General features: G+C 37.3%; 21 protein-coding genes across 35 annotated transcripts; 12 read left to right on the forward strand and 9 right to left on the reverse strand.

Annotated features, from left to right (window-relative positions):
- Positions 1–2,336: 2,336 nt before the first annotated feature.
- OEP80 (outer envelope protein of 80 kDa) lies at positions 2,337–8,805 on the reverse strand. Of its 4 annotated transcripts, XR_015122510.1 has the most exons (18): positions 7,997–8,805; positions 7,817–7,910; positions 7,585–7,667; positions 7,299–7,396; positions 7,146–7,215; positions 6,676–6,766; positions 6,066–6,147; positions 5,919–5,954; positions 4,954–5,107; positions 4,713–4,853; positions 4,489–4,559; positions 4,306–4,384; positions 4,067–4,182; positions 3,705–3,852; positions 3,387–3,456; positions 2,889–3,043; positions 2,699–2,799; positions 2,337–2,605 (listed from the first exon to the last, which is right to left on the reverse strand). XR_015122510.1 is itself a non-coding variant. In XM_086245632.1 (17 exons), the coding sequence occupies exons 1-16, from the start codon at positions 8,636–8,638 to the stop codon at positions 2,889–2,891; spliced, it is 2,130 nt and encodes a 709-aa protein (XP_086101758.1). In that variant the 5' UTR covers positions 8,639–8,805; the 3' UTR covers positions 2,337–2,799. The 4 variants fall into 4 exon arrangements, 3 of the variants coding, with proteins under 3 accessions (XP_086101758.1, XP_086101767.1, XP_086101762.1); XM_086245632.1 differs by having other exon boundaries at positions 2,337–2,799; XM_086245641.1 differs by lacking the exon at positions 7,997–8,805 and having other exon boundaries at positions 2,337–2,799; positions 7,585–7,675.
- A 268-nt stretch (positions 8,806–9,073) lies between these two features.
- On the forward strand, positions 9,074–17,819 carry LOC147296131 (uncharacterized). Its single transcript, XM_086228723.1, has 10 exons — positions 9,074–9,250; positions 9,679–11,985; positions 12,424–12,944; positions 13,292–14,660; positions 15,113–15,459; positions 15,549–15,752; positions 16,779–16,939; positions 17,072–17,163; positions 17,275–17,373; positions 17,726–17,819. Exons 1-9 carry the CDS (start codon positions 9,097–9,099, stop codon positions 17,295–17,297), a joined length of 5,178 nt encoding a protein of 1,725 aa, XP_086084849.1. The 5' UTR covers positions 9,074–9,096; the 3' UTR covers positions 17,298–17,373; positions 17,726–17,819.
- Positions 17,820–20,753: 2,934 nt separating this feature from the next.
- Positions 20,754–23,025, forward strand: LOC147296132 (Concanavalin A-like lectin protein kinase family protein). Its single transcript, XM_086229443.1, has one exon. The coding sequence runs from the start codon at positions 20,777–20,779 to the stop codon at positions 22,820–22,822; it is 2,046 nt and encodes a 681-aa protein (XP_086085569.1). The 5' UTR covers positions 20,754–20,776; the 3' UTR covers positions 22,823–23,025.
- Positions 23,026–27,342: 4,317 nt separating this feature from the next.
- Positions 27,343–31,907, reverse strand: AHG2 (Polynucleotidyl transferase, ribonuclease H-like superfamily protein). 2 transcript variants are annotated; one of them, XM_086253218.1, is made up of 7 exons: positions 31,493–31,907; positions 30,812–30,942; positions 30,344–30,672; positions 29,931–30,044; positions 29,262–29,400; positions 28,926–29,187; positions 27,343–28,382 (listed from the first exon to the last, which is right to left on the reverse strand). In XM_086253218.1, the coding sequence occupies exons 1-7, from the start codon at positions 31,822–31,824 to the stop codon at positions 27,536–27,538; spliced, it is 2,154 nt and encodes a 717-aa protein (XP_086109344.1). In that variant the 5' UTR covers positions 31,825–31,907; the 3' UTR covers positions 27,343–27,535. The 2 variants fall into 2 exon arrangements, with proteins under 2 accessions (XP_086109344.1, XP_086109352.1); XM_086253226.1 differs by having other exon boundaries at positions 29,274–29,400; positions 31,493–31,905.
- Positions 31,908–32,346: 439 nt separating this feature from the next.
- On the reverse strand, positions 32,347–38,409 carry LOC147296134 (NOL1/NOP2/sun family protein / antitermination NusB domain-containing protein). 3 transcript variants are annotated; one of them, XM_086246949.1, is made up of 18 exons: positions 38,179–38,409; positions 37,852–37,914; positions 37,501–37,655; positions 37,164–37,277; positions 36,750–36,815; positions 36,339–36,422; positions 36,169–36,255; positions 35,904–35,995; positions 35,758–35,818; positions 35,428–35,487; positions 35,092–35,152; positions 34,634–34,741; positions 34,322–34,440; positions 34,176–34,247; positions 33,999–34,084; positions 33,698–33,794; positions 33,139–33,272; positions 32,347–32,836 (listed from the first exon to the last, which is right to left on the reverse strand). In XM_086246949.1, exons 1-17 carry the CDS (start codon positions 38,306–38,308, stop codon positions 33,141–33,143), a joined length of 1,587 nt encoding a protein of 528 aa, XP_086103075.1. In that variant the 5' UTR covers positions 38,309–38,409; the 3' UTR covers positions 32,347–32,836; positions 33,139–33,140. The 3 variants fall into 3 exon arrangements, 2 of the variants coding, with proteins under 2 accessions (XP_086103075.1, XP_086103066.1); XM_086246940.1 differs by having other exon boundaries at positions 32,348–32,820; XR_015122847.1 differs by lacking the exons at positions 32,347–32,836; positions 33,139–33,272 and having other exon boundaries at positions 33,999–34,077.
- A 2,970-nt stretch (positions 38,410–41,379) lies between these two features.
- On the forward strand, positions 41,380–58,363 carry UPL1 (LOW protein: E3 ubiquitin ligase-like protein). 3 transcript variants are annotated; one of them, XM_086230196.1, is made up of 17 exons: positions 41,380–41,718; positions 43,241–43,336; positions 43,417–43,623; positions 43,974–51,477; positions 51,586–51,950; positions 52,036–52,353; positions 52,803–53,004; positions 53,090–53,379; positions 53,824–54,110; positions 54,267–55,401; positions 55,506–55,652; positions 55,858–55,938; positions 56,147–56,372; positions 56,460–56,599; positions 57,255–57,361; positions 57,470–57,641; positions 57,895–58,363. In XM_086230196.1, the coding sequence occupies exons 1-16, from the start codon at positions 41,686–41,688 to the stop codon at positions 57,570–57,572; spliced, it is 11,241 nt and encodes a 3,746-aa protein (XP_086086322.1). In that variant the 5' UTR covers positions 41,380–41,685; the 3' UTR covers positions 57,573–57,641; positions 57,895–58,363. The 3 variants fall into 3 exon arrangements, with proteins under 3 accessions (XP_086086322.1, XP_086086320.1, XP_086086321.1); XM_086230194.1 differs by having other exon boundaries at positions 43,974–51,950; XM_086230195.1 differs by having other exon boundaries at positions 43,977–51,950.
- Positions 58,364–59,785: 1,422 nt separating this feature from the next.
- LOC147296136 (PPR superfamily protein) lies at positions 59,786–64,616 on the forward strand. 4 transcript variants are annotated; one of them, XM_086233280.1, is made up of 6 exons: positions 59,786–59,966; positions 60,090–63,494; positions 63,639–63,723; positions 63,832–63,902; positions 63,991–64,159; positions 64,312–64,616. In XM_086233280.1, exons 1-2 carry the CDS (start codon positions 59,816–59,818, stop codon positions 63,335–63,337), a joined length of 3,399 nt encoding a protein of 1,132 aa, XP_086089406.1. In that variant the 5' UTR covers positions 59,786–59,815; the 3' UTR covers positions 63,338–63,494; positions 63,639–63,723; positions 63,832–63,902; positions 63,991–64,159; positions 64,312–64,616. The 4 variants fall into 4 exon arrangements, with proteins under 4 accessions (XP_086089406.1, XP_086089414.1, XP_086089397.1 ...); XM_086233288.1 differs by having other exon boundaries at positions 63,991–64,120; XM_086233271.1 differs by having other exon boundaries at positions 60,090–63,530; positions 63,991–64,616.
- A 916-nt stretch (positions 64,617–65,532) lies between these two features.
- On the forward strand, positions 65,533–68,472 carry NOI (RPM1-interacting protein 4 (RIN4) family protein). The gene is made up of 3 exons (XM_086242547.1): positions 65,533–65,660; positions 67,182–67,373; positions 68,143–68,472. The coding sequence occupies exons 1-3, from the start codon at positions 65,655–65,657 to the stop codon at positions 68,185–68,187; spliced, it is 243 nt and encodes an 80-aa protein (XP_086098673.1). The 5' UTR covers positions 65,533–65,654; the 3' UTR covers positions 68,188–68,472.
- Positions 68,473–69,394: 922 nt separating this feature from the next.
- LOC147296138 (transmembrane emp24 domain-containing protein p24beta2-like) lies at positions 69,395–71,468 on the forward strand. The gene is made up of 5 exons (XM_086233321.1): positions 69,395–69,555; positions 69,925–70,134; positions 70,373–70,559; positions 70,686–70,793; positions 70,991–71,468. The coding sequence occupies exons 2-5, from the start codon at positions 69,925–69,927 to the stop codon at positions 71,122–71,124; spliced, it is 639 nt and encodes a 212-aa protein (XP_086089447.1). The 5' UTR covers positions 69,395–69,555; the 3' UTR covers positions 71,125–71,468.
- A 1,090-nt stretch (positions 71,469–72,558) lies between these two features.
- Positions 72,559–76,401, forward strand: LOC147296139 (cellulose synthase-like protein E1). The gene is made up of 8 exons (XM_086233302.1): positions 72,559–72,852; positions 73,048–73,372; positions 73,940–74,080; positions 74,186–74,317; positions 74,406–74,615; positions 74,741–74,965; positions 75,237–75,584; positions 75,783–76,401. The coding sequence occupies exons 1-8, from the start codon at positions 72,581–72,583 to the stop codon at positions 76,341–76,343; spliced, it is 2,214 nt and encodes a 737-aa protein (XP_086089428.1). The 5' UTR covers positions 72,559–72,580; the 3' UTR covers positions 76,344–76,401.
- A 151-nt stretch (positions 76,402–76,552) lies between these two features.
- LOC147296140 (cellulose synthase-like protein E1) lies at positions 76,553–77,686 on the reverse strand. Its single transcript, XM_086233313.1, has 2 exons — positions 77,360–77,686; positions 76,553–77,152 (listed from the first exon to the last, which is right to left on the reverse strand). The coding sequence occupies exons 1-2, from the start codon at positions 77,582–77,584 to the stop codon at positions 76,646–76,648; spliced, it is 732 nt and encodes a 243-aa protein (XP_086089439.1). The 5' UTR covers positions 77,585–77,686; the 3' UTR covers positions 76,553–76,645.
- Positions 77,687–79,226: 1,540 nt separating this feature from the next.
- On the forward strand, positions 79,227–82,740 carry LOC147296141 (cellulose synthase-like protein E1). Its single transcript, XM_086238305.1, is given in 8 exon segments — positions 79,227–79,550; positions 79,746–80,070; positions 80,628–80,768; positions 80,872–81,003; positions 81,092–81,215; positions 81,218–81,303; positions 81,575–81,922; positions 82,121–82,740. Coding segments are annotated over 8 exon segments (1,989 nt in total). The 5' UTR covers positions 79,227–79,278; the 3' UTR covers positions 82,682–82,740.
- A 156-nt stretch (positions 82,741–82,896) lies between these two features.
- On the reverse strand, positions 82,897–86,799 carry LOC147296142 (cellulose synthase-like protein E1). The gene is made up of 8 exons (XM_086238295.1): positions 86,528–86,799; positions 85,934–86,258; positions 85,390–85,530; positions 85,072–85,203; positions 84,560–84,772; positions 84,140–84,367; positions 83,691–84,038; positions 82,897–83,485 (listed from the first exon to the last, which is right to left on the reverse strand). The coding sequence occupies exons 1-8, from the start codon at positions 86,797–86,799 to the stop codon at positions 82,928–82,930; spliced, it is 2,217 nt and encodes a 738-aa protein (XP_086094421.1). The 3' UTR covers positions 82,897–82,927.
- A 2,701-nt stretch (positions 86,800–89,500) lies between these two features.
- LOC147296143 (cellulose synthase-like protein E1) lies at positions 89,501–93,666 on the reverse strand. The gene is made up of 8 exons (XM_086252744.1): positions 93,372–93,666; positions 92,912–93,233; positions 91,716–91,856; positions 91,389–91,520; positions 91,078–91,290; positions 90,747–90,974; positions 90,326–90,673; positions 89,501–90,221 (listed from the first exon to the last, which is right to left on the reverse strand). The coding sequence occupies exons 1-8, from the start codon at positions 93,641–93,643 to the stop codon at positions 89,664–89,666; spliced, it is 2,214 nt and encodes a 737-aa protein (XP_086108870.1). The 5' UTR covers positions 93,644–93,666; the 3' UTR covers positions 89,501–89,663.
- A 3,445-nt stretch (positions 93,667–97,111) lies between these two features.
- On the forward strand, positions 97,112–98,321 carry LOC147296144 (cellulose synthase-like protein E2). The gene is made up of 3 exons (XM_086229759.1): positions 97,112–97,247; positions 97,443–97,767; positions 98,304–98,321. The coding sequence occupies exons 2-3, from the start codon at positions 97,510–97,512 to the stop codon at positions 98,304–98,306; spliced, it is 261 nt and encodes an 86-aa protein (XP_086085885.1). The 5' UTR covers positions 97,112–97,247; positions 97,443–97,509; the 3' UTR covers positions 98,307–98,321.
- A 3,863-nt stretch (positions 98,322–102,184) lies between these two features.
- LOC147296145 (cellulose synthase-like protein E6) lies at positions 102,185–105,977 on the reverse strand. The gene is made up of 8 exons (XM_086227815.1): positions 105,667–105,977; positions 104,802–105,120; positions 104,425–104,565; positions 104,198–104,329; positions 103,901–104,113; positions 103,558–103,782; positions 103,063–103,410; positions 102,185–102,866 (listed from the first exon to the last, which is right to left on the reverse strand). The coding sequence occupies exons 1-8, from the start codon at positions 105,951–105,953 to the stop codon at positions 102,321–102,323; spliced, it is 2,211 nt and encodes a 736-aa protein (XP_086083941.1). The 5' UTR covers positions 105,954–105,977; the 3' UTR covers positions 102,185–102,320.
- Positions 105,978–111,017: 5,040 nt separating this feature from the next.
- LOC147296146 (weak chloroplast movement under blue light protein (DUF827)) lies at positions 111,018–115,904 on the forward strand. 2 transcript variants are annotated; one of them, XM_086230108.1, is made up of 3 exons: positions 111,018–111,453; positions 113,030–113,239; positions 113,858–115,904. In XM_086230108.1, exons 2-3 carry the CDS (start codon positions 113,069–113,071, stop codon positions 115,646–115,648), a joined length of 1,962 nt encoding a protein of 653 aa, XP_086086234.1. In that variant the 5' UTR covers positions 111,018–111,453; positions 113,030–113,068; the 3' UTR covers positions 115,649–115,904. The 2 variants fall into 2 exon arrangements, with proteins under 2 accessions (XP_086086234.1, XP_086086235.1); XM_086230109.1 differs by having other exon boundaries at positions 111,018–111,414.
- A 490-nt stretch (positions 115,905–116,394) lies between these two features.
- On the forward strand, positions 116,395–119,530 carry LOC147296147 (Sucrase/ferredoxin-like family protein). Its single transcript, XM_086248255.1, has 5 exons — positions 116,395–116,859; positions 117,747–117,832; positions 117,929–118,234; positions 118,364–118,447; positions 118,827–119,530. Exons 1-5 carry the CDS (start codon positions 116,470–116,472, stop codon positions 119,278–119,280), a joined length of 1,320 nt encoding a protein of 439 aa, XP_086104381.1. The 5' UTR covers positions 116,395–116,469; the 3' UTR covers positions 119,281–119,530.
- Positions 119,531–120,359: 829 nt separating this feature from the next.
- On the reverse strand, positions 120,360–125,232 carry LOC147296148 (SEC14 cytosolic factor-like). 2 transcript variants are annotated; one of them, XM_086255812.1, is made up of 12 exons: positions 125,162–125,232; positions 124,904–124,974; positions 124,785–124,813; positions 123,707–123,790; positions 123,535–123,588; positions 122,459–122,536; positions 122,201–122,254; positions 121,912–121,971; positions 121,737–121,832; positions 121,448–121,549; positions 121,242–121,322; positions 120,360–120,991 (listed from the first exon to the last, which is right to left on the reverse strand). In XM_086255812.1, exons 2-12 carry the CDS (start codon positions 124,956–124,958, stop codon positions 120,671–120,673), a joined length of 1,014 nt encoding a protein of 337 aa, XP_086111938.1. In that variant the 5' UTR covers positions 124,959–124,974; positions 125,162–125,232; the 3' UTR covers positions 120,360–120,670. The 2 variants fall into 2 exon arrangements, with proteins under 2 accessions (XP_086111938.1, XP_086111937.1); XM_086255811.1 differs by lacking the exon at positions 125,162–125,232 and having other exon boundaries at positions 124,904–125,155.
- A 3,009-nt stretch (positions 125,233–128,241) lies between these two features.
- LOC147296149 (serine/threonine-protein kinase D6PKL1-like) lies at positions 128,242–132,066 on the reverse strand. Of its 2 annotated transcripts, none has more exons than XM_086230116.1 (3): positions 131,756–132,066; positions 129,898–130,987; positions 128,242–129,335 (listed from the first exon to the last, which is right to left on the reverse strand). In XM_086230116.1, the coding sequence occupies exons 2-3, from the start codon at positions 130,854–130,856 to the stop codon at positions 128,468–128,470; spliced, it is 1,827 nt and encodes a 608-aa protein (XP_086086242.1). In that variant the 5' UTR covers positions 130,857–130,987; positions 131,756–132,066; the 3' UTR covers positions 128,242–128,467. The 2 variants fall into 2 exon arrangements, with proteins under 2 accessions (XP_086086242.1, XP_086086243.1); XM_086230117.1 differs by lacking the exon at positions 131,756–132,066 and adding an exon at positions 131,425–131,698.
- A 1,906-nt stretch (positions 132,067–133,972) lies between these two features.
- On the forward strand, positions 133,973–136,031 carry LOC147296150 (uncharacterized). Its single transcript, XM_086230119.1, has 4 exons — positions 133,973–134,262; positions 134,617–134,705; positions 135,229–135,342; positions 135,621–136,031. Exons 1-4 carry the CDS (start codon positions 134,079–134,081, stop codon positions 135,825–135,827), a joined length of 594 nt encoding a protein of 197 aa, XP_086086245.1. The 5' UTR covers positions 133,973–134,078; the 3' UTR covers positions 135,828–136,031.
- The last annotated feature ends 48 nt before the right edge of the window (positions 136,032–136,079 follow it).

A 136,079-nucleotide genomic window follows, 5' to 3' on the forward strand; every position in this document is an offset into this window, starting at 1 on the left:
TGTAGAATGTCTTAAAATTGTGAACGACATAAAATAAAATGACTAAATTAGTTAAATTTAAATTACAATGACCAAATGTGATGTCGATCAAAACAAAGAAGTGCTTTATCTTTATAACTATAAAGATACCGACATACAGTAATATGTATATACATATATAATATATTAGTGAATAAATTTGATACATATTAATAACTTAGCATGCACTAGTATATTATAAAACTAGAGGATAAGAAGAAAAATAACCTCAGCATTCACCATCCCAAGAGTGATTTTGAAGGATGAAAAGGAAGAAGGCAAAGACAAAGTTTTTTTTTTTGGTCAAAAGGAAAAGACAAAGTTTGTAATTAAGATTGGAGGTTGTCCGGTTGTCCCCCAAAATCCCATTGAGGAGAGAGAGAGAGAGAGAGAGAGAGAGAGAGAGAGAGAGAGAGAGTGTGTGTGTGTGTGTGGTGTAGAGTGTAGAGTGTACAACCATGCATATATACAGACACCGGAGCACAGTGGGATTGTAATTTTTTATCTTAATTAATTTAATTAGTATTTTATGATACAATATAAGTATATACATTTATTTAAATTTGTCTTTGGGAAACAAATAGTTTGGATCCAATTCCAACCCAACCCAGCATTTGCGTCGGTGGGCGCGCCATGTCCTCCCTACGACAACAGAGATCAGAGATATTGTCTTCATCTCATCTCACTGTATATATGTTTCTTTCAGCCTTTAATTGGTTTACAACTTTACATGCAGCGCCATGTACTGTTGTACATGTACAACAACAACGTTACTGTTTCACTTAGCTCATCTCTCTCTCTCTCTCTCTCTCTCTCTCTCTCTCTCTCTCTCTCTCTCATCTCTTCAATTGCCTGGGTTGGCTGATCTGCCAGGTATATATATATATATATATTAATTCTTTTCCTAATGCATATTTATATGCTAGTCAACAGAATTTATTTGTCTACGTATAGAGCTTACTTGTTCATAAAATAATACATAAAATAATACGGCTGTATACATGTTAAATGTCTTACTTATTAGTTAGAAATAAATAAATAGAATTATGATATGTCAAGAGAGTTAGATTTCTTCTAACCAAAAAAATATGCATACACTAACCAAGGATTAATTTAGGAATATCCCTTGTTTTTCTTTTGTTACTGTATAATCCCTAGCTTGTTTTCATTGTAAGGGAAAATTGAATCAAATATATGCAAGTATATATTAGCCATCGAACAAAGTGATGCAAAATGCATACCCTTTGCACCACACTGGATCAAGTGAGTCTGTCTTTGTAGATAAGATGTTTGCAAACTACAATAATATACACGTGATGCAATGATGCATGGTTTTTCATATAAGGAACCAAATGCTATATATTCAACATGGATTGCTTTGGACGTTGTAATACTTGGATATAGATCGAGACATGCATAAATATACAAATTGAACTTGTGGTGGACAATGTTATTGGGAAAACAACTATTGCAGCTCGGGTAATTAAGTTCGTTATATAGCCATGACAATATTGGATGATGTCTCATTTCAATGATGAAACACAACATATATATACGTATATATGTATGCTCAATTACGCCATATTTATTGTAAACTAAATTTGGTCATTGATACACTCTTGCTTGAATTAGTCATAAAATTGATAGTGTTAGGATGGATTTAAATTAAAATCGGATATCTTTAGAGACCTATACAAGTTAAAGCCTTATTATAAAGTTATACATAAATGTGCTTAATTAAGTCCAATCCTTTGAAATTTCTGGATAAAAATGTTTAATGTCTAGATTGAAAACAACAATCAGAGTGGCTCGGCTCTGATAGAGTAGCTTCTAATTCTATTTAATACACCCACTTTTAATCACCCAGAAATAAAAAAAGGCTTTTCTATTCTCGTGCGAATATGTGTGGCTACGCTTATAGATGTCTCTATCTCGTTTTGTTCTGGAAACTGTTGGAGCTACGAGAGAAGACATTTGTGAAATTTAATTTGTACAAAGTAGCACGCAGGACATAAATATAGGGAAACATTTGCTGCAACTTCTGAGCACCATGGTCACCCATATTACTCCCATTTGGTACCTAATGCCATTATGCTAGTGTCCCTATATATACTTCCTATTTTCTAGTCCCACCACACAATATTTCTTGTAAAATTAGAGAGAACATGGCCATGGGTGAATGAATGACATTCAAAGTTACATTTCAGTGGGACCTTCAATAATATAGAAGGCCAGTGGGAGATTAATCCTTTATCCTAATATGGGTTGAGGAAATTGACTGATATCTGTCATCTGTAAGCAACTGAGCGCCACTAACATGGGAAATACCGACTTCTTTTACTTTATTGCTTTGTTGGAAAAAATAAAAAAATAAAAAATAAAACCTGGGGACAATATGGATGATTGGCATATTCTTTAAGCAATTGAAGGCAGAAGAACAATGGCACTATCAGCTAGCTGTTGGTGTACAAACCTGAGCAGTGAGCAGCAGTGTATACTAAAAGGGACTTTCTAAATGCAACAACTACCACAATTCATGACTAATGGCATCCCATCCATTAACATCCAAAATGTCGAAAAAAGATATCTGCAGGGAAATTGGGAAAAAATTACAGCATTTCCCTATTGATGTATTTGCAATTTTTTCACATTGCTTTGAAAGAATCTCTTCAACACCAACCCATTTTTCAGTAAACAATCTTCCATTTGATAAGAGGATAAGAAGGCGATCCAATGAATCAAGACCATGTGATATAAAGCATTCCTAGAAATTATAGCCATCTAACATGAAACAAAAAAAAAAAAAATTAATGAAAGAATTAACATAGAAGAAGCATCCATCCAAGCAAATAACAGGAGAGGAAGAGGACCTAGTTCCGGTGTCCAACCCCAAAGTGAAATCTCTTTGTATGCTTATCGTTAAATGCATATTCAAGACGAAGAGGCCCCAAGGGTGAGTCCAATCTGATGCCAAACCCATATCCATACCCACTTCCAGGCTTCAGCCTAGCCCCCGCTGGATCACCTAATCAAAATACAATAATAATAAAATAAAAAAAACCTAAAAAACAATGTCTGCAAGTAGGAGAATTCAAAACTTCCAATTACAAGGATTCAAACAGCATTGATTGGCAACTAAAGGTGGTCTATAACTACTGCCATGTAAATGTAAAAATATCAAGTGCCAAACATGAAGTAATCAACTTTAAGAATCGTGCCACACATTTAACATCCAAGTATTCAACTTTTATGAATAGTGTTGTACCAACACCTTCTACAACGTCATGACACCCCACCCCTAAAAGAAAACACAAAAGTACAGAATAATAAAAGCAGTGAACAGTAAATTAAACTAAAGACAGACCTACCAGGCACAGTAGGACCTGATCCAAGTTCCGTGCCATAGTCAGCAAAAATAACTCCCCCAACTGGGCCCAACTGCAAAAGGACAGGACATATTGATGGATCAATGCACCAAAGTTTTCTTAAGGTTTACAATTTTTACAAAATAGAGACCTGGACAAGAAATTTATAAATTGGCAAGAGAGAGCAGGACAAGAATTTGTGTGTGAACTCAAGAAGGCCGGCACAGACAGCACTAAATGTTGTGAATGCATGGTAAAGATACCAGGAAACTTCAATTGGTAAGCCAATAAAAAAGAACTATTACTGTTTCCACCACATACCATGGGGAAAGAAATTTCTCCAGAGCCAACTCCATAAGATCTACCAGAACCCACAGCACCTTCTTCATAACCTCTTACACTATTCGTTCCACCGATGGCAAACGCTTCATGTGGTGGGAAGTTACCAACCACATGACCACCAGACAAACTAGTAGTGCAAAGAATAACAAGTCAAAACCAAAAGAGAGCTTCAATTGCTACACTTCAAAAGATACAAAAAGTACAATAGAGAGTTGGGGGAAAGATATCACCATGATACTCAGACAAGAAAAGAAAAGGTTTACCAAGATGCCAATGTAGTTTTATGAGTTACTATTAGATAGCTCCTCCTACTCTTGAAAAATACAGAACAGTGGCCATACCTTAAAAGAAGGTGAGCAGGGCCAATTTGTAGGTCTTTCCTAGCACGCGCATTTATTCTGTTGAAAAACAACCACTCAGGCAAAACAGGAAGTCCCTGTTCCATGTTGAATACCAACTGCAAAAGACCACCAAAGATAGAGTGAAAGTTCAGACCCCTAAAAAAAAAAAAAAACAAGAAAAACAAAAGGAAAAGAAACAGGCAAGAGTCTTAATTGTGAACACACTGTGGATGACTAACCATTGAAGACCCATGGTCACCAGAACCCGTGTAAACACTCTCAAACCTAGTAAGCAGCATATCATCATGGGTATTGCCACTATAAAACAAAAATGGTAAACAAAGAACAGAAGATTAGAAGCATGGACCACGACATAATCTAAACTAAGACATGGAAACCAAAATGATTTCAGACTTGCGTACCTTGCAGTTAGGGGACTGCTGAAGAAATCCTTGATAATAGGATTTCCTTTTTCATCACGAGCACCAGCATGCTGGAACAGTAGTCAATAATGGAAAGTTAATAGTATATATAAAATACAACCAAGTCAACATAGATCTTCTAACCATACAATCACCACCCAGTGTTAAAACTCATCAAGCAAAACAACAACCAACTACAGGAGGGAAGATAAAAGCACAAGTACATGAAAGAAAAGCCCAGCAGTTCCACTCCACTTCGGCCTTATTGGTCGGCCGAATTCAATACCAGCTGTGATGCGACCAATGGTCAAGTTGCTACCATCAAGTTGGTTGCCATGGATAAGTGTTCCAGGAGTTGTTGAATTCTAACAGAAGAAGAATCGGTCAGGCATCTCATCATGTAGAAATTTAAAGTAGTTAGAAAGGTCAAACAACAGCACTTGACACAAGTAAACAATAAACTACCTGAACCATTATTGTCCTGGACGTCCGCATATCATCTCCTGCAATCCATGGATCTGAGTAGTTTATGCGAAATATTGAGTCTATCTGGCCCCTCTCTAAAGAAACATGGAGCTTTTGGTTTCTTCCAAAGAGATTCCTATGAGAATATGCAAAGCTGCAATACAAACAAACATTATGTGTGAAGTGTAATGATGAAGCCTTAAGAATCTAGTACAACACAAGATGACATGCCAACACAAGTGAACAAACACACTAACACTTTGTCTATTTGCATGAACATGCTTGCAGAAACCAGATGTTGAGCAAGTTTATATGCTAAATTTTTGAAAAAGAACAGAGAAATACTGAGAGACAAAAAAATGCAGCAGCACAGTTGCTAGAACTACCAGGGCAGTTAGTACCCTGGACATCTACATTTTTTAATTTTACAATGGAAAGCATGCTATACTTAACACAGATGTATGACTTACTATCGACTTCCAAGCGTCAATTATCCTAACCAACTTTAGACAGCTCTGATGATACAGAATCTTGTACAGATACCCTGTTCGGGTCAATTATATTACACCATCTGAAGTTTCAGATAGCTACCCTACCCTTGCCTATGTCATATTTTGTCCACAAAAGGACTTCAGACAGATGCGAAAGGTGTAAAAAGCATAAAACCCTTTAGTTAAATCAATAAAGGTATACAATGTTTGGGAACTAGCCATTTCTGTTCCAAGCCACAGAGAAGAATAACCAACCCAAATTGAATTTGTGCCTAAAACAAACACATCATTTGCTCCTTTAGATGCAGAAAAGCTACATTGTGACTTATACATTAATGCACACAGATAACATCTAACGAATCAGGGGGAACATGTAAAAATGGGGAATGGAAAAGGAATAAAGCATGTAAAACTGGGAAAAAGAATTGATGAAGGTGTAAAACTGTAACAGCAAGATGTTGTGCATTAAGTTACCTTCCAATGAGTCCTGATAGAGGGCCGTTTGTAAATCTACAATTACAGAATAAAAGTTAGCATTTTACACCACAAAATCTAAAACAAAAACTTACATATTTACATAAAAGTCTATTTGTACATACTAGTTCCATTTAATTGACTTACCCACTTGATATGCCACCACCAGCAGAAAAACCTCCACTTGGCCGCTCAACAACATTCATTACAATATCAACCTTACCAGTATCTACAATTTTGCAAATTTTTAGTAAACAACGCATTCAACCACATGCATGATCTCCAACCAATCATGTACAAACCATTAAAGCATAAGAAACATATAAAATTCTTGAACACTAGAAAAATGGAAAGTGATATTAAATTAGTATTTGTTAGGTCCACAAATGTAATGGGGTCTAATATCTATGCATGATTTATAACGATGTTTGGGATGCACAAGAAATGGTGGGAAAAGAAAAGGAGGGTACAATGTACTGTCTCTAGTTTGGAACAAGAGAAAATTGGAGAGCAAAGAATCAAAATCATTTACCGCCAGGCTAAAAAATGCTCTATTCTGTATTGAGCTTTACACGTATTCAAAAGTAGAATGTTTCTAACTGTAAATGATACTTAAAATATTTAATCAGGTTGCATCAGCAACATTCTTTGGGACAGACTATTATGAAAAATCAAAATAACTTAGCATTTTGAATATATAATTTCAAACAAAAGTATCTGAAAAAGAAATAATCAAATGGAATTTCTTATTTACCACCTGCTGGTTGGGGGATAACGCTAACATCTTCCATAAGTCCCATAGTCAATACGGTCTCCACATCTCTTTTTCCTTGAAGCATACTGTAGACCTACATAGGTATCATCCCATATTGCAACCCTTAAAAGTCGACACATCACCACTAAATTTAGTGCATTTCTTTAAGGTAGAATTTATGCATAAATACTTAATGGCAAAGAAAGGGAAAATCAATAGACTTCAGTCACCAACCCAGCAAACTGAAAATGTAAACAACCAACATGTTTGGGAAAAAAAAAGACCAAAAAAAATTAAAAAAGTATCTCTTCCCTCAGGAAAATAGATAACAACATATGAAAGAAAATAAGACATTTAGCTGAAAGCCAGCATATAATATCATGGAAATCCCTTAAAGTAAAAACACACAGTTCTCAAGTACCTATAACGAACAATATTGTTTGAGTATAAAAGAAAGAGGTCCAGGAAAGTACCTGGCCCTTCTTGGTTGTAAGTTGGCGAAGTATCGTTTCAGGCTTTGTCTTCCCTATAGTTGGCTCACCCCTGAGAAGTGCAATAAAATATAAGTCAACTAATCTATGAATGCAACATCCATAAATGCAAACTCAATTAAGGCAAAATCTTACGTTTTCCTATCAAGGAATCGTATGGAGATATTATTGACCTCGGTTTCTGAAACTTGTAACTTAAGAATACCCCCTGAGAGTATGTCAACAGCTGAAACCTACAATGTAAACGAGAAAGCAATTGTCTGCTATTATGAAACCTCTTGACACAAGCAAGGCTAAGTTGAATAACAAATGAACACTTCTGCATTTTACAGTGCTAAAAATATTAAGTCCATCTTGCTGCATGTTGAAAATTTGTAAAAAAAAAAAAAAAATGACAAGTGGATAGAGCTGACGAACCAACCATGGCAAAAAGGCCCCGATCCATGTACCAATTGTTGATGGAAGATATTACTTCATTCAAACGCTTTAGATTAATAATTTTTCCTGCACAACTTGACACCAAAATCCATAATCAATATGAGCCTCCTATGAACACGTTTAAGAAGTTGCACACAAAGCAAATGATCTTTCATGCGATACATATGCACTCACACACACCAATAAGTAAGTCAAAACAATGAAGAAAACTCTACCATATCCATCACAGAATGCATCATTTAGGAACTTAGCTGGCAGAACATTTGCCCCTTCACATACTAGCCCTTGGAATTCTTGGTTTGGTTTTACCTTGCACCGTCAAAAAGTACTTTTATTACCATAAAAAACAAGACGCGCAGCGGTGAATTCAATTCGAAAACAAAGCATATGTATACCTGAAAGATCAATCTGATGCCGTCCCTTGTATCCACGGCAACGGGCATGCAGGAACAGAAGTATCCACTATCAATGATCCTGTGCACGTCCTCTTGGACCTCGCGCACTGTCAGCGCCGAGTTGGCTCGGCACGCCTTGAGCGCCGCCAACGCTTCCATTTCGAGGTCCTTCCTCTCCAGCTCCTCCCCGTCCTTGTTCCTCACCAGCACCTCGCTTATCAAAACCCTCTCCTCGTCGTGTCGACTCCCTGAATGACCCTTCTGCTGCTGCAACTCGGACTTAGTCGACTGAGTCGACTCGTCTGGCCGAGCCAGTGACAGCGACGCCGCGCATAGAAGCGGCGACTTACCTACCGACTGACTTTGGTCCGCGTTCTGATTTCGCGACTCGGAATTTTCCGACTCATTGGATCGAGTCAGGGATAGAGACGCCGAGCAGAGAATAGGCAACAAGTGTGGGTGACCGTTTTGAATTAAAGGAGGGAATTGTGAGCGAGACTTGAGCGAGTCGATGAGTTGAGCGAACGAGTTTCTGGTTCGAGCGAGCAGGAAGCGAAGGTCCAAGTGCGGGGTTTGTGGAGGAGGAAGAGGGACTTTGATAGAAGGAGAAGTAGTGAACCGGACGTCGTCGTTTGGCGGCATTGTATAATTTGTATATGGTGTGAGGAATGAGATTGTGCGGAGATAGAGAAGCCTTGTCTGGAAATAGGAGGGTTAGGGTTTTAGCGGTTTAGAGGTGCATTTGAAGAAACTGGAGTAGAGCTTGGTTAACAGTTAACAGAGAGAGGGGTTTGGGAAAGAGGACGGAGGATCCGGGATGGGTTGGCGTCGTTTTGGAGACGGTTCGTGGGTTCGGCTTTCGGGCTTTTACTGCGGTGATTGGGCTTCGACTGAAGCATGTTTATGTGGCTCGAAACAAGGCCCAAGGCCCAAGGCCCAAACTCATTTTCCCCAAAATTTGAAAATCGAAGCCGCGCTAATCGCCATCCAATCTCCACCGTCCTTTCCCCAAACATCAAACCTCTCTCTCTCTCTCTCTCTCTCTCTCTCTCTCTCTCTCAGTGAATCGATTCATGGCTCAAGTGTGAAAAATGTCGACAATGGAGAAGCTGTTCGTTCAGATCTTCGAGAGGAAGAACTGGATCATCGACCAAGCCAAGCACCAGATCCACCTCTTCGACCAACACCTCGCCTCCAAACTCCTCATTGAGGGAATTGCCCCTCCTCCCTGGCTTTGGTCCTCCGACCCCAGTGGTACGTTTCCACCTTCATCTCCATCAATTTCAATCTGTCATACAGTTTTAGATAGCATTGTTAATTTTGTTGATTTTGACCGCAAGTTGCTGTGTTCTTTTGCCTTAGTAGCAATTACTCTTTGTAGAAGATAAAGAAGCGAAACCTAGGTTTTCAATATTGCATTATGTATTTGTGTAATTGCGACCGTCAAGGGTTTCTTAATCCTCTGTGTGGTTGCCCAGAAAATTTTATATTTTGGGCTATATTTGTAATTGGGACAATACACCAACTGATTATGACCGAAAAAGTAACTGAGTATGCCCACACAAACACATCTGTATGTTATGTATATATGCATGTATGTACAATGCCCTGGTCATTTTTATTGTTGGTGAGGGACTTATATCCAGGGCTTAATTAACAATATTTCAATTTTTTCATCACAGTGCTGAGCAAACAAGAGCTCGTTTCAGGAATTCCATTCCCTTGCAGACAGCCTGTGATCCCATTTACTGGTAGTCATTGCTCGGTGTTTGATAAGCCAGTTGCTAGAGCTCACAATGAGGAGCTACCAGGTTTGTGCGCGGAGCTTCGTGGTTTCAATGAAGGTCTTGATGCAGGAGACGAGGTGTCAGTTTTGCCGCAGTGCCGCATAAGTAATGCTGGGTGTGCCTCCGATGGTGTTCCTCAAGACCAGAGAGAAGAGGATCCTAGTGTTACGTCTCCTGAAGATCAGAGGGATGCAAGAATCTCAGACATTTACCATGACCCAGCTCTATCACTGGCTAGAGGTGCAGGAGTTGAGGTATCAATTTTGCCACAGTGCCCCATCAGTAATGCTGGATGTGCTTCTAATGGTTTTCCTCAAGATCAGAGAGAAGAGGATCCTAGTGTTACGTCTCCTGAAGATCATAGGTATTCAAGAATCTCAGACATTTACCCTGACCCAGCTTTATCACTGGCTAGAGTTCAAAGGTCCAAGTCAAGACAAAGAGCTCTGGCAATTCGCAACAGTGCCAAGAAAAGCTGTTCAGAGGATAAGAACAATGTTAATGGTTATGCTGGTGGAACTATTGGGCCTTCTATATTTTCCCTACAGTCTGACCATGTTGATGAAATGAATTTCGTCAAACCTTCTGATACAAGTGGTAATACTTGTGCAGTAGATGAACCAAAATTAGGCGAACTTCGAATTAAGGAAAAAAGTACTGCCACTGACTCTGGTAGAATTACAAGATCTAGAAGCTCTGGCCAACAGCATAGCTCTTTTAATGTCAGTGGCTCAGCCTGTATTGTCAACAAAAATGGTGATGCCCTTGCAGATTCTGTTGGCATATCAACACAGCAGTCTAACCATGTAAATCAACCGCTGGAATTGGTTGATTACTCTAATATCACTAATAACAGTGGCCGAGAGAGGGAAGCAAAGGTAGGAGATTACTTTAGCAAGGAGAAGGGAAGCAGCATATACTGTGGGAGAACAACAAGATCTAGAAGTGCTAGTCAACAGCTTAAGTGTCTTAACAAATTGTTGAAGTTGGAGCACTCGTCTGACAGTGCAAAGGAAGATGGTGTTAGCAATTCAATGCAACAACCCAAACATGTTGATGAAATGATGGAAGTGGTCAAATATTTTGATATCATTGATGGAAGCTGTGAAGTGAAAACAAAAGTGGGGGAGTGCTCGAGCAAGGAACATGATGATTACTGTTGCAGAGCAACAAGATCTAGAAGTTCTTCCCAGACACCTAAAAATTTTGGAAAGCTAGATAGCTCTTGTGGTTTTAGGAGGGGTGATGGCGGTACACTCAAACATTCTACTGGTAAATCAACACAACCACCTCAGCCTTTAAGTTTGAACGGAGGAGATCCTGATTTTCGTGAAGCACAGGGGCCTCAAATGTCCATTGTAAGGTCCCTGCCTGTCCAAAATAATCTTGAGTTGTCTGCAGTAAATGGGGAAAAGCAATCAAGTAAGGTAAATTCTGCTGAGGAGTATGTCTCCAGAAGTACTGGGTCGCAGGAAATGCATAGTACGGAAGAAATAGCAAAAGATGCCAACTCCAACATATCTGGCAAAAGAATTAACCAGTCAAGGTTTGCTGCATCTAACAAGTCTCGTGATGCACAGATAGCTCAAATATCTGCTGGAAGGTCTGTTCCAATTAAAAAGGATCTAGACTTATGTGCAGCAAATTCAATAGGTTCTTCAGACAAGGAAAATGTTGCAGATCAGTATGCTGGTAGAAATACAAGTGCTAATTCTGAAATTGTTCTTGAAGGATCTGTTGAAGCTACTTCTATTGCTTCTGGGTCGAACTTGGATGGTACTGGGCTTAGAGTTGGAGCGGAAGTTTTAGTCCCAAGGCAGGCTGCTGATTATAATGTGATTTTGAAGCCCAAACAACTTGATTTTGATGTCGTAGATGAATCCTGTGTGAATGGAATTTCTACTCCTGCTCTTAAGAAGGGAATACAGGACAGGTCAGCAGAAAAAAGGTCTATTTCCTTAATGCAAGCTGAAGACATACCGGATAAAGGAATGAGTGTCAATTGCCAAGTAAAAAGTATCTCATCCCTGGAGATGAATTTTCTGGGGGATTGGGAAGTTCCAGTCAAAGAAAAGGAGCTCCAGTGTGGTTTATCCAAAGCTGTTGCGGAGGAGACATATAAATCTAGAAGAGCCTCGAATGGAAATGTTGTCTCATCAGTAAAAGAAACATCCGATGCTCATAAGAATGCAGTTGCTAATAGCGAAAAGAAATCTTCTTTGATAGATCATCCAACTGCCTTGCAAGTAGCTAATGTTAATGCTGCAAAATCAACTGAATTGGTCTCAGAAGAGAGTGCACTGGATTCTCATGCTGTTGGTAAGCCTATACTCTCAACTGATGCTGATTTTGCTTTGGTGTCCGGACCTGGTTCTTTTACAATCCTGGATGCAAAGAATCTTACAGTTGAGATTCCTTGTACTGCTTCTAGGGATGAGACTAGGGGTATCTTGGCTCAGCCGTTTTTACATTCACACAGTATTATTGATGAAAGAGATGTAGGTCATTCGAAATCAACTGAATTCCAGATTTCAGAGAAGTCCTTGAGAAGGAGTTTTAGCTCTTCGCCTCAGCCTAAACGAAGAAAGATTGAGGATAAGATAGTTGATGACCTGTCTGCTTCATCAGGCTTGAGAGAAGAGGTTTCTCACACTGTCAACAGAGATTCTATGCATGGAAACTTGGGAAGTAAAGAACATAGTCCAAAGGCTGTACTAGAATCTCAAGGCCTTTCAATTTCTCGGGAGGATGTTGTGAAATCAATTGTCAGTGGGAATCCAGTTGAAGAAACACATCAAAATGAGAATTCCTGCATGATAGAGAGGTTTGAATCTTCACCTAAGGCACAGAGAAGAAGTTTTAGCTCTTCGCCTCAGCATAAACGACGAAAGATTGAGGATAAGATCGATGATGACTTGTCTGCTTCACCAGGCTTGAGAGAAAAGGCTTCACACACTGTCAACAGAGGTTCTATGGGTGGAAACTTGGGAAGTAAAGAAAGTAGTCCAAAGGCTGTACTAGAATCTCAAGGCCTTTCAATTTCTCGGGAGGATGTTGTAAACTCAATTGTCAGTGGAAGTCCAGTTGAAGACATATATCAAAATGAGGATTCCCACATGATAGAGAGGTTTGAATCTTCTCCTAAGGCACAGGTGAAAGAGGTACTCACTGAGGATGTTGTGAAATCAATTGTTAGTGGGAGTCCAGTTGAAGAAACACATCAAAATGAGGATTCCCACATGATAGGGAGGTTTGAATCTTCACCTAAGGCACAGGTGAAAGAGGTACTCACTTTTCCATTGTGCACCTCTCTCTCTCTCTCTCTCTCTCTCTCTCTCTCTCTCTCTCTCTCGGCTAAGCTCTTGTCCTTATATCTTTTTTATTCTATATAGTAGTCTTGTTTTATTTTGGGGTTTTCTGTTTACTTATTCTGTTATATTACATGGGTTGGTTTGTCTGCTTAGTGCTTTAATTGATCTTTTCTGATGCATAATATTGTGTTTGGCAGGGTGAAATAAGCTTGGAAGGGGGGGATAGTAGTGTAAATACGCCTTTCACTTTTATGCATGAAGAAGTAGGAGCATCACTTCTCTCAAGTTTGATCAATCAGGCAGCTGGGCATCCTCAAGATTGTTTGGTGGAGGAAACACGAGTAGGACATCCAACTAGCATTATTGTTGATGGTGGAAGTCAGTGCATAGAAGATAACGATGTTTTACTTCCTCTAAAGAATAATCTTAGACTAGGAAATGTTGAACATTTGACTTGTGCTGGAAGAACAATGCAGGAAAAGAGATTTGATCTTGGAGGGACCAGTAAACTTTCATATTATTCAGTTGGTTCTCCACATGGCCAATCCTTGGATTTGGTTGGAGCTGATGATACAATGCCTGAGCTTGAGGGGTTTGTTATTAAACCAGACGATGAACCAACAAGCATTGCAGGAGAGGGAATTAACTTTGACGAGTTAAACCTTCCAAACACTACAATAGAACGGGCCAGCATACTTGAGCAGCTTTGCAAATCTGCTTGCATGCAAACTCCAGTAGCATGTTCTTCAGCTTCCTATAAGTTGCACAAAATTCCAAATCTATACCAGTCTGTTCCAATTGGGCTTCTAGAGGGTGTCGATCTGAGGACCACCCTTCCTATAAATACTGCCAACCAATTAAAGGATGGTTATAGTTTCTTGAGTGAGGAAGTTGGCCAGGCTTTATATAGAAGTTCCTATTCTGATTGCCTATCAAATTGTAGTGGTCAATCTGGTTGGGATATTAAGAAACCTTACACATCTCCAGTTGGGAAACTCTGGGATAGAAGCGGTTTACGCTCTAGCAGTTCAGGGAAGCGAGGGAGCATAAATCCAGAGCTTCCCTGCATTAGTGAAGAAAACGAGAATACAGATGAGGTAGCTGATACTTTCGAAGATGGCATTGTTTCAGAAGTGTTAAATAGCTCTATACAAAGAGTACCACTTGCTGACATTACAGAAATTCCAAACCCTCCTGCATCAGTTTCTAAAGTCGAGCGACCTGAGCCGTATGCTGATAGATTTAGTCTAGATTCAGTAAACACTGAATTCAGCTTAATGGGGACTCATAAGAGCTTCAAACAGAAGCTTGGAATCCAAAGCAGCAGTAAGAGAAGACATAACAATAAGGAGAACCAGAGCATATCACGAGGAACAAATGATATTAAGAGGGCCACTGGGTCACTTCGTAACAGGTTCAGTAAGCCAAAATTGTCTGGAAAAACTAGTTTGAGAAAAGGAGGCCCGAGTTTGTCAGAGCGGGAGCCTAGGCCTAACAATATTGTGTCCAACATGACTTCCTTTGTTCCACTTGTGCGACAGAAACAAGCAGCTGCAGTTGTAACAGGTAAATTCTTACCATTAATCTTTTTCAAATTGTCTCCCTTGTAAATTAAATAGTAGAATTTTTGGATATTGCATTACATGTACATATTTCATATGAATGTATTTAGAGTGGATCTTAAAGGAACGTGGAAAATGGAGTACAGTATGGGTGATGGTTTTGTTTTTACTGAATCGGGGAATTTTATGTTTGGAGCTGTAAATTAGCTTTGCATGTCTGTGATCATTATGTAAAAATAAAGGGCATATTTGAAAGACCCATGAAATTTGAATTGCCATTATCCTGCATAAAGGATTTTATAGGTAAATTGATCATGTCCAGAGGAGATTGACAATGATTTAATTGTTGTTTGATTGTATAACTGTGAATGTTTGGTGAACATTCTGGTATCTTTTTCTCTTCTGTTTCTCCAGTGACTTGATTCAGTATTTTGAACTTCTTGTGCTTTCTTATAGGGAAGAGGGACATCAAAGTGAAGGCCCTGGAGGCCGCTGAAGCTGCAAAGCATCTTGCAGAAAAGAAAGAGAACGAGCGTAAGATGAAGAAGGAAGCCTTGAAGCTTGAGAGATCAAGAATGGAGCAAGAGAACTTGAGGCAGTTGGAGCTGCAGAAGAAAAAGAAAGAAGAAGAGAGGAAGAAAAAAGAGGCTGATATGGCTGCAAGGAAGAGACAAAGGGAAGAGGAAGATAGGAAGGAGAAGGAAAGAAAAAGGATGCGTGTTGAAGCGCGGAGACAGCACAGAGAACATGAAGACAAGTTACTTGCAGAAAAAGAAGATAAAGAAATAAAATGTCAAGCCATTGTACGATTCGTCATGCTCTGACACATTTTATGATTCCAATCTTCTTGCTACTTTAGAAATCACATTGAATATTGGGTTGTCTTTTATAGGATGGAAGAGGACATGAGAGTAAGGAATCTACGGATGAAACAGTGCACAAAAAAATGGAGGAAGGGAGCGGATATGGCACTCTCAGGAACATTTCAGAGACTGTTCCTGGGACTTCCCGGGTTTCAACAAATAATGCCAGAAGAGAAAGTATAGTCCATGAAGAGTGCTGCGAGGCCTTGAGTAATTTTGGATATAATGCAGAGGTAAATGTTAATGACTTTCTAACAACCAATTTTCACCATATCATCAGATCTGCTTGCATATTATACAGAACAGGTGGCAATTGAACCTATTCCTCTCCCTTTGAAATAGCATCTCTACATATGTTGAGTGCTTTTACTTGTGTAGTTCATAGTAAGGAGGCCTATGATTAAGAACAAATTCTGAGCTTTTCCTGCAGGCTGGAGCAGGGCAGTGGCGGATCTAGGAATTATTCTTTATGGGGTCAAGATTCAAATCGAGTGCGGGAGTTAACGGCGGGGGTGAGAAGTCGAATTAGGTTTGCCCTGTTTGGGTGAGAGTCGAATGGGGTTTGGGTGGTTGAGACCAGAGGCGAAGTGGGTTTGGGTTAGCCTTTTGGGTTAGGGGCCTAGGGCTCTGTTCTTTCTCCAAATGCAACAAGGGATTGTATTGTCTGAATAGTGAAGATATAAGTCCTTAATTTTTTTTTGACGGCCAAAACGACATCATTTTGGAAATTCTCTAAATTAAAAAAAAAAAAAAAAAATCTCAGCTGCTAGTCACGTGTTGTTATTTTTCTCTTTGCATCTTTCATACATTTTCATAAACATCTTTCAGTCTTCCACCATTTTTGCCCCTGCAACTTCAAGTCTTCAAGCAGCAGCCATGGGGTCAAGATTTTCTTTATAGGGGAGATTTATGGGTTCATGGGGTCAATTGACCCCATTGACCCCACCCTGGATCCGCCCATGGAGCAGGGTGATGAGCTGATAGTTTAGCATGATTTCTAATCATGTGTAGTCCTTTTAACTTGTTGGTTTTTAACTACTCCAAGGCCTTCCCCTTTGCGATCTCTATGCCATAATTGATAAGAAGGCTACTTGCCTTATTGCAAGGATTTTAACTTTTGGTAAATCTACTAATAGCTTATTGTAAACTCAAATCTGAACCACCTTTAGAAAATTTTCTTGCACATGAACAGCTGCATATTTTGTGTACATCTACTTTATCTCTACAGTCTCATGCTGATACTTCCTGTGATCTTCAAGGTATCAAGCAATTTAGCCAAAGCAATAGAAAATGAGAATTGGGTTGCCAATACAAGTCAAGAAGAGTCGTATGAGATCTCTCCATACAAAGAATCAGATGATGAAAACGAAGAAGATGACGATATCATACCAAATAGTAAATTTATTCCTTCATGGGCAAGGTATAGAGCACTCCAATCACTTTGGTGATATGTATCTTGGTGAAAGGCATAGATTGTGTACCCTTAAGAAACTGTTAACTCTGCTTGTGCACCTTTAAAAATCATTTAATAGTTGGTTCTTGTTGTATGCAGTAAAAATTGCCTGGGTCTAGCTGTTTCTTGCCAGAATGGAGTAGACCCAGAGGCGATCTTCCCCCGAGAAAGCTTTTGCAGTATATCCGAAGGTACTTTTATGGTTTAAAGCCATGATCTTATTAGCTATTGCATGCTTTGGCCTTTTGGCTAGTCAATTTTTATTAATTGCTGGACTAAAGATCAAATATGCTCATTTGTAGTTCTCTTGCCTCGAAAGCATTAGCTACAATAGTGGGCACCAAATTAAATTCAACATATTCTCCAGTCAATTAGTGCTAAAGCTTTGGGGTCAAGAAGAGGTATGTTTCCTTTCTTCTCATTTTTCATTCCATGTGGAATGTCAGCTGCACTGTCTGCCTAGGTCATCATTTCATGTCACCCTGGGAATTCATTTAGGTCCACATTGTGCTGGCAGTTTCATTGTTATTGAAGCATTCTTTTAATGCACCTTTTCTTTGGCCATTGTTCATGTACATATTAATAGAGCAATTTTCCTCTGTGAAAATGCGCCCTTAGTTACTGCCTATGATTGTTTGAGGTTGGCCATCCTTGTCATGAAAGAAAGTAATCCTCTGGATAAATTAAAATTAGAGAAAATTTATTTCTTTTTCTGAAAACAACTTGTAATAGTTGGTTCTTATTCTGTGGCAGATTTTGTAAGACCATTTTGTGAAGAGTTCTTGAGCAGCTGATCCCTTTCCAGCTAATCTCTAGCTGAAATGTTGTAGAATTACTGTGATGTATATAGGATTCTCTTGTAATTGTTCTCAGATATTTTGTAAACTGACTGTAGTTAAGAAGTAACAACTTCCGTTGGCAGTGTGGGAAGGGAAATTCGCTGAGTTGTAGTTAAGAAGTAACTACTCGATCATTCCTGTTTCTGGAGCACTCTACTTTGGAATTCTTATATAGCTAAGCTTAATTGCTATATCATAAGATGTGCATTCTTGACAACTCCAAGCCTTGTTCAGAAATCTTAGTAAATAATTGTTAGAAGCTAATTAAATTACAAGATTTTCATTAATTCTATTGATTATGATTAACTGATTTGTCTTCTTCATCAAAGACTAATTTCAGTAATCACAATATCACATGCATGAAACTTTTTGTGGGCAGCTATAGTGGCAATTCAACAACCCAGCTTCTGTTTCTTTGTTTTCTTGGCCATATAGGTCTTTCCTCGTTGGTTCCTCCATATTGAAAGAAAACAAATCAGCATAATTGATCGACCAAACTTACAACAAATCATCATATTGAAGCATGCAAGTAGCCAAGAATTGAACGGCTAGCGATTCCCTTTTCACAATTTCAAAGTCAAAAATGAGGACAGTACTAATAATCTTCTCAATCTGATCATCATCTGAGTCCCGGAATTTGGAGAAAACGAGGCAGACTTTTCGACCTCCTAGATGAACAAATCGACAATTGTCTGGATATCCAGTCCAAGACTGCACATCTTGTGGCAGTCTCAGACGATGCATATCATGTAGGATCAAATCAAATTCACGCGACATGAGAATATGAGATGCACTCTCATCTCCATAAAATCATGATCGTATTTATATGTCCGATCACATACGAAAAGTAACAAATCACCCTCACCACCGTCCACAAATAAAGTTGCGCCAGAAAATCTAAAGGGAAAAGAACCGGGATTCGCAGAATCATCAAAACCAATGGCTGCATTATCATGATCAGATGATGATGACCACGAGATCATGAAAGGGAGTTCTCTCCATTCTTTGTTGATCGGGTCGGTGACGTCGAAGCGGTACAGGGGAGTATATCGAGTCGAGATCAAGGAGCGAGAAAGCCAACCAAGAGCCCTAGCTAGCTATCTGCTGATTGTTGCCCCTTTTTCCTTGTTTTGTCTCCGTGTCACCCAAGTAAGACAATGGAATATTTATGTGGGCTCGTCGGCTAGACTACTTGGGCTTTAGGGTGGGTTGCATACTTGCATGTTGAGAGAGTGCAAAGGCATCTGGGGAGAAAAACTTTGGTAAGACGATGTATGCATATTATATATTTAATTATTTTTCCAATTAAGTTTTGGGTGTACAGTGTACATAACAAAGATATGCATTTATTGTTGTAAACGCATATTAAGTCATATGACAAGCGAAATAAACACGTAGTACTTATAACTTGTTCAGTTTTTTTTTTTTTTTTTTTAGAAAAAGCTAACATGCATAGGGATATGTTGAAACATAGTAAGAATTACAAGATCCTTCGTTATAAAAAAGTACAACCAAAGACCAAATTCTTAAAGCTTCACCCAAGGAAAGATCATCGGATGCAAAATAAGGTTCGCATCCCGGGTGAGCTTAATCTCGTGCTAAATAGCAATTGCTAAATTGCACAAAGAAGTATTGAAGGGCATAAAGACACCCCTTCCGTTCGTGGCACCTCTATCGTCGATCTCATACACAAATAAAGAAGCTCCAAACCTATAGATCAAAAACCCAATACTAATTGGGTCTAAACTGATTACAAACTTGAAAATACAAAAAAGACCAAACTTATTAACAGAAAAAATCTAAACTAAGCAGGACCTAACAAGAGCACACAAAACCGCAAAACCCCTCAAGAACAACACCGGTAAAAAATCCAGCAACTTATTCTGGTGGACAGTCAAAGACATAGCCATTGTCAGAACCTCACAAGCCAAGGCTGCATCCAATACCAAAAATGAATTTAAAAGTTTAGTATGTTAAGAGAATAGTGTAGTCTTTCTTGTATGATTGTATCTTTTAATCTTTGTAACGGCTACATGACGTGTAGTTGTATTATTCTCATAATTTTTGAGTTGGTGGATTTGGATCTTTGACTCATGAATCATTGAATCTCATGATCACATGGCGTCCAGCCTCCTCTTGTCATTGAAATCTCCAAAAACAAATCTTAGAATTAATTCCTCAACTTTAATTCCAACGCTCATCTTCATGGTAGAATTTTCGCATCTTCACATGGAAGAAAAAAGCAAAGTAAGGAAAAGGGCATCAGACAGTCATTCATGGGCCCAAAATCTATCACTTTGAGTTTCAGCGCCAACTGGGCCCCATTTTCGATCACTTAATTAGTTAATTACTTGGGTTTAGCCACTCCCCAGTCAATGTGAACGTGATTTTGCCCAAAACTAAGAAAACACTCAGACACCTCTGCCACTCATAGACATACAACAATAATTTACTACTATCCAAATTACAAAAAAAAAAGGTATTTAATTAATAATTTCAATTAACATGATGGCATTACGAATTTATGACAATATTTGAATCTTTGCATTTTAAAGTTTTCACTGAATTTTTTTTTTTTTTGTTTCTGTTTGGTTCAAATTAGTAAATTACTGTGAGACTCGAACTTTACAGTTTACAAAATACACGATACATGATAGAGAAGAGAAGATGAGTGTGAGTGTGTGACCAAGTCCAACATAACTGAAAAATATAGGATGCCCGCTCCCATGACGACGTCGTTCCATCCCCCAACTATCCAAACTCCAAAGTCCCTTGTAACCGTTGCATAGCCCTCTCTCTAAAGTCCAACATGCCTTTCAAACCGACCAAACCACGCACCTCTTCTTCAACCGTTTAAACCCCACTTTCTTCCTCACTCCCTCTCAAAACCTCGAACAACTCTCTGCATGTTCTCACTCCCAATCTTCTTCTTCAACCTCTCCTCTGCTTTCGAACCCAAAACGAAATGCCCATTTGTCCCCATTCCATGATGTCTCCAAGAAAGCTTCTTGTTTTCTTGGTCTTCTTTATTCTCTCCTACTTCGTCTCAGTCTCCGCCGAGAACGTGAGCTTCAACTTCCCCACTTTCAATTTCCGAAACCTCACTTTCCTCGGCGACTCTCATATCCGAAACGGCGTCGTCGGCCTCACCCGCGAGCTCAGTGTCCCTTCCTCCAGCGCCGGCACTGTAATCTACAACAACCCAATTAAGTTTTTCGACCCCGAAACCAATATCACAGCTTCTTTCTCCACAAGGTTCTCTTTCTCCATCATCAATGTCAATCCCAACTCGTTCGGCGACGGCATGTCGTTTTTTCTGTCCCCAGATAACAGGACTCTCGGCAGCCCAGGAGGGTATCTGGGTCTTGTTAATTCGTCCCAATTGACCAAGAACAGGTTCGTCGCCATAGAGTTCGATACCCGGCTCGATATGCATTTCAACGACCCCAGTGATAACCATGTTGGTTTGGACATTGAGAGCCTCAATTCAATCAAGACCGCCGATCCAATCTTGCAAGAAGTTGAATTGAAGAGTGGGACTTCGATCACAGCTTGGATTGATTACAAGAACGACCAAGAAAAGCTTAAAGTCTATCTGAGTTACTCGAGTTTCAAGCCTGAACAGGCGACTTTGAGTGTGGATATTAACCTCTCTGATTATCTCAAGGAGGTTATGTATGTGGGGTTTTCTGCTTCGACTGAAGGGGCTACTGAGCTTCATCAGATTGAGAATTGGAGCTTTCATACATTTGGGTTTCTTCCTATGAGACCAACATTGCGTCCTCACAATGTGTCTGCAGGTACTTATGTGATGGTGAATCCGAGTATTCCGGTGTCAAATTCAACCAACAAGCATCACAAAAGGCTTGGTTTAGGCCTGGGGATTGCAGGGCCGGCCTTCTTTTTTGTGACTCTTGCGGTTTTCGGCTTAATTTCTTTGAGGAAATGGAGGCACATTAGAAGACACAAAAGCTTCAAAGCAGAGGTTGTAGCAGGGCCAAGAGCGTTTAGTTACAAGGACCTCAAGTCAGCCACAAGAGGGTTTCATTCTAGTAGGATTATTGGTCATGGAGCATTTGGGACTGTTTACAAAGCCTTCTTTGTCTCATCTGGGACCATTGCTGCAGTGAAGCGATCCAAGGATTCGTATGAAGGTAAAACTGAATTCCTTTCTGAGTTGTCTATTATAGCTTGTTTGAGGCACAAGAATTTGGTTCATCTCCAAGGTTGGTGTGCTGAGAAGGGTGAGTTGCTTCTTGTTTATGATTTCATGCCTAATGGGAGTCTTGATAAGATGCTTTACCATGAATCTGGAGAAGGTACCTTGTTAGATTGGCCCCATAGACTAAATGTTGCTGTTGGTTTGGCATCTGTTTTGACATATCTGCATCAAGAATGTGAACAGCAAGTGATTCACAGAGACATAAAGACTGGTAATGTGTTACTGGACGGGAATTTTAATGCAAGGCTTGGTGATTTTGGATTGGCAAAGCTCATGGATCATGACAAGAGTCCTGTCTCTACGCTTACGGCTGGAACAATGGGATACCTTGCACCTGAGTATCTTCAGTATGGGAAAGCAACTGAGAAGACTGATACTTTTAGCTATGGTGTGGTTATCCTTGAAGTGGCTTGTGGGAGGAGGCCAATAGAGAGAGAAGCAGGTAGTAACAGAATGGTGAATTTGGTTGATTGGGTTTGGGGGCTGCATTCTGAAGGAAGGATTATTGAAGCAGTTGACAAGAGGTTGAATGGGGAGTTTAAAGAGGAAGAAATGAGGAAGCTGTTGCTTGTTGGTTTAAGTTGTGCTAACCCGGATAGTGCAGAGAGGCCTACAATGAGGAGAGTTCTACAAATCCTAAGTAATGAGGCAGAACCTGTAGCTGTGCCAAGGTTTAAACCGAGTCTCAGTTTCTCTTGTGGCTTGCCTATGTCTGTTGATGACCTTGTTTCAGATTGTGAAGACTCCAACAGCCCCTGCAGCTCTATGTGTGAGATTATTATTAACTGAAGTAGGTATCATGGGTTATCATGCAATATGCAGATTGCAGAGTTTATAGATTGTTGGATTCTTTTATTCTTTACCTTTATTACTGCTTTTTTATCCTGTAATTTGAAGATTGGAGACTGTTAGAGTTCACTGGCCTGAGTTCAAAACTATGTATTGAACTGTGTGGTCTCTGCTTTATCCAGGACAAAATAAGCTTGCTTGAAGATTTCAATTGTAATGACACGTTCAAGTAACATCTCTTGGAATCATGTTTTCCTTTGTAGTGGCAATGAAAGATCTCTGACTGGTTTAAGAGTTGAATGATTTCTACACAATACGAGTTTTTTATCTTTCTACTTCTCTGTTTTTTGGGTAGTATGTTTTAATTCTTTTCCTAATTCTGAGATACTGAGTACTATGTAAAGTGTAGGGTGCACCGCACCCATAAATCTGGTCACACACCCTTAAGATTTCATAATGTTTATTTTGCCTTTTTTCAATTCAATTTTTCAAGAAAAAAAAATCTTACAAAATTGTCTCCCTTTTCCCCTTTCCCCTTCAGGCCAGACAGGCCTTGGCAAGGAAGAATTAGGAATTTCATGAGTGTGTGTTGAGTAATTTATTGGGTGTAATTAGAAGTCCCCATTCGAGTGAATGTCTGATTGTGTTCTGTAACTTGCTCTCACCCTCTGGGCTTGGGATAGGCTTCACAAGTGGCAAGAATAAGGTTCTGTAATCGTCTTTAGTTGGATGCCGCCTACTTAAGTTTGAGACTGGCATTAGTTGCAAGAGTCATTTGGACAAGACTACTTGTGAAGTTGAAAGTGAAGGCTTAAAATCAGAATTGAATTATAGTTATAATTATCATATGGGGTACTTTTAGTAGTCTAGTATGTATCATAAGACTTCCACAGAAGAATAAGAGATTTTTGGTAGTGGAGTGTTCAAGATAGAGTATGTATAATGTATTGATGACATTTTCATCTAGAAATATAGAACACTTCAATCCTTCTTGTTTCACATTTGGGCACATTCATAGTTACAGATTCTAAACAGTTTCCATCGGTGCTTCAACCTTTGTTCGCAAAATGTAACAGGTCTGTCCTGTTCCCTTTACATATATAGACGATGAGCCAGGAGTATGGCACTTAACAAGTCCCTCATAATGAAGCCAGATTCTTATATCATGGCACTTCACAAGCTAGGCAGTCACAGTTCATCAACCAAAGATTCAATGGTATTCTGTGTAACATTTTAATGTTGTACAGATGGTGTCCTCTCAAAATGGATGACACTATCAGCACCATAGTAGTAACCAAGATTAATATCACAATGGTGCAATTAATGGACTGTGCTTCACGATGTAAAATAATTTAAACTGACCTTGATTATTTGAGCAAGAGCTCAAAATAAGGGATTCCCTTCTATTATTCCTTTTTATACACACACACAGAGACAAATAAGGGGGAGTTGGTTGGTTCTACAAATGCTTCACGAAAAGGGATATATACTTTTTAATGTACCATGAAAATATTTTATAAAGAAATGATTCAATACGAAAGGGCCTGCAGAGAAAATAACATTTTATAGTAAGCTTTTTTTTTTTTTGGTCTGATTATGACAGTCAGCTGTGATTTTCTACTTGAGGATAGAAAGCAAATAGATCACCAACTTCTGCTCATGCATCTTGGACAAGTGAAGTATATTTTGTACATCCCCTTATCCTTCTGCTTCAAACTCCTACCTCTTTATTGTGTTTACCTTTAAAAGAAACTTACAAGATCTCCATAAAAGTGAATTACAGATCCACCAGGAAGAGAAATTTTTTGCATATAGAAAATAGTATATATAGATCTACAGTATACCCATTTCATTAGCAACTATATATATATATGTAGATTATGTGGGACTTTGATGGATGTGATAAACTAACAATGTCCCTTTGATGAGAAGATCTTACATTTTTGTGTTAGATGCGGTTGGATCAATTAGACGGTGCTGGTAACATTAGAGATGGGAATGATCATGTGAGTGATGGTGACAGAAGAAGAGAGAGCACACTCCCAACAGTAGCAAAGACTTTTTAGCCAATGGTGGGCTGTGCTCTCTCTCTTCTGTCAACATGATCTCTCAACTCATCATCATGTCCCATCATCCTGCACCCTCATCTGCAATATCACATCCTCCCTGCAGTGGAAGCCATGAATTTGCCTTAGAATAATGAGATTATGCATAAAGGCTCATAAATCACATAGTATAACATGTATACATGCATATGCATGTATGCATTAATTTATGCATATCTATCACTTATATGCACAAATATTGTTTGTAACAGATAAATAATCAAGCATAAAGCTTGCCTCTGGACCCAAAATTTAACTACTGCCTGGATTATTATGTTTCTCAACAGGACAATAAATATGGGGCAACACAATAGACTGATCAAAATTGAGAAGAGGGGGACCAAATTAAAAGGTCTTCACTCTTAGACTATATATATCAACATTTTTGGTCCATCAAATGATATAGTGCATAAGTATATATAATATAAAGGCACACAAATGAGACGTATAAACATCATCAAGACATCAACTTGCATGACATGTTTATCTTCTTAATAGAGATCATATGTATATATGTTACGAAAGGCTGATAAAAAATTAGAAAGAGAAGATCAGAGAGGTCATTGAAGTAATACCCTTACAGGGTTCTTCAATTCTGTCTTCAATAGTGGAACTAAAAGCTCTCTATAGCTCTTCTTTTATGGAATATATGCATAATTACAGTGAAAACAGATGGGTTTTCTTTTTCTTCCCATGAAATTAAAGAGGACAAGAAAAATAAGAACCATTGACAAAGAGGGGCTCATGAGGCAGAAACAGAGACCAATAAGTAATTGCTCTGAGGCTATGAGAGTGGAGTGAGAGATACGTATAGGCCAAAAACTCTACCTCAATGTAACAGTTGCTGATAGATAGTTCATCTTATAGGGCACTTGCTCACCGGCTGTAACCAGTGGCTCGTGGGTTATGACCGGCTAGTGAGGTTAAAGTGGTCCTTTTCACTAATTATTCTGATTTTGTGTCTGTTGTAAATTTGTAATTTGGCAGTTTCCACAAATCTGATTAAAAACCTTCTCACTGAGTCACTGTCAGAGACTCAGAGTTATTAATGTAATTACCATGAAAAAAAATATTGTATATAATTACTATGCAGGGGAAAAGGACGTTGATAAAGAATATAATATAAATTTGAAGTTTGTAAAAAGCGTGTAAGAAACCTCATAAATGTGTAACCAGAAATGGTGGGGGGATGTTGACCGGCTATTCAGGTGGATCCGCAAGAAAGAGTCTACTTTCTCTCACTTGACCACATCATGACAGAGAGAGAGGGGGGTGTTGTTTTCGTGATCCTGGAGAATATGATGACCGTTGAATGATGACACGTGGAAGACATGCAGGGTGTAGATATAAGTGATATTTGGTATAGGGCACCTACCTTGTTGACTCTTGTCTAGTTGACTCTTATCTAGTTTTTTTTTTGGCCATAACTCTTATCTAGTTTTTTTTTTTTTTGGCCATAACTCTTATCTAGATAACTAGATAACTCTTATCTAGTTTTTTTTTTTTTGGCCACTAACTCTTATCTAGTTATCTGTGGGGAAATGTTGCATAGTGCAAAGTTTTCAAAATATTTCATGTTTGAGTTAATAATGTGATTAATTAGTTTTTGACTTAAAATGATCAACATTACTCAAAGAGATAAGTATATATATGTGCTTTATAATGTATTTAAGCCAGGATATATTTGTACCATTAGGTCCATCATCAACAATTCAACATATATTTTTGCTTGCAGCACTAGTATTTCCTTGAAGAAGAACCCAGTAGGCAGTACCCATAAATGTTTGCTTGCCCCACAGACTTGGTTAAGGGAGGTCCATCTTGTGAATATGTCATATATAATCTTGTAGCTAAAAAAATGGAAAAACAGGTAATTTTCCAATTCAGGATGTCAAATTAATTTCTTTTTCCATTTAAGTCATTATAGATATAGATATAGCTCCCAGCAACCTCATGAAGAGGCAGAGGATAAAGTGGTAAGTGAGCAATGTTACTCAGAAACCGCAGATGTCTCAGACTTTCAGTGGGGTACTATGCATTGTGCAATATACATAGTAATTTTCACAATCAAACTTATGTCACAGGAGGAAGGATCACAGCCGTTGAATCCATCGAGAGAAACTGGGACCCACCGGACCATGAAGCACAGAATCATGCCCCAGAGCTGCACGTGCAGTCCATGTGACCAATTCAAGGTGGCCTACACCACCCCACCCCACGTCCATTTGATCTATTTACATGCAACATTCTTGCAGTATATCATTGGACAGACACAGAAAGAGATAATAAAAGAGAAAAAAGAAAAGGCCTGAAAAAAAATTCCGAAATACTGAGAAGTAACTAGCCAAAGCTTTTATACACAGGCCTCAAGCTAATTCGAGATGCAGAAAGAATGGCAATAAAATCAGTTACACATATTATTACTCGGCCTTGCAAAAAATGCCATTTCAATGCAGATAATTACATTTCTTTTGTTTCCTAATGTCACATTCCTAACAATGGTATACAAAAATCTCAGTAACAAGTACAGATTGCTTTTAGGCAACGTCTCAATAAATAGAATCTGTATAAATTAATCTGATCAGCTGATTCAGCAAACCCAAAGTCACTAATTAGTAGTTCTAATCTGATCGCCTTCAGCAGCCATGAAAGAATCTATGATCTTATAATGTGTGAGACGCCCACACAATGGGTCATGTTGCACATCATCCATGTTCCTTGTTTTGGATTTTTCATCAGACTTTGAAGCAGTATGCACTGCATTTTTATCACCGGAACTCTCATGTTCTAGGCTCTCCAATGCTGCCTTAGATTCAACCGCTTTGGTTTTCCATTTAATGCCAACTGCCTCTGCCTGATCTGCAAACAAAACTTTTGAGCTGGGTGAACTGCAAATTTCTTTGTAAGTTTCATAATCAGCGGCATGGGTGTTTCCACCTTCCAAAAGTACTGCAAGAGGATGCAAAACTGAGACCGGACTATCATTCCTCTCTAAAGTTTCCTTCAAAGTGAGAAATTCAGAGACCAACTTGGCCTTGTTAAACTGAACGAATACTGCAGTTTCATCCAAGTGGTAAACAGATGTAACAGAGGACGGGCCAAAGACTTTTGAGATGCACTCTCTTATCTCCTGCACCTTGAGTCTGGATGGGAATCCCCAGATTAAAGCAATGTTCTCAAACGAAATCTTCGGGTACCTCTTTTTGTAGTTATTGGACCCCAAAGATGCCGCATGCTTATTACCACTGGTTAAATCAATAATGTCTCCATTACTCCAGCTAAGGTATAGAAGGTTGATGTGATTCTGGAGCTTCTCATTGTGGGCCAACTTTTCAGAGGGCAAACAGACATCTAAATCAATGCCTAGATGACTGCATGCCTGAGCAAAGACACATCCTGTCATAAAAGCATCATATCCAGCTTCATGTTTGGCTCCAGAATTCCAGTTGGAGGACCTGCAAATAGATAATTTTATGGAAGAGCAATTTCTAAGGTGCCACCTCTGCTTTTCTTTTTATATTTCATTATTATAATTTATTTTTTGTCAATATGTAATGGCTACCTTTTTTACTTTATAATACAACAGTCGGTCCTATGAGAGATATTCATATTGCATGCACAAGTATATACATCCAGTAAAGCAAGTGGAAAGAGAACCAGACAAATTTATACGAACTTGCTCTCTGACAGATTTCTAAAGTTGGCCATACATAATAAGTGTCATGCGTAGTTGTACCTTGGTCTGTTGTCATGTACAATGAATATCATACCTAGTTGTTCCCAGTCAGATCTCAAACAGTTAATCTCTAAGCCTACGACTTTGATCAATGATCATATGATTCATATCAGAAAGTTAATAAAAATGTTCTCCTTATTCTTTCAGATTTGACCTCTTTTATCTTTTTCTTCTGAAATGTGGCAATAGAAAGCATAAGACCAGCTAAACGAAAGAAGCACTGCCAAGTTATTATTAAGGACAGGGAATGAAAGAAGCAAACCTCAAATCATCCACCTGAACCTCAACTTTGACACATGCCAGATCAGTACTTTTCACCCCAAGAGAAATTTTTGGACATAATGAGGCAAATGCTGACGATAGTGATGTTTTGGACTTCTTCATCCGTTGTTGGAGCACATTATTAGCATTCAAGAGTATCTTGGTGTCAATGATGTGCGGAAAGCACTTGTTAACAGAAGAGACAAATTCTTCAGGGGTCGAAGGAAGAGGGCCTACAAATTTGCTGTATATATGTGCAATATCTGTATGACAGCAAGAAGGCATCTTAGGGATATATATTTATATAATCAAATTAACCTGTTTGTAAAACTAGTACCAATATTTGTACCAAGAAAGCAATTGTGACCAACAATCAACTTCTGTTCTGAGGAAAGAAGGTCAATAACATGACGAAACCCAACTGCAGCTTGAACTTTCATCTCTGCATGTCTAAGATGCTCATCCTTCACCTCCTTCTGCAAAGATTTGCATACAGAAAATTTGAATTCCACCTCAGGGGTAGCTAACATCATATAATAACAAATACATATATTTCCTTTTTTGATTATTATTATTCTCCCTATTGCACTTTCACCATAATCATGCTCACATACAAATCTATGCCCTGAGAGTATTTCAGTGAAAACTGTTTTTATAATAATTTGAAATTAATAGTGTTTGAAAATTATGGTTAGGAGAGAAGATATGAGAGAAAAAAGAGGAGAAAAAAAATTTCAATTTCTCTTACCTTTGTTTGGATGGGCAAGGATGAAATCAAGAGAAAACATTAATTGAAGGCATTCTTTATTACATTGGAAGGGATCGAACCTTTGACCTAACCTAATTACATCTTCTCTCCAAATCTCACCACATTTTGGAGAGACGGAAAAAAAAGTGGATTTGAATATAAAGTGAAACTCCAAAAAATGTCTTCTAGGGGAAATCAATTACTTCACATCAATTGGTACAAAGTCATGAGCAGATCTAGGGGAAATCAATTGCTTACCATAAGTAACTCCCTGTCATCCTTAGAATCTGTAAGCACAACTAGTTGCTGTTGACAGGAATTTTCACCATTTACCTGAACATAAGAAAGATCTTGGAAATGCCTTCTAATGACCTGCATGAGTTCATTTTTATATTCAGCTTAATAAAGTCATGACTGGGAAGAAAAAATGTTCTTTACATCCATATAGAAGTCCATCTCAGAATAATTAAAAGAAACTACTAGAACAAAAAAATCTGAAATCTGGTTTCAAGTTATTTTTCCTTGAATATGCGTGTCAAGGTGAATAGAGTAAGTTTGATTCATTAAAGGAGATTACTAAAAGACTATCTAGTACAATATTCTGAACCACCTATCCAAAATAAACCACTCACAAGTAATGGTAAAAGAGCAGAACATAAGAAAAAAATTACCAATTGAATCAACTTAAGCTGATGAGAAGTAAATCCATTCAGACTAAGAGCTGGACGCATCTTGAAGAAAATGGTTTGTAACTGTTGTTGCGGGTCATTTGAGTTCCCCTGAAATTGGAACCCTCCATTTCTATTCCTCAACAACCCATCACGCCATTCAGTGAATGTGTTCTTCATCCGTTCAGTGAAGAGAGTGTCAGCCATCTTGACCAATGGTACGTTTCTAACTTCTTTCAAGTTAGACCATGTAGTGAATAATTCATCGTCATATGCCAAACTCAAACGTCTCCGTGCTTCACTTTCCTGCCCTCTGGATAAATAAGATATTCCTGAGATTGGTCCAACAGTTTAATTTCATGAACCGAAAATATCATCAAAAAAGAGGCTTTGATGAAATAACATGCACAACAGTTACAAAACCTTATTCATTACTTTGAAACGCAATACAACAAACCAAAATTGTATTACCTTCATGTATGCACACATTGAAGTCGAACTGGTATTTAGCTAAGAAATCAATTGATGTACTCTGGCAGAGAAATTCATATGAGGGCCTTTTGACCGGAAGCTCTTGACGCGGAAAAATATAGAAATTGTGCCTGCCAAAGTACATATATTGATAGGTAAAAAAAAAAAAAAAAAGAAACTAAATAAAAAGTCTAACTGGAACACCTTTCTAACACAGAAAAAAAAATATACCAAATAGGAAAAGCTAAAACTTATTCTCTCAGTTGTGATGTGCCTTTTCATTTTGTTCAATCTAATCTAGGACAAAGTATAGCCTAACCTCCAAAACTAAAGGTTCTGATAAAACACTCTTGTATAAACCAGGAAATGAGGAAAGTAAACAAATTTCAAGCAAAATAACATCAATTATTCTTTTTTCTTTCTAAGGCATCTTTTCCTGAATTTTTCAGAGAACTCCAACAATTGAGCTTTTCACTCCAAATACCATAACCAAAGCAAAACACTCAAATTTAAATCAAATTCTCTACCCCATGGTTTTCTTTTCTCTTCCAGAAATTTCTCAGAAAACAAACACGGAAGTTTAAGAGAAGCAAATGTCACTAAAAAGAAACTCACGTACAATCCCTAAATTTAATATCTTTCTCGGCAACCAAACATAACAAAAAGTCAAAAGAGACTTACGGATGAGCAATGAAGGAGCGCTTGGATGAGTCCCAGCGAAAAGGGCAAACACCGAACTGAAGCACAGCGAACTTCTCGGCCGAGTCCTTGACCTTGAGGTAGCAGACGTCGGAGCGGTCAAACTCCAACGAGTCACGCCACGGCGCGCTGGTGATTCCGGTCATTTCGAGGTCGATGGCCACGAAGTCGGCGGCGGCGACATGGCGGCGTAGCTCGGTGAGAGTTGGCTCGAAGTTCGATTTCGTCACGTTTTTCAGAGAGAATGTCGAGGACTGTACGGCTGAGTGGGATAGGGCACGTGATAGCACCCTCACTGGGCGGTGAGTGTTCATTGTCTGAGCATTGTTTGAGGTTTCGGGGTTTACGCAGAGACGCAGAGAGCGGTTTTGTTTACGACACAAGGTAGAAGATGAAGTAAAAGTAATTGCCTGGAACGTCGTCGTTTTTCTCGCAGTTTTCGATATCCTTTTTTTGGTGCAACGGGTGGGCTAGGCTCAACTAAAAAGCAATAAAGCAAGGCCCAGCCAGAAGAAAGAAGGGAGCTTCTAAACCCAATAATATGATCGGTACACCCAGGGGTTTAAATGAAAATTTTAATTTATGTTGGGTCTACTGATTTATTGGGTACATAAGTACATTAACAAGCCCCTTTTCAGAATTTTACAGTTTTCTACTGCATATGGGATGGTTATCCACTCAAATTAAGTTTTGTCCCGTTTGAACACAATATTTCGAATTCATGGTAAGTATTTGGTAACTCTAATATAACTTGTTTAATTATTTGTGTCAAGCGATTTGATACGAAGCTGACTTATTTATTAACAATGTTAACTCTATCATTTTGATAATGAGTCATCATGGATTTTACGATGACAAGAAAATTGTGTATTCTTCAAATTTTAGCAATTAAGTTATCAACCCAAACAATTTCAAGTATTTACCATTTGTCACGTTTTACATGCATCAATGATTTGATTGACATAAGCTTACGTCCTAAATCGTGTGATAGACCAAACTTTTCTTTCCTTAGACACATGAGCCCATCCTTCGGATGATATTTGTGATACTTTGCTGGTTGACTCATCCATATGCACACTTGTCTTCAGTGCCTCTTTCATGGGTTTTGACTCCTCAATTGGTTGATCTATCTAGCAGCTCTCACATATCATCACCCAAGTTCAGAATCAGTGAAACCCAGCCATGCATTGATGCATTGTTTCTTTACCCATTTGGATAAGTCACTTGGATCATCAGCACAGCAAATATGACTTCATGCTCTCCCAAACATGTTTGAAGATTGTCTTCCATGCAAATGATCTTTGTTGTGCCTGTTAATGAGGACCACTTCAAAAGTGAACATAAGTGAATAGCTGATCTTTCTCTGGGAACAATATTTTGTTCTCACATTCAACTGTTTGGGACAATGAAGAACAAAAATTATCTTCTCATGATTTCTTTTCCACTAAAACTGTTTGAGAAAATTTTTCTCCTAGATATGAAACCAATGCACCTTACATTTTCAATAATCACAGATAATTATCTCAAATAGACCTGCAAATTTTTTATGCGGTTACTGGCATGATTTTTCATTGAATGGACTTCAGGTGCACTAACCAAATACAATTGAAAGGTTTGCTTGTACTTACATTTATAAAGCTCGACTTAAACGAGCAGCAAAGGCCCCATCCAGAGAATGTTTTACAGGGTTGGAGAAATAGAAACCATGCTCCGTTACAAACTCACTTGGAACATATCTATCAACAGGATCTATGCAAAACTCCTGACACCCAAGAAATGATAATAAAATAAGAAAGATGCACATTTACAAGTCTGCAAATTATGCCATATATATAGTGTTCTATGCCACAGAACAGTTTCAGCTAACAAAGGATATATCAGTAATTGCTCAAATATTTGTTTCTGAACTTTTATTTTTTTATTTTTTCTAATGAGCATGAAATTAACATTTTAACAGAATGTTTATTTTTGTACTTGTTAACATGTAAGCATCTGCTTTTGTATGCCCAAACTCCAAAGAGAACATGCAGGTAAGTTCAACAATTTCTGCTTGTAACTCAAAAACATGAAACAGTCCTTTCTTTCTAATAAGTGGAAAACTATGAAATAGTTCCTAAAGCTTTAAAAGAGTAAGCTGAAAAAACATGGAATATGGCACTAAAAGAAAAATCAAGTTATAGCCCTTACTGGATGCCTGACGAGAAATGCAGCTATCCTCTCTTCATTCTCTTCAGGATCTATTGAGCAAGTACTGTATACTAAGAGTCCACCAGGCTTGACCAATCTGTAAATGCATATTAAACATTAACACATGAGAAAAGTTTGAAAAGGTAAATACAGTTGACCAAATGATGACATATATGAAAATTATGTAATACAAAAACTGTCACTGCTAAAATCCACAAAAAAAAGGGAGGGCCTTTTCAGTTCAGTAAACTATTCATAATTTTGGACTTCATAATTTGAGAAAGAGAAGTTTTTGTATTACAGAGAAGCTGCATCAAGGAGCTCATCCTGTAAATTCTTAAGCTGCTCCATATCCTCTAATTTCCTGTTCCAACGCAAGTCTGCTCTCTTCAAAAAGTCAAAAGGAAAAATAGAATCAAATAACTAAAACATTTTTTTAGAAACTTGGTGCAAACACAAAAATACATGTGATAATCACCTTGGAGAGAACACCCAGTCCAGAACATGGAGCATCCAACAGAACTTTATCACACTTCATAGTATTATTGTCCTGGAGAAAAATATAAGAAACAAATAAGAAATTTCATGTCCAAAGAACAATGTTGTATAAAGATGATAACCTACAGCATAAGTACGGATATCAGCATGGATATTGGTGATGACACCATCTACTTGGTGCAACTTAGCAGTCTCCTTGAGGATTCTCAACCGGCCTTCATTTATGTCAATTGCATATACCATACCTGAAACCCGATGGTAATCACTCGCATTATTTATAGTTGCTCAACCTCAATAGTATAATAAAATTAGAAAGTATAACATCATCATCATCATCATCATTTAAAGGTCCAATTTACTAGTACAAGAGTAAGATTTCTATCTTTTCTTACACAATACAGGTTAATATCAGAAACTAATTCTTTGGATGATGGATACCTTGGCCACTCAAAAGGGACGCCATGTAAAGAGTCTTTCCTCCAGGAGCAGCACAACAATCAACAATACTCTCGCCCGGTTGAGGATCTACAACAGAAACTACCAGACCTGCAATGAAATTGCACTATACAATTTGAGGAGATACCAATATAAAGGTCCAACAAAACTGAAATGAAAAACTAGATTGAACTTTTCCATATCCTGTAGTTCGGTTCAAGGAAAATAGATTACAGTTCAACAAAAATTTATAAATTTCCTATGCATACATGAAAACATGGACAAATATTATTCTTCCAAGAAATCATCTAAAATGCAAGTGGCATGGAAGACAGAAACAAAGCTACTATAATTAACCAGAAGAAAAATGAAAATGGATATGAAACCAAAAACCAATTACTTATTAAAAAAATCTGCCAATTAGTCTCTCTTGCACAAACTAAAATTAAGATGAAATTGACCTGCACTCTCATCCTGAACTGAGCATAAACCTTCTTTCAATAAACCAGCTTGTATGACAATCTGAATCAATGAAGTTCAGGTAGTTAGAACCTTTACCAGCTCTCCAAAAAAGTATGGAACTCCCCATAGAGAAACTTCAAAAAAGTAACTAGTTATACAAGAAATCTATATTTGCACTTTAATTTGTTTACCAGAAACTAGAAACTATTAAATGGCATCTCAAATCAGCAAATGTAGCAAGAAGAGGATGGTAATCCATATACCATACAGAGAGGACGGTAATCCATGCAGAAAAAATCACGACACACTGAGGGAACAAAATTTTCAACTCATACCTGCAACCTTTTTTTGATACGGACAAAATCACTTGAATGCAAGGAGAGCTCATGTGGGACCTGAAGTTCAAGAAAGGAAAATTAATATTCGGAACCAAGTATTACTAGCAATAAAGGCATGGCCAATAAAAGTAATATAACAGGCAAATATAATTAAAATAATGTATCTATGTGTGGGTGTGGATGTGGGTGTGTTTGCATGCATGAGGGAGAGAGGGGGGGGGGGGGGGGGGGAGTCAGTGGAATCTTACAAGCCTACAACAACTGTTCCATTTTAAAGGACCTTTAACATTATCATGTTTTTTGAAACTGAAAAGGATAATCAAGCACCTTCAAGAAATTGAGCTTTGTCACAAGCTCAGCTCTTGAAATACCTTTCCCACTGCTTGCCCTGACAATAGATCCAGAAAAAAGTAATTAGGATATTCATTTTATATACTAAAAGAAAAAAAAAAAAAAGGAAAGAAACTAGAAACCTTAAGCTGAAACTAGGATCACTATTATTCCACATCATCAATCTAATTGCTTCTTCTTGTCCAAGATTCTTTGTCCACCGCCTTACCATCCACTGGAAAATTAAAGTTAGAGTAAGTAAGGAAGAGGGAGATAAAACAAAATTTCAAGGCAAGCTATACAAAAGCTGTTTACTTTCTATTATTTAGCCCTATAGTGATCCCAGCTTATCCTATGCCAGTATGCAGCAGAAGTATGAAAAGAAAAAGAATACAATTCTATTCTTACAACAGGATGAGAGTGCAGAGTGGCAAGAGCGCGTGCTTGTGTACGACCATCACCCTCCAAAATAGGTAGAGGAAGGGAGTTATTTTCCTGCAAACCAAATTTGAAAACACTAAATAAATATTTGAATGTAATTGCATGATTATAGAATATAAAGTTAAAAAATAGCAAACCTTAAGTAGAACAAGCTTTCGGAGAATCCCATTGACCATGTTGCCAGCACCATCTCTAAGGGCAACTTTTGCAAGCCTCACATTCTGCAGTTTTTTATAAAAAACATATGGCATTTCAATAATAACTCAATTACATACAATGTTGAGAAAAAAGTTATAGGAACTTTTGTTGCATAAATTGGGGAAAAGTAGTACTAGATCCAATGTTGACCATATGCCAAATCTAACTTGACAAAGAATTTGGAACAACCAAACTTTTTGAAGTCTGAACCCCATATATGGAATCAGAATTCCTTGATAAGTATCTCCAAAATCATAATGGTCAAATCAAGATGGTAATCAGCCTTACAGAAAATTCTCCAGCTACCAAAATCAATTGAGGAAATATGGGAGAAAAAGATAGGAAGTTACCTCATCTACCACAGCATATGGTGGCATATCTAGCTTAACAATCTCATAGAAACCAATTCGGAGAATCTAGATACACAAGTAGAGGAAACCAAAATTAGCTATTTGGACACTCAGAAAGTACATCAATCTCCAACCATTTCTTAAAATAATTAGGTAATTAATTGCATCTCCTATGATTGTGGTTCTCACCATTGATACAGTTGAAAATAAGTCCATGTATCATTTAATTGCATCAAAATGTCTACACGACATTCCATAGTATCTGTCTTCCCACACATTGCAACAGAGGAAAGATGCTAGATAATTATATAGGAATTGGCTACATTGTTGCAAATTTCATATCACTCACCATTACCCCATAATAGTTGAAATCGCATCAAACTAGCCTGTAATAAATATGTGAGGGTAAAATACCTGTAAAAGAAGTGGTTCCATCCTGCTAAATGTGTTTGCATCATGACATATTGAACTGATCAAATGATCAAGATATCTCTTCCAACGGATGGTGCCTCCAACAATATCAGTGACCTGTATGGTTGAAATTAAACGAAAAATAGAAGAGAGAAAGAGAGAGAAACAATACGACTTCAGAGCCATGATAACTTCAAAAAACTACAATGAAAAACCATATCCCGCTGTCACCAAGACCATTTATGTTAGTTTGAACTCCATTTACAAGCATAACTATTAGGATATGGCAATTATAAAACATGAAGTGTACGAACAAAGATTATAGGAAGAGAGAGATAACCAATCTGAGATCACGATCCTCTAAATCCCGTGTACGAAATCCGAGAGTTCTTGCAACATATTCCATCTCATTATCACCAGAACCCTTCCCCTTCTCATTGAGAAGATCAGCAAAAGCACCTCCCATCTCTATTCTCATTAATCTCACAGCAGAAACTGCAAGCCGCAAAAATAGAAAACAAGTCCACCAAATTAAGGAATTATAATTTAGAAATAAAAAAGAGTCCCGCACACACTTGATACCAATTGTCAACACAGAGCCTATCTTTGTCTTGTGTGCAAAGATAACCATAGTTAAACCAGCCACCAAGAAAGAAAATGCAGATAATATAAACATCAGAATCCGAATTACCAGCTCTATGAGGGGAAATCTCCAAATTCAGCTTCTTGGGTCTGTATGAGGGATTGGAATGACCTATAAAATTACACACTTTTAGTGACAGTAACAATAACCCAACTTACTTTAACATAAACTTGCTACGAAATTCACACTCCTACTACTATGACACACTTCCCATCTGGTTTTCATTGAATTAACAATAAAGAACAGTACTTTGAACTTCAACTAAGCTCAATAAATGTAGGCCTTGAAGTCTTATGGTCTAACAAGAGTCTCATATGATCATATCCATACTTTTCTGTTCTCAACACTTTCTATGAAAACAAGGGAAAGCTTCACCTTTTCTGGAAGCAGAAATGGATGTCTTTGTTCTTCTCTTATCCAGCTTCAGTAACTTGGAAGAAGAAGAAGAAGTGGTGCTGTGGGTCTCAGCAGAGAGAAGCACGCGGAGAGAGAGCACGTTTGCCATGGTGGTGCTCACTGCTCAGTCGCAACCGCCAACTCCTCCCTCTCGTGTACACTGGACTGTAGTCTGTAGAGCAATTGGATAAATTTTTTTTTTCGGTCTAAATTTTTTTTTGCGTCCAATCAAGAATAAAGCCGAAGACACGTTTCTACAAAAGTGGGCCTGAGACTTCATTGGGCCTAGAGCTTACCCACGTTTGAGGTTTTGAGAATCATTTTCTTTTTCTTTTCTTTTTTTGGACAAAAATAAGAAGTATAAAGTGGACCCAACGAAGGGAATAACCGACTTTAATGGCCTCTACCCCTTTTTTTCTACCTTTTTTTCATTGTTAATGGAGAGAAAAAGATGTTTTTAGGAATCTGTTTCCCTAAAGTAACAAGAAACTTGTGGGTTGGTTCACAAAGTTGTACATATTTTATCATTCAGTATGATTTCTTTTTTGGTTAGGCACATCTAATTCACAGCTGGGAAAATTGTATGACCCAAAATATATTACATATACACACATTCATGGTTATTAACATGTAAGTGCAACAAGAACAACATGAAATGTATGCATGGTTTTAACTCTTTTCTTATTTTTTTATTCAATTTTCTCGCATGGTTTAAACTTTAAAGTTATTAAATTCATTCATCAAATTATGTTAATTAAATGGCGTGATAATATTTATTGATTTAAATATAGACATCCTCATTTATTTGAAACAAAATAATATACTAACACTTATATTGACATATTATATGATGAACAAATTTAATGACTAACATTATTGATACAATAAAAATGAAATGTATGGATAAACAAATTATCACTATATCATATGATTTTTATTTTATCAATTTCTTATATGAAATTAATATTTAAAAAATTATCATTGTCAAGATGAAAAAACTATATTATCAATGTCTCAAATTCGATATAAATAAAAAACTGAAGGAAATCTACCGTCTATGGACAAATGTCGGGTATATATTTAAAAAGAAAAAACCCCAAGTTCATCCATTACTATCAGTAATTGGACGTCATTCAACGAAGCCCCACATCACCCTCCAAATGTCACCACTGTCATGTCTTACTTTGGTATTTACACTTTGACCCCGCCTACAAAATCTACTTGTTTCGGTATTGGTTATGGAATAAAGTTTCATAGGGCCTTCAAGTCTTCAACCTCCAAAAATTCTCTCTCCTCTCTCCTCTCTCCTCTCTCCTCTCTCCTCTCTCCTCCTCTCTCAATCCCGAACGCCTTACTTCGTTACCAAGAAAGTCCCAGAACAGCACATAAAGCCATTTACCAAACAAAACAAAAAAAATTGTACATAAAGTCGTAAACCATTTTACCAGTGGGAACCTATCAAAGGTTTTCTATATCTATTTCATTTTTCCATGATATATATGTGTGTGATATAGCCATTTTACCAATGTAACCTATGAATTTGACAATATGGAAAACTTAGTCAGCATCATAATTTTTCTTAAAGGCCATTTTACTGGGTGAGATATAAATCATACAACAAACCAATCGCAATGACATATAGTCTATAACAATTGTGAGATTTGTTTTTAATCATATTATTAAAAAAGTTAATCATGATTCATATATTAGTTTGTTGTGTTTTTGTTAGATGATGTTTACCTTTCAAAACCTTTGGATAAATGAATCTCTTAACTTTATTCGAGATGTCTTGTTTGAGAATAATTGTGTTATGAGTTCATTATTTATGATATACGATTAATTTTAGAGATAATTAGGTTTAGGTCATTTAGAAAAACTGTTTTTAGATGAAAATTGGGGATATTTTAAAATTTATAAGAAAATTATTTTAATTCATAATAAAGTTTTTTAATTTATAAGATTTTTTTAATTCATAATAAAGTTATTTTAATTTATAAGAAAATTATTTTAATCATAATAAAGTCCTTCCTTGATTTGAAGGGTATTTCCCCTCCTAGGGGTAGAGTGAGATTTGTACAGGCTGCATGTTATATTTTAACTCCGAAATCTTGGGCGGAGTTAGGTTTTAACTTTGAGATTTTTGACGGAATTTTTCCTCTAAAATTTTGGAGTTAAAACCTAATATCAAGTCGTCAAATAAAAAAATAAAAAAACTCGATTAAAAATCCTAAATTACTACCGATTTTAGTCTAAAAAAGATTTATAAAATGAAATAGATTCTAAATCTTCCTTAATTTTATTCTAAAAAATTAACAAAATTCATTCATATTGTTACATTTAAATTTAAACTTTTGTATAATGACGTAAAGTCCTATTGATAATGCTTCCTATTGATTTTCTATTTTACAAGGTATACAACTTGTAAAGTTGACAATATAAATAAATTGGAGGTTCTTGTGAAAACAATTAATTAAAAAAAACAAGAGACTGTTCGAGATCCAAAATTTCAAATATTTTGAAACCTATAACACAACAATGAGACTGGCTTATAATAAATTTAAAAAATTAAAAATTAAATATAACTAGTGAGTAGTGACTTATGTAATAGGCTTCAACTTTGTAATTATTTATTGTGATAACATTACACATTTGTAATTAAAGTATATATTATTTTTATTTATTACATCAATATTATTTAATAAATAAGAGCGATAACTAAATGATCATTAACACAAACACCGTAATAAATGTAGGTAGTATCAAAATGAAGAGCAAATAATTATAAAAATTTAACAAACAATTTGGTTTGAAATATATGGTATATCAATTTAGGATTCAAGAACTCTCCAACAAAATCAATTTAAGATTCAAACTTTTCTAACATTTCTTAGGTCGGTTTGGGTTTTGCAAGTGATGATTTGCTTGTAAATTGTAATTAGCAAGAAAAATGATTCATGATTATAATATAATTTATTAATTTTTAAACTTAATAAGAAATCATATTATTTTTTTTTTGGGCAAATGAATAAGAAATCATATAAAAAACTCAATAAGAAACAATATAAACTATATTTGTATTTCTTATTTTTACTCCTCCCGTTATCTGTCTCAGTTTTTTTTTTCTTTTCTCCCCCTCTATATATACGACACTCATAAGCTTGTTCTCAGTTATTTATTTCTTCTCCAATTCTCTGCTTAGCTTTCTCCATTTCTCTCTCTGTGCGATCCCAACAAAACCCTAATTTTGATCGCAGAAAACACAAATTCCCTGATTACTCTACCAAAATCAAAGTTTGACGATCCGATCATCGTCAAACTGCCTAAAGAAAACTTTACCCAGTTCAATTTCCAATACACTTCTAGTTGCCTCAGAATTTTCATCTCGTCAATTCAGGTTTTGCTCTTCGATCAATTCTTGGTTTGTTGGGGATTGATCGGTTTCTATATCAAAGCGGTTCTGATTCGTGCAATGCTTTCAGTTCCAATATGAAGTTGAAGAGGCGGAGGGCGGTTGAAGTGGTCAGTATATTTCCCCAATGGAACCGATTGATTGCATACATATATTTGTTATATATGTGTAATATATGTACACGAATAAAGTTATACTTATCTATGTATTTTAATTCCGAGAAGTTGATGGTTTTGGGTTATGCCGTTCTATTATCTTCTGATTGTTTTATCTTAGTCTCATAAGTTTTGATGTTTCTCAGTGAGTGTTGTTTTTCTTGCAATTGCGTGTATGATTTTTTTGGGCGTCTATTAATTTGTGATGTTCTGTTTGGGTTTTAATAATAGGGATGGAAACAAGAGAGAAATTTCAATTTTTTTTTTTCTCTTACCATTAATTTTTTTTATATCTTTTGGAGTACAAGAATATGAAAATATTCAGTCTATGAAGCGAGATTTTTGATTTTTTTTGTTATCTTTTGCATGAAGAACTGCTGGCAAGATTGGAAAAACTTCATCGTATGACTATTTAGGGTCTTTATTATTTATTAGTTGAAAATAGTTATTTTTCACTTGAATTTCTATTTGTTTGTTGCTGAATTGTATATATTGAGTGGGTGTTTTTGCTCTCTCTCTCTCTCTCTCTCTCTCTCTCTCTCTCTCTCTCTATGGGCGTGTTTACCATTAATGGAACTAATGTGAGACCGGCATAAAATTACAATGAACAAGGAATTTAATCATTGTCTGAGGAGTAAATAGCTAAATGGCACGAGATAGATTAGTTTAACATTAGTGCTTCAATGTCAGGCTGAAAATGCGTGGAAACTAGATAGTTGTTACTGAAAGCACAAATTTAAGGGCATGCCATTTTGTTTAAGACTTTACTATGCATTAGAATAAAGTAAGATTTAGATTCATGAATTGTTTTTAAGCTTCTAATTTAATACTTTCATATTGAGCACAATACAATTTTGCTCAAACTGTTGAGTCAATGTGTTTGGCTGAAAGAGTTAGATGAAAATGGTGAGTCTTTGTATGATCATAACTTCATTATAAGCATCTAATTCGAGATGGCGCTTTTAAGAGTTCATTAATTCAATTTTTTTACCCGCTTGCGTTTGTTGGGGCAATATGAGGAGTTTACTTGACCCTTTCATGTTGAGGTAAATCCAGCGACCTTGATTTTTTCTTTAAATGCAATGTACAAGTGTGGTGCTACTAACAACTTAATTTGTGTGCTTTCTGAAACTATTTCCAGTGTCCCAATTGTTGACACTAGTTCCAACGTTGTTTATTTTCTGTACCTAATTGAATACTGTTATCAACATGAGAAGGGCTAATATATGATATAACAAATTATTATTAGGATTCGCAGTCTTGTTTACACTATGTTGTATATGCATTTTTCATTGTTAACACTACATTGCATTTGGATTTCATTGCACTTGGAAAATTTTATCTTTCACACATGCATTGTCTATTTTGTTTTTTTATTTGTGTGCATCTATCCTGGTGAGATACTAATTTCATATACATGAATTTGGTAATGCGTGCAGAGTAGTAACACTTTTTTTTGGTTTCATTTTTTTCTCAGCCTCCAAAAATTAGATCCTTCATCAACAGTGTCACTGCTGTTCCACTTGAGAATATAGAGGAACCTCTGAAAGGTTTTGTCTGGGAGTTCGATAAGGTGGTATTATAACCTTTACCTGTTATATTGTTATGGTTATTATATGTGGTTTAATTTATGTGCTTTTATTTTTGGCGCAGGGAGATTTCCATCATTGGGTTGATCTTTTCAACCATTTTGATTCATTTTTTGAGAAGCACATAAAATCTAGGAAGGATTTGCAGGTTGAGGATCATTTTCTAGATTCTGATCCTCCTTTTCCAAGAGAAGCTGTTCTTCAAGTTCTCCGTGTTATAAGAATAATTTTGGAGAATTGCACAAATAAACACTTCTATAGTTCTTATGAGGTAAAAATTTCACCATTAACCATGTCAATTTTTGGTGGGTAAATTTTCAGTTGTTTAATTTAGTTGGTCTGTTTTAGTTTCTTTATTTTATATATTTATATATATATTTTTAAAACTATTAACATCTTTTTCTTCTTATTCTATGGGTTACTAATGATGAACATCTGCCCACCCAATTATATTTGGGATAAGGCTTTGTTGAGCTGAGTTGTGATGGTTAACTTCTCTGATCCTCGTGCATTTCATTGCACTGTTCTTTCATCTTTGTTTTAGTCAATTCCATTTGTTTTCATTTCTTTATTCTCTTACCTGTTCACTAGTTTATGTCTTTGGTTCCTATCTAATTGCAGCAGCATCTTTCATCTCTGCTTGCTTGCACCGATGCGGATGTGGTCGAGGCTTGCCTGCAGACTTTGGCTGCATTTTTGAAGAAAACAGTTGGAAAGTATTCCATTAGGGATGCTACATTAAATTCAAAGTTATTTGCTCTTGCACAAGGTTGGGGTGGAAAGGAAGAGGGTCTTGGATTAATTGCTTGTGCTGTACAGAATGGTTGTGACCCTATTGCTTTTGAGTTAGGTTGCACCCTTCATTTCGAGTTCTATGCACTAAATGATTCAACAAATGAAATTCCAGCCACAGAACAACAGATTCAAGGTTTACAAATCATTCATTTACCTAACATCAACACTCATCCAGAGACTGATCTTGAGCTTTTGAGTAAGTTAATTGCTGAGTACAAAGTACCCACTAGTTTAAGATTTTCTTTATTGACAAGATTGCGGTTTGCAAGGGCTTTTGGATCTTTAGCTACTCGACAACAGTATGCATGCATTCGCTTGTATGCCTTCATAGTTCTTGTTCAAGCCAATAGTGATGCTGATGACCTTGTCTCTTTCTTCAACACTGAACCTGAGTTTGTCAATGAATTAGTGTCATTGTTGAGCTTTGAAGATGTGGTTCCTGAGAAAATTCGAATTCTATGTCTTCTTTCATTGGTTGCTCTTTGTCAAGATCGGTCCCGACAGCCTACTATTTTGACTGCTGTCACGTCTGGTGGGCATCGTGGAATCCTATCCAGCCTCATGCAGAAGGCCATTGATTCCGTCATCAGTGATACGTCAAAGTGGTCTGTTGTTTTTGCTGAGGCTCTATTATCTCTAGTCACAGTTTTGGTTTCATCATCATCAGGTTGTTCAGCCATGCGGGAGGCTGGATTTATCCCCACTCTTCTGCCTTTGCTTAAAGATACAAACCCGCAGCACCTGCATTTGGTCAGCACATCTGTGCATATTTTAGAAGCTTTTATGGATTACAGTAATCCAGCTGCTGCATTGTTCCGGGATTTGGGTGGTTTAGATGATACCATCTCTCGCCTGCAAGTGGAAGTGTCTCATGTGGAAAATGGTCCAAAGCAACAAGATGAAGATTCTGATATCATTGGGAGGAGTGCACAAGTAGTTGCAGGAACTTCCACTGAGCTAGAAAACATGCAGCCTTTGTATTCGGAACCGCTAGTTTCATATCACCGGCGATTGTTGATGAAAGCTTTACTGCGCGCTATATCCCTTGGAACTTATGCTCCTGGAAATACTGCCCGTGTTTATGGCTCGGAGGAGAGCCTATTGCCACATTGCTTATGCATAATATTTAAAAGGGCAAAAGATTTTGGTGGTGGGGTCTTTTCACTTGCGGCTACTGTCTTGAGTGATTTAATTCACAAAGATCCTACCTGTTTTCCAGTCTTAGATGCGGCAGGTCTTCCTTCAACCTTCTTGGATGCTATAATGGATGGTGCTCTTTGCTCTGCAGAAGCCATTACATGCATACCACAGTGTCTAGATGCCCTGTGCCTAAATAATAATGGTCTTCAGGCTGTGAAAGATTGCAATGCTTTGAGGTGCTTTGTGAAAATATTTACTTCAAGAACCTATTTGCGTGCACTTACCAGTGATACACCTGGCTCCTTATCTAGCGGATTGGATGAATTAATGCGCCATGCTTCCTCATTACGTGGACCTGGAGTCGATATGTTGATTGAGATTTTAAATGCCATTTCAAAAATTGGACAAGGGGTTGATGCTTCTTACATGTCAACTGATCCTTCGTGCTCTTCTACTCCTGTTCCCATGGAAACTGATGGAGAAGAGAGGAACTTGGTCCTGTCAGATGATAAGGAATCATGCAAAATGGATAGTTCAGAGCAGACAACTGAACCATCTTCTGATTCTATAATGGGGAATGTTGAATTATTCCTTCCTGATTGTGTGAGTAATGCTGCACGTCTTCTTGAAACAATACTTCAGAATGGTGACACATGTCGTATATTCGTCGAGAAGAAGGGGATTGAAGCTGTCCTGCAGTTATTTACCTTGCCTTTAATGCCTCTTTCTGTTTCAGTTGGTCAGAGTATTTCTGTTGCATTTAAGAACTTTTCACCACAACATTCTGCTTCTTTGGCTCGGGCAGTATGTTCATTCATGAGAGAGCATCTCAAATCAACAAATGAAATCTTGGTTTCAGTTGGAGGGACTCAACTTGCCTCGGTGGAATCTGCAAGGCAAACTAAGGTTTTGAAACATCTTTCCAGTCTTGAAGGTATTCTGTCTCTGTCTAATGTTCTGTTGAAAGGGACGACTACTGTGGTTTCTGAGCTGGGTGCAGCAGATGCTGATGTATTGAAAGATCTTGGGAGCACATACAGGGAAATAATTTGGCAAATCTCTCTGTGTAATGATGTCAAGTCAGATGAGAAGATCAATGCTGAACAGGAACCAGAGAGTGCCGAGACAGCTCCATCTAATGCTTCAGGAAGGGAGAGTGATGATGATGCTAATATTCCGATGGTGAGATATATGAACCCAGTTTCTATTAGGAATCAAGCCTTGTGGGGAGGAGAACGTGAGTTTCTTTCAGTTGTTCGCTCTGGTGAAGGTTTGCACCGTCGTAGTCGCCATGGGTTTACACGCATAAGGGGTGGAAGGACAGGCCGGCATTTGGAGGCTTTAAATGTTGATTCTGAATCTTCGTCCACAGTAGCAGAGACATCTACTTCCCAGGATTTGAAAAAGAAAAGTCCTGATGTTCTTGTGATTGAAATTCTCAACAAGCTGGCTTCCACACTACGTTCCTTCTTCACAGCTCTTGTCAAAGGTTTCACATCGCCAAATCGACGTAGAGTTGACTCAGGGTCGTTGAGTTTGGCTTCAAAGACTCTTGGAACTGCCCTAGCTAAAGTATTTCTTGAGGCTCTTAGTTTCTCAGGGCATTCTACTTCAGCCAGGCTTGATACTTCACTGTCAGTGAAGTGTCGATATCTTGGAAAAGTTGTGGATGATATGGTGGCACTTACATTTGACAGCAGACGACGCACTTGTTATACTGCAACGATTAATAATTTCTATGTCCATGGTACCTTTAAGGAGCTGCTCACAACATTTGAAGCTACTAGTCAGTTGTTATGGACACTACCATACTGTATGCCAGCATCAGGTATTGATCCTGAAAAGACGAGCGAAGGAAGTAAAATGTCCCACAGTTCGTGGCTACTTGATACTTTACAGAGCTATTGCCGTGTGCTCGAGTATTTTGTTAATTCTTCTTTACTCTTATCTACGACCTCTGCATCCCAGGCACAGTTGCTTGTCCAGCCAGTTGCAGTTGGCCTGTCAATTGGGCTTTTTCCTGTGCCAAGGGACCCTGAAGCTTTTGTCCGTATGCTGCAATCTCAAGTTCTTGATGTGATACTTCCTGTCTGGAACCACCCTATGTTTCCAAATTGTAGTCCAGGGTTCATTTCTTCCATTGTTTCACTGGTTATGCATGTGTATTCTGGTGTTGGAGACGTGAAGCAGAATCGCAGTGGCATTGCCGGAAGTACAAACCAACGATTCATGCCCCCACCACTTGATGAAACTACTATTACCACCATTGTTGAGATGGGTTTTTCTAGGGCCAGAGCAGAGGAAGCTCTTAGGCGGGTGGAAACAAATAGCGTGGAAATGGCCATGGAGTGGCTGTTTAGTCATCCTGAGGATCCTGTGCAGGAGGATGATGAACTGGCTCGGGCACTTGCTCTGTCACTAGGAAATTCATCAGAAACTTCTAAGGTTGATAGTGTTGACAAGTCTGTGGACGTGATGGCAGAAGAGGGTTGTGTGAAAGCTCCTCCGGTTGATGATATTCTTGCAGCATCAGTTAAGTTGTTTCAGAGTAGTGATACGATGGCATTCCCATTGACAGATTTGCTCGTCACACTTTGCAACCGGAACAAAGGTGAAGATCGTCCAAGAGTTGCATCTTATCTAATTCAACAGCTAAAGCAATGTCCACTGGATTTTTCTAAGGATACCAGTGCGTTGAGTATGTTATCACATGTTATAGCATTGATTCTTTCTGAGGATGGAAGTACAAGGGAAATTGCAGCACAGAACGGTATTGTGTCTGCTGCAATAGATATCTTGATGAACTATAAGGCCAAAGATGAGTCAGGCAATGAGCTTCTTGTCCCAAAATGTATTAGTGCTCTACTGCTTATTTTGGATTACATGTTGCAATCAAGGCCTGGAATTTCTGAAAATATCGAAGATACTCAGACGGGATCTCTGCCTGAATTATCTGGAGAACATGCTTCCTTGTCAATCCCTGCATCAGATACAGAGAAAAAACAGGCTATGGATGCCCATGAAAAAGACTCTAGCACGGCGTTTGAGAAAATATTGGGGAAATCCACTGGTTATTTGACTATGGAAGAGAGTCATAAGGTGCTAGCAGTTGCTTGTGACTTGATAAAGCAGCATGTCCCAGCTATGATCATGCAGGCTGTTTTACAGTTATGCGCTCGCTTGACCAAAACTCATGCTCTAGCTTTGCAGTTCCTTGAAACTGGGGGCTTGGCGGCTCTTTTTGGCCTTCCAAGAAGTTGCTTTTTCCCTGGATATGACACTGTTGCATCTGCTATTGTTCGCCATCTCCTTGAAGATCCGCAAACACTGCAAACAGCAATGGAATTGGAGATTCGCCAAACTCTGACTGGCAATAGGCATGGTGGGCGTACTTCTGCACGAACATTTTTGACATCCATGGCACCTGTGATCTCTAGAGATCCTGTGGTTTTTATGAAAGCTGCTGCTGCAGTTTGTCAGTTGGAGACATCAGGAGGTAGGACCTTCGTTGTGTTATTGAAGGAAAAAGAGAAGGAAAAGGACAAATCTAAAGCATCAGGTGTTGAGGCTGGATTATCTTCTAATGAATGTGTCCGGATTTCTGAAAATAAGGTACATGATGGATCGGGTAAATGCTCTAAAGGTCATAAGAAAATCCCCGCCAATCTCACTCAAGTGATTGATCAGCTTCTTGAAATAGTTTTGAAATACCATTTCCCAAAGAGCCAGGAAGACTGTGTGAATAACTTATCTTCAATGGAGGTAGATGAACCTGCTACCAAGGTAAAAGGTAAATCAAAGGTTGATGAGACAAAGAAATTGGAGTCTGAATCTGAAAGATCTGCAGGATTGGCTAAGGTGACCTTTGTTCTCAAGCTACTGAGTGATATTCTTCTCATGTATGTACATGCAGTTGGGGTCATACTTAAACGGGATTTGGAAATGACTCAATTGCGAGTATCTAATCAACCGGATAGTCCTGGACATGGTGGTATACTTCATCATGTCATTCATCGATTGCTTCCACTTACCATTGATAAATCAGCTGGACCTGATGAATGGAGAGACAAGTTGTCTGAAAAAGCTTCATGGTTCCTGGTAGTTCTATGTGGTCGTTCTGGTGAAGGACGCAGACGAGTAATCAATGAACTTGTAAAAGCCTTATCCTCATTTTCTAACTTGGATAGTTGTTCAACTAAGAGCATCTTATTTCCGGATAAAAGGGTTTATGCTTTTGTTGATTTGGTGTATTCTATTTTGTCCAAAAATTCATCATCCAGCAACTTACCTGGTTCTGGGTTTTCACCAGACATAGCAAAAAGCATGATAGATGGGGGGATGATTCAGTGCCTGACTAGCATCCTTCGGGTGATTGATTTGGACCATCCTGATGCTCCCAAAACTGTGAATCTGATACTCAAGGCTTTAGAAAGCCTAACAAGGGCTGCTAATGCTAGTGAGCAATATTTTAAATCTGATGAGACAAACAAGAAAAAATCCACAGTGTTAAATGGAAGATCTAATGATCATGTAACTGCTCCATCAGCTGATGATAGTGTGGGTCATAATCAGAATATAAGCAGTGAACAGGATGTCAGAGTTGCAGTACAGACTGAACAACGGGATCAAGGAACTTCTCAAAGTGAAGGTAATCCTGATGCAAATCCGAACCAGTCAGTGGAACATGATATGAGAATAGAAGTTGAAGAACCAATTGCTTCTAATCCCCCCATGGAGCTTGGGATGGATTTCATGCGTGAAGAGATGGAAGGTAATGTATTACACAACACTGACCAAATTGAGATGACTTTTCGTGTTGAGAATAGGGCAGATGATGATATGGGGGATGAAGATGATGACATGGGTGATGATGGTGAGGATGATGAGGATGATGATGAGGGAGAGGATGAGGATGAGGATATAGCAGAAGATGGTGGTGGCATGATGTCTCTGGCTGATACTGATGTGGAAGACCATGATGATACTGGCTTGGGAGATGATTACAATGATGAGATGATTGATGAAGATGATGACGATTTTCATGCGGATCGTGTCATAGAGGTGAGATGGAGAGAAGCCCTTGATGGGCTTGATCATTTGCAGGTACTTGGGCAACCTGGAGCTGCAAGTGGTCTTATTGATGTTGCTGCTGAACCTTTTGAAGGGGTTAATGTGGATGACCTGTTTGGTCTACGAAGGCCGTTAGGTTTTGAACGCCGTCGCCAGACAAGTAGGTCTTCCTTTGAGCGATCTGTTACAGAAGCAAGTGGTTTTCAACATCCTCTCCTTATAAGACCATCGCAGTCTAGGGATTTGGTCTCAATGTGGTCCACAGGTGGAAATTCATCCCGGGATTTAGAGGCTCTGTCATCAGGGAGCTTTGATGTAGCTCATTTCTACATGTTTGATGCTCCTGTTCTTCCATATGATCATGTACCAAGCAATCTTTTTGGTGACCGTTTGGGTGGTGCAGCACCTCCACCTTTGACTGATTATTCTGTAGGTATGGACTCATTGCAGTTATCGGGACGGAGAGGACCAGGTGATGGTCGATGGACTGATGATGGCCAGCCTCAAGCAGGTGCTCATGCTGCTGCTATTGCACAAGCAGTGGAGGAGCAATTCATATCCCAATTACGCAGTATGGCTCCTCCTGATACCCCTGCTGAAAGGCAGTCCCAGAACTCAGGGGTGCAGGAGAAACAGCCAGATCTCCCTCCTTTAAATGATAGCCAGGTAGCAGCAGAGCGTGATAACAGCAGCAGTCAACGAAGTGAAGATCAGCATCAAGACAGGGGTGATGAAACAACACATCATGTTAACTCAAGTTCTGAGAGTGTTCCCTGCCAAGAACAAGTCAATCCAGAATCTGTTGGAGAAGTTGCAGGGGAGTGTCTACAGGCACCTGAACCAATGTCAATTCAGCCACCTTCACTCAACAGTACACCTAACGACAGCATGGACATTGGTGAAGGGAATGGCACTGCTAGTGAGCAAGTAGGGCCAATGCCAGAGTTTGCCAACTCGTTTGCAGACATAAGTGCTGATTTACAATGTGAAGAGGGTTCTGAAGTGCCTTCTAATGCCCATGATGTTACGGTGGATGCTGTGGGTTGTGATAGATCTTCAAGAACAGACAGTCAGGTTGGTAATGCATCCACAAATTTCGGCTTGGACTTGCCTAATCCAGGTGATTCTCATACTTCTTTGGTGCCAACAAATGTTGATGTTGATATGAATTGTATTGATGAAGTAAGTCAAACTGGCCATCCCATGCCTGCTTCTGAATATGGAACAGATGAGCCGTCAAGGCAAAACACATTGGTTGCTCCAGAAGCTAATCAGGCTGAACAAATTAGTTTAAATAGTGAGGCTCCTGGTGCTAATGCAATTGATCCGACCTTCTTGGAGGCTCTGCCTGAAGATTTGAGGGCCGAAGTTCTTGCTTCACAGCAAGCTCAGTCCGTTCAACCTCCATCTTATGCACCACCTTCTGCGGATGACATTGATCCTGAGTTTTTAGCTGCCCTTCCTCCAGATATTCAAGCAGAAGTTTTGGCTCAACAAAGAGCCCAAAGGGTTGCACAGCAGGCTGAAGGACAACCAGTTGACATGGACAATGCTTCAATAATTGCTACATTTCCTGCTGATTTACGTGAAGAGGTTTCCATCTGGAACTTTCTCTTTCATGACCTTGGTTGTAGTTGTCTTATATGTGTAGTAATCCTGTATTTTGCTCTTGTTCCAGGTACTTTTAACTTCTTCAGAAGCAGTTTTGTCTGCATTGCCTTCTCCTCTACTTGCTGAAGCCCAAATGCTAAGAGACCGAGCAATGAGTCATTATCAAGCTCGCAGCCTTTTTGGGGGCGGCCACAGGCTAAATAATCGGAGAAATGGATTGGGTTTTGACCGGCAGACAGTAATGGACAGGGGTGTTGGAGTCACAATTGGCCGGAGGGCAGTTTCTGTTATTGCAGATAGCTTAAAGGTCAAGGAAATTGAAGGCGTGCCACTTCTGGATGCAAATGCATTGAAAGCCTTGATTAGGCTTCTACGCTTAGCTCAGGTAAAGCCATGTTCCATTATGGGTGGTTGGAGCATTATTTGGTAGCCGGATAATTTTATACTTCTCTGTCTTCCTTTTAATTTTTAATTATATTTTTAAAAGATTTCTGAGTGTAATGGTATACCATAGATTAAATGACTCAGAATTTTTATTTAACTTTTAAAATACTTCTGAGGTTTAACCACTTCTGCTAAACCTGTAGAATATTGGTATTTTAGTCTTAGTATACCATAGATTATTCCTTACCTCATGTTTTCAATTCTCTCAAAAGTTCTTGTGTCACCGTTCATTATCATCCCTTCTTCTGGCTGGTGGACGTGTCCTCAGCAGAGACACTCAGGATACCTTTGGCATCAATACACACATGCATTCACACACATAGAATCATTAATTGAGTTATGATCTTCTGCTAAATTTGTGGATTTTTTGTTGTTGTTTTGTATGGTTAGCCCCTTGGTAAAGGACTCCTGCAGAGGCTCTTGTTAAACCTATGTACACATAGTGTTACAAGAGCAATTTTAGTTCGTCTTTTGCTCGATATGATCAAGCCTGAAGCTGAGGGCTCAACCAGTGGATTAGCAGCTCGAAATTCCCAAAGGCTTTATGGTTGCCATTCAAATATTGTTTATGGTCGATCACAGTCCTACGATGGTAATTTATCTGATGTGACAACAATTAGGTGCATTGAACTTTTCTTCCATTAACAACTCATTTGTTTTATTTTCATTTTCAACAGGTCTTCCTCTCTTGGTGTTGCGTCGAATCCTTGAGATCTTGACTTACTTGGCCACTAATCATTCTGCTGTGGCAAATATGCTATTCTACTTTGACTTCTCCGGTGTTCCTGAGCCTTTAAGTTCATTAAATATGGACACCAAGAAGGATAAAGGCAAGGAAAAAATCGGAGAAGGAGGGTTTTCACTAAAACCTTCTGGAAATGCAGAGGATGGGGATGTTCCCCTAATATTGTTTCTGAAGCTCCTGAACCGACCTCATTTTTTACGCAGCACTGCTCAGCTTGAGCAGGTATAACGTGCTTTTTGGTGAATCAGTTTTTAAGTGACCTTGGGCTGGAATTTTTTTTTTAATTTTTATCTATACAATTATAAAGTATTAAATCCCCCTTGTTTTGTGTCCACCTCCATACTACCCTGACCAGCATTGAGAGCTTATCTAAATTTAAGATCCAATGGTTTCAGAGTAATTTGATTTTTTTAAATTTCAGAATCATCACCCCTTCTGGACAAAACCCATTACCCACCCTATAACTATTTTGTGCTTGCTAAACATTTAGAATTATCTAAGATGGTAATTAGTAGAGAACATGCGTGTTGCTTGCCACATTTATAGGTATAATCTGGAGTCACGATCTTGCTTTAATCCGTTATTTAATAATGTCCTTCAGCATGATCTTTCTAATGTATTTAAAGTTTAGCACTTTCTCATATTTTGGTTTGTTTTGTTTTGTAGGTCATGGGCCTGCTTCATGTTGTTGTATATACTTCAGCCTCAAAACTAGAGGGCCATTATCAATCTGAAAGGGTGGTTGGGAATTCCCAAGGTTTAGCGATAAATGAAGAATCTGGAGATGGTCAAAAGGGTCCTTCCTTGGAACCAGAATCTGGTCAAGGGGATAAACCTGTTGGTGGTGAATCATCAACTTCAGATGGAAAGAGGAGTACAGATGCATATAATATTTTCTTGAAGCTTCCAGAACCTGATCTGCATAATCTTTGCAGCCTTCTTGGTCATGAGGGGTATTATTAGTTCTCTGATTCTTGCATGCTTTGAATGTCTTTGTTACCTGCATTTCCTTTACCTACATATTATACTGCACTGCTTCCTTTTCTCTTTTTTTTTTTGTGAAGTGTGTAGTAAATGAGGGTCTAATCTGGTCCCATTTACTTGATTAGGCTTTCAGATAAAGTTTATATGCTTTCTGGTGAGGTGCTGAAGAAGTTGGCCTCAGTTGCAGTGTCCCATCGAAAGTTTTTTATCTTAGAGCTTTCAGAACTAGCTCATGGTTTGAGTGCCTCAGCTGTCAGTGAGCTTGTCACTCTCCGGAATACACAGATGTTGGGTTTGAGTGCTGGTTCTATGGCTGGGTCTGCAATTTTACGCGTCTTACAAGCGCTTTGCTCACTCACTTCACCTGGTGCTAATGAGAATTCAGCTTTGGAGGATGATGCGGAGCAGGAGGAGCATACCACCATGTGGAAGCTAAATGTTGCACTTGAGCCATTGTGGCAAGAATTGAGCGACTGTATAACTGCCACTGAAACACAGCTGGGTCAGAGTTCTTTTTGTCCAACCATGTCTACTATAAATATCGGGGACCATGCACAGGGTTCTTCTTCCTCATCTCCTCTCCCTCCTGGCACCCAGAGACTCCTGCCTTTTATTGAGGCATTTTTTGTTTTGTGTGAAAAGCTACAAGCAAACCACTCTATTTCACTGCAAGATCATGCCAATGTGACTGCAAGAGAAGTCAAAGAGTCTGGTGGAAACTCAGACCCCTCAAGTACCAAGTGCCACAGCTGTGGCGATTCTCAGAGAAAGCTTGATGGTGCTGTCACATTTACAAGGTTTGCTGATAAGCATCGCCGGCTTTTGAATGCTTTTATCAGACAGAATCCAGGTTTGTTGGAGAAATCCCTTACTATGATGCTGAAGGCACCACGGCTAATCGATTTTGACAACAAGAGAGCATATTTCCGGTCAAGAATTAGGCAACAACATGAGCAACACCTCTCTGGTCCGCTGCGAATAAGTGTTAGGAGGGCTTATGTTTTGGAGGATTCTTACAATCAGTTGCGGATGCGTCCTACTCAGGACATGAAGGGACGATTAAATGTTCAATTCCAAGGGGAAGAGGGTATTGATGCTGGTGGTCTGACACGAGAGTGGTATCAATTACTATCAAGGGTTATATTTGACAAGGGCGCTTTGCTTTTCACCACTGTAGGAAACAATGCAACTTTCCAGCCGAATCCTAATTCTGTCTACCAGACTGAGCATCTTTCTTACTTTAAATTTGTGGGCCGCGTGGTAATTCTTTTGGACTATTGGGGTTTTTGAGACTGGTTTTATGATATTGCTCTGTCTGGGTTAAGATTTCTTTTTGACTTTTGCTCCTTTAATATCTTATGCAGGTTGCAAAGGCACTTTTTGATGGGCAACTTTTGGATGTTTATTTCACTCGATCCTTCTACAAGCACATACTTGGTGTAAAGGTGACTTACCATGATATAGAAGCGGTGGATCCTGATTACTACAAGAATTTGAAGTGGATGCTGGAGGTTAGTGGGCTTTTGAACACAACCTGATTTTTTTCTAGTTCAGTGCTGGTTGGGGATGGGTTTGGTTTTAGGTTGATATCTTATTATTTTATCTAATGAATTTGTCCTTGTGGTTCTTCTGAAGTTCTGTTTTGTGCTAGTTTTTGCATTAAGTCTCATTTTTTTATTCTCTGCATCTTTCCTTCCTTTTTTTTTTTCCCTCCAGAATGATGTGAGTGATATTCCTGACCTGACGTTTAGCATGGATGCGGATGAAGAAAAGCATATTCTTTATGAGAAAAACCAGGTTTGTGAATGTCAACTTTCTATTTTTATGTGATTTTTATTATTTATTTTCTTTAGTTTTGCTTTTGAACACTTTCTTAATGTCAAACTGATTTTTATTCGAATTTAAATTAAATATTTGAGTTCATAGGTTTGGCTAATGTGTGCTTGTTTGTTGTGTTGTCTGGTTTGTGTTTTCCTTTCTTGTCTTCCACCCTCTTCTGGAATAGGTTACTGATTATGAGCTCAAACCCGGAGGAAGAAATATTAGGGTTACAGAAGAAACTAAGCACGAGTATGTAGACCTTGTAGCTGAACATAACTTGACAAATGCTATCCGTCCTCAAATTAATTCTTTCCTGGAGGGGTTCAATGAATTGGTCCCAAGAGAACTTATCTCTATATTTAATGATAAAGAGCTTGAGCTACTTATCAGTGGTCTTCCAGAGATTGATTGTGAGTTCAATTTTGTATCAGCTTATTTAATAGATGCTGTTCTTTTGCTTCTGTTGAGGTATCTGAATGGTGGCATTGGTCTTGCAGTGGATGATTTGAAGGCCAACACCGAGTACACTGGCTATACAGCAGCATCTAATGTTGTTCAATGGTTCTGGGAGGTGGTTAAAGGTTTCAACAAGGAGGACATGGCAAGACTGCTGCAATTTGTGACTGGAACATCAAAGGTAAGTAGATTTACCACAAAAAAGTGTTCTGTACTTAGGCAGTTAGGCTTGTTCATGACTGCAACACGGGATTTTTTTTTTTTTTTTTCTGTTGCTAAGAGCTGTAAGGGTTTTGTATTTTTTTTCTGCTATTTGTATGCCCCCCTTTTTTTCTGCCCATCCTCATTCCCCAACAATTGATCCCCATCTCTTTTTATTGTTTAGAACTTTATTTTCCCCACTTTATATAAATAAAGTGACATGTGGCTTGCATGCTTTTTACCTCCTGCATTTTGGCCTTGCTATCAGTTGTCTGTAGCCTCTACAGTATCAATATGATTTTCCTGCGAATATGGTTTGACAATGCACCTCTTGTTTCATTGAATTTTGTCACTGTACTATGATAGGAGATGGAAAAAAGTTATATTTTCTCAATGAATACTCACATCATGTCTAGTTAATGCTTTAAATGTTGTATGCTTGCAAAGTGATGTGTATGTATGCAATTTTCGTACTCTCATTTATTTGCTCTGACCATTTATGTGGAGATGTGGTGTTTTTGAAATGATTCAGGCTTTTGTTTTGTTCGAAGTGCTTCAGATATTTGTCCTGTTTTCTGTTGTGACAGTGTACGAGTCTCATAACAGGATTGACAGATTTAATTTCTGTTTTTCAGGTTCCATTGGAGGGTTTCAAGGCTTTGCAAGGCATCTCGGGTCCTCAGAGGTTTCAGATTCACAAGGCATATGGAGCTCCTGACAGGCTGCCCTCTGCTCATACGTGGTGAGTGTAAACATAATTGGCTTTTGCCCCCATCTTAACTAGGGGGAAAAAATTGGTTTTTTGCTTCACATGCTTGATGTTTCTGATGCAATCTTATTTGTTCTCCAGCTTTAATCAACTAGACCTTCCTGAGTATACCTCCAAGGAACAACTTCATGAACGCTTGATGCTTGCTATTCATGAAGCTAGTGAAGGATTTGGCTTTGGTTAACAGAGAGGGTCATAGAGAATATTGTTACCCCAGCACACCAGTCATCTGTCTTACAGTTACCATGTACATGTCAGTTAGACGTCCTTTTCCTCAAATTATATATTTCCTAATTATTCTAATTATGTTCCGCTGCTGCTAGTAAACAATAGTTGATTCAAGTTAATTTCATTACAATTTATGCTTTTCATCTGGTCTCTATCCTGCTTTGCTTTTATCTTTAGTCACGGTTGATCTGCCATTACATTGTGACTGATACACACATTGCATGTTCACATATCTGATTGATTGTTAAGTACTGACCGATCTCTTATTCTTTGTGCAGATGAAAGAACCGGTTCTGCTTTGAAGCTTTCGGAAATGTTACGACTTTGAGGGGATTTTGTAAAGAACTTTGAAAGCGTTATCTATTTATTGGAGGCCGGCGAACGAAACGATATGCTTTTATCATCAACTCAACTCATCAACTGTATACAGCAGATGGTCATTTAAACTTTTGCTGGCTCATGTGGGCTCCTCAGTGACAATGGCTTGAAAGTTTTAATTCTTTTGTGAATTCTTTATGTCAGAAAATTGGAGAGCCTACAAATGTTGATAGAAAATCTGTTTTATTGTTTATATTAGATTTCTTTATGTTATGAGTTATTATGGCCGAACTGCCCTTTTAGATTAGTCAGTTTCACTTTCTCCGACCTGGAAGTTGGTAATAAGATAAGCCTAGGAATATTATGTATATGTAGTTGAATCAATTTTCGATTTCTTAATCATTTAAAGGAGAGAGAATGTGATTCCAATTTTGCTCTTCATTTTTTTTTTCTTTTTCAGCCACCTGAATATTTCTGAAATTTAAACCCTAGATAATTATTTCAGAAGGTTGTGGAAAATGAAATTAGATTTTTTGGCCTGAAACCTCAATTGGCCTTTTATCATTTAGTTGATTGATCTAGTAATGCAAAGTGTACATGAGATGTACCATATGTTGCTAGACTGACCATGAGATGTAGCAACACACATTAAAACAAGAATTCATAAATCATTAATCAATAAGTTATATTGATAGTCCGACATTGCATGGGAAGAGGATAAAAAATAAATGTATATTTGTAGGGTCCCCCCCCCCCCCCCCCCTCTTTTTCAGTCTTTGATATGAAATATATTGTGTTCTTACTTCTTTTTATATTAAGTGATTAAATTTTAAAACTGAAATTTAGCTACACATGATTTCCCTTTTATTTTTGATATACCGTATACGCCATATTTGTTTCGGAACTGCCTATCACATCCCATCTTTTAACATTTTTAGTGTTAATTAAGTAATTAACCAGTTTGTCCTCGGAATTTGTTTCGGAACTAGGACGAACTGGCTAGTGTCTGTAATCTTCTTCGATTTTAGTTCTGGTTGGGAAGGAAGACTGTGTGCTTAGCAATGATGTATTTATATATTATAAATACATAATTAATTTGTGGCAAAATTGATATAATTAATAATTTGGATTTACAGTGTACTAAATCAATAACTAGTTAGTTAAAGGCAATGTCAAAATTTAGTTTAGGGACAAAGTACAAATGAAATAGGGCATAGTCTGGGGTGGTATCTGTAATTAACTTACCAAAATGAAAAACATAGCCCTCTTATTTTCCCTTATTTTGGTTACTCTGTCTTCTGTCTTCTTCATTTTTTTTTGACTTTTTTACTCAAATACCACCTGAACTATAAAGGGTGTGCTTAAATACCACCCAAACTTTTTTTCTTGCCAATTTACCACCTGAACTTTCACATATTGGCCAATTTACCACCTACCGTCATTTTAGTTAATTTTTCTATTTATTTCAAGGGTATTTTCGTCATTTATATAAAAAAAGCATTTTAAATATTAAAAAAAAAATCTAATTAAACCCCCTAAAAAAAAAGGGTATTTCCATTTTCTATTTTTTTAGTTTTTAATTTTTTTTCTAATTATATTTTAAAAAAAGTTTTTAAAATAATAATATTTTTTTATTGTATTCAAGGGTAAAATGGGAAGTTTGGGAAATTTTTTGATGATTTAACAGAAAAATGGATGTTAGGTGGCAAATTAGCACATATTAATAATTTCAGGTGGTAAATTGGCAAGAAAAAAAGTTTGGGTGGTATTTGAGCACACCCCCTATAGTTCAGGTGCTATTTGGGTAAAAAAGCCTTTTTTTTTGGTCGAAAGTCTTCTTCAGTTTTCGATGTTCATGACAAAGAAGCATTAGCACACTCGATGTTGTCCTCAACGACGGGTACTAAACAGTTGTCTCTAGTCTCCCAAAAAATTTCCAAGTTGAGAGCTTTTCATGGTTTTTCTCGAAATATCAAAATAAATCTTGGAGATGATATCCGAAACAGAGCTCACAAAAACACACAAACCTCCGGTATGGCATTTTCTCTACGTCTCTGTGTGTGTGTGTGTGCGCGTTTATTTTGAGGCTAAAGTTTCGATTTTGGGAACAGAGTGTTTGTTTTGAGGCTAAGCTTTTAACTTTTGGGAACAACAGGATCAGGTATGGAGAAGAGCATATACACAATTCTCACTATAGACCGTTGGGAATCACTGAACCACATGGAGTATAGGTTGGCTTCTCTTAGACCAGTGCATGGAAGGCTCGCTTTGAAATTTCTCAACTGGGTCATCAAACAACCTGGTTTGGAACTCAACCACCTCACTCATATACTTTCCGTTACAATCCATATACTTGTTCGAGCTAGAATGAATGACTCTGCCAAATCAATTTTGGGGCATTTATCACAAATGGGTGTTGGCTCAGAATCTGTTTTTGGTGCCCTAATGGACACTTACCGTCTTTGCAATTCAAACCCTTCTGTCTTTGACCTTCTAATTAGAGTTTATTTAAGGGAAGGAATGGCTGGTAGTGCTGTAGACACTTTCTATTTAATGGGTTTTCGGGGATTTAGGCCATCGGCTTATACTTGTAATATGATCCTAGCTTCGTTGGCAAAGGGCCGCAGTGCTGCGTCAGTGTGGTCTTTTTTCAAAGAAATGCTTGCTAAGAGTGTTTGCCCTGATGTTGCTACTTTTAATATATTGATTAGTGTTTTATGTGTGGAAGGGAGGCTTAAGAAAGCTAGTTATCTTTTGAGAAAGATGGAAAAGAGTGGCTATGCTCCAAATGTAGTTACTTATAATACTATGCTCAATTGGTACTGCAAGAACGGGAGGTATAAAGCAGCCTTTGAGCTTATTGATCATATGGGTTCTAAGGGTATAGAAGCAGATGTATGTACATATAACATGCTCATTAATGATTTGTGTAGAAACAGTAGGAGTGCAAAAGGTTATTTGCTGTTGAAGAAGATGAGAAGGAAGAAGTTATCTCCTAATGAAATTACCTACAATATTGTAATTAATGGGTTTGTCAAGGAGGGGAAGATTGGTGTTGCTACCAGGGTTTTTGATGAGATGTCAATGTTTAATCTTTCACCGAATTGTATTACTTACAATGCTTTGATTGACGGGCTCTGTCGAAAGGGCGAGTTTGAAGAAGCTTTCAGACTTTCGGATATGATGGAAGTAGTGGGACTAAGACCTAATAAAGTCAGCTATGGGGCTCTTTTAAATGGGCTGTGTAAGCATGCCAAGTTTGATTTAGCAAGAAGTCTCTTTGAGAATATGCGGATGAATGGGATTGATATTGGTTGTAATATATATACAGTGATCATGGATGGGTTATGCAAAAATGGGTTGCTTGATGAAGCTGTGCAATTGCTTAACATGATGGTCCAGGATGGTGTGGATCCTGATATTATAGCATTTTCAGTGCTCATAAATGGACTTTGCAGAGCTGGGAAGATGAAACATGCAAGGGAGATAATGTGTAAAATTTATAAAGCTGGCCTTTCACCAAATAGAATAATATATTCTACGTTAATCTACAACTCTTGCAAGATGGGCAACATAGTTGAAGCATTAAAGATCTATGCAGTTATGAATCACAATGGCCACGGTGCCGACCATTTCACATGTAACATATTGGTTGCTTCGCTTTGTGAAGCTGGAAAGCTAGGAGAGGCAGAAGATTTCATGCATCATATGAGCATTATGGGTCTTGTTCCCAATTCCATTACTCTGGATTGTATAATTAACGGCTATGGAAACATGGGAAATGGGTTAAAAGCATTTTCTATGTTTGATGAAATGATTAAACTAGGTCATCACCCAAGTCCATTCACATATGGAAGTATAATGAAAGGTCTATGCAAGGGTGGAAATTTGGGAGAGGCAAGGAAATTTTTGAAGAAACTCCATGGCATTCCATCTGCCGTTGATACTGTTGTCTACAATACAGTACTTTCTGAGATATGTAAATCTGGGAATTTGCAAGAGGCTGTTGTCCTTCTTGATGAGATGGTTCAGAATAATGTTCTGCCTGATAATTATACATATGGTAGCCTTCTTGCTGGGTTATGCAGGAAGGGCAAAATGGTTGCTGCCATCCTGTTGTTTGGGAAAGTGGTGGAAAAAGGAACTTACTCAGCAAATGCAATAATGTATACCTGTCTAGTTGATGGTCTCTTCAAGACCGGCCAGTTTAAGGCTGCTTTGTATCTCTTTGAAGAGATGGAGAACAAAGGTCTATTCTCGGATACTATTGCTTCTAATGTACTAATAGATGGATACTCAAGGACAGGAAAAATGATGAAGGCAAAAGATATCCTTTCCACTATGGGGAGACGAAGATTGTGCCCTGATTTGGCTACATATAATATTCTCTTGCATGGATACTCGAAGAACCAAGACTTCTTGACATGCTCTATGTTGTACAATAACATGATCAGGGTCGGATTATTGCCTGACAAATTGACATGCCACTCTCTTATTCTTGGGTTATGTAAGTCAGGTATGTTGGATGTTGCCCACAAAATGTTGAATAAGATGATACTGGAAGGTACGATAGCTGATCATTTAACATTTAACATGCTTATTAGCAAGTATTCTGAAGCTGGTAAGATGGGGAAGGCCTTTGATCTAATTAGTGTCATGAATCTGTTGGGAGTTTCTGCTAATATAGACACCCACGGTGCAATCTTGAATGGACTGTTCAGAAGCTCATCTTTCCTAGCATCTCATATTCTTCTGTATGAAATGTTGGCCAAAGGTTTCACTCCTAAGAATACACATTATTTCACTCTAATTAACGGTATGTGTAGAGTGGGTGATATACAAGGAGCATTTGAGCTAAAAGATCAAATGGAGGCTCTTGGTGTCACTTCCTGTGACATTGCTGAGAGTGCTATGGTTAGAGGGCTTGCGAAATGTGGGAAGATTGAAGAAGCGATGCTGGTTCTTGATTGCATGCTTCGGATGCAACTCGTTCCAACAACTGCTACTTTTACTACTTTGATGCACACGTTTTGCAAAGGATCCAACCTTGTTGAGGCTCTAAAATTGAGGGGTGTAATGGAACGATGTGGTTTGAAGCTTGATGTTGCTGTGTATAATGTTCTCATTTCAGGCCTTTGTGCTAATGGTGATGTTGTGGCTGCATTTAAGCTTTACGAGGAGATGAAACAAAGAGGTCTCTTGCCCAACACAACAACTTATACTCTGCTCATTGGTGCTGTTTCCTCTGATAATAATCTTATGGAAGGTGAACAACTTTTGGGAGATTTATCGGAGAGGGGATTGATATCTGGAAATTGGGATGGAAGTGCCCTAACACTACATGAGAGGTTGATGATTGCAATGGGAACATTAAACTCTTTGAGGCGCAGTAAAATGAAATAATACTATTGACAGGTTGTAAAGCAACTTAATTTGATTGGGGGATGAGACTGCGATGGGCTTTCATTACTAAACCATGTTATGATATAAACCTTTCTTCTAGAGGTCTGGTGGGAGATGAGACTGTGATGGGCCCACAAGTTATGATACAACATGACCTGTATGATATAGTTTACAGACTTACAGTTCATATTCCGTATGCTCATTCTTCAATTCCTTATTCTTCATTTTTTTTTTTTTTTTACTTTTTTTAACTTGTATCTTACTTTTGTATTTATTCAATAGCCTATTTCTGTTACTTCAGGTGAAATGCAGTCTACCTCATGCTTGGGTATAATGTTTCTTGATGTGATATCTGTTGGATCAAAATGAATCATGCTACATGCTATGTAAGTTCCAACTTCTATTTATATGCAATTACAAGCCCTGCTTTATTTTATTATGATCAATGCTTTAAGGGGTTCTATTTACCCTTTTAGTCCTAATATTCTCTTTAGGTAGAAGATGCTTCTTTCTGGCAACAAGTACTAGAATGTTACTGAAGATGCTCTCTGCATAGGAGTCGCTGGTGGGTAATATGTTTTTATTTCTTTTAGGCAGTTCTTTCTTGTATCTTGATGTCTGATTACTTCATTGTTGCACCACAACTATTAAAGAGACGGTCTCTTGGTCTCTGCGCAATGGATAAGGGTTTAGGAGCACACTCATGCCCATGCTTCTTGAGCAAATTTACGGTAGTGTTGGAATGTTTGAGTGAGCACTGCCATTTGGCTCACTGCTTGGAAGGTTAGGATCAGTAATCATTGCCCATGCCTTACCCAATCTGTAAGTTGTGCTTTGCCTGAGAATACATGTATGCAAAGCTTTCCACCATCCCCAAATTTTTCTCTTTGTATCAATCTAAATTCTCCACTTTATTCCTGTGAATGAATTATAATTTTATCCTGGGAATCATGACTACTCAAAATTTTTGATAGACATCAAGCCGAGAAAGGTGGAGATAGCTTTTTGATAGGGAATGAAGCTGGCCCCAGAGGGAGCCAAGTGAATGGGGTGTCTCAATCTGCATCTTTAATTTGCACCTGATGATGGAGGCACAGGGACAGGGACTACACTGCAATGGAATATGTTGATGGGTACCATGAATTTTAAATTTCTGTTTTGCAAAATATAATTCAATGCCATCAGCATGGTAGACAGAATCTAGCAATTTTTACAGGGATGAATTGCTACTTTGACTTTGTATAATTATAATGTACCCATGATATTGTTTTTGTATGCATTTCTCATTTTCTCATAATGTATGCTTTGGTGATCATCAGCTAGATTCCTCTAGACTAGGCTTTTTTTAAATAAAAAAAAAAACTTATTTTAGAATAATTCTTTATGTTCAAGCTTAAATATGCAAGTTGCAGGGTTTTGATGGGCACAAGATAAAAAGAAAAAGGAAATCAACAAAACCCACAAGCCAACACCAGTTGATATTTTGCTTATAATATAAAAGTAAAGAAAAAAATCCCTTTTGTCTTTACAACTTTCTATTTTGTCAAGGACCTTAAGGTTATGAAACATAAAACAAAAAACGAAATATGCAATTTGATCATTTATCTTATAGAATTAGACCAATGCCAGAGAAGTTTCAAATGAGGATATTGTTATTGTAAGAAAAATGCGAACATTCTCTATGCGACTTTATAGTGTAAAATTAGAAGTGTCTATTTTTTGAAGTCTCACTTTAGTATTCTATCAACTTTTTTTTTCCATTTTGTCCCAATCCCACTTGAATGATGGAGTTCATTGCTAACACACAAATTTTAACTGCCGAGTTGCACAAAATTACACAATTTGAGTAAAAAAAATGGAAGGTCCATTAATTTATTAATTAATTTGATTAATATAGAAGACATGGAGACGCCGAACTGTTTTGAACGTTGCGATTGCCAGCAAGTCAATGTGCTGTTTGCCTCCGTGCAACCCAACAGCTACTCCTACATCCTCACGCCGTCTGCCAGCTCACCACTCCGTTCCGTTATTACATTCCTTTCAATCTAAAAGACTAAAACACACAAATCACGTCAGGGCTGACGTTTTCTAAACGGCGATGCAACTAGCTTTCCGTTCCCGTTAAGGAAATAACGCCGTTTATTCATGAAAAGACCGTTAAAGTCTGAAATTCCCAGATTTCACATTTGCAATTTTGCATTCAATAATAGGCCCATTTCTGGCCCAACTCTCTCTCTCTCTCTCTCTCTGTCTCTCTCTCTCATTGCTTTCCGAGTCATTTTCTTTTCCCGGAAAAAATTTCTTTTTGATCGAATTCATGTCGGTACGTAATCGCTTTCGTCTCCTTCTCTTAATTTAAAATATGAATCTTTAATTTTGATGAGTTTATATTTTTAATCTCTGTGATGCTTAATTTGCTGGATTTGCTTTGGTTCCCGATTGATTTGAGCTCTAATACATAGATTTTTTGGTTAATCTTTATTAATTTAATAGTAAATGATTCGGATCAATTCGTTGTAATATTTTTCACATTAATTTTGAGCAAAATTCATCTTTTTTTTTTTTTTAATATGATTATCAACTGCAAAATCAATGGTTTGTGTATTCGCGGTTACATACTTCATGCAATTTTGGGTTTTTCAGAGGAGCAGACTTTAACTTTTCATTGAGAATAGTAAAAATGAAAATTTTCGTTTATGATTGTTGCAAAATTAGTAACTTAAATTTTTGAGAGTCGATATTGCTATTCAGAGGATTATTATTATTTGTTGTCATTCATTGTTTGAATGGGTTGTATTATCTTATACAGATTGCTACGTAATTCATGGTGATTATCATTGGTTTGTATAATTATTTCTTCAAGTTAAAAGGATGTTTTTGCTTAGTATCTTAAGTGTCTCTGATATTTCCTAAGTTCTCATTCTCATGTATATATGTGGCTCTGTGTGTATGTGTGTGTTTTTCATGCCATCTCCGAATGTGTAAATTAGCTGGATGAAGAAGTTTTGTAATTGCTTTGCCCAAAACAAGGATTTTCATAAAGAACTAAACAGCTTTTAAATGATTTCGTCTATCTTTATGATTTTTTCTAGGGGAAAGGCTGGAGTTTTTTTTTTTTTTTTTTTTTTCCTTTTCAATGATTTCGTCTTTCTTTATGATTTTTATTAATATGGTTCTGGTGGGTTGAACTTCTTCCTGTAAATGATTGAGTTATGTTGTCTAAATTGCTTTATGTCCTTTCAGCAATCAGTTGGCTTTTCTGAGCATCATTAGCACCCTTTTTCCCTGAATTTTTTCAAAGGTTTTTGATCCTATTGAGGGGTAATTTGCAGTCTAGAAAGCTAGGGGGGCCTGATATTTGGTTTCTGGTGGTCTGTCCTGTGTGCTTAATGCAATTTTATTCTGGTGCGTGGTGTGTGATTGATGCCAACCTTGATGGGATTAGGGATGTAGCAGAGTGGTGGTCTGTCCTTTCTATTCTATTGCTTGTGAATCATTAGCTGTGTTCATGGAAGCTCTTGATGTATAAGCTATGCGTTTGGAAACTACCGGGACTAGTTGCAGTTAATTACATGGCCATGACTTATATTGTTATTCATATAAATCTGATGTGTTATAGAATTAATTTATATGGTTGTGGGTCCTTGAATTGCGGTTACGAGCTGGTATGGATTGCACAACACTTTGTTTCCTTATCCCAGAACTTGGACGGTAATATTAGCTTATAATCTTGATTGTATTAAATGGCATTTTGACATCTAATTGTGGTCAACATGTAATTAGTCCAGCCAAAAATTAGCAAACTTGTTATCTTAAATGAGAATATTTTACTGATTGCCAACAGGAAAAGGGCAGGCCACTCCCAAAATTTGGTGAGTGGGATGTCAACGATCCTGCTTCAGCTGAGGGATTTACTGTTATCTTTAACAAAGCTAGGGATGAGAAGAAGACAGGTGGCAAACCTGAGTCGCCAGGAAAGGCTGATCATAATAATATCAGGCATGGAGTGAATCCTGGCACTGGAAGGCCTCCGTCTGTAAGATGCTTTCTCATAGAAGTTGTCTCATTTCTTTTTCCAATGATTTGATATAAACATGAGAAAGCCAATGGCAGTACATTTTTGTCTAGTTGATGGCGGTTTTCTTTTGCTTTTGAAACACTATAATAGACTTTATGCCCTTGTAACACGGAATTCATTTTTGTTCACCATGGTAAGCATTACCACTGTATGACAACTTTTTGGTAACACGTCTCACCCATCCATGATAGTGGTAATGCTACCACCACTTTTTTGTGGTGAGCAAAAATGGACTCCTTGTAACACTGCCTTATCAGTCACACTCAGCCTATCACTTAACTTAGAAATCCATGCAACTGACATCTTATCTAGAACTGTAGTCACAAAAAGAGAAAATGACATTATATTTAGTGCCAACTGCCAAGGGATTGAAAAAAAAAAAAAGAAAAAAAAAAAAGTTGATTTGGCTGTATATCTGCATTTTTTTATCGCTCCATGGGAGCTGGACTGGAAAATGCTCTGGTTCTGTCTTCTTTATAACAGATCTATCCTAATAGGCACAGTTGTATCATTATCATTATGAGAAGTGGCCTGGTGTTTAGTGTTTACTCATCTTGTGGTGCATTATATGGTCTTTTAATTTTCTTATATTCACACCTATGTGCATATATGTTTTTATGTTTCCAATTACTAGAGAATATAGAAGAATTTGATCTAATTTGCTGCCCAAACTTGATCTAATTTGCTTGACTTTGTTTCCCTTTGTGGATGATTCTCTGGTTCTCAGAAAAAATGGTTTTGCTGCATGCACGATCCACCTGTGGAATCTTGACAAGGTGCTCTCCATGTAAGTGTGCTTCAACAGAAGAGCATGTGGTTCTGTAACTGGCTCCACCATATTTTTCCAAAGAAGATAGGGAGCTGTATAGCAGTGATGGATGAAATTTATTGTGTGGCGTAAAAAAACTTTGTGATGGGAGGAGTAAAGAAGACAAATACTTATTGTATCTATATTGTCTGATGTGATGATTGTTATTACATGCCAATCTGTTTCTCTGTCTTATCTGTGCTGCACGGTTTACAGCTTCGCTTATGACATTTTTTTTTCTTCCCTCAATTGTATTATCAAACTGTTCTTGCTTGTGAAATCATTTTATTTCTCTTTGAAATTTCCAAAATCTTTTTCTTTTTTCCAGGAGAACTCTCTGGGATTTTTAAATCGTTGGTTATTTGTATATACTACATGTTATCAGGAAAAAGAAGTCTAAGATTCCTAATAATATTTATTTTCAATCAAGAAAATATAATAATATATAGAGAAATTATTTTTTGCCAGACAGTCATGTTTTCAGGTTCTCAATCTAGACCGTTGATTAGAGTTTTTTTAATGTACAATACAAATTTATAGTTTAGATCATAGATGAACGGTCAAGATGCATTATACTCATTTTTACTCTCTCTTTTTTTTGGTCCAAACTCATTTTTACTCTATATGACCTAATAGTTGAGATGGAAGTCTTCAACTTTGCTCGATGCAAATTTGTTCGGACATTTAAAAGTGGGTCAAATTGTTCATTTTTTAGATTGTTAGTCTTTTATGCATGGCCATTACAAATGCTCGACATTTAAATATATATAAATACTTAAAACTATAATGAGTTGATTTAAAAAAAAAATGTTAGAATTTATTATTTTTTATTATAAGGACTCCCTTTTAAATGAAGGAAAATGTATAATAAGGACTTACATCTACTTTTATTATTTTTTTGTCAAATGTATCAAATACATCCGAGTATTCGAGTATTATTAGATAAACACCTCACTTTTATTGCATGAAAAAAGGCTTAGACGAAATGGGCCAGCCAAATTGGGACAATACACCGACTTATACACATTTCTTCTAATTGCTACTAAGAAATCGTTACCTTGTTAAAAATTTAAAACAGACACACACGAGAAGGACAGATTAAACGACATGTCGTTCATAAAAGCGACAAGTGTACTAAACTGAAGCTTTACGTGTACTTGCAGTCTCGTTACGTTCAAAGTCTCCCCCTTTAGATTTGAAACCTAAATAAACAGAAACTCTTCATCCTTAACTCTAACACGGGTAAACCTTACCAGATTATTCAATTTTATTTTTTATTTTTTATTTTTTATTTTCTTCGCGGGCTTAATCAAGTTGTCGAAACATTCCAAGGTAAATTCTCTCTCTTCTATGAATATTATGATTTTAGCTTCCAATAATTTCGTTTTGTTCGATCTTTCTGTAACTCTGTTTGGATGCAAAAGAAAAGAAAATAACCAAAATTTAATAGCTTTTTTTTTTTTTTTTTTTTTTTAATGAGGGTATCTCTAATTTCCTTGCCCTTTCTAGGCAGCCAAACGGGGAATGGAATGGCATCTATTTCTTGTGATTGTACCTTTTTATTATATCGCAAGTTTTAATCTCTATTTTTTTTTTCCGCTCAATCTCTTGAAAAGAAAAACCTTTTTTTTTTCTTTTTTTTTTTCAACTATTACATGTTTTAACTTTTAAGATGTTAACATTCCTCTTTTTAATCTACAGATGAATGTTGGGTTTTCAAACTATGCTGTTGTTTTATTGCTGGCATTTTTGTTGAGTCTACAAGCAGTTTTTGGGATCAGATTTGTTATTGACAGAGAAGAGTGCCTCTCTCATAATGTTCAGTATGAAGGAGATACTGTCCATATCTCTTTTGTTGTAATTAAGGTTGATGCATCTTGGCAATATACTCAGGACGGTGTTGATCTTGTGGTAAGCTCCATGTCATAATCTCTTTTCTCTTCTGGTCAATTCAGTAAAACTGCTCAGCTAATTAGCTAAACTGGAGACCATGTACTCCATGTCTATATTCTTAAGCATCATATTAAGAGGCATGTTAAAAGGGTCTATTTCTTATGTTTTGTAAAATATATTAGCGAAATCATAATTGTTTTATGTTCTTATTAAACTGAAAACCCACCCGTGATCCTGCAATGTATTGAAATTTCAGGTGAAGGGACCCTCTGGTGAGCAGATTACAGATTTTCGTGACAAGACTAGTGAGAAGTATGAGTTTGTCACTAGTCACAAAGGTGTTCATCATTTTTGCTTCACCAACAAGTCGCCTTATCATGAAACCATAGACTTCGATATACATGTTAGCCATTTCACATACTATGATCAGCATGCTAAAGATGGTGAGCCATTGCTGCGTGCCATTGCTGCGTGCCATTGTGCTTTTTAGAAATCTATAATTATTCTTTTAACTTTTGAGCTCTTTGGAAAATAAGGTGGACTGACTATATCTCTGTTCATATCTGCAGAGCATTTTAACCCTTTGTTAGAGCAGGTATCAAAGTTAGAGGAAGCTCTTTACAACATTCAGTTTGAGCAGCATTGGCTAGAGGCTCAAACTGAACGCCAGGCAATAGGTATCTGCTGAACTCTGTCCCAGTTGAACTAGTATTGATTCCATAGTGTCCATGAATTTGTATAGTATCTCTCTCTCTCTCTCTCTCTCTCTCTCTCTCTCTGTGTATTTTCTGTCTAAAGGGCAAATATGTCCGCATAAATTGTTTGTCCTGTCGATCTTTTGTTATGCAAATTGCTCTTCCAATTGTTGATGCAGTAAACGAAGCAATGAGCCAGAGGGCGATTTACAAGGCCTTTTTTGAATCAGCAGCACTTGTTGGCGCCAGTGTTCTCCAAGTTTACCTTCTTCGCCGCCTCTTTGAACGGAAGCTTGGGGTGACCAGAGTTTGACCTTGTCACAGCCAAGGGATATTCAGTAGTAGAATTTTCCACCTAATTGTTATTCCATGCTTCTGATCTCATTTCTAACTTATCCAGAAGGAATAAATCATGTATAGAAAAAACTATCAATTTGGAATCTCTAAGCCATCTCTTAGTTTCTTGTGGGAACCCTTAACTTTTTTCTAAACTTTTATAAAGTTTTGTATTTATGTCGTTGAATATGAGTGACCCAGAATTGTGTCCATTTTGGCCTGATTAATTGTTCATGTGTATAAAGCCAGTCTAAGATTACTAATTTCAGCTATTATATCACCGGCTACAGTACATTTGTACAGGTTATTGACTGTTCTTTCTCATGAACTGTTCTTTCTCATGGGTTTACTGGTAGATAGCACATTATATGCACATCCCATTGAATGCCACATTATGGGTAGATAGGGAAAGCCACAATCTCAATTTTTCTTCCTGAACTTTCTATTTCCAACTTATATTATAGCACATTGTATGCACATCACATTGAATGTCATTGCCCGTTCTGTGGGGGGGGGGGGGGGGAGGGGTGTGGTTTGTTATATCTTGTTGGTTTCAGATTTTAAGACTGGGGTGGTGCATTTATTAACTAGATAAGTATAGGATTGATATTTATAGGAAGTGGATGTCAGGATTGCCCCTAGTATCCATTTAGAATTAGACCACATGAGCAAGCATATGGGGTCAACTGAACAATTTATGTGGGTCTGTATAGAATTTCCCCTTTTTTTAACTGCAGAACTATAAATTCCTTCTTATTATTGTTATTTTAATTAACTTTTTGTTGTAAAATTTGGAAACCAAGAAAAGTATGCTTCAAGCCTTCAAAAGTCGCGGATTTTACAAACCAATTTCCCGATCGAAAGCTCTGGTAACCCGTAACCTAAAGGATATAGCTGTACATTCCTGCATTCAGTGTTTCACACAAAAGTACAAAACCCATTAATTGTTCTCCAAGAATCGCTTACTATGCTCTGCCAAATTTGGCCAAGAATCATCAATACCATGAAAACCCAAAATGCTCACTTCAGAGGTTTTTGAACCCATAAGAGAAAAGAGCTTCCTTTGGGTGGTTTGATTTTTGAACATGGCTGCCAAGAAGTCAAGAAGTCAAGCTCTGTTTATTTTATTTATTTATTTTCGGTACACCAACGTAAGCTTCTTCAATGGGTGGTAAAATTGAATGGTGGTCGATAGCAATATAGCATGCGTAGTAAAATGTGTAGAAAAGAATAAGAGAAAGAGGGTGATGTCGTATTATATGAAAATTTATGCTTGCTGTTGCTGATGTGGTCCAAATTAAAAAAAAAAAAAAATTGTAGAAAACAACATCTTTGTCGTTATCAAATAATAAAAACCATTTATAATAGAGAAGAGCTTATTTAAATTTAATAAAAGTCATTAAAAGTCTGAATTGAATACAAAGAGCTGAAAAATGGGAGAGCAAAGGCATTTAGCATTGTTTGAGACGAAGAGAGCCAAGGGAAGAGTTATATATAGGTTATTTGCAGCGTCTATTTTTGTGGGTATATGTTTGGTTTGGGTTTATAGGGTGAGTCACATCCCAAAACCAGGAGAAGATGGAAGATTTGGTTGGATTGGGCTGTTGGGTGCTGAGATATGGTTTGGCTTTTACTGGGTCCTCACTCAAGCCTCCCGCTGGAACCGTGTGTATAGGCACACTTTCAAGGACAGACTCTCTCAGAGGTATATATATGTCTCTCTCTATTTGGATATGTATATGTGTGCTTGAAATAATGACTCTATGAAGTTCTTTCAACCTAACCAAAAAAGGAAATAAAACTCTATGGCTTTAGTTTTAGTTGAGGGACAAACTTAATTGATTACTTCATGTTGGTCTCTGTTATGGAGCATGCCTTTGATTAATTTAGAATCAAACAGATATGAGAACGAGCTGCCGGGGGTGGACATATTCGTGTGCACGGCAGACCCAATCATAGAGCCGCCAATGATGGTGATGAACACTGTTCTATCAGTCATGGCTTATGATTACCCACCTGAGAAGCTCAGTGTGTATCTCTCTGACGATGGAGGGTCACAACTTACATACCATGCTCTCTTGGAGGCTGCTCAGTTTTCTAAGCATTGGATACCACACTGCAAGAAATACAATGTGGAGCCAAGGTCACCTGCTGCTTATTTTGCCTCCATAGCTTCTGACCATGCAATCGATAATGATCAGGCTAAAGATTTGGTGGTCATTAAGGTACTAATTCTTTACCATATTGGGTCCAAATGCAACATTGTTAAAAATATGCATGCACTGAGGCTCCAATTTGGTAATTTAAATTGTTACTATTACCCAAAACGCCAAAAGGAAAATGAAAAACGGTTGAACATTTTTTATTTTTATTTTTTCAAAAAGAAAGTATAATTTATGGTAATTAAATTGGGTCAATAATTTGGTTAACTTGAAGAGATAAATGATATTTATTATGTGAATTGGGTAATGCGTGACGTGTTTTCAAGCCTATTGCATATAGCTAATGGCTCTCCTCCTCACACATGGTATGGGTCCGTCCCACACATATTTGTGCTGCAAGAACAGAGACCCATCACTCTGCTAAATGCCAATGTTACTTCAGCCGTTATAGTGGAAAAGAGTGCATATAAGGACATGGATGACGTACTTTTCCTAATATATATAATTAAAAAATAATAATAAAAATAATAATAATAATAATGAATTTATTATTATTGTTATCATATTGCTAATTTGCTATTAGTATTACATTATTTATTAGCTTACTGATTGATCCATTTGTTGTTGTAGCAATTATACAAAGACATGGAGAATCAAATCGAGAATACAGTGAAGCTTGGCCACATTCCAGAAGAAGTACGATCAAAACACAAAGGCTTTTATGAGTGGGATTCATACTCATCTGGACGTGACCATGACACCATTCTTCAAGTAAGCCATTTTGGTCTTCATTAGCTAATTAAAAATGAGAAAAAACCAATATTGAATTTGAGTTTCTAGCTCTCTGATTTTTATGTTTAATATATCCTTTTCCAGATAGTAATTGACGGGAGAGACCCAAATGCAACAGATGTTAAAGGGCGTGTATTGCCAACTTTAGTGTATTTGGCTCGCGAGAAGAGACCTCAGTATCACCATAACTTCAAAGCTGGTGCTATGAATGCACTGGTAATTAATTTACATCTTGCATGTTCTGGTATACAGAACTGTTCATTAATATACTTGTAGTTTTGATCGTGGCTATGAATTTGTGCAGATTAGGGTATCTTCAAACATCAGCAATGGGAAGGTACTTCTTAATGTAGACTGTGATATGTATTCAAATGACTCCATGGCCATACGCGATGCACTTTGCTTCCTAATGGATGAAGAAAGAGGCCATGAGATTGCATACGTACAGTTCCCACAAAATTTCGAAAACCTTACTAAGAATGAATTATACTCTTCACTACGAGTGCTCAATGATGTGAGTGGATATGTTAATGGAATATAAGAACCGAACTTTTTGATTGAAGTTTCATGTATTTCTAACTTTAATCATTGCTCAAATATTTGGAATTAATCTCTGTGTTGGGTATATATTAATTGAAGGTGGAATTCCATGGTTTGGATGGTTATGGGGGTCCTCTATATATTGGAAGTGGATGCTTTCACAGAAGAGATACTCTTTGTGGGAGGAAGTTCAGTAAGGGATGCAAGAGTGAAATGAAGTGGGAGAACATAAAAGGAGAAGAAATTGGCATTCGTGAATTGGAAAAAAGTTCAAAACGTCTTGCAAGTTGTACATTTGAAGAGAACACTCAATGGGGAAAGGAGGTCTCCCTCTCTCTCCCACCAAAAAAAATTCAGGGACAACTGTGTATATACCACATCATTGTTGTGATGTGATATATTAACAAATCAACGATGAAACGACACGAAATCATTGTTAGTAGAACCGATATCATTTAAATTCATCAAAATTTTGTTAAGATCTACTTGACATAAATTTTGTAGGTCTCACTAACAATGATTACCAAGAATATTTTTCACACACTTCAGTGCATAATATTTGAGCTTGATGATCAATTTTAATTATAATTTGCAGATGGGTGTGAAATATGGGTGTGCAGTTGAGGATGTGATAACGGGGCTATCGATCCAATGCCGGGGATGGAAATCAGTGAACTGCAACCCCACAAGGAAAGCTTTCTTAGGATTAGCTCCAACCACAGTGACTGAGACACTTGTGCAACATAAGAGATGGTCAGAAGGTGATTTCCAGATTTTACTTTCCAAGTACAGTCCTGCATGGTATGGTCATGGAAAGATTAGTTTAGGCCTCCGACTTGGATATCTTCGCTTCTGCTTCTGGGCTTCAAATTGCTTTGCAACACTCGTTTACTCACTTCTCCCTCCACTATACCTCCTTAGAGGCATTTCCTTATTTCCACAGGTATATATGGTTCCTTGCTCTATCTTTTTTCTCAATAATTTAAATGTCACAAATTTACATGTTTCTTAGTATAGTGTATATTCCTGCAACTGTGTATACAGTTCGAGTATATATATTCAACCCAATACAAATTGACAGTAAGTGCAAAAATCAAAGATTTTATATATAATGACTTGCAAGACTTTTTTGTGGCTTTAGATCTCAAGCTCATGGATCGCACCATTTGCATATGTGATAATTGCCAAGTACACTTGCAGCCTTGTGGAGTATGTGTTGTGTGGTGGCACAATCTTAGGTTGGTGGAACGACCAACGTATATGGCTTTACCAGAGAACAACCTCCTACCTCTTTGCCTTCATTGATACCATTCTGCACTCCCTTGGATACACTGATTCAAAATTTGTAATAACAGCGAAGGTGGCTGCTGATGAAGAAGTATCGCAACGATACCAGAAAGAGATTATAGAATTTGGAGCCTCGTCTTCAATTTGCACCATATTGGCAACACTTGCATTGCTCAATTTGTTCTGCTTTGCTGGGTTTGTGAAGGAAACAATTGCTGGATTAGAGGACATAGCAAAAGTTTATGAGACCATGGCTTTGCAAATTGTTCTAAGTGGGGCTTTGATTCTCATCAACCTACCTCTGTACCAAGCCCTTTATCTAAGGAAGGACAAAGGAAAGATTCCAAGCTCTATAGCATATAAATCAATGGCGGTTGCTGTATTTGCATGTATATGTTTTAAGTTCTCATATTAAATTGTGTGTAAATGCTTTAGACCCCAACCACGTTAATTAATTATTTTTCTTCACTCTATCACATGATATGGGTTTTGTAAAAAAGAATCATTTGCTAAAATATATTTTGCGAGTATTGATATTGTGTTTATTGCTAAAAGAAGCTCCATGCAGCGTTTATTCAGAGACCCCAAGGGATGACTATCAACTTGATCATGTGGGACAGCGAGATAACATCAATAGCTGAATCCTACACACACCTTCAGTCTATTTAATACGAGAATTTAAAACATATACAAGAAAATGCAGCAAATGCCATTGATTTAAATGCTACGGAACTCGGCATCTTTCCCTTGTCCTTCCTTAGATAAAGGGCATGGTACAGAGGTAGGTTGATGAGAATCAAAGCCCCACATTTTTATAATTTGCAAAGCCATTGACTCACAAACTTCTGCAATCCCCTTTCCAGTCATTGCTTCATGTACAACCCCAGAAAAGGAATACAAATTGAGCAATGCGAGTGTTGCCAATATGGTAAACATTGGAGAAGAGCTTCCAAATTCCATAATCTCTTTCTGGTATCGTTGTGACACTTCTTCATCATCAGCCACCTTGGCTGTTATTACAAATGTATAATCAGTATATCCCAGGGAGTGTAGAATGGTATCAATGAATGCAAACAGGTAGGAGGTTGTTCTCTGGTAAAGCCATATACGTTGGTCGTTCCACCAACCCAAGATTGTGCCACCACACATCAGAAACTCCACAAGGCTCCAAGTGTACTTGGAAATTATCACATATGCAAATGGTATGAACCAAGGGCTTGAAATCTGAATCCACAAAACAGAACCCATTACAGTTTGAGCATATTTGTCCTACATAGGATGAGCTAAATGTCTAATAAGGCCCTAAATACTCATTGAGTCTATCCATTTAATAGGTTAAGCTTTTAGGATGAATGTTCAATATAGTATCAGAGCAAACAAATGTAGCATTAGTTACATGAAAAATTAATGAGAGGAACAATATATATATACCTGTGGAAATAAGGATGTGCCTCCAAGGAGGTAAAGTGAAGGGATGATTGAGTAGACAAGCGTTGCAAAGCAATTTGGAGCCCAGAAGGAGAAGCGAAGATATCCAAGTTGAAGGCCAAAACTGATCTTTCCATGGCCATACCATGCAGGACTGTACTTTGAAAGCAAAATCTGGAAGTTACCTTCTGACCATCTCTTATATGCACATCCCATTGAATGCCACATTATGGGTAGATAGGGAAAGCCACAATCTCAATTTTTCTTCCTGAACTTTCTATTTCCAACTTATATTATAGCACATTGTATGCACATCACATTGAATGTCATTGCCCGTTCTGTGGGGGGGGGGGGGGGGGGAGGTTGTTGGTTTCAGATTTTAAGACTGGGGTGGTGCATTTATTAACTAGATAAGTATAGGATTGATATTTATAGGAAGTGGATGTCAGGATTGCCCCTAGTATCCATTTAGAATTAGACCACATGAGCAAGCATATGGGGTCAACTGAACAATTTATGTGGGTCTGTATAGAATTTCCCCTTTTTTTAACTGCAGAACTATAAATTCCTTCTTATTATTGTTATTTTAATTAACTTTTTGTTGTAAAATTTGGATGGGGGGGGCTATGCGCACCACCCCATTCTGCTGAGTTGACCACCCCCCTAATTTTTTGCCCATTTTTGCCCATTTTGCCCTCCTCTCCTCCTCCCCCACCCAGCCACCACTCCCCCACCGATCCCCTCCCCTCCCCAGCCAGCCCGCACCCCCTCACCTCAAACCCCGCCGCCGTCGCACCCATCCCCAGCCGCCGTCGCACCCATCCCCAGCCCGCCCGCACCCCCTCACCCAAGCCCAGCCCCTGTCGCACCCATCCCCAGCCCGCCCGCACCCCCGTCGCACCCATCCCTAGCCCGCCCGCACCCCCTCACCTCAAGCCCCGCCGCGACCCCCGATCTGGAGAGAGAAGATGGTAGACAGAGGGGAGAGAGAGAAGATGGCAGAGAGAGGGGAGAGAGAGAGAAGGGAGATCGGGCGGCGGGGAGGGCTGGGTGTGGGCGGGGTCGACCGGCGAAGGGGAGGGCTGGGTCGCGCCGGCGGCGGGGAGGGCTGGGTGGGTCGCACCGACGGCGGGGAGGGTTGGGAGGGGTGGCCGGCCAAATTGGAGGGGCTGAGTTTTTTTTTTTTAATGCAGGGGCAAAATGGGTACAAAGGGGTAAAAATTTAAGTGGGGTGGTCAACTTAGTGGATTAGGGTGGTGTGCATAGCCCCCCCCAATTTGGAAACCAAGAAAAGTATGCTTCGAGCCTTCAAAAGTCGCGGATTTTACAAACCAATTTCCAGATCGAAAGCTCTGGTAACCCGTAACCTAAAGAATATAGCTGTACATTGCTGCATTCAGTGTTTCACACAAAAGTACAAAACCCATTAATTGGTCTCCAAGAATCGCTTACTATGCTCTGCCAAATTTGGCCAAGAATCATCAATACCATAAAAACCCAAAATGCTCACTTCAGAGGTTTTTGAACCCATAAGAGAAAAGAGCTTCCTTTGGGTGGTTTGATTTTTGAACATGGCTGCCAAGAAGTCAAGAAGTCAAGCTCTGTTTATTTTATTTATTTATTTATTTTCGGTACACCAACCTAAGCTTCTTCAATGGGTGGTAAAATTGAATGGTGGTTGATAGCAATATAGCATGCGTAGTAAAATGTGTAGAAATGAATAAGAGAAAGAGGGTAATGTCGTATTATATGAAAATTTATGCTTGCTGTTGCTGATGTGGTCCAAATTAAAAAAAAAAAAATTGTAGAAAACAACATCTGTGTCGTTATGAAATAATAAAAACCATTTATAATAGAGAAGAGCTTATTTACATTTAATAAAAGTCATTAAAAGTCTGAATTGAGTACAAGGGAGCTGAAAAATGGGAGAGCAAAGGCATTTAGCATTGTTTGAGACGAAGAGAGCCAAGGGAAGAGTTATATATAAGGTGTTTGCAGCGTCTATTTTTGTGGGTATATGTTTGGTTTGGGTTTATAGGGTGAGTCACATCCCAAAACCAGGAGAAGATGGAAGATTTGGTTGGATTGGGCTGTTGGGTGCTGAGATATGGTTTGGCTTTTACTGGGTCCTCACTCAAGCCTCCCGCTGGAACCGTGTGTATAGGCACACTTTCAAGGACAGACTCTCTCAGAGGTATATATATGTCTCTCTCTATTTGGATATGTATATGTGTGCTTGAAATAATGACTCTATGAAGTTCTTTCAACCTAACCAAAAAAGGAAATAAAACTCTATGGCTTTAGTTTTAGTTGAGGGACAAACTTAATTGATTACTTCATGTTGGTCTCTGTTATGGAGCATGCCTTTGATTAATTTAGAATCAAACAGATATGAGAACGAGCTGCCGGGGGTGGACATATTCGTGTGCACGGCAGACCCAATCATAGAGCCGCCAATGATGGTGATGAACACTGTTCTATCAGTCATGGCTTATGATTACCCACCTGAGAAGCTCAGTGTGTATCTCTCTGACGATGGAGGGTCACAACTTACATACCATGCTCTCTTGGAGGCTGCTCAGTTTTCTAAGCATTGGATACCACACTGCAAGAAATACAATGTGGAGCCAAGGTCACCTGCTGCTTATTTTGCCTCCATAGCTTCTGACCATGCAATCGATAATGATCAGGCTAAAGATTTGGTGGTCATTAAGGTACTAATTCTTTACCATATTGGGTCCAAATGCAACATTGTTAAAAATATGCATGCACTGAGGCTCCAATTTGGTAATTTAAATTGTTACTATTACCCAAAACGCCAAAAGGAAAATGAAAAACGGTTGAACATTTTTTTTTTTTTTTTTTTCAAAAAGAAAGTATAATTTATGGTAATTAAATTGGGTCAATAATTTGGTTAACATGAAGAGATAAATGATATTTATTATGTGAATTGCGTAATGCGTGACGTGTTTTCAAGCCTATTGCATATAGCTAATGGTTCTCCTCCTCACACATGGTATGGGTCCGTCCCACACATTTTTGTGCTGCAAGAACAGAGACCCATCACTCTGCTAAATATCAATGTTACTTCAGCCGTTATAGTGGAAAAGAGTGCATATAAGGACATGGATGACGTACTTTTCCTAATATATATAATTAAAAATAATAATAATAATAATAATGAATTTATTATTATTGTTATCATATTGCTAATTTGCAATTAGTATTACATTATTTATTAGCTTACTGATTGATCCATTTGTTGTTGTAGCAATTATACAGAGACATGGAGAATCAAATCGAGAATACAGTGAAGCTTGGCCACATTCCAGAAGAAGTACGATCAAAACACAAAGGCTTTTATGAGTGGGATTCATACTCATCTGGACGTGACCATGACACCATTCTTCAAGTATGCCATTTTGGTCTTCATTGACTAATTAAATGAGAAACTACCAATATTGAATTTGAGTTTCTAGCTCTCTGATTTTTATGTTTAATATATCCTTTTCCAGATAGTAATTGATGGGAGAGACCCAAATGCAACAGATGTTGAAGGGCGTGTTTTGCCAACTTTAGTGTATTTGGCTCGCGAGAAGAGACCTCAGTATCACCATAACTTCAAAGCTGGTGCTATGAATGCACTGGTAATTAATTTACATCTTGCATGTTCTGGTATACAGAACTGTTCATTAATATACTTGTAGTTTTGATCGTGGCTATGAATTTGTGCAGATTAGGGTATCTTCAAACATCAGCAATGGGAAGGTACTTCTTAATGTAGACTGTGATATGTATTCAAATGACTCCATGGCCATACGCGATGCACTTGTGAATTGGAAAAAATTGGCATAAAAGGAGAAGAAATTGGCATTCGTGAATTGGAAAAAAGTTCAAAACGTCTTGCAAGTTGTACATTTGAAGAGAACACTCAATGGGGAAAGGAGGTCTCCCTCTCTCTCCCACCAAAAAAAAATTCAGGGACAACTGTGTATATACCACGTCATTGTTATGATGTGGTATATTAACAAATCAACAATGAAACGACACGTAATCATTGTTAGTAGAGCCGATATCATTTAAATTCATCAAAATTTTGTTAAGATCTACTTGACATAAATTTTGTAGGTCTCACTAACAATGATTACCAAGAATATTTTCACACACTTTAGTGCATAATATATTAGCTTGATGATCAATTTTAATTATAATTTGCAGATGGGTGTGAAATATGGGTGTGCAGTTGAGGATGTGATAACGGGGCTATCGATCCAATGCCGGGGATGGAAATCAGTGAACTGCAACCCCACAAGGAAAGCTTTCTTAGGATTAGCTCCAACCACAGTGACTGAGACACTTGTGCAACATAAGAGATGGTCAGAAGGTCACTTCCAGATTTTTCTTTCAAAGTACAGCCCTGCTTGGAATGGTCATGGAAAGATTAGTGTTGGCCTTCAACTTGGATATCTTCGCTTCTGCTTCTGGGCTTCAAATTGCTTTGCAACACTAGTTTACTCACTTCTCCCTCCACTATACCTCCTTAGAGGCATTTCCTTATTTCCACAGGTATATATGGTTCCTTGCTCTATCTTTTTTCTCAATAATTTAAATGTCACAAATTTACATGTTTCTTAGTATAGTGTATATTCCTGCAACTGTGTACACAGTTCGAGTATATATATTCAACCCAATACAAATTGACAATAAGTGCAAAAATCGAAGATTTTATATATAATGACTTGCAAGACTTTTTTGTGGCTTTAGATCTCAAGCTCATGGATCGCACCATTTGCATATGTGATAATTGCCAAGTATACTTGGAGCCTTGTGGAGTATGTGTTGTGTGGTGGCACAATCTTAGGTTGGTGGAACGACCAACGTATATGGCTTTACCAGAGAACAACCTCCTACCTCTTTGCCTTCATTGATACCATTCTGCACTCCCTTGGATACACTGATTCAAAATTTGTAATAACAGCAAAGGTGGCTGCTGATGAAGAAGTATCGCAACGATACCAGAAAGAGATTATAGAATTTGGAGCCTCGTCTTCAATTTGCACCATATTGGCAACACTTGCATTGCTCAATTTGTTCTGCTTTGCTGGGTTTGTGAAGGAAACAATTGCTGGATCAGAGGACATAGCAAAAGATTATGAGACCATGGCTTTGCAAATTGTTTTAAGTGGGGCTTTGATTCTCATCAACCTACCTCTGTACCAAGCCCTTTATCTAAGGAAGGACAAAGGAAAGATTCCGAGCTCTATAGCATTTAAATCAATGGCGGTTGCTGTATTTGCATGTATTTGTTTTAAATTCTCATATTAAATTGTGTAAATGCTTTTGACCCCAACCACCTTAATTAATTATTTTTCTTAACTCTATCACATGATATGGGTTTTGTAAAAAAGAATCATTTTCTAAAATATATTTTGCGTATTGATATTGTGTTTATTGCTAAAAGAAGCTCCATGCAGCGTTTATTCAGAGACCCCAAGGGATGACTATCAACTTGATCATGTGGGACAACGAGATAACATCAATAGCTGAATCCTACACACACCTTCAGTCTATTTAATACGAGAATTTAAAACATATACAAGAAAATGCAGCAAATGCCATTGATTTAAATGCTACGGAACTCGGCATCTTTCCCTTGTCCTTCCTTAGATAAAGGGCATGGTACAGAGGTAGGTTGATGAGAATCAAAGCCCCACATAGAATAATTTGCAAAGCCATTGACTCACAAACTTCTGCAATCCCCTTTCCAATCATTGCTTCATGTACAACCCCAGAAAAGGAATACAGTTTGAGCAATGCGAGTGTTGCCAATATGGTAAACATTGGAGAAGAGCTTCCAAATTCCATAATCTCTTTCTGGTATCGTTGTGACACTTCTTCATCATCAGCCACCTTGGCTGTTATTACAAATGTATAATCAGTATATCCCAGGGAGTGTAGAATGGTATCAATGAATGCAAACAGGTAGGAGGTTGTTCTCTGGTAAAGCCATATACGTTGGTCGTTCCACCAACCCAAGATTGTGCCACCACACATCAGAAACTCCACAAGGCTCCAAGTGTACTTGGAAATTATCACATATGCAAATGGTGTGAACCAAGGGCTTGAAATCTGAATCCACAAAACAGAACCCATTACAGTTTGAGCATATTTGTCCTACATAGGATGAGCTAAATGTCTAATAAGGCCCTAAATACTCATTGAGTCTCTCCATTTAATAGGTTAAGCATTTAGGATGAATGTTCAATATAATATCAGAGCAAACAAATGTAGCATTAGTTACATGAAAAATTAATGAGAGGAACATTATATATACCTGTGGAAATAAGGATGTGCCTCTAAGGAGGTCAAGTGAAGGGATGATTGAGTAGACAAGCGTTGCAAAGCAATTTGAAGCCCAGAAGGAGATGCGAAGATATCCAAGTTGAAGGCCAAAACTGATCTTTCCATGGCCATACCATGCAGGACTGTACTTTGAAAGCAAAATCTGGAAGTTACCTTCTGACCATCTCTTATGCTGCACAAGTATCTGAGGCAGAGTGGTTGGAGCTAATCCTAAGAAAGCTTTCCTTGTTGGATTGAAATACACTGATTTCCATCCCCGGCATTGGATTGAAAGCCCTGTTATTATATCTTCAACCGGACATCCATATTTCAAACCCATCTGCAAATTATATATAAACATTCATCAAGTTCAAATGTCAAGTGTGGACTTGTGTGTGTGTGGGACTGACAGTGACAGAGAGAGACAGAAAGCTGAGAGACCTCTTTTCCCCATTGTGTGTTGTGTTCAAATGTACAGCTTGCAAGAGTTTTTGAATTTTCTTGTAATTCATGAATGTCACTTTCTTCTCTTTTTCTGTTGATCTCCCACTTCATATCACTCTTACATCCCTTGCTGAACTTCCTACCACACATAGTATCTCTTCTGTGAAAACATCCACTTCCAACATATTGAGGGCCCCCATAACTATCCACACCATGGAATTCCAACTTCAATATCCACCACAAAGATCATAACTTAATTTAGTAATAATAACAATAAATTAAGTTGAAATAACTTGAAACTTAATTAATTCAATTAAAAAGTTGGATTCCATAATTCCATCAGCATATCATTCCAATATTAACATATATATATATATATATATATATACACACACACACACACACACACACACTCACCTCCTGGATTACTCGAAATGATGAACCATATAATTCATTCTTAGTAAGGTTATCGAAATTCTGGGGGAACTGTACATATGCAACCTCATGGCCTTTTTCTTCATCCATTAAAAAGCAAAGTGCATCCCTTATGGCCATGGAGTTGTTTGAATACATATCACAGTCTACATTAAGAAGTACCTTCCCATTGCTAATGTTTGAAGATACCCTAATCTGCACAAAGGAATCACATATATAACAAATTAACAATGAATCATGAAAGGTTTTCAGCATCAAACACGTACACACACCACAACCTATTAATTTGATAAACAATCTTGACCGTTGGATGAAGTAAATTTTCACTTAAATATGTGGTCTAGAATAAATGTCTTACAACATTATATGTCAAATATCTAGAAAGGTAATATTACATGTATTTATGTATGTATAAAGGAATTCTCTTATAAGCATAAGAAAGATGAGCATACATAAACATGAGTAGGGTGATAAAATGCAAAAATGTAGTTTACCAGTGCATTCATAGCCCCGGCTTTGAAGTTATGGTGATACTGTGGTCTCTTCTCGCGAGCCAAATACACTAAAGATGGCAATGCACACCCTTCAACATCTGTTGTTTTTGGGTCTCTCCCATCAATTACTATCTGGAAAAAAAGTTATTAAACATCAGAGGAAAAAATAAAAATATTTTCTCTAGTTCTTTTTAATTTCATGTTAAAAGAAAACATTAACTGAAATTATATAATTGATATATAATTGCTTGCATGTCACTCATTTCATAACCAGAAAAGAATGAAGATCATAACACAATTCTTCACAAAACACCATACTTGAAGAATTGTGTTATGGTCACGTCGAGATGAATATGAGTGCCACTCAGAAAAGCCTTTATTTTTCGATCGTACTTCTTCTGAAACGAGACCAAGCTTGACTGCATTTTCAATATGATTCTCCATGTCCTTGTATAATTTCTACTCCAAAATAATTTGAGAAATAAATCAACTATTGCATACTAATAGCAATATAATAACAACAATAATAAATTTATGATTATTATCATCGATATGTGAGAGTCATTTTAAAATAGGTCACGGGAGACGCAAATGACATAATGAATAATCAATATTATTTTTCCATGATTAAACCAATTGTTGCGGACCCAAAAAAAAACATACCAAACTACTGACTCGATTTGTCATGAGTCTTTCTCGAAAAAATTAAATAGATTCTTGACCCTTTTTATATTTTATCTTTTGGCGTTTAGGTAAATTGCAGAACTCAGGGTCTCAATATTAAAGTCCTTCGCCAAACAGCACAATTGGACATATAAACAAATTAAATCGGATTTGGCCCATTATAGTAAAGAATTAGTACCTTAATGACCACCAAATCAGTAGCCTGGTTATCCTCAACATGATCATAAGGTATTGATGAGACAAAATAAGCAGCTGGGGACCTGGGTTCCACATTGTATTTCTTGCAATATGGTATCCAGTGCTTAGCAAACTGAGCAGCCTCCAAGAGAGCATAGTATGTAAGTTGTGACCCTCCATCATCTGAGAGATACACACTGAGCTTCTCTGGTGGGTAATCATAAGCCATGACGGATAGAACAGTGTTCATCACCATCATCGGCGGCTCTATGCTTGGGTCTGCCGTGCACACAAATATGTCCACCCCCGGCAACTCATTCTCAAATCTATAATTTTCAAATATATTCAAACAGCTAGCTATCGATCAAAAGGAAAATTTCTTAAACTGCAAATTAATAACAACACTACTAGCTATGACAGTATTATTTGCACCACTTCATATAAATGTAACAACTTAGTGCAACTTGAACTTGAGATTTTTCAACAGTGTGAAGAAAAATAACACTAGATAATTAAATAGCTGGTAGATAGTACTAGCTGGCTCAGTTATAAAAAATACATATATACACATACACATACACACATACGTACGTACCTCTGAGAGAGCCTGTCCTTGAAGGTGCGCCTATAGACACCATTCCAGCGAGAGGCTTGAGTGATGATCCAGTAAAAACCAAACCATATCTCAGAACCCAGCAAACCCATCCAACCAAACCTTCCATCTTCTCCTGGTTTTGGGATGTGAGTCACCCTATAAACCCAAATCAAACATATGCCCACAAAAATAGACGCAGAAAACAGCCTATATACAACTCTTCCCTTTGCTCTCTTTGACTCGAACAATGGCAAATGCCCTGCCTTCCCCATCTTAATTTCAGCTCACTAGCTCTCTTCAGTTCTCTCCCATGATCTCTCTCTCTCTCTCTCCCTCTCTCGATATATATATATATATATATATCTACCAATGCCATTTGCAATGGTTCAATAAAAAATGCTCTTTTTTTTTTGTCAACCACAACCTAGCTATATATATATATATATGTATAGGAAAATCGATCCTCAGGATGATTAATATATATATATATATATATGTTCACAATAATTGCATAGTCAGTGACGATATTTCTCCAGCAAATATACTAGCTAGGAGGCCATTATTTTGCCCCCAAGCCCAACATGTTTTGGGCACAACATATTTTATTAGAAAGAAGGCCAAACTTCTGATAAATTAATATAAAAATTTAAAGCCATGACAAATATATTGTCTGGCTAGCTCCTACACACACCGGCCTTTAGTCTATTTTAAATAATAAGAGAATATAAAACACACAAGCAAATGCAGCAAATGCCATCGACTTAAATGCTAAGGAGCTGGGCATCTTTCCCTTACCCTTCCTTAGATAAAGGGCTTGGTACAAAGGTAGATTGATGAGAACCAAAACCCCACACAGAATCATTTGCAAAGCCATTGTCTCATAAACTTTTGATCCAGTGATTACTTCCTTCACAAACCCAGCAAAGCAGTACAAATTGAGCAATGCACGTGTTGCCAATATCGTAAACATTGGAGAAGAAGCTCCAAATTCCATAATCTCTTCCTAGCTCGTATCGTTGTGACACATCTTCATCAGCCACCTTTGCTGTTATTACAAATGCTGAATCAGTGTATCCGAGGGAGTATAGAACCGTGTCAATGAGGGCAAAGAGGTAGGAGGTTGTTCTCTGGTAAAACCATATGCAAAGGGTATCAGCCATGGGTTTGAAATCTGAATCCACAAAATGAAACCCATTTCAGACATTGAGAAATATGTAAATTATTTGCGAAGATTAAGGAAATTAATTAAAACATCATTTGGTCTATTATAGATTGTATTAATTATAGACTACATCGCTAATAAAGATGCCAGCATCTCTCACTTATATTAACCGGTTCATAAATATGATACATATAGCATTACTCGTTTTGATAAATTAATGAGAAGAGAGACAGAGGAAACAATATATGTATACCTGTGGAAATAAGGAAATGCCTCTAAGGAGGTACAGTGAAGGGATGATGGAGTATGGTAGCGTTGCAAGCAGTTTGAAGCCCAGAAGGAGTACCGAAGATATCCAAGTTGAAGGCCAAAACTGATCTTTCCATGGGCATACCAAGGAGGACTGTACGTAGTTTGAAAGCAGAATCAGGAAGTTACCTTCAGACCATCTCTTATATTGCACAAGTGCCTGAGGGCTGAGGCAGTGTGGTACGTTGGAGCTAATCCTAAGAAAGCTTTCCTTGTTGGATTGCAATATGCTGATTTGCATTAAACCCACCCTATAAACCAAAAATCAAACATATACATGCAAACATAGACGCAGCAAACAGCCTATATAGGACTCTTCCCTTTTCTCTCTTTGTCTCAAACAATGCTAAAAGCCCTTCCATCTCTCCCATTCTTTCAGCTCTCTCTCTCTCTCTTCCTCTAGCTCTTTCAAATGGTTTGGTGTAAAATCTTGCATGTACATGGTGTTATATATAGTAGCTAGCTCTATAGCAATGGCATTTGGCAAGTTTCCAATAAAGCTGTATTATATTGTTGTGCCCCAAAATTCCAATGATATGTTGAACTTTTTATGTTATTTTAGGAGGGGCATTAAAAAATTAATGACAAGTCTAACACAACTCCACGAATTGTGAAAAGGAGAAAAAAAAAAAAAAAAAGTGCATTATTAGAGCACAATCAAGGGGAGTATACTCAGTTCATAGTTTTAATAGTTGTGAACACAATCAAGAGGTTAATTTGTTGCTTTGAATATTAAGAAAAAAACCAAAAAGGGGTATATACTCTAAACTATATGTACCAAATTCAATTTGGGTACGTATTGTTATGTGGAGGCTTGAGCTTGCTAAGCTATGGTTAATGGCTCTGTGATCATCAAATTCGTCACCTTAATTTGTTGTTGTTAATTTTTCCCGCCAGGCGCCAACCACCTCTTCAGCTTTAAATTATTTTGCAAACTTCATTTTTGCTTTTTGCCTTGTACATGTACACCTTACCCAATATATATATACAAGTCAATTCATAGATTAGCTGCCACTGTCATTATTTATACATATAGGGCCGGGCCTGAGCCTGGGCCATTGATATATAGACATCGGCCGTATGGCGGTGTAGGCAAAGCCCAAGACTTGAACACAACACCATAACCCAGTAATCATGACCTGATAAGGCATGGCCCGGTCATACTCATACCTCTCTTTTTCTTTTCTTTTTTTGACATAAATTGGAATTCTATAGACACCCAAACCCCAAATTATTCTGTCTTGAACTTCCAATTTTGAACCTATAATTAAAAATCTTGAAGAGAATTTAGAAAAAAAATATATGTAGAACCTTATTACTGATGGCAAACACTGGGAATAGCCCTAATTTCCTCATTCTTTATAATCGTTTGAAACTTTGCCTCAGGGTTTCAATTATGCTGAAAGCATATTCTTGGCTGTAAGCAAATGATAGGTACCATAGGCTTCACACATGAAACATCAATAAATGGCCTTCATAATGATTGTCTAAGCTAACGAATATTTGGTAATACTAGGGCACAATGCTCATATTTCTATCACAGATAATACAAAGTTGGCATGGGAATTGGAGGCCACAAATTAAAGGTAGACACAATATCCCATCTGGGCACCAAGATTAGTAGCAATCACATTTTATAATGGTCCAATGAGGAATTTTCTTTTCTTAATACAAGAATTTAAAACATATACAAGCAAATGCAGCAAATGCCATTGATTGAAATGCTAAGGAGCTCGGCATCTTTCCCTTGTCCTTCCTTAGGTAAAGGGCTTGGTACAAAGGTAGATTAATGACAACCAAAACCCCACATAGAACAATTTGCAAAGCCAATGTCTCATAAACTTCTGCTATGCCCTTTGATCCAGTGATTGCTTCCTTCACAAACCCAGCAAAGCAGTACAAATTGAGCAATGCAAGTGTTGCCAATATCGTAAACATTGGAGAAGAAGCTCCAAATTCCATAATCTCTTTCTCGTATCGTTGTGACACATCTTCATCAGACACCTTTGCTGTTATTACAAATGCTGAATCAGAATATCCCAGGGAGTTTAAAATGGTATCAGTGAAGGCAAACAGGTAGGAGCTTGTTCTCTTGTAAAGCCATATACGTTGATCGTTCCACCAACCCAAGATTGTACCACCATACCACAGAAATTCCACAAAACTCCAAGTGTACTTGGCAATTATCACGTATGCAAATGGTATGAGCCATGGGCTTGAGATCTGAATCCACAAAACAAAAGCCATTACAAACATTTAGATAAGAGCAAAATATAAGTAAGGTGTGACAAGTTAATGGGAACAACAGAGGAAGTGAGGTAGCAAACCTGTGGAAATAAGGAAATGCCTCTAAGGAGGTAAAGTGAAGGGACAATTGAGTAAAATAGTGTGGCCAAGCAATTTGAAGCCCAGAGACAGTAGCAACAATACCCAAGTTGGAGGCCTAAACTAATCTTTCCACATCCATACCATGCAGGACTGTACTTGGAAAGTAAAATCTGGAAATCACCTTCTGACCATCTCTTGTGCTGTACAAGTGTTTGAGGCAGTGTGGTTGGAGCTAATCCTAAGAAAGCTTTCCTTGTTGGATTGCAATACACTGATTTCCATCCCCGGCATTGGATTGATAGCCCCGTTATCACATCCTCAACCGGACATCCATATTTCAAACCCATCTGCAAATTATAAAAGATTCATCAAGTTCAAATATGTCAAATGAGAGAGAGAGAGAGAGAGGGAGAGAGAGACCTCTTTTCCCCATTGACTGTTGTGTTCAAATGTACAGCTTGCAAGAGTTTTTGAATTTTCTTGTAATTCATGAATGTCACTTTCTTCTGTTTTTCTACTCTTCTCCCACTTCATTTCACTCTTACATCCCTTGCTGAACTTCCTCCCACAAAGAGTGTCTCTTCTGTGAAAGCATCCACTTCCAATATACATAGGGCCCCCATAACCATCCAAACCATGGAATTCCACCTGTAATATCCACCACAGAGAATTCCAAACAAATCAGCTATGAAACTTGAGTTATATAAGTCTGATTCCACTAACATATAATTTCATTTACATATATACTCACCTCGCCGATCATCCGTAATGTACTGCTATATAAATCATTCTTAGTAACGTTTATGAAATTCTGTGGGAACTGTACGTATGCAACCTCATGGCCTTTCTCTTCATCCATTAGGAAGCAGAGTGCATCCCTTATGGCCTTAGAGTTGTTTGAATACATGTCACAATCTACATTAAGAATGACCTTCCCATTGCTAATGTTTGAAGATGCCCTTATCTGCACAAATTGAAGGATCTCAATCATCATAAACAAACAATCAAATCATGAATTGTTTTTTTTCAATGTGTGTGTATATTACACGCATGATGTATTACCAGTGCATTCATAGCGCCAGCTTTGAAGTTATGGTGATACTGAGGCCTCTTCTCACGAGCCAAATACACTAAAGTTGGCAATGCACATCCTTCAACATCTACTGAATTTGGGCCTCTCCCATCAATTACTATCTGTGAAAAAAATTAATTAAACATCAAATTCAGACTGTAGTAGAAAAATTTATATCTCGAAACTCTTAATGTGTTTATGAGTGAAACTGATCACTTGCACTTTTATGTTTAAAAAAAATAACAGTAACTAAAAATTGAATATTGGTTGATTACTTGGTTTGTTTATGAGCAACGATATCATGCAAAATATCATACTTGAAGAATGGTGTCATGGTCACGTGGAGATGAATATGAGTCCCACTCAGAAAAGCCTTTATGTTTGGTTCGTACTTCTTCTGAAACGCGACCAAGCTTCACTGCATTTTCGATACAACTCTCCATGTCTTTGTATAATTTCTACAACAACAAATGGAGAAGTCAGCTATCGCTAAAATAATCAATAATGATATATATAAGTATATAACGATAATAATATTAAATTCCTACTTTTCCGAGGTAAATACTACGTACCATTACAACAGTGTTTTTGATTGTGCTCCCCTAAATGAGTTAATTAATTTAAAATAAATAACAATAATAATTATTTGATTATTAGTATATTGAGAACTGTATGTCATCCATGTCCTTGGCTCCTGGCATGCTGGGTTCTAAATTTATTTTGTTTTTTTTTTTTTTCAATTATTTCTTTTTAAAAATTTTATTTCATTTTTTGTCTACGTGGCTAGCTATTTTTGGAGTGTGAGTGTCAAAAAATAGTAATTGAAGCACGTCTTTGCAATTTTTTTTAATTAAAGTACTAACTTGAAAATGAGTGTAAACTTAAGTAATTTGCTCTATATTTTTGGTACCACATAAATATCATCTCTTTAGTTTTCAATATAGATGAAATTCATTTGTATAAGTAGATCTTATATTAAAGAGCTGGTACACATATGCCTCTCAGCATATATAGGACCCAATGGCTAATGCGAATTGGTGGAATTTATCGAACGTTCCAATCCGATGGGTATGCCCACCTCTAGTTTATTACTCGGGTGGTGAGACTGAGAGGGATAAATTATTCTGTACAATTGCTATATTGACAAGTGGTATAACCAGTTTATTTGTTATAATATGAGTGGATGTTATTAATATTATACCTTATTAATATAAACACAACGTCCAATAATATCTTTACACGTTGAATTAATTATACAGTATATCGGTTATACCTTATAATTTTTCCAGAGAGGCCTTGACTAGTTGGCTGTTATGCGTCATGGATGACCCGATTCACATAACCACTTATTCCTTTTGTAATTAACCATATCATTGAAATCATCGGCATGCCATAACTGACCCTTTCAAATTTGTATATTATCCTTTGTCTTCTTGGGTAATATTGGATCAAATTGCTGAATATAAAACAAGATTAGACTTTGACCCAATTTACTGTAATAAGCAAGTAGTACCTTAATGACAACCAAATCAGTGGCTTGATTTTCATCGACATGATCTGCAGCTATTGTGACAAAATAAGCAGCAGGTGACCTGGGTTCCACATTATGTTTCTTGCAATATGGTATCCAATGCTTGGCAAACTGAGCAGCCTCCAAAAGAGCATAGTATGTAAGTTGTGACCCTCCATCATCTGAGAGATACACACTGAGCTTCTGTGGTGGGTAATCATAAGCCATGACTGATAGAACAGTGTTTATCACCATCACTGGTGGCTCTATGCTTGGGTCTGCTGTGCACACAAATATGTCCACCCCCGGCAGCTCATTCTCATACCTGTTCATTCCAAATTAATCAATACATAACAGAGATTAACATGAACGACTGATTAATTAAGTTTGTCCCTCAACTAAAACTAAAGCCATATACATATCCAAAAACAGAGTCTGAGAGATACACATATATAAGTAGTACCTTTGAGAGAGCCTGTCCTTGAAGGTGTGCCTATAAACACGGTTCCAGCGGGAGGCTTGAGTGAGGACCCAGTAAAAACCAAACCATATCTCAGCACCCAACAGCCCAATCCAACCAAACCTTCCATCTTCCCCTGCTTTTGGGATGTGACTTACCCTATAAACCCAAATCAGACATATACCCACAAAAATAGACGCTGCAAACAACCTATATATCACTCTTCCCTTGGCTCTCTTCGTCTCAAACAATGCTAAATGCCCTTCCTTTCCCATCTCTCTCTCAGCTCTCTCTCTCTCTCTCAATTGGAAAATGATATATATTTGTTTATGTGTCTGCGTGCATGAGGTTATATAGCAATGAGTAATGACATCTGTCATGGTTCAATTCAATGATGAATCTTTTTTTTGCAATTTTGCTCACTTTTCATCTAAAATACTGTGATATATTTAAAATATTACGTATGAGTTAATCTATAAATATTTTAGAGCAAATTACAATTTAGTAACTTAACTTTACATATTGTTTCAACTTAGTACCCCAACTTTGAAAACTTGCAAAAAAATACCTCAAATTTCATTTTGTGTCAAAATAGTACCTCCGTTAGTTTTTCCGTCAAATAAACTGTTATCTGCTGATGTGGCAGGGGTATTTTCGTCATTTTCTTTAAATTTAAAAAATAATAATATTTTTAAAAAAATTTAATAAAAAAATAATTATAATTTCTTAATTTCATTAAAAAAAAAAAAAACAAACAACATTTCCCAGCCATCCCCCCTCCCTTCCCCACCCCCCACCCATCCCTTCCCTCCTCCTCCCCGCCCCCACCCAGCCAGCCCCCTACTCCCCCCACCCATCCCCTCCCTCATCCTCCTCCCCGCCCCCACCCAGCCAGCCCCCTACTCCCCCCACCCATCCCCTCCCTCATCCTCATCCCCGCCCCTACCCAGCCAGCCCCCAGCCATCCTCCCCCTCTCCCTGCCTCGACCCACCCTCTCCCCCACCCCAGTCCCGTTGCACCCCCTCCCACAGCCTCAACGCTGTCGCACCCCCCACCCCCAGCCCCGTCGTTCTAAAATAATTAAAACTTTTAAAAATTAATTTTAAAAACAAATTGGGGGGAGATGGGCAGGGGATGGGTCGGGGTTAGGTAAGGGGTGAGGGGGCTAAGACTGGTGGTGGGTCGGGCAGGGAAATAGGGAGGACGGCGGGCTGGGTTAGGGCGGGCTGGGATGGCTGAGGGAAGGGTGGGGGCGGGAAAGGGAAGAGATGAGGGTGGGGCTGGGGTGCGACGGAGGCTAGGGCTGGGAGGTACGACGAGGCTGGGGTGGGGGGTGGGGGGTGTGACGGCGCTGTGGCTGGTGGGGAGGGGGTGCGACGGGACTAGGGTGGGGGAGAGGGTGGGTTGGGGCAGGGAGAGGGGGAGGATGGCTGGGGGCGGGGAGGAGGAGGAGGAGGGAGGGGATGGGTAGGGGGAGTGGGGGGCTGGCTGGGTGGGGGCGGGGAGGAGGAGGGAGCGGATAGGTGGGGGGAGTGGGGGGCTGGCTGTGTGGGGGCGGGGAGGAGGAGGGAAGGGATAGCTGGGGGGTGGGGAAGGGAGGGGGGATGGCTGGGAAATGTTGTTTTTTTTTTTTTTTAATGAAATTAAGAAATTTTAATTATTTTTTAATTTAGAGAAAATGACGAAAATACCCCTGCCACGTCAGCAAATAACGGTTTATTTGACGAAAAAACTAACGGAGGTACTATTTTGACACAAAATGAAAGTTGAGGTACTTTTTTGCAAGTTTTCAAAGTTAGAGTACTAAGTTAAAACAATATGTAAAGTTGAGGTACTAAATTGTAATTTGCTCAATATTTTATTATTTTCTCTTCTTTTTTTTTTTCCCCAAAACCTGGTTCTCCCTTTCTCACACAGACCCAGACCCAACTGAGAGATGGAAAAGCTTGGTGGTGCTCACGCCGGCGAGAGAAAATCTTTATCAACAAAACTTCACCATTCTTTAAAATGCAGAGAGGTTTCGAGCGTAATTTATCCGCTCGAGATAAAATCTTTGAACGAATTTTAATAACTTGAGTCCATGATTCTTTCACCCGGTATTCCTTCATCACCCATAATCTAATATTCATGTCAAATGGATTTGGAGTAGACGATACACAAAGACAATTTCTAATAGTCCCAATTCCAATGAAGACATATTGTTTGTTTTTAGAATAGGGTAATGGCACAAAATCCTGATTTGCAACCCGCCCCATTCAAGCAATAATATTTACAATTGAGGCCATTATAGGTCCTTCAGGAACCCATTTTTAGGGCAAAGACCCGAACGATGGTTTCACGCCTGTTAGGGAACAGTTGGGTCTGGGTTGGTCGGGAAGTGGCCGGCCTGGCCATGGCTGTGTTGGGCTGGCTGTGTGCAACGTCACACGAGGGAGAGAAAACAGGGGAGAGAGAAGAAAAGGAGAGTGTGGTTGACTGGTTGCAGGTGGTTGGCGCCGGTGAGTTGGGCTAGGATGGAAATGTTGGGCTGCGGAAGAAGATGGAGAGAGAAAGAGAGAGAGAGAGAGAGAGAGAGAGAGAGAGAGAGAGAGAGAGAGAGAGAGAGAGAGAGAAAAAAAAAACATGGGATGGAGAGAAAGGAGAAGAAGAAACAAAGAAAAAAAAAAAAAAGGGGGAACGGGTTTTGAGGAAAAAAATAAAATATTTATGAGTTAACTTATAATTAGTTTTTGGCTCAATTACAAATACACTCATCAATTATAGGACATATTTTAAATTGATTCATAAATAAAAAATTATTTCATATTAATATACTAACTAATATAAATTTACAAATTACCACATCCGTTACAAATTTCGTTAATAAGTACGTTAAATACCAGTGTAGACAGTGCTGATGTGAATTTTTTAAATGATGTGGACACCAAATTTAAACCATATGGATTAATGATGTCATATTTAATTATATTTTTAGAGGGTTTAAAAGTTTTGTTAGTTTTTATTTTTTTAATCAATATGACATTATTAATACATGTGGAGCAAATTTGGTATTCACATCATTTAAAAAATCAACGTCATCGTTATCCAAAATAATATTTAATTATCGTTTTTTACGATATTTATAATGGATATACTATTTTATAACTTTTTATTAATTAGTAGACCAATCTGAAATAATTTTTTATTCATAAATCAATCTGAAATACTACATATAATTAGTGAATGCATTTTATAATTAATTTTTAGTTTTTTAATAAAATTAAGTTAAAGGGAATGAGCAAAATTACTTTCCTTTTTTTTTTTTTTTACGTGTCTGCTACAACCGATTTTGAAATTATTAATTACATCTGTCATCAATCGCTAAATTAGGATATCTACACATGTTTGACAATTTCTTATGTGATTGTAGGTGGGGCACTGATAAAGAGGGGAGTCCAAATCTAAATCTACTCCGCGAGTTGTAAATAAAAATGGACATTATATTAATGTGGACAGTGACAGTCTACAGCTTTTTTTATTTTTTTTGGGCCAAGACAGTCTACCAGCTTTGAATGTTAGAAAAAGGCCAAAAGGGGGTCAACTGCGCGGCTGCGCCCACAAGGCTTGCGCTAGCTCTACGCTATCATCAATTTCTTTTTCCCACCAACCAATTTGTGTTGGAATTAATTATTTTGCATTAAATATCAAATTTTTGTGGGTATATGTTTGGTTTGGGTTTATAGGGTGAGTCACATCCCAAAACCAGGAGAAGATGGAAGATTTGGTTGGATTGGGCTGTTGGGTGCTGAGATATGGTTTGGCTTTTACTGGGTCCTCACTCAAGCCTCCCGCTGGAACCGTGTGTATAGGCACACTTTCAAGGACAGACTCTCTCAGAGGTATATATATGTCTCTCTCTATTTGGATATGTATATGTGTGCTTGAAATAATGACTCTATGAAGTTCTTTCAACCTAACCAAAAAAGGAAATAAAACTCTATGGCTTTAGTTTTAGTTGAGGGACAAACTTAATTGATTACTTCATGTTGGTCTCTGTTATGGAGCATGCCTTTGATTAATTTAGAATCAAACAGATATGAGAACGAGCTGCCGGGGGTGGACATATTCGTGTGCACGGCAGACCCAATCATAGAGCCGCCAATGATGGTGATGAACACTGTTCTATCAGTCATGGCTTATGATTACCCACCTGAGAAGCTCAGTGTGTATCTCTCTGACGATGGAGGGTCACAACTTACATACCATGCTCTCTTGGAGGCTGCTCAGTTTTCTAAGCATTGGATACCACACTGCAAGAAATACAATGTGGAGCCAAGGTCACCTGCTGCTTATTTTGCCTCCATAGCTTCTGACCATGCAATCGATAATGATCAGGCTAAAGATTTGGTGGTCATTAAGGTACTAATTCTTTACCATATTGGGTCCAAATGCAACATTGTTAAAAATATGCATGCACTGAGGCTCCAATTTGGTAATTTAAATTGTTACTATTACCCAAAACGCCAAAAGTAAAATGAAAAACGGTTGAACATTTTTTTTTTTTTTTCAAAAAGAAAGTATAATTTATGGTAATTAAATTGGGTCAATAATTTGGTTAACTTGAAGAGATAAATGATATTTATTATGTGAATTGGGTAATGCGTGACGTGTTTTCAAGCCTATTGCATATAGCTAATGGCTCTCCTCCTCACACATGGCATGGGTCCGTCCCACACATTTTTGTGCTGCAAGAACAGAGACCCATCACTCTGCTAAATGCCAATGTTACTTCAGCCGTTATAGTGGAAAAGAGTGCATATAAGGACATGGATGACGTACTTTTCCTAATATATATAATAATAATAATGAATTTATTATTATTGTTATCATATTGCTAATTTGCAATTAGTATTACATTATTTATAGCTTACTGATTGATCCATTTGTTGTTGTAGTAATTATACAAAGACATGGAGAATCAAATCGAGAATACAGTGAAGCTTGGCCACATTCCAGAAGATGTTGGGCTGGGGATGGTGATGGAGAGAGAGAGAGAGAGAGAGAGAGAGAGAGAGAGAGAGAGAGAGAGAGAGAGAGAGAGAGAAGCACAAGGGATGGAGAGAAAGGAGAAGAAGAAACAAAAACAAACAAAAAAAGAGAAAGGGGAACCGGGTTTTGAGGAAAAAAATAAAATATTTATGAGTCAACTTATAATTAGTTTTTGGCTCAATTATAAATACACTCATCAATACTCATCAATTATAGGATGTATTTTAAATTGATTCATAAATAAAAAATTATTTCATATTAATATACTAACTAATATAAATTTATAAATTACCACATCCGTTACAAATTTCGTTAATAAAGACGTTAAATGTTAGTGTTGACGTGAAATTTTTAAATGATGTGAAGACCAAATTTAAACCATGTGGATTAATAATGTCATATTTAATTATATTTTTAGAGGGTTTAAAAGTTTTGTTAGTTTTTATTTTTTATTTTTTTAATCAATATGACATTATTAATACATGTGGAGCAAATTTGGTATCCACATTATTCAAAAAATCAACGTCATCGTTGTGCAAAGTGACATTTAATTATTATTTTTTACAAAATTTATAATGGAGGTGCTATTTTGTAGTTTTTTATTAATTAGTTGACCAATTTAAAATAATTTTTTATTCATAAATCAATCTAAAATAACACATATAATTGGTGAGTGCATTTTATAATTAATTCTTAGTTTTTTAATAAAACTGAATTAAAAGAAATGAGCAAAATTACTTTCCTTTTTTTTTTTTTACGTGTCTGCTACAACCGATTTTGAAATTATTAATTACATCTGTTATCAATCGCTAAATTAGGATATCTACACATGTTCGACAATTTCTTATGTGATTGTAGGTGGGGCACTGATAAAGAGGGGAGTCCAAATCTAAATCTACTCCGCGAGTTGTAAGAAAAAATGGACATTATATTAATGTGGACAGTGACAGTCTACAGCTTTTTTTATTTTTTTTTTGGGCCAAGACAGTCTACCAGCTTTGAATGTTAGAAAAAGGCCAAAAGGGGGTCAACTGCGCGGCTGCGCCCACAAGGCTTGCGCTAGCTCTACGCTATCATCAATTTCTTTTTCCCACCAACCAATTTGTGTTGGAATCAAGGAATAAAATTTCGGTTTCGAGGAAATTTTCGATAGAAATTTCGATGAAAATTTTCGTGGAAATTTCGATTAAAATTTCGATTTCGATAAAATTAGACAAAAACGACGGAAATTGCTATCAAAATACGGAAATTTTGAATAAAACTTGACCATATGTTTATTGAACATATTATCTACTACATTTATAAAAAACATTGAAGAAACCAAATTATATAGTAGGTTTCATATGATATAAGGTAAATATAATGCGCGCTGGACAAATACTGTTAAATAAAATTAGTATAATGAATAAATGAAATTAGTATATTATTTATACTCTATAATTTAGAGACTAAATCCTAATACTAAACCTTATATACTCTATATACCTTAATACTCTTTATACTCTATAATTTATAGACTAAACACTATATGCTCTATAATCTATACTCTATATTGTTTAGGATATGCTATAGGATATTAGTGTTTAGGCCCTTTAGGATATTTTTAATTATTTTTTATATATAAATATATTAGAATTTAAAAACAACTAAACGAAACACCAAAATGACCAAACGAAACCCGAAACCCGAAACTTTTTTTTTTTCTTTCCAATTGCCCAAAGTCCCCAAATCTCGATCAACCCTAAACCTTTTTTTTTTTTTTCCTTTTCATTTGTTTTCCCAATTATTTGTTTTTATTTTATACTTAAAATTAAAGAAGGGCAATATCTTTTACCAAAAAAAAAAAAAAAGGACAATATCACTCACATTGCTATATTAATAGTCAGGAGGAAGTTTATTGGGAACCATTATAGAAAAAAAAAAAAACAATAAATATAAACAGAGGATTCAATCCCCCTAAAAAAAAAAAAAAACTCCAACCCTCCAACAATAAACATGCCCAACCCATCTGCGTAATAAGTCACATTAATTAATATAAATAAGGACACATGGTTTTGAATTTCTCACTTCTCTTTCTAAGTTTCTATTTCTCATCTTTTTTCCCAAAAAGTCGAAATATGGCAGCCATAGATAAGGGTTGACCACATCTGTAATTGTGGCAACTATGTGACCATTCAATAATTATATATTTTTAATAAAGTTTATAAATATTTATAATGGTTAATTTAGAGCTTAACATTTATGCTTAAAGTCTAAAGACTATGTTGTAAATAGAACTCAAGTATTATCAAAAGTAAGTTGTAATTGGCATATAGTCACAATTGTGTAATTGTCATATACAATTGTTTTTTTTTTTTTAACGAAAAATGAGTGAGCCTTCAAATGAGCGTTTAATGGGTATCTGAACATTGGACAAGGCCCTAAACAAATTCCTTCCCTCCCCTTAATATATAAAACAAAAAAATTTGTGAATTAATATTGTATCCAAAAAAAAAAGTTGTTTTGAGTCTTGAGACTTGTACAAAAAATAATAGGATTGAAAATAATTTAATTGTCATATAAATATAATTAAATAAATTTAAAAACAACCATGTGAAGCAAACCCAACAAAAAAAAATAACACATATGATGAATAAGGTTTTCTTTTTTTAATGTGTAAGGTTCGAGATAATGCACTAGCCCTACAAGGTGCATTGTCAAATTGTCAATAATAGCAAATATGTTATAGACTTATAGCCTTTTGAATTGTAAAAGTAACTCTGCAGTTTTACTTCCCCATTTCCCCATTCCTTCCTTTTTTTTCCGTAAAGCATGCTCTAGGCTCCAGCTCCCCCATTTGGCCATTCCCCATTTCCCCTTTCTTTCCTTGTTTTTTTTTTCTTCTTTTCCTTTCTCTCCAGACTTCACCCAGACCACCCTTTTCTTCTTTTCCTTTCTCTCCACAAACTCCACCCCGTGCTTTTCTCTCTCTCTCTCTCTCTCTCTCTCTCTCTCTCTCTCTCTCTCTCTCTCTCTCGGCATCCCCATCACCAGCCCACCATCACCCTCATCTCGCCCCTGCCGCCGAAACCCACCGAAAACCCAGCCCCTCTCCTCTTCTCTTCCTCCCTTCTTTTCCTCCTCCCTCCACGGCCTCAACTCCCAAGTGACAAAAAGATCTGAGTTTGGGGGAGATTTGGGGTTGATCTGAGTTTGGGGGAGATTTGGGGCTGAGTTTGGGCGAAATTTCGACGAAATTTGGCGAAATTTTACAAAAATAAACATATTCCGAGTTCAAAATTGCGAAATTTAAGCGAAATTTCGCTGAAATAATACCGAAAAATAATGGATTCGTGATAAAATTTCGGGACTTCAAAAAAACGAAAATTTCGACGAAATTTCGTCGAAATTTTCGAAATTTCATTCGTTGGAATTAATTATTTTGCATTAAATACCAAATTTTAAAGATCAAGATATGTATTTATAGTTAATTAAATCTTCACTTTAAATAATTATGAGAATCATGAAGTTCTAAATCTTAAATTTATAGATTAAGTCTAATGATTTACTCGATATAAAACTTACAATTTGCCCACATTGATGTTTATATTGTTACATCAAACTTGTCTATTAACAACAATATTGTTCATATTGTTACAGTTTTAGACCACATTATCTCACCACATGATGTGATAACTTCACATCACCAAAAAAAAAAAAAAAAACAAATAAGCTAGGAAACAAAATCAATTTAGCATAAACACATGCTGTGGTGTGGTGGGAGAGAGAGTTTAAATCATGATTATTCTACTAGCTGGATAGACATTGTTTTTTAAGTCAAATAATGATCTAACATGGTACGAGTGCTCTGGTTCTAAGTGGTCCTGGGTTCGAACTTGAAACTCCCATCTCCCACTTATTCATCAATCTTTCAGCTAGCTTTGCTAGTATATAGGCATCAGGCATGCCAATGTAAGCAAAAAAAGGGACTTGAACATGACAGACGATGGTATATGGCCCTTGTCACTGCGGATGAAGAGCGCTTGGTATACTGGAAAATTGATCATAACCAATATGCCACAAAGAATAACTTGACTGATCAACTGCTCTAAAGCTTTGGAATCTATATCCATGACAACCCTCTTTGTTCCCCAAACTAAGCTCAAAAGGTTTAGCAATGCTGATGTTGCTAGCACAGTGTGCATAATACTTGAGCCTCCAAACTCCAAAACCTCTTGCTCATACCTCTTTGACACATCCTCAGTGACCACCTTGTCAGTGATGGCAAACTCTGTTTCAGATAGCCCCAATTGCCTCTTTATGGTATCAAAGAAAGCAAAAAAGTAGGAAGTAATCCTTCTGATCAACCACATTCTTTGTAAGTTCCACCATGCTTTGAGTGAACTCCCACATATCAAGGCTTCAATTATACTGAAAACATTCTTGGCTACAAATACATAAGCAAATGCTAGGAACCATAGGTTTGACACCTGAAAAATCAATTAGATTCCATCAATAGAACAAACATTATTTAAATGGTGATTGGATAGTAGCTTAACAGTGATGTGGGATTGGAACATTAGGCAGTGTTTTGCAGGAAAATATTTCATACTACTACGGAACCATGCTCAATGGGCTTAACTAATGTTTATGTCTATCAAGGATAAAAGAGTGAGATTGAGGTACCTCTGGGAACAAGGGAATGCCATGGAGCAAGCAAAGAGGAGGAACAATCACATAATACATAGTTGGGAAGGAAATTGGAGCCCACAAAAGGTAGAGACAATATCCCATCTGGGCACCAAAGTTTATCTTCCCATGCCCATATATGAAAGGGCAATACTTGGAGAAAAATATCTGAAACATCCCCTCAGACCACCTCTTATGTTGAATAAGTGCTATATCTAACGTATTTGGAGCAACACCCAGAAATGCTTTTCTATCTGGGTTATAATAAACTGATTTCCATCCCCTGCATTGAATTGCCAAGCCAGTAACAATATCTTCAACAGGACACCCATATATCAATCCCATCTGCATATCCAGAACATATATATCATCATGATCTTTAGCACTAATATTCTAAAACAGGGAGAGAGAGAGAGAGAGAGAGAGAGAGAGAGAGAGAGAGAAGAGAGAGAGAGAGAGAGAGAGAGAGAGAGAGAAGAGAGTAGGAGATACCTCATTACCCCATTGAGTACCCTTCTCATAGCTACACTTGACAAGAGCTTTTGCAGAATCTTCCAAGTCTTGGATACTTCTGTCAATAGTCTTGTTGTCCTCTATGTTCCATTGTCCTCTGTAAGTCTTGGAATATTTCTTTCCAGAAAGACTTTCTCTTCGATGGAAACATCCGGTGCCACAATACAGGGCCGCGCCATATCCACCTAACCCAGCAAGCTCAACCTTTATGCATAACCAACAACCAGAATTGAATATGTTAGTCCAGCAAAAGATCTATAGCTTCCTTTACTCCTAATTTGAAAGAAAACGCACCATTAAAACCATTTTCTATATTACTCACCTCATTAGTTACAAAACATGCATTTCCATATATATCGTTCTTCGTGAGATTGTCATAGCTTTGTGGGTGTTGCACATAAGCAGTCTTATGTCCATTCTTTTCATCCAATAAGAAACACAGTGCCTCTCGTATTGAATCTGCATTGTTTGCGTACATGTCACAGTCCAAGTTGAGGATGAAGGGTGCATTGCTTATCACTGATGACACTCTCAGCTGTACAATGCAAATAACCTTTTCAGTTTTCACAATACTTGATTATTTTAAGTTAAAATTACCATATATGGATTAAAAGCTAACCAGTGCATTCATAGCTCCAGCTTTGAAGTGGTGTGGCTGTTGGGGTCTCTTTTCTCTTGCCATGTATACCATTGTTGGTAATCGGCATCCATCGTCATCCACGACCTTTGTGTCTCTTCCATCAATTATAACCTTTAAAAGAAATGAGAGACAGAGAGAGCAAAGAATAAAAAAAAAGAATGACAATAAATAATAGATCAAGATCAATTCACTCAAGAATTATATACCTGCACAATCGACTGATGATCATTCTTTGCTACATTGAGGTTCCATTCTGAGAATGCTTTGTGTTGTTTCTTTGTTTCTTCCGGAATCTTGCCCATTTCAACAGCACATTCGATCCGATTTTTCATTTCTTCATAAAGTTTCTTTGGTAACATATAAATGTCTGTCAGTTAATCCTTTTTGTCAACAACAAGAAGATATATATCATTGTACCTAAAATATAGGCACAGTGTATGCACTAGGTAACTATTCAAAAGAGCTTGGTCATAGCTAGTCCCCTAGCTAGTAAATGCCAATCTGACCAAAACAAGTTGTTTACACACACAAGCCTCATTTTGTTAATTTTGTATGTACCTGGCTAAACTTGGCATGTACTTACCTTGATATCCAGCCATTCCTGACCATAGTTGATGTCATGCACATCAGAATGCAGGGCAAAGTAGGCCTGTGGTGACCTTGGTTCAACTTTGAACTTCTTGCAAAAGGGTATCCAATACTTAGAGAAACGAGAGGCCTCTAGCAGAGCATAGAAAGTGAATTCTGAACCACCATCATCAGAAAGGTAAACACTCAACTTCTCAGGTGGATAATTGTAGGACAGGACTGATAGGACAGTGTTAATCACCAAAGTTGGTGGCTCCATTTTGGGGTCTGCAGTGCATATAAAAGTGTCAACACCCGGTAACTTGTCCTCATATCTGTAATATGCAAAGAATTATAAGAAATTAATTAGTCAGCAAATTAAGTTTAAATTTTACAGAAAATGAAGAATACAAAAAGTGAGGAATTTGAACTAAGAGATCGATACAAATAGGACCCCAAGGCCAATCATTCTCTACAATAAATTGAGCCTTTTGTCATAATACATCAACCATTTAGATCAATATAGATTTGTACCAGGACAGAAAGAAAAAAAAAAAAAAAAAAAAGCATTAATGATCTTGGTATATATTTTTGGTCAGGTGGATTTTAAAGTAGAAAGCATACTTTTCATACAAGTTAATTATACTAAACCGTACTGAGACTTACTTTACACAGTAGAAGATAGCTTTTCATTCTACAAGTTATATATATGCAGGAATTGATTTTTCAGATGCACAGTGATTGAAAATGTTGCTGTTGTTGCTACTATTCTGCTTGATGATGCTTTGGGTCTTTCTAGGCCTAGAGCAATTGTAGTTTAGTTCCTTTTGTACCCAAAAAAAAAATGTTACTGTATGGGGGGAGATGGAGAGGTAGCAAACCTGTGTGAGAGTCTGTCCTTGAAAGGGTGACGACTCGTTACACTCCAGCGAACAGACTGAGTGATGATCCAGTAAATCCCAAACCAGAGCTCAGCCATGAGCATACCAATCCAAGCCCATCTCCCTTTCTCTCCAGCTCTTGGGATGTTGATTACTCTGCACACCCATATCAAACACAAGCCCACCAATATTGTTGAGGCAAACAACCTATACACAACTCTAAATCTTGCTTCTCTGCTCTCAAACAACGGAAGACTCTCTTCTCCACCACCTTTCTGCTCACCCATCTCTCTCTCTCTCTCTCTCTCTCTCTCTCTTACAAAAGGGAGATTCACTGCATCTACCTATATGTGTGTATGCCAGCGTGTGTACGTATGATATATATATATACATCGATCATACGAGACATAAATTTTTTTTATTAATAGTGTTATTGTACATTTGTACGTGTTAGTGTCAAATGTACTAGAAAGATAATATCACTAAGGCCGTGCTACTAGTTGTTTCGATCTGATAAGGGTTCGAACTTCCGACCTCTCCCAATATTAGGGAGAGAAATAATATTAAACTAGTGTTAGTTTATAATCATCAAATTTTAATAGTGTGAGAATTGAAGGCTGAAATGTCAATTCATTTCAGTTGGTCGTTGTCAACTTGTCATTGGTAATGTTTTTGTTGAAATAATAATTAATAAATGAAACAAACTATTATCTGCAATAGCTGTCGCCTGTCGGAGGAGTTGTTCTAAATAAATTAATGGCTAGCCTCGGTTTGTAACCCCATGTGCAACTGCAAATACAAGAGTACCTAAACCCTTCTCTGTTTTCTCACACTTGGTCAGCCTCCTTTCTTTATTCAACACTTTAAGGTACAATTTCCAGCTCCCAAAAAGAAAAGAGAAGTCACATTTGCATAGTGGTTTTATCTTGGATCATTTCACTGTAAAAACCCATGGTCATTCTTGCTCTCCCCTAATTTTTCTAATTTCTGTAAAACCCATTATGGAAGTTTTTTTTTTTTTTTTTGGGTCAAACCCATTATGGAAGATTAAACTTCATTAATATTTTTGTTTTGAATTTTTTGACCAAATTAAATATGCGGATATCTCAATACAAATATTCCACAAGAGTTGAGTACGTAACTTAAGTCCATGCGTGACTGAGTCGGTCACTCATCACTTTTTTTTTTTTTGGTCTCCATCACTCATCACTTATCAATAGCGTTATTTTCTTCCTTTAACAATAACAATTGCAGTGGTTATCGGCTTATCGCATTCCACCAAACCAAATTGGAATTGGGTGGCTAATTCTCAACCCTCAAGTCAAACTTGGCTCATACCACTACCAAAGGAACACCACGCCGCATGCATTCGTGTAGTTGAATTTATTTAACAATAGCACTATTATAATATTGTAAGTTGTAACCCCAAAAAATAATAATAATAATAAAGGTTCATTAATTTTAACTACTAAAAGTTCAATAATTTTTTAGTTTAAGTACTAAAATTAAATACCATTTTAAATTAGGTACTAGTTGAAAAGTCAAACAAACTAATAAAGTAAAAGATATTAGAATTTAAAAATATTACCACTACAATAAAAAAATAAAAATAAAATTACATCACAAATATTACATTAATTTATATTATATTGTATTTAAAAAAAATTAATCCAATCACAATTTAACTGTAACTGTCTTGGTAAATTAAAAAAGACAACTCACACCACTATACTATATATTATTTTGAGTAAAAGTATTGTTTTGACCTATATTTATACTATATTGTAGTATAATTTCTCTACAAAAAATTAAATTAAGTCACAACTTAACTGTGACTGTCTCGCAACTTAGATGTGACTGTCGTTCAGTCACAACTAAATTTGAAGTTGTGAGTGTCGTACAGTCACAACTAAATGTGAACTTGAGACTACATTAACAAATTTTCAAGGTAATACAAAAGCCTCAAGGGCAATTTTGTCAAAACCTTATAAATTTTAACTGACACTCATCATATGTGGGTCAAAGGACAAAAATGTCAAATGAAAAAAGCTTAAATCAAAGGGGGCTAAGAGGCCAAAATATTTGTGACATAATCTAAAAAACTACATTTAAATTTGGTAGCTCAATTGAAATATTATATAGTTTTCATACTATACCAAAAAATTATTGAAATTTGATATTTAATCCTAATTTTCTATAATAATAATAAGTTTTTTTTTTTAAGTCCAGTTTAAAAACAAGGCTAATAACTCAGCCACTTGTTACAGTAAATTTCAGTTTGATCAACTTTAATGAAATGTGCGCGACACGAAACTCTTTGAGCGCTCAGTACTGTTCATCGAGTGCTTGACAATTGTTACTGTGTGACAGTAATTATTTAAAGCTACATAAAAATGATACTTATTATTATACATTATGTCTTTTTTTATATAAACATGTTAAAAACTAATAAAACCAACATAAAATACACCATTCATCTCTTGGGCCTTGTGGTTGTGGCTGCTTATCATCTTCTTTCATGAACCTGCTACTCGCCATGTTTGGGATCGATTCAAATATAAAAGCTTCTTGCTAATATCTGGCTCATGAGCCGAGCATTTATCTCAAACAAAACATCATGCCACGTGTCAAGCGACACGAATTGCGGGGATGATGTGTCCCATGGTTAGTTGACAATCAAGAGTCCACGTGTTAACCTTGTGTATCACCGCCTATTCGTGATGGGCCTACAATTTGGATTTGGGCATGTCCATGTTCCAGGAATCCACATTTGGATTTGATAAGATATGGACCGAAGCCCACCCATTAATTGGACTTAGATTATTGTGATTTTTTTTTAGAAGATTCTTTTTATAGTATATAATTGTCATGAAGAATCCGGCTAATATCGGCTAATATGAGAAACAAAAATAAATTATAGGGTTAATTACACTTTGCATCGTTTAAAATTGAATTGTTTTTTTATTACTAAATTTGGATTGTTTTTCACTTTACATCTTGACCTTTGAAACTCTACATGTGCACCTTAATGTTAGTTATGTTTGTCTTTCAATTTATGTCCTCCGGTTATTTTGATTGGGTTTGACAGACCTTTGAAGCTTTATTTGCTTAAATAAAAGCTATGAGACCATGTGTTTTCTTATGTCGCATGTGGCATAGTGTCCATCTTGACTTTTGTTAAGGGCTTTTTCGCAAAATTAAATACCTCTTTTCAACCCAAATTGTCATGAGAGCCTTTAAATGTGGCACATGCTTTAAAAGAAACTAAAGTAGATGGCTCATCTCTTGCCACATATGAAATTGTGGGTCCCATAACTTCCACGTAAACAAATAACACTTTAAAAAAAAGTTCAATAAGTCAAATTAATGACAGGTAGAAATTGAAAGATAGGACTAACATGTAGATATAAGTTATTGAGTTTTTTTTTTTTTTTTTTCCACAAGTGAAAAACAACTTGAACATGAAGGGTGGAAAATATAATTAACTCTAAATTCTAATTCTAAACTTCAAATAAAGTTTCCTACTAACTACTGGTTGTAATTCGAATCTCCTTTCCCCGTAAAAAAACTTATTTTGAACGAATTACAAAATTAGTAATTAAAAAAAAAAAAACAGATGATTCTATTCCTTGAAAAATACCACCTTTCTAAAAAAAAATGTTTAAAACAAATTTACTTGACTCCAGACCAAAAAAACAAAATTAATTGACCAAGCATGGCAGCAAAACCATGGCACAACCATGTCACTACAAAAAAAAAAGACAATTTGATGATTGATGCATGCAATATAACAGAGGAGGAACAGTTTGGCAGCGCGTTTGCTCACAAATGACAATGTGTACTTGTTGACTCAAACAGATACAGATAGACCTTCCATGTCCAAATTATTTTTGGATGTTTTTCCGTTGCCTTTTATTTTTAGTTTCTTCACCACATTGATGAAGTGGACACAACTGTTTTCTGCTGTGCCAAGCAGGCACACCAACTGTTTGATGAATGTCCAGACCCAACGGAAAAACCACTTAGAATCAGACCCATGTATTAAAGAGCTGGAGTGTCTCCCACTATTATTACGGTTGCTGCGTTAAACCCTGAACCTGCGCACCATTTTCTTTTGTTCGATCGTCAGACCAAACAGTCCCACAATCCATGGTAAGTCCCCGCTTATTATTAAGTGGACAATGGGGTTTCTTTAGAACCTCCAATTGCGTTTTTGTTTTGTTAAGCCTGTTGTGGCCTTTTCTTCTCTGTATTTGTTGGTCCATTTGATTTCCTATCAATCCCAGTTTACTGGGCCTTTCTTTTGGCCTATTACACCTTTGTAATTTGGCTGATATCAAACTCAATACATTTTCCCCATAGAAAATCGAGTTTTCATGAGAACTATGGAAAATTTATTTATTTAGAAGATTTTGTTCAACAGTAGCTAGGAATTCATTGGTCCTGCTATCATGTGTGCGTTCGTAGGATGCAGATGTGTTTCTAATTATTGAATTGACAAATTCATTATTTTTTATTTTACAATATAATTTTATAAGTCGTTGGATCTATCGCATTTTATGTGATTGAATATAAACACTCAAATAAAGTCCTTACACACTTAATTTTTTGTTATTTTAAAAAACTTATATACAAATTATTTTTAAGATAAAAAAATAAACTTCTGCTAGTTTTGATAGAAACTCGAACAGAACAATAGTACGATTTATGTATCTCAAGTGTTCTTAGCAAGATTCCTTAAAAAAGAAAAATTACTACTATTTCCATGAAATTCCAATTCATAATTTATTAATTTATGATGAAACTTGGATACACCCGTACGCTGGTAGTTCATTTTCAGGTCAAACACACAGAATCCATTATCCAAACCCCACATCACATCATAATGGGAAAAACATGGAAGATGAGCACTAAATGTATTATTATTGGGGTGACATTTAAGCAGATGAGGTAGAGAGAGAGAGAGAGAAACAAACAGCTAAAAGGCAAACTGATGTCTAATAATCCAATTCATCATCCAACCAAACCCATCTCTTTCTCTCTTGTCCAACTTCCTTTGGCCAGAGAGAGGGCTTGGACGGTGGCACTTGATGACGTGTCACTCCCAACTGGCTTTCATAAAATGCAAGGTCCAGGTTTGCTCCCTAGTCCCAACATTGCTTGACCCACTGGTTCAAAAACATTGTACCTTTGACCAGCTTCACACTTGTATTCAAAAATAGAAGGGCAAAATCGTCTGGCATATACAACAGCCCTATGCGCTCAATAAAGGTCATGCAGGACAAGATATTCCACCAGATACCTCCTCCCTCTCTCTGTCTCTCTCTCTCTCTCTCCCTTTTGCAGACTGAGTTGCTGATATAAAATTTGTCTCAAACAGCTTTCGAATTTTCAAACTTCTCTCTCTAACACTGTAGGCTCTGCCTAACCGTTTCTATTGTCCAAGAAAAGCAAAACGAGACCCATTTCTATTTCAAATCCATAGATTGGGTTTTCCCTTTTTATCTCTTCAAAGTTTCTTCTTGTTCCATGAAAACTCAATCTCTGCCGAGAAAGTTTGAGTTTTTCCTGTGAATTCTCGCGTAGCTTGAGCTTTTCTTGGTGTGTTTTGGGTCTTGGGTCGAGAGTTTCAAAGGGTTTTGACTTTGGATGAAGATGAAGATCGGTGGACCTGATCACTGTTCGTTGTTATGTGAATGTTCCCATTGGCGCTTTGGCTTCGGACTTTGGTGATTTCTAGGGTTTGTGGTGCGTAAATTTTTTGTGGCTCTGATTAGGGTTTCCTGGGTAAGAAGCTGTCGCCTTTTTTCTTGGTTCTTTGCCAGTTTTCAAGCTTGGGCTTGGTTTTTGTTCCCTTTTCAGCTTTATTTGGTGGCGCCGATTAATTTCATTATAAGTTTGTTTTTTACTGAATAATTTTAAAGAAATCTCTGCGTTTTTTTATCATTTTGGTACTTTTTAATTGGTTTTTTTAGTGTCGAGAAAAGGTTTTGGACTTGAATTTTATAAGGACCTAGAGGGTTTCATACTTTCATTATTAAAAGTGCGAGTTGGTTAGTATTTGGGCCCATTTTCTTGAAAATTTGTTTTCATAAAAATAAGGTATGTATGTCTCATAATTAAAGTCTTTTCCTGAATGTTTATAATTGTAGTTGTGAATCTTTGAACTGGTTGTGGACCTTGTGGTGAAGCATTGCGAAGGGCTGTTAGATTTTTTTTTTTGAGAAGAGCTGTTTGATTGTACTACGAAAATTGAATTGTCTCTTTTTTCTTTCTTCCTTTTATACAATTCAATGGGTTTCCGTTTTAAAAATCTTGAAACTTGGGCCTGTTAAGTCATCCTGTGAAAGTTGAATTGTCCCACCCTGTTGCCTATGGAATTTCATCTGTGAATCTAGTGTCGTTAATAAATGCCAAATGTTGATGCAAGGTGGTGCGTCTTTGGGAAAATTGGATTTGTGGCACTTTTTTTGTTGAAATTATAGACGTGTTTTACCCATTCAATTATCAGCAACTGTCTTATAACTTGGTGTTGGTGGATTTTCATATCAACTAATTTGGTTATTTCCTGCGCCATTAATCTTTTTGCAACTGGAGCAATTATATTACTTCTGTAAATCTGACAGAAGTTTATTGTGGTGTGGGATGTCCTTGAAATCTTTTCTTCCTTTTTTTTTTTTTGGAGAAGAGGATGCCCGTAAATCATAGGAGATGAATTTTGTAGGATTCCGTTATTTATGAGGTGAAGAGAAGTGGTGGTGGTATTTTTGGGTGGAACTAAGTGTATTGGGAAGAAGATCAATCTCAGTTAAGTGTAATGGTTATGAATTTCTGAGTCTCTCATCCTTTTCTTCCCCTTGATTGGGTGTGAATGTGTCCTATGGAAAGGCTTCTGTAGAATTGAGTCATAATTTCATACTGGTGTCATGATGAAGGTCAAGTTTTAGGATGATATTTTGCAGCATTCCTGTTTAGTTTCCTGAAGGATTGCATAGCTTCATGAGGTTTGAAGACCTCAATATTTATTTATTTCAAATTCTGCGTGGATTTTAAGTATCAAATGCCGACAACCCTTGACAATATCGTACCTCATATTGAGAGTCTTTTTAAGCTTTCATAGAGTGAATGTAGTTTGGGCTCTTGGGAGTTTAGGTCTTTTCTTATATTATGCTGTTTTTTTTAGCCTTGTCGTCATGCCCTATGAGGCTGTATGTCTTGCCTGTACTGTTTGTATGAAAGCTAATTAACATTGGGCTGAATATCATCTTTGGTCTGCTAAGACATGCGGTGTTGTCAGCTTTTAGGAATCAGGCTTTCTCCTTTTCCCTAATTTAATTTAAATGTATTGTTTTACCATTTTCAGCAATTAGGCATCTGAGGTACAATAAATAAATAGAGCAGTATGGTTGCAAAAGACCGCCAAAGTGCTACAGATTCTCCTAAGGTGGAGGTGGGAGAGATTGACACCAGGGCACCTTTCCAATCTGTTAAAGATGCTGTCACACTATTTGGTGAAGGAGCATTCTCTGGGGAGAAACCTTCCATTAAGAAGACAAAACCACATTCAGCAGAGGTATTTCTGCTTCCTTTACTTTTCAATTTTTGAAGCCACATACATGTTATATGTATATTTTATGACTGCCAGGTATATTTTGCTTCACTTGTTGGTTAATCTTTGCTACATGGTCTCCCACAATTCTTGGGAAGCTGATGGTATTGCACATACGTTTTCCTTGCATTTAAAATTAAAATATAATAGCTCATTTTTAAGTAAAAACGGACAAAAAAAAAAGATTATTGTGAAAGTATGAAAAGCATCACAAAGGTCATTCTGATAACATTTTTTGTTTCGGGTATGCCAGTCTCCAGTATCGCATATTCTGAAAAGTTATAGAGTTTGGAAGTTACTTCTCGCATTTGTAGCTATGGATGTGAATGATTAGTCTCACTAATATGAACAGTGATTCAAGGACTGAACAAATACAAATACTGTGTAATTTCCTGTAATTCATGCAATTTTTTCCCCATTCAATCTCTTGATTAATTGGAACTCTTCATCCTCCTGAAATTATTAAATACCAAAGAGATTTTCCTCATTATAATGAAACCGTTTGGTTAGTGTGTGTGTTTTTCAAATATCCAGATATGTTTGGTGTCAAGTTGTTTACAATTGCTGATTGTTCCAATGCAGAAATTAATAGTCAACGAGACACAATTTCACCTGGCCCAGAAAGAACTGAACAAGTTGAAGGAACAACTAAAGAATGCTGAAACTACTAAAGCCCAAGCATTTGTGGAGCTTGAAAAAGCTAAGATAACTCTTGAGGATCTGACTAAGAAGCTGGCATCTCTTAGCGAGTCTAAGAAATCTGCAATAAAGGCAACAGAAGCTGCCAAAAATCAAGCAAAGCAACTTGAAGAAACAAATTGTGGCAACCTTGTTGGAACTGATGGTACTTGGAAACAAGACTTAGAAACAGCAAGAGCACAGTACATGAATGTGATTACTGAACTCAATGCTGCAAAGCAAGAGTTGACGAAAATCCGCCAGGACTGTAATGCATCCTTGGAAGCAAAAGTTGCTGCCTTCAAGCAGGCAGCAGAAGCTGAAGAGGCAGCTAAAGCAAATGCGGAGAGGGTTAGTGAGCTGTCGAAGGAAATTTCAGTTGTGCAGGATTCAATTGGGCAAGTGAAGCTTGCATCTCTGGAAGCCCAGCAAGAGCAAGCAAAGATATTTGCTGAAAAGGATGTCCTGAGGCAGTCATATAAAGCTACCTTGGAGGAGTCAGCAAAGAAATTGCTTTCTCTGAAAAAAGAGTTTGATCCAGAACTTTCCAGAAATCTTGAAGCACAACTTTCTGAAACATTGAATGAAATTGGAGCTCTGCAAAAGCAAATGGAGAATGCAAAGGCTTCAGATTTAGATTCTGTGAGAACTGTCACTTTGGAGCTGGATGATGCTAAGGAATCACTGCATAAAGTAGCAGAAGAGGAAAGCAGCCTCAGAAGCTTAGTGGAAGCTCTTAAGGTGGAACTTGAGAATGTGAAGAAAGAGCATGCTGCACTGAAGGAGAAGGAAGTGGAAACAGAATCTATTGCTGGGAATTTACATGTCAAACTGCGGAAAACTAAGTCTGAGCTTGAAGCATGCCTAGCAGAAGAATCTAAAGCAACAGGTGCCTCCAATGAAATGATAGCAACACTAAACCAGCTATCGCTGGAAACTGCAAATGCACGACGGGAAGCAGAAGAGGTGAAGATCAAAGCAGAGGAGTTGAAGAAGGAAGCTGAAGCCACCAAATCTGCAGTAAAAGAAGCAGAGAAGAAGCTGAGGGTTGCTTTGGAAGAAGCTGGAGAAGCTAAATCAGCAGAAGAAAGGGCCCTTGAACAAATTAGAGTTTTATCTGAGAGAACTAATGCTGCCCGTGCATCAACTTCTGAATCTGGTGCCAAGATCACTATATCAAAGGAAGAATTTGAGTCTTTGAGCCGAAAGGTTGACGAGTCTGATAAATTAGCAGAAATGAAATTGGCTGCTGCCATGGCTCAGGTGGAAGCTGTGAAGGCTAGTGAAAATGAGGCCTTGCAGAGGTTAGAGGCAACCCAGAAGGAGATTGAAGATATGAAGGCTGCAACTGGGGAGGCCTTAAAGAGGGCAGAAATGGCTGAAGCAGCCAAAAAGGCAGTGGAAGGAGAGCTTCGAAGGTGGCGTGAACGAGAGCAAAAGAAAGCAGCTGAAGCTGCATCACGGATATTGGCAGAAACAGAGATGTCAGTGTCAGTGGAATCATCCCCACGCCATTACAGGATTCAAAAGCAGAACCCTCAAACAAAAATTATTGGGAACCGGAAGTTGGAGAAACCAAAGACCTCCGTTTCGAAAAAGATACTTTTGCCTACTCTTAGTGGCATGTTTAACAGAAAAAAGAATCAGGTTGAGGGTGGGTCTCCATCTTATCTCCCTGGTGAGAAACCCCTTTGATATATGTATTTGCCAGCCCTTTGTGGAATATTAGAGACGAGAACAAGTTTGGTTGTGTCCGCATTTTGAGACTAGTGGTGCTGTGAGCTTCTATGACCTCATCTGTTTGAGGAGGAAGAAGAGGGATGTCAAATTAACGAGCTTGGATGTAACTCTAGAGAACTGTGTGATTGTGTATATTGGACAACAATTCTTGGCATTTTGGTTGAAGATTTGCTGTAGAAATGAAGTGCCAACTTTTTTAGCCTTTAGTTTTCATCATGTTCGAAACCACAGTTCTTTCATAACCAGCTCTATTACGGTGGGAACGAGGGTAAAAGGGTTCTACCTTATTGTCCCCTACTCCCCTTTTACATGAACATGAGACATTTGCCATAATCAAAACACATTTGTATACACTAATGTGTTTTCAGGCCAAGATTAAAGATTCAGACCAAGTTGCTAACTAGAATGCAATTATCTATATATGCATGCTGAATTGCTGATGCACACACATTTTAATGGTAAACGCTAGAGAGCATAGACAACATGAGTGGTCGTGGCCTCTTCTAAGCTCACAAATTAGTATATTAAAAATTTAAAAGTTAGATCCTTGACTATGTGGCTGCTCTTGTGAGAATTACGTATATACGTACAGATATTAAGTCTGGTGGCATGAGACAGTAACACCAAAAAAGTAATAGACTCTCCCCAGAACGCACGTGTCCTAATTCCCCACTCGGTGACCAAAGTCTCACTAGCCCATCCCACTCTCCGCTTCCCATACCACTGGAACTTTTACTTAGCCCCCAAACTCTCTCTCTCTCTCTCTCCGACTAAATATGGCCATGGCAAGCACCAGAGACAGAGACGACACACTGACATTCACAAACCCATCAACATCGTCCTCTCCAATCATAATATCGGACCCACTTGACAGCTTCCTCACCGACCCAAATACCCACATCGGAAGCGCCTCCGGGAGCTTCCAAAATGAGGGTTTGCTTGCTGAAACTAGCGGAACCAGCAGCGACGCTGAGTTCGGCTTTTCTCGGCCTGAGTTTCGGACGACTCTACTCGTCGGGACCGTCGAGTTGTATCAGCGCCACGTTTTCTTATGCTACAAGAACCCGCAGGTTTGGCCCCCCAGAATTGAGGCTGCGGAGTTTGATCGACTGCCGAGGTTGCTCTATGCCGCTGTGATGGCTAGGAGGGTCGATATGATGAAAGAGGTATGCGTCTCTGTGTTTGATTTGGTTGTTTTTGGTTTGTGTTTTGACGGCGCTTGGTGTTTAATTTACTGAATTAGAAGGTGTGTGTGTGTGTGTGATATTTGGATATCTTTGGGTTTGTGGTTGATCTCAAATTCTGTTGGTTGAAATGGGTTTTTGGTTGTTTTTTATTGCTTGTTTTTAAGGAGTGATTTACAGGTGTGTGATTTCGTTGGTTTTGATTTGAGTCTGATGTGGGATGGATTTAAATTTTGATCATTGCTTCTGTTTTAGGGCTGTGTGATTTGGTGGTTTTTGCTTTAACATTTAATGTTGGTTGCTTTTGAATTTGGTGAATTGAAATGGGTCTTGGCTGTTTTGTGGATTGCTTGAATTCTAAGATAGATTTGGAAGCATGTTATTTGGTACCTATTAGCTTGAACATGAAGCGGGCACTTTTTGTTTCTAGTGTTGTTCAGTGGGGCGTTGTTTTGGGTGTCCTTTTGGAGTAATTTTGGAATCTGGGTTGTGTAGAATTTTGAGAATTCTCAATGGACACTGAAAAATATGATTTAGGAAATATGTGATTAAGCCCTTGGCATCTTACAAGATAATGAATATTTGACAAAATTTTATCAGATACACAACTACAAAATGTCCTCTGGTTGTGCAGTCAACTAGTATATGCAGTTTGTCTCATAATGAATGGAATGATATGAAATGCGCGAGCAGATAAGTTACATAGCCAGAGGAAAGAATGATGTGATATTGGTTTGGTTTGCTTGGATGTGGTTGTTTATCGACAATTGCTGGCAGTTGTATGTGTTAGCTGTACATTCTTTTTCCACAATTGGTTGTATAATTTGTTTGAGGCTAACTATTGTTTTTTTGTTTCTTTCCTCTTATAGACCCGCTTAACAATCTGTGAAGGGCACGATGGAACTGAGACATCAAATGGTGATGTATTAATTTTCCCCGACATGATCAGATACAGGTCATTTACTAGCTCCATTTGGATTCCTTTAGATTCTTTCTTGATTCCCAACCGATCAAAATTTGATTCTGACATAAATTTGGGGGGAAAATGTAGGAGATTGACACATTTTGATGTTGACACATTTGTTGAAGAAGTTCTTGTGAAGGATGGTGAATGGCTGCCTGGAACTCCTGAAACCCTGAAGGGTTCATATGTTTTTGTATGTTCTCATGGGTCCCGGGATCGCCGTTGTGGAGTCTGTGGACCTCCCCTGGTCAGTAGATTCAGAGAAGAGATAGAATTACACGGTCTTCAAGGTAAAGTGTCAGTTAGCCCATGTTCACACATTGGGGGGCATAAGTATGCGGGAAATGTTATTATATTTGGATCAAATATCAACAGAGAAGTCAGTGGCCACTGGTAAGGGGAATTGCGTCTGTAAATTCATTTATTTTTATCTCTTTTATCTGTTATCATTGTCAATAGGTATAGCTTTTCACTCTTTCCCAATTCTATTACTTAGTGTTCTGATATTGAGCTATCTGATAGGTATGGATATGTTACTCCAGATGATGTACCTGCATTGCTTGACCAGCATATTGGGAAAGGAGAAATTGTGGACTGGCTGTGGAGGTAATGGTTTTACACTTTTACATCTTCAGTTTTTTTCTCATAATTCGTACGCTGGCTTTTGAAGCCAGTTTATCATGCTTCCAAAGCGGATTACAGCTATGCTGGCTCTATTATTGAAATAATGTTTAGTTGTACAATTGGGTCCTTAGAGGAAGTTCCTCATTTGCACCTTAATAAACTGGCTGGCTATGTAAAACTTATTCTGATTAGAACAAGAAGGAAATTGAAAAATAATAGAGAAGATAGTCTGTTCAACCCATGTATAATTAGTAGCAGCTAATTTATAGAAGTGGTCACCTCTTGTTTAAATTTGTGTGTTTCTATTTGTGCATGCATTATGGAATTATGATTACTGATGGCCTATATGGTGTGATTCCAGGGGTCAGATGGGTTTATCAGAAGAACAACAGAAGAAATCTCAAGAACTAAGGCTCCAGCTTAATGGCGAGACAAATGTGGGAGAAAGCACTACAGAGTTGACCCAACCAAAGGAAAGGGGAATGAATACTGGTACGTGTAAATCCCAAGTTGAAATCGGGGGCTGTTGCCAGGAAAATGGAAGCTCTTCCTGCTGTCAGAACTATGTATTAAAAGAAAAGATAAATAATCCTGATTTGGATGAGATGGAAGCGATGGTGGCAGCTGAAAAGAAAAAGAGTGGCGGAAAACTGATTTCGATCAGTAGTGGCAAAGGGGCATCCACACGCAAGGTTTGTGCCATGCCAACATGGTTTGAGAGCTGGGAGCGTGAAGATACGTATGCAGCTTTTGCTGTTGTTTGTGCTGCTTTGTCAGTTGGCATTGCATACAGCTGCTACAAACAGTTGAGATGAAACCTTGAATCCAATCTCTGCGTTGTTTAATCACATTACAGGTTAGAGTGTCAACCCCCTTTTTTTCTCAAATGTTAATTGTAAGTTCAGTGCAGAAAGATCTGTACAGTGCTTATAGAAGGGAAAAGGGTGTGGATACATTTGTGCATATGTGTAAGAAAGAGGGCAGGATACTTGAATTACGTCTTTCATCTTTCTTTTGGATATAATTTGTACTAGTGCATATATCAAATGTGTTACAGAATTCTTATTTTTAAATCAACACCATCTTCATGAATTTATTAAAATGCTGTTTCAGTATTTAATGCGTTGATGTTGTAAAGAATGTAATCCAAAAAACATACTAACAGATGCCTTTTTTCATTCTTAAGTCGCTACTTAAAGAAGAGTGTTGCCGACATAGTCGTCTGTGAATCGTCCATTGGTCGAGTCTAACTATTGACACCACAACCATCAACGGTTGTTAGCCATTCATATATGGATGACGAAAACACTTTGTCAAGCATTAGTATAATATATATAAAAATATATCAATTATACCCTCATTGAGAGAATGTCATTCATACCTCATTACTTTAAAGAAAATGTCAGGCATACCCTTATTACTTTACCAAAAAGAAAAATATCAACCATTCCCTTATTACTTAGAAAATATCAATTATACCCTTTTTTACTTTATAGAATATATCATTAATACCCCTATTACTTTATGGAAACACCAGTCATACCCCTGCCGTATAAAATACCAACCATAATCTTATTAGTTATTACTTTATGGAAATTATCAACCATACCCTTGTTCCTAAAATATCAACTATACCCTTAGTACTTTAGAAAAAATATCATTCATACCCTTATTACTTTATCAGCTGAGACTTGAGACGTAGACTTTGTCCGTCGAAGATTCTTTCATTGAAAGCCTCCACGACCAGGAGACGATTTCAGAATGCAAGTGATTTGAGTCCATGACCAATCTGGTGGGCAGTGACGACCAAAATTCAAAAATAGAAAATCTGGTGGGCAGTAAAGCTTGGCAAACTTTAGCCCATCAAGATTCAAGGGACACATTTCTACATCTCGTAAAACATTAATAATAATTATTATTAGTAGTAATATTAATCAGCTAATTTCAAAATTAGCAAGTGGAGGAACACATCCGCTCCAATGTTTCCTACATATATAGAAGAAAGATATGATCATCCACCCCAAGGTGGTATTTCATACTACACCTGATCAGCTTGTCCTAAAAATTCTGCATCGAGCTGATGCAAGCATTACACTAATACATAAAATTAATTTTTAGAACAACATTATTGTCTCATAGCAATGGCAGAGTGTTAGTTGTGAGTGTCACGTAGGCTATAGATGCTAATAACCGTCATAAAAATTTTCAAGCACTATTAACTCTTAGGCCATTTAGTGACTTGGACAGTCCATTGAGAATCCCAAACTTTTGAAACTGAGTTTCAATGGTCTTTGCAATCTCGGCATCATCTGGGTCTGGCTCGGGGAAATTAACATGGAAGGATCCTTGTTTAATTGGTGCAATAGACTCCCTAAGGACAGCTTGTTGCTTGGTGAAATTGTAGAGCTCTTGATGGAAAGGATGGTCCAAGGAGAAACAATTAGCAGTTCGTCCATTCTCCGAATGCCGAGATGACCCAGAGCCGTCTTTTTTACAAAAATGTGGGAGGGCTGCATAATCCATGATCTGCATACACATTTTCAGGTCAAGTTCCCAGCATCGAAAAACATAACATAATACATGAACAAATGCAACTGGAAGAAAACTAGATTTGTTTTAGAGCACAACCATCGGGCCATGAGAGAGAGCCCGTATCGAGAAGTAGGTAACTTCAAAAATATGGAAGTACAAGACAACAAAAAAAAGTTGCAAGCTTGAAGTGGACATAAAGGAATAGGAAGCCAATGGTGATATTAGAACCAAAGAACAAGCTTACTTTCAGCAATTCATCTCTCCCACAACCCTGAAGAACCTGAATTTTCCTCCTTGTCCGTTCTTGCAAAAGAGGCTTTACCACCTGTTAAGAGTTCATACACATTAGGACTTTTGTCTCAAGTTGGCATATACCGACCAACACGTCATCCTTTTCATTTTTTCTGGCGTATTATTTCAAACTTCCGGCCGAGTTGTTATGATACAAACCTTCCAACATGCGGAAAATATGTATGGGACATTGACAATATAGTATGTATCTGTCTTCTCTGGATAATTTAAGTCATCTATTGTAGAGATAACAGTCAAAAGCTGCATCAACAGATCAGGCAAAGTGTCAATCATATGGATTTCAAAAGAATTGAGAAAATTCTTGTTATTTGTGTCCAAATATGACTGCATGACTGCCTCTTTGAATAAAGGCTAAGAGTAGTTTCACGCAATACAGGAATTTTCTGGTCAGAGAACAAAATAAAGGCTCGTGCTATACAAGAGGTACCTTTATCTGGTTAAGTGCTGAGAGCCTCAAACCAGTCATATCCAAAACCTTCACACATGTTCCGATGTATTGTCCATACTTCTTGGTTGCAGAGGGCTACAACAAAAGACAAAAATATCAGGCTACAGATAAACTTAACTGTCTGAAAGATGATTGAGCAATCTCAAGTACTCACCAAAACAACACGGTCTCTATATTCATTCATTTGGATGTGTGACTGAACATAGTAATTTACCTACAATGACAAAGAATCACACAAGTAAATATCACTAAAAGATTAATAATATTTACATTAAGGCATTAGATGACTCTTATTCTATTGTATAATAGCCTAGCTAATAGATTAAAGCCCTCAAGCAAGACTTATATGATTACTTATTCAAGTTTTCCAGAATTATCAATACCAGAGATACAAAGTTATTTATGCCTAAGTTCAAAGATTGAACAAACTATATCATCCTTACAGAAGCTTTGTCAAATGTGCTGAGCCCGACACCAACAGCAATGACAGGAAGACCCTGGGAAAAAAATTAATAGGACAATAAAATGAAAATCATAAGGTTGAAATTGAAAAATAAGGACTGAGGGAGCAAAACTAATCAACCGTTGCAGCCATAAGAAGAAAGATTCAGGTGCCCAGCCTTTCTTGGACAAGGTGGCTGTGGCGGGACACAATGGTAGAGAAGGAAGGCATGATAAATCTATGTAATAAACAGGACTACCTCTTTTGAGTAACCCGACAATCCCACAAGGTGAGAATCTCGCACTGCTCTGTAGAAATCAGTAGGGATGATTGGTTTCTGTATATAGCAAATAAATCCTTTGTCACCACATTAAGTATAGAGTTGCTTTTCCAGCATGGTTCAAGTACCAAATGCCATAAATTAAGCAAGAAATGCATGAATCTTAAGGAGAATGGAAACAAAAGAATTCCAACATTTATTTTTTATTCCATAAGTAATATATGTCTAACTCGGCTGCACTTGCCCTACTAGCAAATGCTAGATTTCTCTGTAATGAATGTTTTTATTTCCATACTGCCTTGAAACCCAATCAGTCTGGTCGCTATGGACTAGAAGTGCTAAAACACCAACCACAAAATGAATAACAATTTATCATAAAAATATGCTCTTTGAATGTAACTGACAGCAGCAGAATTATACTTCAATGTTAATACAAATTTACATCTGATTTTCATGTTTCTACTTATATGTCAATAATTCGCATATGAACCAGATTTGCAAGTGGAAGTTATAACTTTGCCATAAAAACTGCCTATGGGCCATATTGAGGTTCATGGTCAACAACAGACAATTGCTCTTGCACCAGAATTTATAGCAGTTGAATGGTCTAACATCATGATAATGGTAGGTTTTTCTTCCCATGTACTTCAAGGCACTCTGCTATGGGCATCTCTACTAATTAAAAAGCAAACCTGGAGTAGTTTTCAACAATTAACCTTTTTTTTTTGGCAAGTAACAATTAACCTTTTCAGTTTGATTCCATTAAGACCTTTAACATTTCAATTTCTAACTTTTAGGCAATAATTAATAGTCAAGCCTTAAATAGCAATTTAATATTGGATACACAAATAACAATCTTTAGTAACCACATCCCCCACCGCCGCCCACCCGCCCGCTCTCTCTCTCTCTCTCTCTCTCTCACGCACACACATTGAAAAAGCTCTAAATGCAAAGTATCACAAAATATATAAGACAGAAAAGCCATCAAAAAGAGAAATAACATGTGATTGGTCACAACATATCATGTTAATCTGATACATATTGATAAAACTCACCGCCAATATATTGTCAATTTCACTTTCTACCCTCCATTGTAAACAGTCAACCAACTGGAACAGTTTAGGCATTGTTAGTAAAGCATACTAACCAAAACATAAATGACAGTTCAAGGAAATTATCAAACTTCAAAGATAATAACTATTATTAAGTGAACCGAATGAATCTAACCATTTTATGGGCTTTGCCAACATTCCCGTCCCTAGCTTTAAGAAAACGCATGAATGTCTCATTTGGATACCCCTGGTGCACATTCTGAAGAACAAGAGGCACCATTTGAATTTTGAGTTACATTTCATTAATGAAAATCATAAATTTAAAAAGAAAACAACTAAACTATCCACTTGAATTCAAGAATTTTTCCCAAAACAAAAACAATCCACAAAACCATGCTACAGCCTCCCAAAACTCGGCACAAAAGTTTAGCTTGGCCCGTGCCATCTCTCTAATTTTCCTTTTGCTTTCTTTTTCTCTCCCTTCGATGCAAGAAAATACATGCTTCAGCTGATTAGTCAAAAAAATTGAGAAAGTATGAACAATGCAGACAACCCCCCCCCCAACCAAAATATTCCCACAGTTAAGGGACTTCATAATGCATTCTCAAGAATAGCACCTTGTACATCACGCCTAATTAGATGACAGTAAAGCTCATTTCAATTAAATTGTACATCACCCTGACATTATATATGGATAAAGATTTAAACTTTATTGAAGCCCAACATGACAATCACTTCAAAGGTTTCTACTTTTCTCACACCAAAAGCAAGAGATGAAGTTTGAACAAGATCAAGTTGATTAAGTGATAATTCATATGCTCGCGTCATTCTGTTAGAAAGCATTGATAAAGATCACAATAGCAGGTTAATCTAATTTAAGAAATGGACTTGACCCAACCCAAAAATGAAGGAAAACCCAAAAATACATGACGTCAAAGACCCAGATCAAATCCAGAAAACTAGTTTCTTTTCAGCAAATACTTAAGGCTACCAAAACTAAGCTAAAATACATGACGTCAGAGACCCAGATCAAATCAAGAAAACTAGTTTCTTTTCAGCAAATACTTAAGGCAACTAAAACTAAGCTAAATGATTAAATTGTGGTCAGTTGAGTAAAGGGTTTTATTCTCTCATGTCGCAAACCATTAAATTAACAAAATTTAAGAAATCTAAAGTCATTTCCTTGTTCAATCTCTTTATCAGCACTCAAACACAGAACAGATCGAGCAAACTTAAAAGAGGCACGGGCTAACCTCAAATGTGTTCTTCAGTGGCTCGTCAACTGTAATAGTCAAAATAAAAATAGAAAACTTTAGCTAATATAGATCAAATAAGAGGATCATACATACTTCAAGTGGGCTTCAAAGCTCACCTTCCTCCATTAACAACTGAAACTGCTTGATCGCCTCCTGATTAGCAATACCCATCTTCTCTTCTTGTTCCCTTTACAGTAATTTAAACAAAAAGACTGCAAATTTAGCTGAAGAATAATCCAAAACTGAGTTTATTTTAACTTCCACTCTGATCTTCTCTCCTCACTTTTTTCAGTGCTCTAAATTACAAAAACTTATGCAACTGATTCGCCAAAATCTACACAGAAAGAAAGAGAGAGGTTTAAAGGTAGAGAAACCTTTAGGGAGAGAGAGAGAGAGAGAGAGAGGTGGGGTGTCCTTTAATAATCTGGGTTCTTTCCTGAGCAGTAAGCACCTTAACTACGATTGAAACTTTTGTGGCAATTGTTAAATGTGTATATATATTTTTTTTTCTTAAATGAATGGTTAAAAATAGAAAGAATTTGAAAAAAGAGATATCCAAACCACAAGCGTGGGTGGTTGGTAACTTGGTAACTTGGTATGCTAATTTTCAACCCATTTGTTTTTTCTAGAGTTTTTGTTTTTTTTGATGGCTTGGAATCTGTCAATTTGAATTTAATCTAATGGTTCTAATTTATGTTGGTGGGGAAATTCACTTTGTTATACTAAGCTACTCTCGTTCTTGTCCAGTACTTTTAACAAGAACAAAAGGGCATTCTCTGCTCTCTCTTTTTTTTTTGTCCAAGAACAAGAGGGTATTCACCGAAAAAAAAACATGAGGGTCAAACAAAATATGCAATGGATAAATGATTCAACTACATCAATTACGAATTTACGACACAACAAAGTGCCAACTAGATTTTGCTGCTAATTCGTTAGTAGGTGGATAAGCAAAAAAAGGGTTCAAAGCATACCCTTTTGTATCTTCCAACATCATGCTAACTACTTAACTAGTTGACAAGCCTAACAAGCAATGCAAGAACACAAAGTGTGTACACAAGTTTACATCTTGACAAGTAAAGAGAAGATATAAGATAATGTATATAATACAATGTAAAGAATTAAAAAGGGTTATATGTCACTCATTAGTAACAATTTACAAATAAGTTGTATCTTCATATAGATGTAATTTTTTATTTTTTTTTTAAGTATGATGTTGTGCATGTGAACCTCCTTTGAATATAATGACAAGACATTAAGTACTAAAACTTTTTGGTATGTTTGAAGAAATGTGCTACATTCTTCAAAGGGAAGTTACTAATAACAATTTGGTTCAATAATAATATCGGTTCTCACTTTTGTGGGACGGGGTTCTGAATTCTAATTTTATAAACTAGATAATAAGAGAAAAGGCTTGCAAATGATATATTGTGCAATAAATTAGAGTCAAAGAGGAAAAAGTTAAAAGAGCAATATGTAGCAATAAAAAGGAAGATATTTTTGTCAATTAAAGCAAGGCATGCTTGCGCTAAGATATTCGTTATGTTGACAAAATTTCACTATCAAATATTAAAATCGAAAACGCAATTGCGATGCATATGATTATGAAAGATTGCATCATTGCATGCCGCAATAATGAAATAAGGAGAGAAAAGTCAAAATAAAGACTAGAATCGACAATTTGATTTGCATTTAATTAAATTAACCTAATTTCACCCCGCTTCATAATGAAATTTTAAATTTATGATTAAAATATGTGAAGGCCTGAAGGGTTAGATCCCTTTTGGGCCTTTACTATTAAAGGAAAACTTAAAATTTAAATTTAAAATCATAATTAAAATTAAAGATATTTCACATTCAAATACATTATAATGACATTACCTCTATAAAAATGTGATCAACAATATGATATATGAATAAAAAAAGATTTAGAGAGTAAGAGAAAATGGAAGAATTGTGTGTGGCTTTCCTTATCACTAAGCCGTAGATTTTATAGACTCCAATTTACTTGGACTACTGGATTTACTTGGAGGTTAGTCTAAAATTTTCTTGGTGGCAAATAACTTCATTTCATAAATATCACATATCGACATAAAATGCGTTTGTGGATAACCAAATAATTAACATTGCTTACAACAATTAAAAATAAATAAATAAAAGAGGAGGAAGAGAATCAAACTCTTACCTCTAACTATATTCAAAAACATGTGTGACAAAATCGTTGACCTTTAAATCCTCTCAAGACATGAGAATTCAAAATAGCGGTACACATGGGCACACATGAAAAACTCAATATTGTCATGCCAAGATACTACACTTTGACTCAGCATCCATGTGAGTTCATGTAGCATGAAACTATGAAAGAGGCGACTACTATGAGTTTGTGGCCTATGGGCTCTGGGCCTCTGGGTGGGTTGGTAAAGTTTCATTAACTTAAATTAATCGAAAGGTGCCACTCATACTGGCCAAATGCAGACATCTTTTGACTATAGCCTCTAATCCATTTAACCATTTATTTTTTTATATGATTCAACATTTTAAACATTAACTAGAGCCTAGGATTGCAGGAAAGTTCATACAGTCATATGGTGTAAACTTCATATTTTTCTTTTTGTAATTTTTATTTTAAAATTTTCTTTAACATTTACTTATAATTTCCATTGACGACATGGTTAAATCTCTACCAAACAAGACAGACATGGTGAGCCATAATTGAACATGGAATAGATGCTCAATTTTGTAGCTTATCCCCAACCCAAAATTATTTGAAGGAACAGCCTTCAATGTGGCAGGAATGTTCCCCATGTGTCCAAGTGTTTTTAATTTTCTAAGTCACCTTTTTTTCTTGTTTGTGGTTTTCATGTGAATTCTTCACATGTTTGAGATGTGGCTTCAATGTTTCCCATCCAATCTTTCTACATGTCAATTCTGAGACAAGTTCCCATGGGTCCCATGACTCATTTTTTAAGAAAAAATAGATAAATAAAACATTGGTCCCATGACTTTGAAATATCATTATTTTTTAAACTTAGAATCCCCTTCAATATAGTTAAACTTATAACTAACTTGGAATTACCTCCACCATGAATTTTCTTATAGCTAGCTTGCACTTGAAATGGGACCTTTTGAAGCCTGCCCAACAAGCACTCTTGTAGGGTTGTTCATGGTTGGATAGGTAAGCAGCTGGCTTTTTGATTCCTCTCTCCCTCTCTTCATAGAGCTAGAAATCCTTTAGCGAAACTGAAGAGTTATGTAAACTGTTCCAGAGGTATACATACAACGCAAACTTTCTTTTTCCTTTCTTTTTATTTTTTATAATATATGCCCGCACAATCTAACATATAGGGGTAGATTATTACAAATTTACAGAGCTTAGTTTGTTAAAATACTATGCATGTACACATTAAGTAACCAATAGATTAGTTGTTTTACCAAGGCTGATCATCACCCACAAACATTTGAATTGTAAAATACTATTATTATCATATGAAAGATAGAAACTGGATCCACATTCTGGACACAGCATCAACATTTGACCTGCAATACAAATTGTGTTTTCATAACAACACCAAACATATGATCATTATCGACATAAAAAACCCCTAATTCCACATAATCAACATTTCAGAAACTCTACATCTTTCTCAAGAAAAAAGCAAATGAGATATCAGTTCTGAAAATAATTAAAAGAAATCAAATTCCAGATAGTTGTTTTGGTCGGGATGAGAAGCAGCAGCAATAGCTTTATCACTAGTTGACACTGCGGGGGCTGAAATCCGCTCAAACTCAACTGGTTTTGGGATATCAGGTGGGCTTGCACATCGAATCAAAGCCCAGTTAACACCTTCAAAGAAGGGGTGTTGTTTAATCTCTGTTGCTCCTCGTTTATAAGCCAACCTATGCTGTGGTTCTTTCACTAGTAGGCCCCTTATCAGGTCCCTTGCTGAAAAGCTAACCACTGGTGTCTCTGGGAACCTCAATGGCTGACCTACAACGTTGAACAGGGTGGCTCGATTCCCTGAACCCTTGAAAGGGGTCTTACCAAACAATAGCTCATACAGAAAGATCCCGAAAGTCCACCAATCAACAGCACTGCCATGCCCTTCACCTTTGATAATTTCTGGTGCCAAATACTCATGGGTCCCAACAAATGACATCGAGCGAGCACTGGTTGGCTCAGCAATAAGTTCTGGCAATGGGCTGACTTGGTTTCCCATTTCATTCTTGGGTTTCCGGTCTTTCTTGGATTTAATCGAAAAGAAACGGGGAGTGAAACATGTTGTAGGCATCACACAAGATGGCTGAATACAAGAGGGCTCAATGCAGGTGGGTTGCACACAATAAACTGGGTTCTTTCGCAAGCCTTCAGACTCGGGAGCTGAAGATCTGACTAGCGTTGGGCTGACAACACAGCGCAGGGAAAGGTCAAAGTCCGAAAGCATTATGTGCCCATCATCCCTCACAAGGACATTTTCCGGCTTGAGATCACGATAAACAATCCCAAGCATGTGAAGATATTCCAAAGCAAGGAGAACCTCTGCTACATAGAACCTGCATATTGAATTCAAATATAACAATAAGGACTGTCAAAATCAAACAACACCACAAGAGAGAAAGATTGTTTTTTTGCTATGACGTGATACATGATTGAATATTGTTACTGACAAAGAAAGATGACTAGCATTTTCTGTTCATTCTCACACTACTAATAGTGCAGAAATGGTGCTCTTATTGAAGAAAGTCTACATCAAAACAGCAAGAAGCAACCCAGGAACAACCTGAGTGTACCAGATCACAGCAAAAATTCTAGCAGTGAGTCAGTGACATAGCATAAGGATATTAGTGTGTATGAATAATTTTTAGCATAAAGGCTTGATTGAGTCCAGATCATTAAATAGCAAGGCAAAAACCTATTATGATGAAGCTTATTAGTATCCACCTAACAGTGAGTCAGTGACATAGCAAAAAACCAATAAAGCAGGTAGACGGAAGAAATTCAACAAACATAAACAATTATATAAACCACATATGCCCAAACTGATAACAGTGAACGAAAATCATTCGCCACGTTTGAACTAAATAAAAATGATTTGAGTGTGAACAAGTTTCATACTTCACTGCTTGTTCAGTAAAATGTTTTCCTGGTTGCCTCTGCCGAAGTGTGTGCAAGTCACCTCCAGGGCAGAATTCCATCACCAAACATGAATACTTTTCAGTCTCAAAATGGGTGTAAAGGGTTGGAAGGAAAGGATGGTCTAAACATTGTAGTATTTCTCTCTCTGTCTGAGCCCGAAGAAGTTTTTTGCGGTTAGCTAAAGATGTTTTGTCCATGACCTTCATAGCGAAATAACATTTTGTTCCACTCAACTCTGAAAGATAGACACTTCCAATATCCCCACAGCCTAACTTCTTCAGAAGTCTGAAATGGCCCAAACTGAATGCACCATCCTTTGCTCGGACTGCCTGGATCGCTTCCCAATGTATGTCATTTGCCTTGTGAGGTTTGTTGATAGTGCTACTAAAGCTGCTACAAGTACTTTCATCACTCACATCAGTGCTTGTGCTACCCCTACAAATACTGCTCTTTCCACTCTCAACAAAATCAGCTCGATCACTAATTTTGGCACTTCCACTAGTCTTGGCAAGACTGCTGGTCCCATCACTGACTTTCGCTGGAGCTGGGCTAACTCCATTTTCTGATGTTTTCTTTTCTTGATTGCCACCACCTTCTGGTAATTTCCTAGTCTCACTCCCTGCAACACCCACATCAGCTGGCACCTGTTTTGGATCACCCAGTGATAAACTTGAATCTAACATATCAGCTAAAGATTTGGCAGAATCCTTCTGATAAGTGATCTTGGATTTCTTCTCTTCGGCAGTTTCTGCAGAAACCTGCTTTGATGCAGCTTGTTGCACATGCCTAGGCAGTTTTCTCGGAGTAACTGGCTCCGATTTGCTTATCTTTGTAATCTGTAATGGTGAAGGTTTGTGAGAATTTCCTTCTATTGTCTGACTACCAATTAATTTCCTCTGATTTTCTGGGGAAGTTCTGGCACCAGATTTTGAGGCCATTGATATAAATCAGACTTAATAAGACAGATCAAATTGAACAAACCCATCACTCATCCCCCAACTTAAAATGGTTCCCTCCATTGACACTCCAATTATTTTCATCTTCAAGTCCATCAATAGCAATATAATTTCTACAAACAAACAAAGAAGTCATCACTATGCGACATAGATGTAATACAAAGGAACCATATCCTATCCAACCGATAAAATAGGTTATACAAGTCTAGTAACAATATTTCACCACAAAAAAAAGATATATACAAAAACTACTGCTATATCAACATTGATCCATATGTGATAAAAAAAAAAAAAAATTCCACAAAATGCAAGTATCCTTTAAATGATTGAACATGAATAACAAAAAGAAGTTAAATTTTAGTTCCGGTAGATCAATTTAAAATTTAAAAATCAATTAGCAGACATTGTAAAAACCCGCAAGGAGAAAGAGGGGCATAAAAACACAGAGTTGCATGCCCGACCCAGAAGTATCAAACTATAAGACAATCTGAGAGACCCAACAAGTCATAGGTCAAAATTTGATGGAAATACAAGAATCAAAGTCATATACCTCAAAATGCCAATCCTTTTCCCCTGAAAACATAAACTTTCTGAAGGAAAAGGCCGTGGATCAAAGAGGCAAGGGGACTAAGAGAAACTCAACTAAATGTAGTTTCTACGTGTACCCCAATACACACCAAAATGCCATGTAGCAAGAGATAAGAACCAAAGTAAAGTAGATTCATACAGATCTCAAACAGAGACCCAACACTTTGGATCCAAAAGACCCACACAGACCCAGATGCTAAAAAACAAGATAGAGTGCATAGAGAAGCAAAAACCACCAAACAACTCACAGGACCAGTTAAAAGTGAAGAAAAAAGGAAGCCCAAAAAGGGTACCTGCGCTTGAGAGAGAAAGAGAGAGAGAGAGAGAGAGAGCGTTTCACAAAGATCAGAACTTTGAAAGGCTTTGGTTTGGTCTGGTTTGCTTTAGCAGAGTGGAAAAGAAAGAAATAAAAGAGCACTCACAACTGTTGAGAGAGATAAAAGAGAGAGAGCAATGTGTGAGAAAGAGCTCCTTTTCCTGAAATGTGTGGAGAGAGAGAGAAAAAGAAGGAAAAAGCTTTCAGTGAGGAGTTAGAAAGACTGAATGAGTTGGGTGTCTTTGGGTGTCTGTGGGCTACTACGGTACTACCATGTACCATGACCATCCATGTATAGAGAGGCTTTGAGAGAGAGAGAGAGAGAGAGAGAGAGAGAAGAGGAGGGTCAAAGCTAAACTGCTAAAGTGAGGCTTTTTTGTGTATTATTATTTTTTTTTTGGGTTCAATTATTTCAATGTATTTTGTCCCAAATTCAAGGGTCTGAATCAATGGATGGGCCTCCTAAGGCTCCACCCTGTCCCTCATGCTTTGGGAGTTTTTAGTTTCCTATTTAAGGCTTTAAGACCTACGAAATGACTAGGCATGTCCTTTCTAAAAAAGAAAAAAGAGAACAAAATAAAAAAGCCTAATTTTTTTTGGTCGAATAAAAAAGCCTAATTAGTGGTCCAAAAATAAGTTGTTTTTGTAATTTTGGTTGGTTGATTATGGGCAAATAGTCCATGAGACTGGAGAATGCCAGTTGATTAGGTCATGATAAAATCGGATGGTCAGGGATTGATTGTTAACATATTGAAGAGGTGGGCTCAACTGACCAAATTTTATGGACAGTGCTTCTTGTATACCTAACAAGACTTTTTAATGGTGGTTGGATCATGAAACAAGGGTCATGATTTTAAATCAAAACTACATAAAAGAATTAACTTTATATATTGAAATAAAGAGAAAACGTCCTTTGAAAAATAAAATAAAGAAAAAACATTGAAATAAATTTTATACATCATGCCATATTGAAGACTTTCTTCTTAGGTCCCAATTTAATATCTTACCAACAAAATGAAAGAACAATGAAATATAAACTCCATTATACATTTTTACCAAAAAGAAATCAGAACAAATTTTTGTAAAAAAAATTGAACATTAAGACTAAAACTTTATAAAACAATCAAAAACCGATTTGGTAATATTTTCCAATATGCATACAAATATACCATCCCAATACCATTTTAAATTTGTTTATTTTCTTACCAAAATTGTTTTAATGACAATGAAATCAAAGTTTTGATAGGAAAGAAAAAAAAAATGGGAGAGATTTTCTTTGTATTTCATTCATGGCAGAGTGACAAATCCTCTAAATAATATTTTTAAAAATTGTGCATGTGCTATCATTTGAGTAGTTTAGTTATAACGGCACATGGTGTTACAGTCACACAAAATTCTTTTTAAAACGAGATCCTAGATTTGCTAGTCTAAACTCTAAAGAAATAAAAGTTATATTTTAATACCATATTTGATAAATTTTGTAAGATTGCCTTTAGGCCTCGTTTGAGATTGTTGTGAAGGACCCAAAAACTGTTGTAGATGACAATTCTTAATCACCCACAGCAGTTTTGATGTTTAGTAAAAAAATGAAAAAGTGTTTTGTCCCACAATTCTCAACTCCCCACAGCAAAAATAGAAGCAAGTTTGTAGGTGTTTTTGAAAGCTGCAGCAGCAACAATGAAAATTTTATTTTACTCATAATACCCTCATTTTAGTAATTATAAATAGCCACAACAGTTTTACATTACAATTTACCAAACACTTTCATATTGCTTTTTGTACTCACAACACTTTTGAAAATATAGTTTACCAAACACTCAACTGTTTTACTTGACAGCTGACTTTACTTCACTCCTGCTTTACTTCACAGCTGTTTTTTCTTACAGCAATCTCAAACTAAGCCTTAGAATTGTAGATTTAAAATAAAATTGCTTTTTTTTTTATACCTTAATTTGCTCAATTAGTCCTCAATTTATTTTTTCCTTGTGTGTGGAATTGCCAATTTGGTGGTAACAACAAAGGCTGAAACCTCATGAAACGATTTCAAGTGAATAACTTGAGATTTTTTAGACCCAAAAAAAAAACTTGAGATGTTTTTTTTATGATTTTTTTTCAAAATAGTTTTCTCACAAAAATGCTTTTAAAAAATGTTTTTCCTTATTAGTCTCAAACTAGAACCCCCTAAATCCGCGCCAAGATCATAGCTGTCCAGCAAAACAAACACACCTCTTCCTACAGACCCTCGCATTTTCAGCTGTTAGGGTTAGGGTTTTACAAGACAAAGACTCAGAGAGGCTGAAATGGAGGCTGAGAGAAAGATATCGGCAGAGGCTGGGGCCGTACTCCGAGAAGGCATAGGATTAGTTCTGTCTCGGTGGTCAGCGCTTCAATTGGCCGTTGAGAACGAGTGGGGTGGCCGTGACTCGCGCCGAAAAGCGGAGCAACTCGTCCCCGATATCTTCTCCTGGTTTAATCACTCAACCGGTACGTAATTCACTCGCTGAAATCATCGAATTTGTCGTTTTTTATTTTTAAAGAATTGAGTTTGAAATTTTGATTTGCTGCTTTTTTTTTTAGTGCATTATTATACCAAGATTGAGTTTTTGTAAGGAAATCTAAATTCATTATTTGTAAGCTTGTCAGAGTTCAATCCAGGTCTTTGAGTATAATGAATTTTTGATGCATTGTGCTTCGAGAATGGAATTAAGATTCACTTGGGAATTTATCTGCTAAAATAAGAATCTTTTCACAAGAATTGTCAATTTTTGTGCTGAAATCTGCTTTGTGCTTCCTCTATCACTAGAATGATCACAATGGTCATTATTGTGTTATTTTCAGAGCCTCTTTACATAGATGATTTAGAAGAAATGCTCAATGAAGCTATGCTTTCTCTCAACACTGTAACAGAGGATGGTAGCATTGAGGAGGTATGCTTTTGCTACTCACCTTTTTTTTTTTTTGCAACATTTCGCCACTCTACCTTTTCATCAGAGAACACCTGATAGTATCTTCATGGATTATATTGGAGAAGATTTATTATTGTTATGATTCTGATGGGAAACTCAAACGTAATTAGCTTGCTCTGTCGATAGTGTGACTTTAAATGGGGAACTATTACAAAGGTTTGTGATAAGTGCATGTTCCTGCTTTCTCTCACCACTTGCACTTGGTTAACTATTCGACTTTTAGAAGCTCAAACGTTTTAGCATCAACTACAGCTGACATTAACGTACCACATCATTTCTGCTGTCGTCAGCTGAGATTCGCAGCTGCATCTCCAGTCATTCCAAAACATTTCACTCACATGTTTCATCAGATAGACAATTCACAAGGACCAATTTCATGTGATCTCTATCATTTCTGTAAACTAGTGGATATCAGTGATGCCATTTTTTTACTGATGGTTTCTATCTTTATGGTTTTTGAATTTTTTTCTCTGGATGTACTCAGGTAGCCGAAAAGTTAATGATTATGCATGAAGAATGTTTAGATTGTAATTACAAGTCTATCGAAAGCCTAAGGGAAGCGAATCATCGTAGAGTTTCCGTTCCTCATGTTAGACAGGTAAGTCATATTTGAACCCTCAGCCTTAAAGTTCTTAATATGATAAATTTTTTTATGGGAATGTGGTGTCTTGGTATTCCATGCGTTTGCCAATTGTTAGTGTACTGAAGAAAACTCATCGAGTCATTGTGGACATTGTTTCTTGAGAGGTCTTTGGACTGTGTGCAAGAATGGCTTTCTTGCTCATATGAGCCAAATCTGAGGGTGGTAGAGTGAGTATTATAAGTTGAAATTATATGCCTTACAGTTCTCTTCATTCTCTTCCTTACTCATACCAGGTTGTGAATGATGACGAAGACAATGATGATAGAGATGATAGCATGGGAAATGATGATTCATCAAACATGATGGTGGACACACATGAGTCTCCTTCAAATTTGAATACAGTAGACAAGTCAGGCAATGAATCAAAGCCCAATCTGGCAGTTGAAGCAGATGGTTGGGTGGTAGTTGGACCAAAACGAAATAGTGGTAAAAGGAATTAGGTTCAACCCCTAATTATATGCTTTTCCCTTATACACAATATATTCTTCTTAATATTTTTGTGATTTTTTATTCTTTCTCAAGTAGAGTGAATGTATGTTTTCCCTGTTGTTTCCATACCATATTTGGTAAGTTTCCCAACAAAGTTGGTGTACCCTTCAACAAAAAAAACTCAAACGACGAAGCTTTTCCAATATTGTTTTTTCCTTTGTCTCGAGATCACAAGGAAATGAAGTGATGTCTGTCAGATGCTG

The sequence above is a fragment of the Dryas octopetala genome, chromosome 1 (assembly GCF_963921425.1).
Source record: "Dryas octopetala chromosome 1, drDryOcto1.1, whole genome shotgun sequence".
NCBI lineage: Eukaryota > Viridiplantae > Streptophyta > Magnoliopsida > Rosales > Rosaceae > Dryas > Dryas octopetala.

Coding starts and splice junctions, on each gene's coding strand:
- LOC147296150 (XM_086230119.1), top strand. CDS start 134,079: ATGGAGGCTGAGAGAAAGATATCGGCAGAGGCTGGGGCCGTACTCCGA. Junction 134,263..134,616: donor CTGGTTTAATCACTCAACCG/GTACGTAATTCA, acceptor TGTTATTTTCAG/AGCCTCTTTACATAGATGAT. Junction 135,343..135,620: donor CCGTTCCTCATGTTAGACAG/GTAAGTCATATT, acceptor TACTCATACCAG/GTTGTGAATGATGACGAAGA.
- LOC147296142 (XM_086238295.1), bottom strand. CDS start 86,799: ATGGGGAAGGCAGGGCATTTGCCATTGTTCGAGTCAAAGAGAGCAAAG. Junction 85,204..85,389: donor ACCATAACACAATTCTTCAA/GTATGGTGTTTT, acceptor CTTTTTTTCCAG/ATAGTAATTGATGGGAGAGA. Junction 84,773..85,071: donor CCGGGGCTATGAATGCACTG/GTAAACTACATT, acceptor TCCTTTGTGCAG/ATTAGGGTATCTTCAAACAT.
- AHG2 (XM_086253218.1), bottom strand. CDS start 31,824: ATGAACACTCACCGCCCAGTGAGGGTGCTATCACGTGCCCTATCCCAC. Junction 30,943..31,492: donor CGCTCCTTCATTGCTCATCC/GTAAGTCTCTTT, acceptor GTACTTTGGCAG/GCACAATTTCTATATTTTTC. Junction 30,673..30,811: donor CAATGTGTGCATACATGAAG/GTAATACAATTT, acceptor GACCAATCTCAG/GAATATCTTATTTATCCAGA.
- LOC147296144 (XM_086229759.1), top strand. CDS start 97,510: ATGATGGTGATGAACACTGTTCTATCAGTCATGGCTTATGATTACCCA.
- LOC147296140 (XM_086233313.1), bottom strand. CDS start 77,584: ATGTGGCATTCAATGGGATGTGCATATAAGAGATGGTCAGAAGGTAAC. Junction 77,153..77,359: donor GCACATCCTTATTTCCACAG/GTATATATATAT, acceptor TTGTGGATTCAG/ATTTCAAGCCCTTGGTTCAT.
- LOC147296139 (XM_086233302.1), top strand. CDS start 72,581: ATGGGAGAGCAAAGGCATTTAGCATTGTTTGAGACGAAGAGAGCCAAG. Junction 73,373..73,939: donor AAGATTTGGTGGTCATTAAG/GTACTAATTCTT, acceptor TTGTTGTTGTAG/CAATTATACAAAGACATGGA. Junction 74,081..74,185: donor ACCATGACACCATTCTTCAA/GTAAGCCATTTT, acceptor ATCCTTTTCCAG/ATAGTAATTGACGGGAGAGA.
- LOC147296143 (XM_086252744.1), bottom strand. CDS start 93,643: ATGGGAAAGGAAGGGCATTTAGCATTGTTTGAGACGAAGAGAGCCAAG. Junction 93,234..93,371: donor AAGGACAGGCTCTCTCAAAG/GTACTACTTATA, acceptor TGGAATGAACAG/GTATGAGAATGAGCTGCCGG. Junction 91,857..92,911: donor CTGATTTGGTTGTCATTAAG/GTACTACTTGCT, acceptor TTGTTGTTGTAG/AAATTATACAAAGACATGGA.
- LOC147296149 (XM_086230116.1), bottom strand. CDS start 130,856: ATGGCCTCAAAATCTGGTGCCAGAACTTCCCCAGAAAATCAGAGGAAA. Junction 129,336..129,897: donor TTTACTGAACAAGCAGTGAA/GTATGAAACTTG, acceptor TTCAATATGCAG/GTTCTATGTAGCAGAGGTTC.
- LOC147296132 (XM_086229443.1), top strand. CDS start 20,777: ATGCCCATTTGTCCCCATTCCATGATGTCTCCAAGAAAGCTTCTTGTT.
- OEP80 (XM_086245632.1), bottom strand. CDS start 8,638: ATGCCGCCAAACGACGACGTCCGGTTCACTACTTCTCCTTCTATCAAA. Junction 7,397..7,584: donor ATCGGGGCCTTTTTGCCATG/GTTGGTTCGTCA, acceptor TTTACATTGTAG/GTTTCAGCTGTTGACATACT. Junction 4,854..4,953: donor CCAGGACAATAATGGTTCAG/GTAGTTTATTGT, acceptor TTCTTCTGTTAG/AATTCAACAACTCCTGGAAC.
- LOC147296146 (XM_086230108.1), top strand. CDS start 113,069: ATGGTTGCAAAAGACCGCCAAAGTGCTACAGATTCTCCTAAGGTGGAG. Junction 113,240..113,857: donor CAAAACCACATTCAGCAGAG/GTATTTCTGCTT, acceptor GTTCCAATGCAG/AAATTAATAGTCAACGAGAC.
- LOC147296147 (XM_086248255.1), top strand. CDS start 116,470: ATGGCCATGGCAAGCACCAGAGACAGAGACGACACACTGACATTCACA. Junction 118,235..118,363: donor AGAGAAGTCAGTGGCCACTG/GTAAGGGGAATT, acceptor GCTATCTGATAG/GTATGGATATGTTACTCCAG. Junction 118,448..118,826: donor ATTGTGGACTGGCTGTGGAG/GTAATGGTTTTA, acceptor GTGTGATTCCAG/GGGTCAGATGGGTTTATCAG.
- LOC147296131 (XM_086228723.1), top strand. CDS start 9,097: ATGGAGAAGCTGTTCGTTCAGATCTTCGAGAGGAAGAACTGGATCATC. Junction 11,986..12,423: donor TAAGAATGCAGTTGCTAATA/GCGAAAAGAAAT, acceptor GCTTGAGAGAAG/AGGTTTCTCACACTGTCAAC. Junction 17,164..17,274: donor CTTTTGCAGTATATCCGAAG/GTACTTTTATGG, acceptor GCTCATTTGTAG/TTCTCTTGCCTCGAAAGCAT.
- LOC147296138 (XM_086233321.1), top strand. CDS start 69,925: ATGAATGTTGGGTTTTCAAACTATGCTGTTGTTTTATTGCTGGCATTT. Junction 70,135..70,372: donor AGGACGGTGTTGATCTTGTG/GTAAGCTCCATG, acceptor TTGAAATTTCAG/GTGAAGGGACCCTCTGGTGA. Junction 70,560..70,685: donor TGATCAGCATGCTAAAGATG/GTGAGCCATTGC, acceptor TCATATCTGCAG/AGCATTTTAACCCTTTGTTA.
- LOC147296148 (XM_086255812.1), bottom strand. CDS start 124,958: ATGGGTATTGCTAATCAGGAGGCGATCAAGCAGTTTCAGTTGTTAATG. Junction 122,537..123,534: donor AAATTGACAATATATTGGCG/GTGAGTTTTATC, acceptor TGCTATATACAG/AAACCAATCATCCCTACTGA. Junction 120,992..121,241: donor GGAGAGATGAATTGCTGAAA/GTAAGCTTGTTC, acceptor ATGTGTATGCAG/ATCATGGATTATGCAGCCCT.
- LOC147296134 (XM_086246949.1), bottom strand. CDS start 38,308: ATGGCAAACGTGCTCTCTCTCCGCGTGCTTCTCTCTGCTGAGACCCAC. Junction 37,915..38,178: donor CATTTCTGCTTCCAGAAAAG/GTGAAGCTTTCC, acceptor GTAATTTTATAG/GTCATTCCAATCCCTCATAC. Junction 34,248..34,321: donor CTGATATCCGTACTTATGCT/GTAGGTTATCAT, acceptor ATTTTTCTCCAG/GACAATAATACTATGAAGTG.
- LOC147296145 (XM_086227815.1), bottom strand. CDS start 105,953: ATGGGTGAGCAGAAAGGTGGTGGAGAAGAGAGTCTTCCGTTGTTTGAG. Junction 104,330..104,424: donor ATCATCAGTCGATTGTGCAG/GTATATAATTCT, acceptor TTTCTTTTAAAG/GTTATAATTGATGGAAGAGA. Junction 103,783..103,900: donor CATGTTTTGTAACTAATGAG/GTGAGTAATATA, acceptor TTATGCATAAAG/GTTGAGCTTGCTGGGTTAGG.
- UPL1 (XM_086230194.1), top strand. CDS start 41,686: ATGAAGTTGAAGAGGCGGAGGGCGGTTGAAGTG. Junction 52,354..52,802: donor GGCTTCTACGCTTAGCTCAG/GTAAAGCCATGT, acceptor TTGTATGGTTAG/CCCCTTGGTAAAGGACTCCT. Junction 54,111..54,266: donor AGCCTTCTTGGTCATGAGGG/GTATTATTAGTT, acceptor TTACTTGATTAG/GCTTTCAGATAAAGTTTATA.
- NOI (XM_086242547.1), top strand. Junction 67,374..68,142: donor GCACTGGAAGGCCTCCGTCT/GTAAGATGCTTT, acceptor TCTGGTTCTCAG/AAAAAATGGTTTTGCTGCAT.
- LOC147296136 (XM_086233271.1), top strand. CDS start 59,816: ATGTTGTCCTCAACGACGGGTACTAAACAGTTGTCTCTAGTCTCCCAA. Junction 59,967..60,089: donor CAAAAACACACAAACCTCCG/GTATGGCATTTT, acceptor TGGGAACAACAG/GATCAGGTATGGAGAAGAGC.